At 38.7% G+C, this 144,179-nt stretch overlaps 1 long non-coding RNA gene, 1 other non-coding gene and 2 pseudogenes across 3 annotated transcripts; 2 read left to right on the top strand and 2 right to left on the bottom strand.

The window, feature by feature from the left end:
- Window positions 1-51,874: 51,874 nt before the first annotated feature.
- Window positions 51,875-52,375, top strand: LOC118622907 (annotated as a pseudogene).
- Window positions 52,376-77,292: 24,917 nt separating this feature from the next.
- Window positions 77,293-141,097, bottom strand: LOC118622912. Of its 2 annotated transcripts, XR_004958160.1 has the most exons (8): window positions 141,036-141,097; window positions 110,491-110,637; window positions 108,833-108,935; window positions 105,784-105,951; window positions 80,800-80,987; window positions 79,891-79,958; window positions 79,150-79,256; window positions 77,293-77,477 (listed from the first exon to the last, which is right to left on the bottom strand). It is a non-coding gene; the product is annotated as an uncharacterized LOC118622912 (long non-coding RNA). The 2 variants fall into 2 exon arrangements; XR_004958161.1 differs by lacking the exon at window positions 105,784-105,951.
- LOC118622909 lies at window positions 135,455-135,853 on the top strand (annotated as a pseudogene).
- A 1,857-nt stretch (window positions 141,098-142,954) lies between the features above and the next one.
- LOC118623143 lies at window positions 142,955-143,061 on the bottom strand. The gene has a single exon (XR_004958228.1). It is a non-coding gene; the product is annotated as a U6 spliceosomal RNA (small nuclear RNA).
- Window positions 143,062-144,179: the final 1,118 nt, after the last annotated feature.

The raw sequence follows: 144,179 nt of genomic DNA, 5'->3' as shown, positions 1-144,179 counted from the left end.
ATACTAGTATGGCATATTTTTCACAATTAATGAGCCAATATCCATACGTTATTATTAACTAAAGCCATTACTCTCAAATTTCCTCAGATTTTCCCTAATGTTTTTTTTCTAACCCAGGATCCTATCCAGGGTACTAAATTACATTAAGTAGTCAGGTTTTCTTAGGCTTTTCTTGGATGGGACAATTTCTCAGACTTCCTTTGTTTTTAATGATCTTGACAATTCTGAAGATTACTAAACAAGTATTTTGCATACTCTCTTAACTGGCAATTTCTTAAATTAAGATATAATTCACATACATAAAATTTACCTGGTTGATTTTTTTTTTAATTTTTTTCCTTTCTTCTTTATTGATTTGAGAGAGAGAGGAAGGGAGAGAGAGAGAGATAGAAATATCAATGAGAGCGAACATTGATTGGCCACATGCTGCATGCCCCACACTGGAAATCAGGCCCACAACCTGGGCGTGGGCCCTGACCAGGAATCGAACCAATGACCTCTTGGTGCATAGGTCAATGCTCAACCGCTGAGCCACACTAGCTGGGCAATTCACTGGTTTTTTAGCATTCACTGTCAGCACTATCTAATTCCAGAACATTTCCATCACCCTAAAAAATAAAAATCCAATATCCATTAGCAGTCACTTCCCATTTCCCTATACCCCCAACACCTGCCAACCACTAATCTGTTTTCTGTCACTATGGATTTGCCTGTTCTGGATATTTCATATAAATAGAATCATATAATATGTGGCCTTTTGTGTGTGACTTCTTTCACATCACATAAGTTATTCATTCATGTTCTAATATATATATCAGTACTTAATTCCATTTATAGATATATATTATTTCAATGTATAAATATACAACATTTTATTTATCTCTTCATCAGTTGATGGACATTTGGGTTGTTTCTGCTGCTTAGTTTATGAATAATGCTGCTACGAACATTTATGTACAAGTTTTTGTGTGGACAGTGTTTTAAATTCTCTTGGGTATATACCTAGGAGTGGAATTGCTGGGTTACACATAGTAACTCTATGTTTAATTTTTTAAAAAACTACCAAACTCTTTTCTAAAGCAGCTAAAGCATTTATATTCCCAACTTCTACACATCCTCACCAACACTTGTTGTTGTCTTTCATTTTAACCTTTCTATTGGGTATTAGGTAGTATTACATTGTAGTTTTGATTTGCATTTCTCTAATGTTAAATGATGTTAAACAACTTTTGATGTGTTTATTGGCCAATTGTATGCTTCTTTAGGTAAACATCTATTCAAGTGTACTGCACATTTTGTAATTGAGTTATAGGTCTTTTTATTGTTAAATTCTAACAGTTCTTTGTATATTCTGGCGACACCTTCATCAGATGAATAATTTGCAAATATTTTTTCCATTGTGTGAGTTTATTTTCAATTTCTTGATAGTGTTCTTTAAAGTTAAAAGTTTTTTATTTTTATGAAATCCATCTTATCTATGTTTTCTTTGTTAGCTTATGATTTGGGTGTCATATCTAAGAAACCACTGATTAACCCAAGAACAAATATTTACACCTGTTTTTTTCCTAAGGGTTTTATACTTTTAGCTTCACATTTGTATTGTGTGTGGTTTTTTTTTTTAATATGGTGATTAGACAGTAAAATTTGCAAGAAGGAACAAAACTATATTTAATATGAACAATGACAGCAATGTGAACAGAAAGGTCTGCATTACAGGTCCTGCTGCACCTACGAACAATCCTATGAATGAAGGGAGCACATCGCCTTTCTGATCCTGTTTTTCTTATCTACAGCATGGGATAATGAAACACTGGTCTCTAAGGGAAATATCAGCTCTAATAATCTGTAAAAATAATAAAAACAGGTGAAACAAGGGACATTATTTTTATAAGGATATATTGAATATGAAATTAGACATAAGAATTATGTTAATGGACATATCCATTAAATCACGTTATTAAGATGTTTTTGATTGATGTTCATACTTACTGAGAACCAAAAGTGTAAGTATTCAGGAAATACCACAAAAAGAAGTCAAAAATCTAAGTCTCTGGTCTGGGAGTATTTATCTGGACATTTGGGGTATTGATACTTGCTTAGTTAATTTTTGTATATAGTACAACTTCATTCTTTTGCATATGAATATCCAGCGGTCCCAGAAAAAGACTATTGTTTTCCCCATTGAATTGTCTTAGCACCTTTGTCAAAAATCAATTGACCTATGACAAAGGAGGCAACATTATACAATGGGGTAAAGATAGTCTTTTCAATAAATAGTATTGAAAAAATTGGACAGATACATATTTTAAAAATGTAACTAAACTACTTTATTATACCATGTACAAAAATTAACTCAGTTTTTGTTGAAGATGGCGGCAGGCAGGACTGGATAGTGGGTGAGTGTGTGAGAGAGTGTGAGTGGACGTGAAGGTGGACGACCAAACCTGAGCAGTGCAGAGACACAGAGCAAAAGGTCCCTGTGCTGTGGACGGTAGCAGCCGCCTACCTTGGCAAGTGGCCCTTCAGGACGCTTCTCCCTGCACCACAGGGAGGTCCTACCATTTTGGAAGATCCCAGGTCTTCCCTGGGAGGGGGCAGTGGGAGCAGCTAGGGCCCAGTAACCCGAGCCCACCAGTGCACCTGGCACCATCAGAACAGTGGACACTCTGTGTCAACATAGACTGGTGCGCAGTAGTGGAGTTCCCAAGGTGCAGGTTGCAGAAGCCACAAATAACCGGGAGCTGAGCACCATCCCCCATAGTAGCAGCCCGATCATAGTCGAGATATACCCCCAACAACAGAGGCTGGGGAGCAAACATCCATCCCCAGGCAACAGAAGAACAGACCAGTAGCTGAGACCCAACCCCAAAAACTACAACAAAAGCTGAGCAGGTGTTGAGCCCCAAGGGGCAGCAGCACTCCTCAGCTGCCAGCGGGACCTGGGGCTCCAAAGAGGCCTGTGCAGTCCAGCAGCTCACAAGAGCAGTGGGAAGCCAGAGCCTGAGAGGGACTGGTGCCATCCAGCTGCCTGCCCCCCTAACCTGCAGGGTGCAGGGGCACCAGAGAGGCCTGTGCGACCCAGCAGGGATTGTGCAATCCAGTCGCCCAAAGGACCTGTGAGGTGCTGAAGCACCAGAGAGGCCTGGTGACCCAGCAGTCCATAATATAGGCATAGAGCCGGGTCCCCATAGGGACTGTGCGATCCAGTTACCTGTGCGACCTGCAGGGTGCAGGGGCACCAGAGAGGCCTGTGAGGCCCAGCTGTGCACAATATCGGCATAGAGGATGTGAAAATGGAGGTGCAGTGAATGGACGCTACACAGATGATCTCCCAGGACCAAATGGAAATTACAACTAAAATAAAGTCAAATCCTCAGAACAAAGCAACAAAAAGCAGAACAGGACCATATAACCAGGGACACTGGTAGGATCTGAGGAGGCGCAAGAGGGTGGCAGGCTGGGAGCCCATGAACAGCAGCAGTGTGGGCTGTGTGCAGTGCCCTTGGGGAATAAAGACCAAGCCCACTCCACAGCCCAGAGAGCCAGGACAGAGCACTAAAGTATGCATAGCCACTCACCTGGGGGCTACGGCAGAGAGAGGGCAGACTGGGCTGGAACTCTATGGGGGCAACCGAAATTTGGAGGGCACTCAGAGATTTTGCTGAGTTGCGGCCACAAAGGACGGTGGCCAGTGTGGTCCTTCCCAGAACTGTGGGGAAAAGCAGCAGCCCCACTCCTGGGAGAGTCAGCCTTTCCAAGGTGAGACAAAGAAATGCAAATTGAGGCTCATTAACAACCAGCATCTATCCCATCCATTGGAAATCCTCTTATGCAGAACACCAGGGCTACATTCCAAGGCACTGAGTAACTGAGACTACTAACCACCAGGAAAAAGCTAGAGGATAACTGAACCTTTCCTGGGCTTGCAAATCTACCCAGGAGAGTAAAACTTAATGGTGGTGTTTAACATGGGCCCACCCAGGCCCATCCAAACCCAGTAGAGGGAGCCACAAACAGCAGGACACCAACACCCACAGGGAAAGTTTGGCAGGCTCCAAAACCCACTGAGATAGCCAAAATGGTGAAATAAAAAAAAAAAATCCCAAATGAAAGAACAAGAGAACTCTATCGAAGATGAGATCAATGAAATGCAGCTAAGCAAATTATCGGAGGTAGAGTTCAGAGCTATGATCTTGAGGAAGCTCAACAGAATGAGTAAGGACATCAGCACCATGAGTAAGGATATAGAAACATTGAAAACCAACCAAGTGAAAATGAAAAATAACATAGCAGAAATAAACAACACATTGGAAGGACTAAACAGCAGAGTAGAGGAAGCTGAGGACTGGATCAATGAATGAGAAGGTAGGGTAGAAAACATCAATCAAACAGAAAAACAAAAGGAAAAAAATTAAAACACAGGAAGAAAGCTTAAGAGAACTGTGGGACAACTGGAAACGTAATAACATTCGCATCATAGGAGTCCTCGAAGAGGAAGAAAATGTGCAAGGGTTAGAGAATATATTTGAAGAAATAGTGACAGAAAACTTTCCTAACTTGGTGAAGGAAGAAGGCATTCAAGTTCAAGAAGCACAGAAAGTCCCAAGTAAAAAGAACCCAAACAGGTCCCCACCAAGGCACATAATAATTAAAATGCCAAAAGTTAAAGACAAAGAGAGAATCCTAAAGGTAGCTAGAGATAAGCAACAAGTTACCCACAAAGAAAACCCCATAAGAGACTCAGCTGACTTCTCAACAGAAACACTACAGGCCAGAAGGGAGTGGCATGAAGTAATCAACGCCCTGAAAAACAAACATCTGAATCCAAGACTACTCTATCCAGCAAGGCTATCATTTAAAATAGAAGGTCAAATAAAGAGCTTCCCAGACAAAAAAAAAAAAAAAAAAGGCTAGGGGAATATATTAACACCAAACAAGCACTGCAAGATATGCTAAAAAGGACTGCTGTAATTAGTACAAGAAATAGAAAGAAAAATATAACCACACTAAACAAAACAGCAATAAATAGGTACATATCAATTATTACCTTAAATGTGAATAGTTTGAATGCTTCGATAAAAAGACACAGAGTAGATGACTGGATAAGAAAGCATGACTCACATATATGTTGTTTACAAGAAACCCACCTCACAACAAAAGACTCACATAGGTTGGAAGTGAAGGGATGGAAAAAAAAAAATATTTCAAGCAAACGAAAAGCAAAAACAAGCTGGGGTATCAAAACTCATATCTGGTCAAGTAGATTTCAAAATGAAGGCCATAACTAGAGACAAAATAGGCCAATACATAATATTGAAAGGATCTATACAACAGGAAGATATAACCTTGGTAAACATATATGCACCCAATATAAAAGAACCAATATATATTAAAAATTTTCTATAGGCCCTGGCCAGTTTGGAACAGTGGTTAGAGAGTTGGCCTGTGGTCCAGAGAGACCCAGGTTCAGTTCCCACTAAGGGCATGTACCTTGGTTGCAGTTTGTCCCCTGCCCTGGTTGGGTCATGCAGGTGGCAGCCCCTCAATGTGAACCTTTCATGTTGATGTTTCTCTCTCTCCCTCCCACTCTATCTGAACAAAAAATGGAAAAATGTGCTCAGGTGAAGATAAAAAGATATATATATATCTTCTGGAGGACTTCAAAGGAGAAATCAACAGCAATACAGTCATAGCAGGGGACTTCAATATCCTGCTCACATCACTGGATAGATCATCTATACAAAAAGTTAAGAAGGAACACAGACTCGAAGTGCTAGATTAAATGGATTTCATACATATCTACAGAGAATTATACCCCAAAACTGCAGAATTCACATTCTTCTCAAGTGCACGTGGGACATTCTCAAAGATACACCACATGTTAGGGCACAAATAAGCCTCTACAAGTTCAAGAAGATTGAAATTTTATCAAGCATCTTCCCAGATCACAATGGCATGAAACTAGAAATCAACTGCAACAAGAACATGCAAGGACATTTGAAAACATGGAGGCTAAATACCATGTTATTGAACAATCAATGGGTTACCATGGGGATCAAGGAAGAAATTAAAAACTTCCTGGAAACCAATGAAAATGAACACACAACAACACAAAATCTTTGGGAAGCAGCAAAAGCAATGAGAGGGATATTCACAGCACTATAGGTCTATCTCAAGAAGCAAGAAAAATTACTAATAGACTATCTAACCTCACAACTTAAAGAACTAGAAAGGAAAAAAAAAAACCCAGAGCGAGAAGAAGAAAGGAAATATTAAAGATCAGAGCAAAAATAAATGACATAGAAACAAAGAAAACAATTCAAAGGATCAATGAAACAAAGAGCTGGATCTTTGAAAAGATAAACAAGATTGATGGGCCCTTAGCTAGACTCACCAAGAAACAAAGAGAGAGAACCCAAATACACAAAAGCAGAAATGAAAGAGGAGAAATAATAACTGACATCACAGAAATACAAAGAATTGTTAACAAATATTAAGAACAATTATATGGCAACAAATTCGACAACCTAAGTGAAATAGAAAAATTTCTAGAAACACATAGTCTCCCAAAACTGAACCAGGAAGAGATAGAAAACTTGAACAGACCAATAACAACAAAAGACATTGAAGATGTAATCAAGACTCTCCCAGCAAACAAAACCCCAGGCCTGGACAGCTTCACGGGGGAATTTTACTGAACATTCAAAGAAGCAATAATACCCATTCTCCTCAAACTATTTCAAAATATTCAAGAAGAAGGAAGACTTCCAAACTTGTTTTATAAGGCCAGCATAATTCTAATTCCAAAACCAGAAAAAGATACTACAAAGAAGAAAAACTACAGGCCAATATCCCTGATGAACATAGATGCCAAAATCCTGAACAAAATACTAGCAGATTGAATCCAGCAATACATGAAAGAAATTATTAAAGAAACACTACAGGCCAGAAGGGAATGGCATGAAGTAATCAAGGTCATGAAAAACAAGGATCTGAATCCAAGACCACTATACCCAGCATGGCTATCATTCAAAATAAAAAGTCAAATAAAGAGCTTCCCAGACAAAAAAAAAAAAAAAAAAAAGGCTAAGGGAATACATTAGCACCAAACCAGCACTGCAAGAAATGTTAAAAGGACTGCTGTAATTAGCAGTAGAAATGAGAAGAAAAATAGAACCACACTAAACAAAAATGACAATAAATAAGTACATATCAATAATTACCTTAAATGTAAATGGATTGAATGCTCCCATAAAAAGACACAGAGTAGCTGATTGGATAAGAAAGCATGACTCATCTATATGTTGTTTACAACAGACCCATCTCACAACAAAAGACTCACATAGATTGAAAGTGAAGGGATGGAAAAAAATCTTCCAAGAAAACGGAAGGAAAAAAAAAAAGCTGGGGTAGCAATACTCCTATCTGATCAAATAGATTTCAAAATGAAGGCCATAACTAGAGACAAAGAAGGCCACTACATAATATTGAAAGGATCTATCCAACAGGAAGATATAACCTTGATAAACATATATTCACCCAATATAGGAGCACCAAAATATATTAAAAATCTTCTGGAGGTCTTCAAAGGAGAAATCGATAACAATAAAATCATAGCAGGGGGAGACCGAGAAATGGCGGCGGAGTGAACGGAGCTACACAGACCGTCTCCCAGAACCAAACTGGAATTACAACTATAACACAGACAAATCGACAGGAAAAAGCAACAGAAAAGCAGCTTGCGAGGACCATACAACGAGGGACACTGACTCCATCCCGGTAGGCTTGCGAAGGCGCGAGACGAGGCTGGGAGCCCATGTTTGGCAGCTCGGCAGCGGCCTTAGCTATAAGCGGCGCCCACGGGTTACACTCCCAGGCGGCCCCGCAGCGCAGCCAGGACGGAGGCTGAAACAGTCACAGCCACTCACCTTGGGCTCCGGCGGAGGGAGGGCGGACTGGACTGGAACTGTGTCGGGACACTCGGGGTTTGGAGGGCGCTCAGAGCTTTGGCTGAGTGCAGCCACTCAGGACGGTGGCCACATTGCTCCTTCCCAGGGCTCTGAGGAGAGGCAGCAGCCCCTCCCTCGGAGATCCAACCCCACCCTGTGGGCCATTGAAGTGCTAATTGAGGCTCACTAACAACCAGCATCTGCCCCACCCTCCTGAAAGCCCCTTGGCTGAGCACCAGAGGGAGTTTTTCAATCAACTGACAAACCAAAACTGATCAATTAACCTAGACTGCTAGCCTCCAGGCAAAAAGCTAGAGGATAACAGTACGTTTCCTGGGCTGGCAACTTTAACCAGGAAAGTAAGACTTGACAGTGGTGTTCAACGCGGGTCCTCCCTCGCTCATCTAAACACAGGAGAGGGAGCCACAAACAGCAGAACACCAACACCCACAGGGAGAACTTGACAGGCTCCAAAGCCCACAGTGATAGCTAAAATGGTGAAACACAGAAACAGAAGCCAAATGAAAGAGCAAGACACCTCCACCGAAGATGAGATCAATGTGGAGCAATTAGGCATGTTAACAGAGCTAGAATTCAGAGCCATGATCTTGAGGAAGCTGAACAGCATGAGTAAGGACATAGAGACACTGAAAATAAGCCAAATGGAAATTAAAAACCAACAAGAAGAGATAAAAAATGACATATCCGAAATGAAAAACACATTGGAAGGTTTAAAAAGCAGAGTAGGGGAAGCTGAGGACCGGATCAGTGAATTAGAAGACAGGGTAGAAAAAATCAACGAATCAGAAAAACAAAAGGAAAAAACTATTAAAAAACAGGAAGACAGCTTAAGAGAACTATGGGACAACTGGAAACGTAATAATATTCGCATCATAGGAGTCCCCGAAGAAGAAGAAAAGGAGCAAGGGATAGAGAATATATTCAAAAAAATAGTGAGAGAAAACTTCCCTAATTTGGTGAAGGAAGAAGGCATTCAAGTTCAAGAAGCACAGAGAGTCCCAAGTAAGAAGAACCCAAACAGGCCCACACCAAGACACATAGTAATTAAAATGCCACAAATTAAAGACAAAGAGAGAATCCTAAAAGCAGCAAGAGATAAGCAACAGGTTACCTACAAAGGGAACCCCATAAGGCTCTCAGCTGACTTCTCACAAGAAACACTACAGGCCAGAAGAGAATGGCATGAAGTAATCAAAGTCATGAAAAACAAGAATCTGAATCCAAGACTACTCTATCCAGCAAGGCTATCATTCAAAATAGAAGATCAAATAAAGAGCTTCCCAGACAAAAAAAGGCTAAGGGAATACATTAGCACCAAACCAGCACTGCAAGAAATGTTAAAAGGACTGCTGTAATTAGCAGTAGAAATGGGAAGAAAAATAGAACCACACTAAACAAAAATGGCAATAAATAAGTACATATCAATAATCACCTTAAACGTAAATGGATTGAATGCTCCCATAAAGAGACACAGAGTAGCTGATTGGATAAGAAAGCATGACTCATCTATATGTTGTTTACAAGAGACCCACCTCTCAACAAAAGACTCACATAGGTTGAAAGTGAAGGGATGGAAAAAAATTTTCCAAGCAAATGGAAAGCAAAAAAAAGCTGGGGTAGCAATTCTCATATCTGATAAAATAGATTTCAAAATGAAGACCATAACTAGAGACAAAGAAGGCCACTACATAATATTGAAAGGATCTATCCAACAGGAAGATATAACCTTGATAAACATATATGCACCCAATATAGGAGCACCAAAATATATTAAAAATCTCCTGGAGGACTTCCAAGGAGAAATCGACAACAATACAATCATAGCAGGGGACTTCAACACCCCGTTGACAGCACTGGATAGATCCTCTAGGCAAAAAATTAGCAAGGAAACAGAGACTCTAAATGAAGCACTAGACCAAATGGATTTAATAGATATCTACAGAGAATTACACCCCAAAACTGCAGAATACACATTCTTCTCAAGTGCACATGGAACATTCTCAAAGATAGACCACATGATAGGACACAAACTAAATCTCTACAAGTTCAAGAAGATTGAAATCATATCAAGCATCTTCTCAGATCACAATGGCATGAAACTAGAAATCAATTGCAACAAGAACATGCAAAGACATTTCAACACATGGAGGCTAAATAGCATGTTATTAAACAATGAATGGGTCACCGAGGAGATCAAGGAAGAAATTAAAAACTTCCTGGAAACCAATGAAAATGAACACACAACAACACAAAATCTATGGGATGCAGCGAAAGCAGTTCTGAGAGGGAAGTTCATAGCACTACAGGCCTACCTCAAAAAACAAGAAAAATTTCTAATTGACTGTCTAACCTCACAGCTTAAAGAATTAGAAAGCAAACAAAAAGAAAACCCCAGAGCAAGTAGAAGGAAGGAAATAGTAAAGATCAGAGCAGAAATAAATGACATAGAGACCCAAAAAACAATTCAAAGGATCAATGAAACAAAGAGCTGGTTTTTCGAAAAGATAAACAAGATAGATGGACCCTTAAGAAACAAAGAGAGAGAACCCAAATACACAAAATCAGAAATGAAAGAGGAGAAGTAACAACCAACACCACGGAAATACAAAAGATCGTTAACAACTACTATGAACAACTATATGGCAACAAATTCGACAATCTAAGCGAAATGGACAAATTTCTAGAAACACACAGTCTCCCAAAACTATTCCCGGAAGAGATAGAAAACTTGAACAGACCAATAACAACTAAGGAAATTGAAGAGGTAATCAAGACTCTCCCAGCAAACAAAAGCCCAGGCCCAGATGGCTTCACAGGGGAGTTTAACCGAACATTCAAAAAAGAACTAACACCCATTCTCCTCAAACTATTTCAAAAAATTCAAGAAGAAGGAAGACTTCCAACCACATTCTATGAGGCCAGCATAATTCTAATTCCAAAACCAGAAAAAGACACTACGAAGAAAGAAAACTACAGGCCAATATCCCTGATGAACATAGACGCCAAAATCCTGAACAAAATACTAGCAAATCGGATTCAGAAATACATCAAGAAAATTATTCACCACGACCAAGTGGGATTCATTCCAGGGATGCAAGGCTGGTACAATATTCGCAAATCAATAAACGTGATACACCACATCAACAAAATGAAGAATAAAAACCACATGATCATATCAATAGATGCTGAAAAAGCATTCGACAAAATCCAGCATCCATTTCTGATAAAAATGCTCAGCAATGTAGGAATAGAGGGATCATATCTCGACATAATAAAGGCCATATATGAAAGACCTACAGCCAACATCATACTCAGTGGACAGAAACTAAAAACATTTCCATTAAGAACAGGAACAAGACAGGGATGTCCACTTTCGCCACTCTTATTTAACATTGTACTGGAAGTCTTAGCCACAGCAATCAGACATGAAGAAAAAATAAAAGGGATCCAAATTGGAAAGGAGGAAGTGAAACTGTCATTATTTGCAGATGACATGATATTGTACATAGAAAACCCTAAAGACTCCATCAAAAATCTATTAGACTTAATAAATGAATTTGGCAAAGTAGCAGGATACAAAATTAACGTCAAGAAATCGACGGCATTCTTGTACATCAATGACGAACTCACAGAAAGAGAAACTGAAAAAACAATCCCATTTACCATCACGCCAAAAAAATTAAGATACCTAGGAATAAACTTAACCAAAGAAGTAAGGGACCTATTTGCAGAAAACTACAGGTCATTGAAAAAAGAAATAGAGGAAGATATAAAAAAGTGGAAGCACATACCCTGTTCATGGATTGGAAGAATTAACATCATTAAAATGTCCATACTACCCAAAGCAATCTATAGATTCAATGCAATCCCCATCAAAATACCAACGACATATTTCATAGAACTAGAACAAATACTTCAAAAGTTCATATGGAACCAAAAAAGACCCCGAATAGCCACAGTAATCTTGAAAAAGAAGAACAAAGTTGGAGGGATCACAATACCAGATATCAGGTTATACTACAAAGCGACTGTAACCAAAACAGCCTGGTACTGGCACAAGAACAGGCATATAGACCAGTGGAACAGAACTGAAAACCCAGAAATGGACCTAAGGCAATACGCTCAATTAATATTTGACAAAGGTGGCAAGAGCATACAGTGGAGTAAAGACAGCCTCTTTAATAAATGGTGTTGGGAAAATTGGACAGCTACATGCAAAAAAAATGAAACTAGACCATCAACTTACACCATACACAAAAATAAACTCAAAATGGATAAAAGACTTAAATGTGACCCGTGAATCCATAAAAATTCTAGAAGAAAATGTAGGCAACAAAATTTCGGACATCATACGGAGCAGAATTTTCACTGATACCTCACCTAAGGCAACAGAAATAAAGGAGAAAATGAACACATGGGACTACATCAAACTAAAAAGCTTCTGCACAGCAAAAGAAACAATCATCAAAATGGAAAGGCAACCCACTGTACGGGAGAACATCATTGCCAATGATGTATCAGATGAGGGGTTAATTTCCAATATATATAGAGTGCTCATACAACTCAACAAAAGGAAGACAAAGAACCCAATTAAAAAATGGGCAGAGGAGCTGAATAGACACCTCTCCAAACAGGACATACAAATGGCCAAGAGACATATGAAGAAATGCTCAACATCACTAATCATCAGAGAGATGCAAATTAAAACAACAATGAGGTATCACCTCACACCTGTCAAAATGGCCGCCATCAACAAATCATCAAACAACAAGTGTTGGCGAGGGTGTGGAGAAAAGGGGACTCTAATACACTGCTGGTGGGAATGCAGACTGGTGCAGCCGCTATGGAAAACAATATGGTGCTACCTCAAAAAATTAAAAATTGAACTTCCATTTGACCCAGTGATCCCACTGCTGGGAATATACCCTAGGAAGCCTGAAACACCAATCAGGAAGAATATATGTACCCCCATGTTCATAGCAGCACTATTTACAATATCTAAGATCTGGAAACAGCCCAAGTGTCCACCAGTAGATGAATGGATCAAAAAGCTGTGGTACATATACACAATGGAATACTATGCAGCGGTAAGAAAGAAAGATCTCTTATCCTTTGAGACAACATGGAGGGACCTGGAAAGTATTATCCTAAGTGAAAGAAGCCAAGCAGAGAAGGACAAATACCACATGATCTCACTTATATACGGAATATAATGAACATAACAGTCTGAGGAATACAGTAGACCCAGACATATGGAAGTGGGGCACAGACTGACATCCCTCAGAAGAGGGGATGGGGGGTGGGGGGGTGGGAAGAGATAAACCACAGAACTTATATGCATGTATGTATGACCAATGGACATGGACAACTAAGCCGGGGACAGGGTGGAGGGGGGGTGGGGTGGGGAGTGCCAATGGGGTAAAAAGGTAAAATATCTGTAACAAAAAAATAAATAAATAAATAAATAAAATTAAAAAAAAATAAAAATAAAAATAAATTAAAAAAAAAAAATCATAGCAGGGGACTTCAACACCGTGCTGACATCACTGGATAGATACTCTAGACAAAAAATTAGCAAAGAAAGAGAGACTCTAAATGCAGCACTAGACCAAATGGATTTAATAGATATCTACAGAGAATTAAACTCCAAAACTACAGAATACACATTCTTCTCAAGTGCACATGGGACACTCTCAAAGATAGACCACATGTTAGGGCACAAACTAAGACTCTACAAGTTCAAGAAGACTGAAATCATATCAAGCATCTTCTCAGATCACAATGGCATGAAACTAGAAATCAATTACAACAAGAACATGCAAAGACTTTTGAACACAAGGAAGCTAAATAGCATGTTATTAAATAATGAATGGGCCACCGAGGAGATCAAGGAAGAAATCAAACACTTTCTGGAAAACAATGAAAATGAACACACAACAACACAAAATCTATGGGATGCAGCGAAAGCAGTTCTCAGAGGGAAGTTCATAGCACTACAGGCCTACCTCAAAAAATAAAAAAAATCTCTAATAGACTATCTAACTTCACAACTTAAAGAACTAGAGAGCAAACAAAAAGAAAACCCCAGAGCAAGTAGAAGGAAGGAAATAGTAAAGATCAGAGCAGAAATAAAAAACATAGAGACCAGAAAAACAATTAAAAGGATCAATGAAACAAAGAGCTGGTTTTTCGAAAAGACAAACAAGATTGATGGACCCTTAGCTAGACTCACCAAGAAACAAAGAGAGAGAACCCAAATACACAAAATCAGAAATGAAAGAGGAGAAGTAACAACTGACACCACAGAAATACAAAAGATCGTTAATAACTACTATGAATAATTATATGGCAACAAATTCTACAATCTAAGCAAAATGGACAAATTTCTAGAAACACATAATCTCCCAAAACTGGACCAGGAAGAGATAGAAAACTGGAACAAACTAATAACAAGAGAAGAAAATGAAGATGTAATCATGACTCTCCCAGCAAACAAAAGCCCAGGCCCGGATGGCTTCACGGGGGAGTTTTACCGAACATTCAAAGAAGAACTAACATCCATTCTCCTCAAACTATTTCAAAAAATTCAAGAAAAATGAAGACTTCCAAACTCGTTTTATGAAGCCAGCATAATTCTAATTCCAAAACCAGAAAAAGACACTACAAAGAAAGAAAACTACAGGCCAATATTCCTGATGAACATAGATGCCAAAATCCTGAACAAAATAGTAGCAAATCTGATCAATCAATACACCAAAAAAATTATCCACCATGACCAAGTGTGATTCATCCCAGGGATGCAAGGCTGGTACGATATTTGCAAATCAATAAACGTGACATACCACATAAATAAAATGAAGAATAAAAATCACATGATCATACCAATAGATGCTGAAAAAGCCTTTGACAAAATCCAGCATTCATTTCTATTAAAAACACTCAGGAATGTGGGAATAGAGGGATCATATCTAGACATACTAAAGGCCATATACGAAAGACCTACAGCCAACATCATACTCAATGGGCAAAAACTAAAAGCATTTTCATTAAGAACAGGAAAAGGCAAGGATGCCCACTTTCACCGCTCTTATTTAACATATTACTGGAAGTCTTAGCCACAGCAATCAGACAGGAAAAAAACGTAAATGGGATCTGAACTTGAAAAGAGAAAGTGAAATTTTCATTATTCGCAGATGACATGATACTATATGTAGAAAACCCCAAAGACTCCATCAAAAATCTACTAGACTTAATAAATGAATTTGGCAAAGTAGCAAGATACAAAATTAATGTCAAGAAATTGATGGCATTCTTATACACCAATGATGAACTCACAGAAAGAGAAACTAAGAAAACAATCCCATTTACCATTGTGGCAAAAAAATTAAGATACCTAGGAATAAACTTAACCAAAGAAATAAAGGACCTATTCAACAAAAACTACAGGTCATTGACAAAAGAAATAGAGGAAGATAAAAAAAAAGTGGAAGCACATAACGTGTTCATGGATTGGAAGAATTAACATCATTAAAATGTCCATATTACCCAAAGCAATCTATAGATTCAATGCAATCCCCGTCAAAATACCAATGACATATTTCACAGAACTAGAACAAATACTTCAAAAGTTCATATGGAACCAAAAAAAGACCCCGGATAGCCACAGCAATCTTGAAAAAGAAGAACAAAGTTGGAGGGATCACATTAACAGATTTCAGGTTATACTACAAAGACATTGTAATCAAAACAGCCTGCTACTAGCACAAGAACAGGCATATAGACCAGTGGAACAGAACAGAGAACCCTGAAATTGACCCAAGGCAATATGCTCAATATTTGACAAAGGTGGCAAGAGCATACAGTGGAGTAAAAACAGCCTCTTTAATAAATGGTGTTGGAAAAATTAAACAGCTACATGCAAAAAAAAATGATACTAGACCATCAACTTACACCATACACAAGAATAAACTCAAAATGGGTAGAAGACTTAAATGTCACTCTTGAATCCATAAAAATCCTAGAAGAAAGTGTAGGCAACAAAATTTCAGACATCATACACAGCAGAATTTTTACTGATACATCAACTAAGGCAAAAGAAACAAAGGAGAAAATAAACACATGGGATTACATCAAACTCAAAAGCTTCTCATCAAAATGGAAAGGCAACCCACTCTATGGGAGAGCATAATTGGCAATGATACATCAGACAACTGGTTAATCTCCAATACATATAGAGTGCTCATACAAGTCAACAAAAGGAAGACAAAGAACCCAATTAAAAAATGAGAAGAGGAGCTGAATAGACACTTCTCCAAACAGGACATACAAATAGCTAAGAGACATATGAAGAAATGCTCAACATCACTAATCATCAGAGAGAGGCAAATTTAAACAACAATTAGGTATCACATTACACTTGTCAGAATGGCTGCCATCAACAAATCATCAAACAACAAGTGCTGGTGAGGGTGTGGAGAAAAGGGGACTCTAGTACACTGCTGGTGGGAAAAAGGAGAAACATCTGTAACAAACATAATTTGATTAATTAAATTTATAAAAAGAAAAAATAATTAAAAATAAATAAATAAAAATAAACGCAACATGATTTAAAGATTTACACATGAAACCATAAAACTCCTTAAAAAATCATAGGTTATAAATTCCTTGACATTGTTCTTAGTAATTTTTTTTTATATTTCTTTCCTCAAACATGTGAAATAATCAAACAAAAATAAACAAATGGGACTATATCAAACTATAAAGATTTTGCACTGAAAAGGAAACCATCAACAAAATAAAAAGACAACCTATTGAATGGAAGAAGATACTTGCCAATGATACATCTGACAATGGGTTCATATTCAAAATATATAAGGAACTCATACAACTTAACATCAAAAAAATAAAATCCAATTAAAAATGGGCAGAGGACTTGAAGACATATTTCTCCAAACAGGACATACAGGTGATCAATAGACATATAAAAAGATATTTAACATCACTCATCATCAATGAAATGCAAATTGAAACCACAATGAGATATTACTTCACACCTGTCAGAATGGCTGTTATCAATAAATCAGCAAACAATAAATGTTGGCAAGGATGTGTAGAAAAGGGAACCCTTGTGTGCTATTGGTAGGATTGTAAGTTAGTGCAGCCACTGTGGAAAACAATATGGAGTTTCCTCAACAACAACAACAACAAAAACTACCATATGAACCAGCAATTCCACTTCTGGGTATTTATATGAAGAAATCCAAAACACTAATTCTAAAAGATACATCTGCCCCTATGTTCATTGAAGCATTGTTTACAATAGTCCAGATATGGAAGCAACCTAAGTGTGTATCAATAGATGAATGGATAAAGAAGAAGTGATACATATAGACAATGGAATATGATTCATCCATAAAAAGAATAAAATTCTACCATTTGCAACAATATGGATGGATGTAAAAGGTATTATGCTAAGTAAAATAAGTCAGACAGAGAAAGACAATACCATATGATTTTACTTATATGTGAAATCTAAAAATAAATAAATAAATGAACAAACAAACTTAAAAATACAGAGAACAAATTGATAGTTGCTAGATGGGGGGGGGGGGAATTGGGGGATTAGTACAAAAGGTGAAATGGATTAAGAATTACAAATTGCAAGTTATAAAAGCAGTCATGGGATTCCAACATGGTGGCAAGCAGGACCAAAGTGAGGGTGAGAGTGTGAGTGGATGAGCATGTGTGAGAGAGAGTGTGTGTGAGTGAGCAGCTGCTTATCGATGGGGGAACCCAGGATGGGCCATTTGGGCACTCTGAGCAGAGGGAGCTACCAGCAGCAGAAGCAGTTCCCCTACCAGGAACTTCTTTCTACTCAGGATCGGAGAGTGTGCCATTTTAGAGGATCCATTGGGTCCTCCTTGGGAGAAGGCTGCAGGAAATGGTAGAGACGCAGCACCTGAAGGCCACAGATAGACATGCCCAACCCCACCACCTCTACCCTTGCAGCAGAGGGCTCCATGGCCCCCATGGGACCTGCCAGCAGCAGAGGGCCCCATCAACCCTGCAGGACCCATTGGCAGCAGAGAGCCACCAACGCTGTTGCAGCCAAGAGCTTCTGGAACCACAGTCACCACTGGAGCAGAGAACCACTGTCCTACCAGCCCCACTGCAGAAAGTGTTGCTAGCCCCACAACTGCCACTGAGAGCCAGTAGCACCACCAGACAACTGGACCAAATCCAAGATTTGGTGCACTAAACTCACTGTGACCCAATGCCCTGAATGCAACCTGATCCTGTTACTCAGCCTGCCCCACCTGGCCCCATATCACTAAACCAATAAAATGGAGAGACAAAGAAACAACCCTCAAATGAAAGAAAAGGAAGAATCCCCAGAAAAGGAATTAAATGAAATAGAGGCAAGCAATTTATCAAATAAAAAATTCAAAGTAATGGTTATAAGGGTGCTCATGCAACCTAGTGAGAATTACAAGCAACTCAATGAGACTTATACAGAACTCAGTGGAAACTACATCACCATGAAAAAAGAGATAGAAGCTATAAATAAAAATCAAGTGGAAATAACAAATGATGTAGCTGAAATAAAAAATACCCTGGAAGGATTCAATTGTAGACTAGAAGATGCTGCAGACTGAATCAGCTTAAGCTGGAAGACAAGGTAGAAAACAACACCAAATTAGAGCAGCAAATGAAAAAACAATTTAAAAACAGGAGAAGAGTTTAAGGAAACTTTGGAACAATCATAAATTTAACAACATTGACATCATAGGGGTACCAGAAGAAGAAGAACTGGCGAAAGGAATAAAGAACTTGCTTGAAGAAATAATGACAGAACATTTTCCTAATCTAGGAAAGGAAAAAGTCACACAAGTCCAGGAAATACAGAGTCCCAAGCAAGATGAACCCAGAAAGACCCACACCTGGACACACATAATTAAAAGGCAAACATTAATGACAAAGAAAGACTATTAAAGGCAGCAAGAGAGAGATAGAATGTTACCTACAAGAGAGTTCCTATTAGCTGATTTAACAATAGAAACACTACAGGCCAGAAGGGAGTGCCAGGAAGTATACAGAGTAATGAAAAGCAAGGGACTGAATCCAAGACTACTCTATACAGCAAGATTATCACTCAAAACTGAAGGGGAAGTAAAGAGCTTTACAGACAAAAAAGATTAAAAGAGTTTACTACCACCAAACCAGCACTGCAAAAAATGCTAAAGCAACTGTTGGAAGAAGGAGAGAGAGAGAGAGAGAGAGAGAGAGAGAGAGAGAGAGAGAGAGAGAGAGAGAGAAATATAAAGAATAAAAATGGCAATAAATAAGTTCTGATTAATAATAACATAAATGTAAATGGTTTAAATGCTCTAATCGAAAGACATAAAGTAGTTGAATGGATAAGAAAACATTATATATATATGATCTTTAAGAGACTCACCTCAGAAGAAAGGACCCACACAGAATGAAAGTAAAGAAATGAAAACAGTTTTTTCATGCAAATGGAAATGAAAAGACATCTGGGGTAGAAATACTCATATCTGATAAAAATAGGCTTCAAAATGAAGGTTATAATAACAGACGAAGAAGGTCACTACATAGTATTAAAAGGATCAATCCAACAACAGTATATAACCATGGTAAAAATAAATGCATCAAATATAGAAGCAACCAAATATATTTAAAAACTTCAGGAGGACTTCAAGGGAGAGATCAATAGCAACATAATCATAGCAAAGGAACGAAACACCTCACTGACTTCACTGGATAAATCATCTAGACAAAAAATTAACAGGAAAACAGAGACCCTAAACGATAAACTAGATTACATGGGTTGAATTGATATTTACAGAACATTTCATCCAAAGCCACAGAATATACATTCTTCTTAAGTGCACACAGGATATTCTCAAAGATAGACCATATGTTAGGACACAAACTAAGTCTCAACAAGTTCAAGAGATTGAAATCATATCAAGCATCTTCTCAGATCACAATGGCATGAAAGTAGAAATCAATTACAACAAAAAACACAGAAAAACATTCAAACACTTGGAGGCTAAATAGCATGTTATTAAACAACAAATGGGTTACCAAGGAGATCAAGGAAGAAATTAAAAACTTCCTGGAAACCAATGAAAATGAACACACAACAACACAAAATCAATGGGATGCAGCAAAAGCAATCTTGAGAGGGAAATTCACAGCACTACAGGCCTGCCTCAAGAAATAAGAAAAATTCCTAATTAACTTTCTAATCGTCCAACTTAAAGAATTAGAAAGACAACAACAACAACAACAACAAAAAACCCAGAGTAAGTAGAAGGAAGAAAATAATAAAGATCAGAGAGAAATTAATGACATACAGACTAAAAATAATGATAATAATAATAACAACAATAATAATAATAATAAAATACAAAAGATCAATGAAACCAAGAGCTGGTTCTTTGAAAAGATAAACAAGATTGATCAACCTTTAGCCAGACTCACCAAGAAACAAAGAGTGAGGACCCAAATAAACAAAATCAAAATAAAGAGAAGTAACAATTCACACCACAGAAATACAAGGGATTGTTAGAAAATTCTATGCACAATTATATGCCAAATAATTAGACAACCTAGGCAAAATGGACAAATTCCTAGAATTATACAGTTTTCAAAAACTCAACCAGAAAGAGTCAGAAAACTCTTTGTCTGTTATTGAACAGACCAATAACAATATAGAAAATTGAAGCAGTAAGCAATAAATTTTTAGCAAACAAAAAAACTACTCTGGATGGATTCACAGGGAAGGTTTACCAAACATTCAAAGAACTAACACCTATTCTCCTCAAACTATTTCAGAACTTTCAAGAGGAAAGAAGACTTCCAAACCCTTTTTATGAGACTAGCATAATCTAATTCCAAAGCCACATAAAGACACTACAAAGAAAGAAAACTACAGACTAATACCCCTAATGAACATAGATGTCAAAATTCTCAAGAAAATATTAGCAAGTCAGATCCAGCAATATTTTAAAATATTATTCATCACAACCAGGAGGGATTCATCCCAGGGATACAAGGCTGGTGCAATATTCACAAATGGGATACACCACATAAACAAAATGAAAGCTAAAAATCATATGATTATATCAATAGACACTGAAAAAGCATTTGACAAAATCCAGCATCTATTTATATAAAAACTCTCAGCAAAGTGGGAATAGAAGGATCATATCTCAACATAATTAAGGCCATATATTACAAACCTACAGTCAAAATCATATTCAATGAGCAAATACTAAAGGAATTTCCCTTAAGAACAGAAACAAGACAGGGATGTCCACATTCGCCACTCTTACTCAACATGGTACTGGAAGTCTTAGCCATAGTAATCAGACAAGTAGAAAAAATAAAAGGCAACCAACTTGGAACACAGGTAGTGAAACTGTCATGATTCACAAATGACATGATATTTTACATAGAAAGCCTAAAGACTCCATCAAAAAACTACTAAATTTAATAAATAAATTCAGCAAAGTAGCAAGACACAAAATTAACATCCAGAAATCTATGGCATTTTTATGCACTAATAATGAACACTCAGAAGCAGAAACTAAAAAAACAATCCCATTTACCACTGCAGCAAAAAAGTTAAGACACCTAGGAACAAACTTAACCAAGAAGGTAAAAGACTTGTTCTCAGAAAACTATAGGACAATGGTAAAAGAAATAGAAGACATAAAAAGTTGAAGCATAGCTTAGAAGAATCAACATCATAAAAATGTACACACTACCTAAAGCAATCTATAGATTCAATGCAATCCCTCTTAAGATACTAACAGCATATTTCACAGATCTAGAACAAAACTCCAAAACATTATATGGAACCAAAAAAGACCCTGAACAGCCACAGCAATCTTGAAAAGGAAGAACAAACTTGAAGGGATCACAATTGTGGATATCAAGTTATACTACAAAGCCAATGAAATCAAAACTGGTACTGGCACAAGAGCAGGTATATAGATCAATGGAATAGAACAGATCACCCAGAAAGTGACTAAAGATATTATGCTCTATTAATATTTGACAAACAAGGCATACAATGGAATAAAAATAGTCTCTTCAATAAATGGTATTGGGGAAATTGGACAAGTACATGCAAAAAAAAAAGAAAGAAAGAAACTACACCACCAACTTACACCATATACAAGAATAACTCAAAATGGATAAAAGACAAATGTAACTTGTTAAACCCCAAAAATTCTAAAAGAAAATGTCAGCAGCAAAATCTCAGACATCACACATAGCAGAATTTTCACCAATACATTGCCTAGGGCAAGAGAAACACAGGAAAACATAATAAATGGGACTACATCAAACTAAAAAGCTTTTGCACAGCAAAAGAAACCAGCATCAATAGGAAAAGGGAACCCCCTGTATGGAAGAATATATTTGCCAATGATACATCGAATAAGGGATTAATTTCAAAAATATATAAAGTACTTATACAACTCAACAAGAGAAAGACAAATAATCCAATTTTAAAAAATGATAGAGGACCTGAAGAGACACTTCTCCAAAGAGGACATACAGGTAGCCAAAAGACAAAAAAATGTTCACCATCATTAATCATCAGAGAGATACAAATTAAAATGACTATGAGGTATCACCTCAAACCTGCCAGAATTGCTACCATCAACAAATCACCAAACAACCAGTGCTGGCGAGGATGTGGAGAAAAGGGTATTCAAGTATACTGCTAGTGAAAATACAGACTGGTACAGACTATGGAAAACAACATGATGTCTCCTCAAAAAATTAAAAATGGAACTGCCATTTGACCCACTAATCCCACTTATAGAAATATATCCTATGAAGCATGAAACACCAATCAGAAAGAATATATGCACCCCTATGTTCATAGCAGCACTATTTACATTAGCTCTGGAAACAGTCCAAGTGTCCATCAGTAGATAAGTGGATAAAAAAGCTTGTAGTACTTTTACACAATGGAAAACTGTGCACCTGTAAGAAAGTTCTCTTACTCTTTGAGACAACTTGGTGGGACCTGGAGTAAAATAAGCTAAGTGAAATAATCCAGTAGAGAAAGACAAGTATCATGTGATCTCACTTATTTGTGGAATATAATGAACAAAATAAGCTGACGAACAAAATAAGTCCAGAGACTTCAAGTAGGGAACAGACTGACAAACCTCAGAGGGAAGGGGTGTGTGTGTGTGGGGGGGGGGGGATGAGAAGAGATAAACCAAAGAACTTATATGCATATATGCATAAACAATGGACACAGACAACAATACAGTGAAAGCAGAGGGTGAGTGGTAGGAGTGGGGAGGAGGGGTCAATGGGGGGAAAAGAGGGACAGCTGTAACACTTTCAACAATAAAGATAAATATAAATAAGTAAATAAATAAATTAAATTTCTGTTTAAATATTTTTTTAAATAATAAAAGGAGTACAGCTTAGGAAATGTAATCAATAATACTGTAATAACTGTGTATGGTGTCAGATGGGTACTAGACTTATTGGAGTGATCACTTCATAAGGTATATAAATGACTAATCACTATGTTGTACACATGAAACTAATATAATCCTATATGTAAACTGTAATGAAAAATAACTTTTAATAAAATAAAATTAGATAAGTAAATAATTTCTTCTTACAATTGATCAAAAATATATGTATTTATTTCTGGTCTCTCAATTCTGTTCCACTTAACTATATGTCTATTGTTACACTATATAATCTTGATTACTATAATTTAGTATTAATATTCTAAATTAGAAATTGTGAATTCTTTTTGTTCTTTTTTAAGATTGTTTTGGCTATTCTGGGTCCCTTGTATTTCTGTATGAGTTGTAGGATTTGTTTGTGATAACTGTAAAAACATAGCTAAGATTTTTATAAGAATTGCATTGAAACTGTATATCAACTTGGTAAAACTGGCCATCTAAAAAATTTAACATCTTCCAAACCAAAAAGTTGGGATATCATTCCATTATTTAGAACTTAATTTATTACAACAATGCTGTATAGTTTTCAGTGTACAAGTCTTACACTTCCTTTGCAAAATTTATTTCTAAGTAGTTTATTCTTTTTGATTCCCATTTTTTTTCTTTTTTCTTTTCTTTATTGATTTGAGAGAGAGAGAAAGGGAGAGGGAGAGAGAGATAGAAACATCAATGAGAGAGAACATCAATCGACTGCCTCCTGCATGCCCCCCACTGGGGATCCAGCCCACAACCTGGGCATGTGCCCTGACCGGGAATCAAACTGGTGACCTCTTGGTGCTTGGGTCGATGCTTAACCACTGAGCCACACCAGCCAGGCTTGATTCCCATTATAAATTGAATTGTTTTATTTATTTTTAGATTGTTCATTACTAATGTGTAGAAACACAACTGATTTTTGTATATTCATCTTGGATTCCTATAAATTTGATGAGCTGCTTTATTATCTCTAATAACTTTTTGTAGCTCCCTTTGAATTGTTCATGTACAAAATCATGCAATCTGCAACAGAGATCATTTCCTTCTCAATCTGGACACCAGATTTCTTTTTCTTGACTAATTACCCAGGCTAGGAGTTCCAGGATAATGTTGAATATAAGCAGTGAGAGCAGATATCCTTGCTTACTCCTGATCTTATGGTAAAGCTTTCAATCTTTTACTACTAAGTATGTTAGCTTTGGGTTTTTTATAGATGCTCTTTATCAGGTTATGTATATTTCTTTCTATTCCTAGTTTGCGGAGTGTTTTTATAATGATTGATTGTTATATTGTCAAGTACTTTTCATGTGTCTATTGAGATAATCATGTAATGTTTTTACTTCATTCTATTAATATATTGTATTATGTTGATTGATTTTCATATGTTGAACCAACCTGGCATTCCTAGGAGACACTGCACCTGGTAATGTCATGTAACTCTTTTGGTATGTTGCTGGATTTGGTTTGCATTTTCTTGAAAATTTTTGCATTTATCTTCATAAAGTATATTAGTCTGTAGTTTACTTGTGATGTCTTTCTGTGATTTTAGTATCAGCATAAGATTGGTCTCATAAAATGAGTATAGAAGTGTTTCCTCATTTGGGAGGGGGAGGAGTGCTTGCAAAGAATTGTTGTTAATTCTTCTATAAATATAAGCTAGAATTCACCAGTAAACCATGTGAGCCTAGGCTTTTCTTTGTGGAAAGTTTTCTGATCATTAATTAATTCAAACTATTTCCTATAGACTTAAGATTTTTTTTATTTCATAGTGAGTCCATGTCAGTAATTCATGACTTTCTAAGAATTTGTCCGATTTATCTACATTATATAACTTGTTGACATTCAATTGTTCATAGTGTTGATAATCTTTTATTTCTGTGGTTGATAGTAATGCCCCTTCATTCATTCTTGACTTTAGTAATTTTAGTCTTATCTCTTTTTTTCTTAGTCAGAATATACAGAAATTCATAAATTTAGTTGATCTTTCAAAAAACAAATTTTTGGTTTTGTTAATTTTCTCTATTATATTTCTAGTCTCTATTTCCATTGTTTCCACTTTATTATTTACTTCCTTCTGCTTGCTTTGGGTTTAGTTTTATCTTATTTACTAGGTTCTTTAAAAATTAAACTATTTAAATTAAATTATTGTTTTGAGAGCTTTCTTTTTTAATATAGGCATTTATACCTGTAACTTTTTCTCTACGCACTGCTGTAGTTGTGTCCGATATGTTTTGGCATATTGTATCATCCTTTTCATTCATTACAAAGTATTTTCTAATTTTATTTCTGATTTCTTCTTTTATCCATTGGCTATTTTGTAATGTGTTATTTAACTTCTCCTCAAATTTGGGAAGTTTGTAGCCACTATTTCTTCATAAGAATAATATTCTTTCTACCCCTTGCTTTCTCTTTGTTATTCTGGGACTCCCATTATGTGTATATTGGTACTTTTAATGGTGTCCCACAGGTCTCTGAAGTTCTGTTTATTTATCATCGATCTTTTCAGTTCTCTTAAGACTAGATAATCTCGCCCTGGTTGGTTTGGCTCAGCAGTTAGAGCATCAGCCTGTGGTCCAGAGAGACCCGGGTTCGGTTCCTACTAAGGGCACATACCTCAGTTGCAGTTTGTCCCCGGCCCCTGGTTGGGTTGTGCAGGTGGCAACCATTCAATGTGTCCCTTTCGCCTCTCTCTCTCTCTCTTTCTCTCTCTCTCTCTCTCTCTCTCTCTCTCTCTCTCTCTCTTCCTCCCACTCTATCTGAACAAGAAATGGAAAAATGTCCTCGGGTGAGAATTAAAAAAAAAAGACTAGATAATCTCCATTGATTTATCTTCACGTTCTTTAATTCTTCTGCTTACTCAAATCTGCTGCTGAACCCCTCTGTGAATTTTTTATTTCACTTATTGTAATTTTCAACTCAATAATTTCTACTTGGCTCTTTTAAACAATTTCTATCTCTTTTTGATATTTCTAGTTGGTGAGATGTCATTCACATATATACCTTTAGTTTCTTAAATATATATATAATCAATTTATTTAAAGTCTTTTTCAAGAAAAGCCAATATCTGGAGTTCCTCAGATACAGTTTCTGTTGGCTGTTTTTTGGTTTGTTTGTTTGTTTGTTTGTTTGTTTGTTTTTCCCCTTGTGCATGAGCTTTCTTGTTTCTTTGCATATCTCATCATTTTCTGTTGGGAACTGGTATTTTAAACAATATAATGTGGCAACTCCAGAATACAGATTGTCCCCCTTCCTTGAGTTGTTTTTGTTATTGCTGTTCGGTGGTGGTGATTTAGTGACTTTCTTGAACCAATAGTATAAAGTCTGTATTCTTTGTCGCATGTGGCCATTGAAATCTCTGTTCAGTTAGGTGTTCAGCTAACACTTAGAAATTTCCCCAGATGCCTGGAATCAATGAATTTCCCAGTCTTTACTGAAGGATTTTGTATGCATGTTAGGCATACTTTCAACAGTTAGCCAGGCAGTTTACCAGTTTACAACTCCATCTTAGCCTTTATTTTCTGCTTGTGCAGAGCCTCAGGATTAGCCAGAAGTAGCCAAAGATGAGAGCTTAGAGGTCTTTCCTGATTATATGAACAGCCTTGGTCCTGCACAAACCTACACATGCAAGTGATCTTTCAGATTCCCAGGAATAAGTCAGAGTTTTTTGGGGTTTTTTTTTTATTTATTTATTTTATTGTTGAGAGCATTATGGATGTTCCCCATTTTCCCCCCTTTGCTCCCTCCACATATCTCCCACCCCACCTCAGGCCTTCACCTGTCTATTATCTGTGTCCATGGGTTATACTTACATGCATATAAGTTCTTTGATTACTCTCTTCCCCATCCTCCTTCCCACCTTCCCTCTGAGATCTATCAGTCTGTGATCTATTTCATTCATTAGTTTATTTTGTTCCTTAGATTCCACATATAAGTGAGATCATGTGATATTTGTCTTTCTCTGACTGGTTTATTTCACTTAGCATAATAATCTACAGATCCATCCATGCTATCTCAAGGGGTAAGAGACCTTTCTTTCTTACAGCTGCATAGTATTCCATTCTGTATATGTACCACAGGTTTTTTTATCCATTCACCTACTGATGAACACTTGGGCTGTTTCCAGATCTTAGCAATTATAAATAGTGCTGCTATGAACATAGGGGTACATATATACATATATTCTTTTTGATAGGTGTATCAGGATTCTTATTATATATTCCTATAAGTGAGATTACTGAGTCAAATGGCAGTTCAATTTTTAATTTTTTGAGGAATTTTCATACTGTTTTCCAAAGTGACTGCTTTAGTCTGCATTCCTACCAGCAGTGTATTAGGGTTCCCTTTGCTCCACATCCTCACCAGTATTTGTCATTTGTTGATTTGTCAATGGTAACCACTCTGACAGGTGTGAGGTGATACTTCATTTTGGTTTAAATTTGCATCTCTCTGATGATTAGTGAGGTTGAGTATTTTTTCATATGTCTCTTGGCCATCTGTATGTCCTCTTTGGAGAAGTGTCTAGTCAGGTCCTTTGTCCATTTTTTAATTAGATTGTTTGTCTTTCTCTTGTTGAGTTGTATGAGTTCTTTGTATATTTTGGAACTTAACCCCTTATTATCTGTATCATTTGCAAATATATTCTCACATACTGTGGGTTCCCTTTGCATTTTTATGCTGGTTTCTTTTGCTGTGCAAAAGCTTTTTAGTTTGATGTAGTCCCATTTGTTTATTTTTTCCTTTGTTTCTCTTGCCCTAGGAGATTTATCAGTGAAAATTCTGCTATATGAGATGTCTGAGATTTTACTGCCTATGTTTTCTTTTAGTATTTTATGATTTTGCAACTTACATTTAAGTCTTTTATCCATTTTTAGTTATTTTTGTGTATGGTGTAAGTTGGTGGTTTAGTTTCATTTTGTTGCATGTACCTGTCCAGTTTTCTCAATACTATTTATTACAGAGACTGTCTTTACTCCATTGTATGCTCTTGCCTCCTTTGTCAAGTAATAAGTCAGAGCTTTGTAAAGTCCCCTATGCACAGCTCATTCCCCAGATTTTCTTTTTAAGCCTTTTGGCTATCCCATTGTTTGCCACAACTGTTATCCACTGCTGCAGGCAGTTGAGATTTCAACGTTTGCTTCTTATTGGTTTTAACAAACATCCCTGGAACCAGAACTAGCCATTCACATGATGACTTCTGAATCATGTCAAAATAAAGATATCCCTGCAAGTGAGGCCTTCCAGAGAACCACCAGACAAGTCAATTACAAGTCTCTGGGAATGGGGATTTGATTTTTTTTTTTAATCCTCACCCAGGATATTTTTACATTTATCTTCAGACAGAGTGGAAGGGAGAAAGAGAGAGAGAAACACTGATGTGAGAGAGACACATTGATTAGTTGCCACCTGCATGACCCCAACCAGGGCCGGGGATGAATTGCAACTGAGGTATATGCCCTTGGTCAAAATCGAACCCAGGACTCTTTGGTCCACAGGTCAACACTCTAACTGTTGAGCCAAACTGGCCAGGGCTGGAAATGGAGATTTGAAGGAACCTTAACTCCATTCTGCCCTTCTCAGTGGCTACCAGACTGCTGTTTTTCACTGTGATTTGCAGGCTGTTGGTTTTCATGGCTACTGTGGAGCTGGAAAATGGGTGGGGAGGAGGTAGCTATAATGAGACCAGTTAAACAGCACAAAGCTCTTTATTCTTATGAAGTTCAGTCATTTTTCTTGAATAAATGCTCCCTGAAGTGTTGAAAGCCCTTAGATCTGAGAAACTCAATGAATCACAAGTAGAATAAATACACATATGCAAATACCAAGAAATATCATAATTGAGTTGCTGTAAACCGATGATAAAGAGAAAAATCTTCAAAACAGAGGAAAGAGACATAACACAAAAAGCAATAATTAAAAATATCACTGACTTACACCAGAAATAATGCAAACCAAAAGACAATGACGTATCATCTATAAAGCGTTGAGAGAAAAAGCTATAAGCTATGATTCTATATTGAGTAAGAAATGTCTTTCCAAAGTGAGGATGAAATAAAGGCATACGCAGACAAAATCAAGTTGTGAGAATCCATTGCCAACAGCCCTGCAGGTGGAAGATACATATGTGAATAATATTGTCAACCAATGATCATTAGCACCAATTTAACGCTAAGAGGAACACCCAATTTGGGAAGCAGTGAAGGAGGAGACTTTATTCAGTACAAACAGCTCAATTGTAATTCAGCACAGCTGTGGCACAGCATGACTGTGACGCTGCCTTCAGGAGAGGCCCCTGTCTAGCTAGATAGTTCTACTCTGTTCCAGTCTGGTCCTCTCTGCCAATGCAGGACAGCTCCACTCCCCTCCAGCAGAGAAAACAGTCTTTAGTTTTCAGTGGAAAAGAAAAGTGAGCTCCCTGAGCCAGAGGAAAGCTGACTTATATAGACAGAAGTCCCCACCCCTGGTCCCTAATTGATCTGTCCTCATGCAAATGAGGACTCCAAATCCTCACAGTTTGACTGGTCCAAAGTACACTGTCCTGATTGGTCAGAATGGAACTGCTCTGATTGGTAGATAAAAATGCTAATGAGAATATAGCTGTACAGCTCCAATTGGACAAGGAAAGTGTCAGTCCTACTGGTTGAAATATGATTCCAGAAACTCCTTTACAAAGTTTGGCTCAGTTGGCTCACAGTACAGAGAGGCAGGTCAGTACAGGAGGCAGGCAACTTAATGCAGGCTTCTCCTTGAAGTGTGAGAGGCTTATGTGAGAAGCTTCTATTCAGCAGTGGCTGCTAAACTCTGTTTATAAATCTGAGCCCAATTAGCCACCAGGCACCTTCTCAACAGATACATTCATTCTTGGGGTCAACGATAGGAATGACTTCTTTTTTCATTTATTGATTCATTAAAAGTCAATTGATTTTTAAAGAAAAAATAATTACAATGTAGTATGTAATTCATAACATAAGTCTTCTGGTTTTAGGGCTCCCATCTGTCTATGGATTTCTTTTAATCCAGTGTGGCATAATAAACTGACATACATTGCCAGGTAATATAGCAGCAGAGAACAGAGACACCAGGCCTATATTTGAGTCTAAACAATATTCCCCCACCCCAAACAAAAATGTGTCAGAAGCAGATATACTTTCTCATTATCCACATATGCCTTCTACTTCTCAAGCTTTTGCTCCCTTTTCCTCTTCCTCTGTTGCTTGAATAACTTCCCCTACCTGTCTCTGCCTATCCAAAATCTGACTTTCTTTCAGAATCCCATTCAAACCTTTCCTCCTTCATGAAGCTTCTCGACTTACCCACAAACATCTAGCTAGTTAATGGCAATGTTATAATTAGAACTTGGTCCTCCTGACACTTTGTTCAATGTTCTTTATGCCATAACAATGGTTCTCAAAATTTTTCAGGTGATGGGTTGCATGAAAGTAATGATATTCTTGCAAAGCACTCTGAAATATTTAGACATCTAAATTTTTTAAAAATTCTCAGCCAAGGACATGTTTGTTTGTTTGTTTGTTTGTTTGTATTTTAATTGATTTTTTTTTTTTTTTTTGCAAGAGAAGAGCATCAATCGGCTGCTTCCCAGACATACTCCAACCAGGGACTGACCCTGCAACCTAAGTATGTGTCCTGACAGAGCATATAACCCACCACCTTTTAGTGCATAGAACAACACTCCAATTGAGTCACCAAGTCAGGGCTATACATTTAAATTTTTATATTTTCTTTATTAATTTTTTAAAAAAATTTTATCCTCATCCGAAGACATTTTTTGTTCAGATAGAGCAGGAGGGAGAGAGAGGAAGAGACAGAGAGAAACATCGATGTGAAAGGGACACATCGAATGGCTGCCACCCATACGACCCAACCAGGGCTGGGGACAAACTGCAACTGAGGTACATGCCCTTAGCGGGAACTGAACCTGGGTCTCTCCAGACTGCAGGCCGACGATCCAACTGCTGAGCCAAACCAGCCGGGGCTACATTTAAATTTTTAGAAGTTAATGTGCTATGCTAAATCAGATACTCTTACACTAAATTCAAGCAGAAATCAGATATCAAAGCTTAAGAAAATATTAGGAGAAAACAACATATAATGCAGGAAAATTCTTTTTCTTTTATCAAGAAAAGCATTCATTTTTCTATTTTAGTGGCAAACCAATTTGGTCCTGCCTAAAGAATATCAGTATTCTGCAGAAAAATTCAAGTCATTGTACCATGTGCCATCCTGAAATTCTACATTACTCTCCATGAAAGTTTCTGAGCAATGCTTTACTGAGGCTGAACTTCATCCTGATTTCCAAGAAGATATGCAGAAAAAGTATTTTCCTAGTCTCACATTGCTCTAAAATAAAATAAACTCTTTGTAATTGGGCAGTGTTTTATTTTAGAACAATGATATTTGGATTGATAGCCTAGGATATAGTTTGTTCCATTATTCTTAGTAACTCAAATAGACTCTCTAGTCTCAGGACACTTTTTCTAATGTGTCTCATAACACATACAATCGTGTTAAACTGAGGAAACCCTGACATGGAGAAGAGAAGCAGTTTCCACTTCATATGGTGCTAATTAAGTATCCTGGCGCTAAAAGTTTGGGTCTATCTAGTAGTGCAGATGTGAATTTCTAGCGGTAGGTGAAGTACTCCATTATCTGTGGTGCTTGTTACCAAGAGAGATACCAAAATGTTTACTAGGCATTCCTGAAAGAAGTCCACCTTTCTCACCAGAGGTCTGATGAATCACCCCACTGAGAGATGCAGTATGGCTTAAGCTACAATCAAGGCTGAGGAGACAAGGACACAGGGACCAGGCTGGTTCTCCAAGTCAGGCCCATCGGAAAAGCTCCTGCTTCAGAGTTCCCATAGTATTCAAAGGTTGGAGTACAGCTGGGTTTAGTCACCACTACGGGCAGAACAAGAGGAAATGAGTCTAACCTCCATCAAGAGAAATCTGAGTTAGACAAAAGGAATAATCTGTAAAGACTGTTAGCAAGGTACAATGCCCATGTGTTTGCCCAGCATTTTTTAAATTAGTCGACTGTCCTCATCAGTGGCTGTGACTAAAAATCATGTCACCATATCCTAAGAGGCCAAACTAACCACTAGTCTCTGGTCTTTTCCTGGCAAAGACCTGCCATCTTTCCTTCTTTCTTTCTTTCCTTTTTTTATTAATATGGTATTTTATTGATTTCAGAGAGAGAGGGAGAGAAATAGAAACATCCATCAGTGAGAAACATCCATTGGCTGCCTCCTGCACGCCCCCTACTGAGGATCAAGCCCCAGGCCCGAGCATGTGCCCTGACCAGGAATCAAATCAGTGATCTCTCTGGCACATGGTATGAGACTCAAATACCTGAGCCACACCAGCTGGGCAAAAGCCTGCCATCTTTCATGATTTAGCTTTTTGTTCCTGAAAACCCCCAGGATAAACTATTTCAATGACATAGAAAAGACTGGAAGAAAATACACTGGGATGTTCATGCTGACACCTTGAAACAGGGCTGAAAAATGGGACTTCCACTTTTGATTTTATATGCTTCTGTATTAATTTTTTAATGCTAATCATTTTAAATGTATTTTAATGAAAACTTTAAAATAATGGCAATAGCCCTGGCCAGTTTTGCTCAGCGGTTAGAGCGTCGACCTGCGGTCCGGAGAGACCCGGGTTCGGTTCCCGCTAAGGGCACGTACCTCGGTTGCAGTTTGTCCCCGGCCCTGGTTGGTCGTGCGGGTGGCAGCCACTCGATGTGTCCCTTCACATCGATGTTTCTTTCTCTCCCTTCCTCTCTCTCCCTCCCACTCTATTTGTACAAAAAATGGAAAAATATCCTTGGGTGAGGATAAATAAAATAAAAAATAAAAATAAAATAATGGCAATATTCTATTTCCATTTATTATCCCAGGAATACCAATAATAATTGTAAGGAGACTACAAGTAATATGAACTTTAGTTCTTTTGTGATAAAAAATATAAATAAAAACTACTCCTATGCTTCTCAGGGAGAATAAAAAATAACTGAAGATCAAAAGAGTAAAAATAAATAAATAAATAAATAAATAAATAAATAAATAAATAAAAACCATGTCACCATATCCAGAAATGAAAACTGGCTATCACCACAGCCAATTTCAAGAATATATTATTATGCCTTAGGAACTGATATAAAAGTCTGGTTCAACCCAGAAATGGTTCCTGGAATATTTCTATACAATGTGAAAATTCAAAAATTTAGTTTTAAGTGACTACTGAAATAAACTTTGTGAGGCAAGCAAGTTACATGAAGATAAAAAAAAAAAAAAAAAAAAAAAAAAAAAAAAAAAAGGGCTTTTTAAAATGTGTTTATACAAAATTAGAGAAAAGCCACATAATTTACTATTATCAAGCCTAAATTTAGATATCTCAACATCATATAACATTATGTGACAAACAGTTTTTGCAAAACAGTCAAACTCCCAATTAGCAATAAGGAATCTCTGATTTCAAAAGTGTCCATTGTTCTTGGACTAAAAAGTAGTAGAAAAACTCAATCCCTTATATACAGAGTAATCTTTTATGATCTCTTTAATTTATTGCACTTCCTGTGACCACAAAACTTACTGAATACCTATTATGTGCCTACTTTGTGTAAAGCTTTTTATAAACATGAAACTGAAAATTTAAATATAAGAAAAAAGTTAAGGGAAAAAAACCCTCTTAAAGATTTTTAAAACTATTGAGCATGTTTGAAAATTGCATTATCATTTTAGACAATGTAATTTAACTAGTTCATGTGTGTTTTTTTTCTTCTCATACTAAGTGGGTATATTTTCTCAGACTTATGAGACCTATATAAATTCATTTCCAGATATTTTTAAGAATCTAAGACTATAACACATTTTAGAATTGTAACACTAGTTCACAAAAATAAATTCAGTGATGCATACATGCACATGAATACAAATATGCTCCCAGCCCCGCCCCCCTCCACTTCTCACTCCCTCCACTTTTCATTCTCCAAACGCCCCTCTTCCCCCACCCACCCCTGGGGATGTCTGGTCTCCAGTCTGGGAAAGGATAGTGCCTCCTCCACTTCCTCTCCCAGGGTCTCTCCGCAGGCCTGCGCCCGGGGAGAAATGCTGACTCATAGCCTTACCGGTTAGCAGCTCTCACTTCCCTATCCTGCTAAGTGGGACAACAAAGCAGAGCAATCCCGTGGGTGTGGAGAAATTGTCCTTAAGTTCTCCAGAGGGCTGTGAGAAAAACACCCCAAAGCCTAGAGAGTCTGGCGGACCGTAGGAACTATAAGCAAAACCTCAAGCACAGGGACCAGAATGTTCGCCTGCCACAGGCGAATGGCAGAAACGAAAAGAAAAGAACGGAAATTAAAGGTCAGGAGGACAGACAAGGCAGAAAGAAAAGAGAAAAAGAGAAGTGCATAACGCGAAGTGGTCAGTGGCCTGCCCACCTTTCCTTGGGGGGTCACTGTTCTTCCCATGCCCCCACCCCCCACCCAAGGATGGGGTCCTCTCTGCAAAACGTGTCCTTGTGCCTGAGGCAACCAGCCAGCAGAATGGCTCCCTGCTTTCAGCTGAACAAAAATACAGTAATCTTTGGCCAGACACCTGCTAAATTGTGTATGCTTGCTCACTAGATTTCTTTCCAAAAGCTTTTCACTTTTTCGCTCCACAAAGGAGAAAATGTAATAAAAGCGACTTTCCCAAGAACATAGTTCAAGCTGTCTCTCCTCATCCACACCCAGATGTAAGCTACTGCTCTGTCCCATGAGACTCCACTGATAATAATCCATGATTCTATGTACTTTAGGATCCTATGATGTAAGGTTCATCGTGTCTTGAAATTTACTCCAGGCGTGCAAAACCCCAAGTGCCCCCAGCTTGCTTGAGCCTGGGAGGGGCCCCCAGGCCCCTAGCTGGAAGTTTAAGGCGCCACCTCGTGTCTCTCCTCTGGATTTCGCAGCACACATGCCAAGGGGGAGAGGGGTGCAGACCCAAAGTTCTGCCTCCTGCCCCCTCCCCCGCCCCCACCCAGTTCCCCAACAAAAGCACGCCTCCTACCTCAAGCAACATCGCTGCTAGGACAGTGCTCTCTGGCATAGCAATAGTTGTAGTCCCCAATGCAGGGAAGGGGCCCTGGCCACAGTTTTTCTCTGTGTCCAGGGGTATAATTCCATAAAAATAAAGCTACTATATCTCATTATCCCATGGGGGCCTTCAGAAGTGCTTATTCCAGCAGTACCCCCAAGAACTCCACCCCCAGCAGCAACTGGGGGAGACCAGGCATTCTCCCTTCTGGCAACAATATCTATATGATAGATACATGTAATACACCTATTATATGTATACAAATAACACATACATAATGTGTTTTATATTTAAATAATAGAGTGATTAAAAAGGCATCATATGAATTAATAAACAGTATCAAACAGATTTTATATTATCACATGCACAAGCTGATTTTATTAACATAAGACAATAATATATATCTATTGACTCAGTTTTACATGCAAAGAGCATGCACAGAAGTATACTGGGTACCAAACTTATGGGTAGATTTCAAGGGGGCTGCCACATAGTATTATATGTAGAGTGATAGAAAAAGATCCCCTACATCTCCCCTTGTGTCTATCCCTATGTGACATTTACACATTGCTAACCCCTTTAAATGACAAGAAATAGCGATTTTAAAACTAACTTCAAGTAGACACAAGGAAAGTGATATGGGTAGGTGGGGGGATTTGGAAATTAAACTCATATTAAATATTAACAGTTTGATATTTATGACTGGCATACCTCCCTAAATATTTTAAGTGCTTCCAATAAAAATATATGCAATTGATAGAATTAAATAAGAAGAGCATCAGCACCAAGGAAAATATAAGCAGGATGGTTTCAGACCAACACAAAGAAAAACACAAATATCACAATAAACTATAGATTAGCTTTATATCTGTCTCTGAACCACAGAAAAAAGTAACAGTTATATTTAATTTTCTAATTTAATATTTAGCAAAATGTTTTAAAACAATTTTTTCATATGAAACTTTCCAATTATTCAGTGATGTCACTGACAGTCCCCTCAACACCATTCCTACCAGAAAAAAAAATGCACAAAAAGACTTTTTATGCTTATTTCTTATCTATTCTTTAATAAAAACATCTGCCAACCAGTGGTTGTTGGAACTAGTTCAACACGAACAGGAATCCCCAGTTTGGGGTGTGGTGATGGAAGAGACTTTATTTATGTAAACAGCATGCCTGTGGAACAGCATGGCTGTGGATCAGGTCAATAATATTACAGCTCAGTTATGAAACAGCACAGATAAACAGCTCTGCTCTGGTCAGGCAGAGATGTCTTCAGTGTTTCTGCTCCAGCCAGGGAAACTCAGTATTCTGTCTTCAGAGAAAAGGGAAGGTGTGCTTCTTGAGCCAGAGGGCAGTTGACTTATAAAGATAGAAGTCCCGCCCTAGCAGGTTTGGCTCAGCGGTTAGAGCATCCGCCCACAGACCAGAGAGTCCTGGGTTCAGTTTCCACTAAGGTCACATACTTCAGTTGCGGTTCTTCCCCAGCTTGAATTGAGGTTGTGCGGGTGGCAACCAGTCAATGTGTCTCTCTCACATGGATGCTTCTCTCTCTCTTCCTTCCTCTCTCCCTCCCACTCTACCTGAAGATAAATGCAAAAATGTCCTCAGGTGGAAAAAAAAAAAAACAGAAGTCCCCATTCATGGTCCCTTATTGCTTAGTCCTCATGCAAATAAGGACTCCAAATCCTCAGTTTTATTGGTCTAAAATAAACTGTCCTAATTGGTCAGAATACAGCTACTCTAATTGGTCTGTGAAGATGTTAATGAGGATGTAGCTGCACAGCTCCAATTGAACAGGGAAAGTCTCAGTTCTATTGGTTGAAATACAATTCCAGAAACTTTATAAAGATTGGTTCAGAAGGCAGGAACATAGTGTAGGCCAGCAGTTCAGTGCAAAAGGCAGGCAACTTAGTGTAAGCTTCTACCTGGAGCATGCCTTGTATGAACGGCCCCTGTTCAGTAATGGCTACAAGGCTCTGTTTCATTTGTGTTGTTTTGTTTTTTAATCTGAGTCCACTTAAACAACAGGAGTCCTTCTTGGCAGGTATTTTTCTTCTTGGGGTCGACACAGCTAACGCATAAGAATAGTTAGCCCAAAAGCAAAAACTTCTAGTAAAGGGAATTCCAGGTGATAGAAATATATACCACCTCCAAAAGTTGTTGAAGTATATAGAAGTAGATAAAATAGAATTCAATAAAATAAGTTTTTTTAATAGTCTGTGCCCTGTAAAAGACAAAAATATGGCAATTTTTTTTCTTTAAAAATACAATAATGCAATAGATGCCTTTTCCTTGAAAACTGTACCCACTTTCCCTACCTGCTCCACTCCCCAACCCTGGCCAATCTCCTCCACCCTTGGGGGTAAGAGGGTACACAAACCACTTTGTTTATTCTGTTCATAGACATGCAGGTTCTTGAATCAAAGATGCTCAGAAGGCTGGGTCTGCAAAGAAAGAAAGGAACAAAGCTAATGGAGTAAAAACCAGTAACTAAAGGTACAGATAAGTCTTTCTAATCTTTGGTCTTCTTCCTGGTCCTCCCTAAGATCTGGAGGAATTCTTCCAGAGAGTCCTATGAGACAACTCCACTGTGGCTCTTTAATAAATATTCTGGCCCGGCTAGTGTGGCACAGTTGGTTGAGCGTCGTTTCATGCACCAGGAGGTCACTGTTTTGATTCCCATTCAGGGCACATGCCCCAGTTGTAGGCTCAATCCCCAGCGCACAGGAGGCACCAATCAATGTTTCTCTCTTATTGATGTTTCTATCTCTCTCTCCCTTTCCTTTCCTCTGAAATCAATAAAAACATATTTTAAAAATAAAAATAAACTTTGTTTTATTAGTTTAGTATTAAAATGCAACCAATGAATATACTTTCGTGAGAAACTTAGAAAATACATTCCAAAAGTGAAAATTTCTGTTGGTTTGGCTTGATTCAAGCATAGAACTTGTGGAATCTAAGGGAAAAGATGAATTCAAAACAATCTTCCATAAATATCACTTTTCACAGCCAAGCTTTGATGAAGGTGATGAAGAGTAGACAACCAGAGATATTATACTGATGCGGGGCCTGGTATGCTGGTGCTCTGTGTTGATCCATATGCTCCAAAAATCTCACAAGCAGATGAGGTATTGATTTCTTTTGAAAACTGAGTAGACTCTGCTCTGGACTCATTCAGATGAGCTCAGTCAGACCCATAAGGTTAATCAATGTCAGCAACCTAGGAAAGGTCAGAACTCACCAGGAATAATGGGCTTTAAACTGTTTTGATAGCAATAGGTTCCTTGAGTTTTAATAAATGCAGTCCTCTTGATCAAAAGTATGGAGGTCCATTATGTCAAAATTTAAATGGGACCAATTGTTCAAGAACTACAGAATTGGGAGAGCAAAACTTCCAGATGTCAGGTGGCCATTCAGAGTTTCCAAAGACAATTCTCATATTGATTCATTGTTATTTTTACTATAAAAAGAATGCATACTTACTGCAAAAAAAATTTTAATGGAAAAATGTTTTTAATAGGTGTTTAATCACTTGATCTCTTAGAATAATCATTATCAATATTTGGGTATATTGCTTTCTAGATAGATAGATAGATAGGTAGATAGATCTTTTTAAACTTACGAAAAAAATTTTCCTATAAAAATTTTCATTTATACATACTATTTCATAACCTTAACAAAATATTATAAGTATGTGTCAATGTCAATAGCTTCTACATCATCATTTTAATAACTACACGTAACATTCCAGTAAATGGACATACCATCAAAATGTATTTAATTGGTCCCCTGCTATTGGGTGTCTAAATGATTTCTGTTTTTTAGTTATTATAAAAAACACTGAATTGAACATTCTTTTACATAAATCCATATTTACTTGTCCAATCATATCTGGGGATAAATTCCCAGTACAATTCTTCACTCAAAAAAGCTAAAAACGCTCTTTAAAGTGTGCTGTGTTACACTCACTAGAAGGATTTTCTTGTGGAAAGTTTATAATAAGATTAAATTAGGTGAATTTGCAAATGGTTCTTCCATGTTCTTTCTTGCAGCATGATGCCTTACATTGACCAACATTCTCTAGGGCTTCTGGGTTTTGTCTGGCTTCTTTTGGTGTCTTGTGGGAACCAACCATCCTTTTCAAATCAGAAGTCTATGCACAGGCTCATATTACTCCAACAAGATGCCTCTTCCCAAGGGAAGTCCAGATGCTCCGACAACTGGAAAGTACTGTGCTAACTGAAAAGCCCTTCCTTTCACCACAGTCAGTTTAATGACCTAATTTCAAATGTACAATTTTGTGTGCAGATGGGCTTAGGAATGACAGAATCAAACATATAACAAAGAAATTCCTAGTTTTGGAACACTAGGGGTGGTGTCAGATTCATTCAATACCATCTATACTTGCCTGTACAATGAAGATGCTAGTAAAGACAAAGATAAGATAAATCCCAAAATGTATCTTATCATCAGACATTTAGCAATATTAACTTATATTTGTCAATTAATTCATTGGGAAAATAATTTTCTGCTTCAAATTATACAACTACACCAAGAGAAATGACCATGGAGAAATAATTCTTATAATCTTCATCAGAAAAGGCTTTGGCATCAGAGAATTCTAGCAATTGCATACTCAAAATACAGGAAGATAAAAAGATTATCAAATGGTGGCTAGACATGCAAACAGACACCTTGGAGGGAAGGATGGAAACATATGACATGCTGATATCACCTCCAACAAAGCAACAGAATCTGGAAAAAAAAAACTGGTCTTTGCTTTTGAGCAAGATGCACAAAAGACTACTTTCAAAAAATTACTCCTTAGGGGAGAAAAAAGATGGTGGTGGGCAGGACCAGAGTGAGGGTGAGTGTGTGAGAGTGTGAGCAAGTATGAGAGAGAGTGTGAGTGGACGTGAGTACAAACAAGCAACCACAAGCAGTGAAGAAACATAGGGCAGAGAGGTCTGGGAAGCAGTTGGCTACTGTAGTAAGGGGCTTGTGAGGGTGCTTCTCCCTGCACCACTGGAAGGAAAGATCCACTGGTCTTCTCTGAGAGGAGGCAGCAGGGAGTAGCTAGGGCCAAGCAACCTGGGTCCACCAGTGCACCTTGCACCATCAGCCCAGTGGACCCCACTGTGTCAAGGCAGACCAGCACACAGTAATGGTGCTGTCAAGGTACCTGCTCCAGGAAGCAGCAACCAGCCAGGAGCTGAGCACCATCCCCTGCAGCAGCAGCAATAGCATAAGCTGGGGAGCAGAGCAACACCCTCAACAGCAGCAGCCTGATTGGAGGCAAGCACCATCCCCAGCAGCAGTAGTGCCAGCTTGGGAGCCCAGCACCTACCCTGAGAGCAGCAGTGACTGGCTCAGAAGTAGAGCCCCACCTCCAACAGCAGCTAAGGCTCTGAGGCCAAGACACACCCCCTGCTGCAGAGGCTTGGATTGGACATCCATCCCCAGGCAGCAGTAGCAGTGCAGATCAGCAACTGAGACCCATCCTCAGCAACATCAGCAGATGCTGATCAGGAGTGATGCCCCAGATCAAGCAGTAGCAAGGCTCAGGCAGTCAAGACCCGCCCCTGACACTGCAGCAGTGGACTTAGAGTGGAGCCTCTCCCCCAGCAGCAGCACAGTCCTGGGAGATGAGCATCCCCAGTCCCAATTAGTGCCAGAAGATTGGGAGCTGAGAGCACCCCCTGGCAACAGCAGAACCAGTAGCAGGACAAACTGGGAGCTGATATTCACCCCCAGCAGAGTCAGCAACAACTGATCAGAAGCTGAGCTCCACAGGGCAGCAGAATACCCCAGCAGCTGGACCAACGCACCCCAGCAGCACACCAACTAGACCCACATACCTCAGCAGCACCTACCACAACAGACCAATACCAGCATCCAGTAGTCAATCCTCCAGGATCCACAGAAGGCAAGAGGCACCATGCACCAGAACAGTCTGGGAGTCATAGCAGCCTTATTTGATACACACTGACCTGCCTACACATCCCAACACCCCTCACCAGGCCTGGAACTACCAGACTGCTAAAATGGTGGGACAAAGAAACAACATTCAAATGAAACAAAAGGAGGAATCACTAGAAAAGTAACTACATGAAATGGAAGCAAGCAATTTGTCAGATAAAGAATTCAAAGCAATGATTTTAAGGGTGTTCAAACAATTTAATGGAAACTACAGGCAACTTAATGAGAATTATAATGAGCTCAGTGGGAACTACATCAGCATAAAAAGAAGAGGTAGAAGCTAGGAATAAAAATCAAGTGGAAATAAATAATGACATAGCTGATATAAAAAATACCTAAGAAGGTCTCAATAATAGATTAGAAAAAGCTGAACACTGAATCAGTAACTTAGAAGACAAGGTAGAAAACAAACAATGAAATAGAGCAGCAAATGAGGGAAAAATTTAAAAAGCAGGATGAGACTTTAAGGGAACTTTGGGACAATATGAAATGTAATAACATTCACATCATAGGGGTACCAGAAAGAGAAGAACTGAGAAAGGAATAGACAACCTGTTTGAAGAAATAATGACAGAAAATTTCCCTAATTTGGTGAAGGGAAAAAAATCACACAAGTCCAGGAAACACAGAGAGTCCCAACCAAGATAAACCCAGAAAGGCGCACAGCTAGACACATCATCATTAAAATGGCAAGCATTAAAGACAAAGAAAGCATCTTAAAGAAAGCAAGAAAGAGACAGAAAGTTACCTACAAGGTAACTCCCATTAGACTGTAAGCTGATTTCCCAATAGAAACACTGTAGGCCAGAGGGGTATGGCATGAAGTATACAAAGTAATGAAAGGCAAGGGTCTGAATCCAAGACTACTCTATCCAGCAAGGCTATTATTCAAAATTGAAGGTGAAATAAAGAGCTTCACAGACCAAAAAAAAAAAAGCTAAAGAAATTTACTACCACCAAACCAGTACTGCAAGAAATGTTAAAGGGACTATGAGGAGGAGGAGGAGGAGAAAAAGAAGGAGAAGGAGAAGGTGGAGGAGAAAAGAAGAAATAGAGAGAGAAAAAGGAACACAGGCATAAAATAAAAATGGCAACTAATAAGTATCTATCAATAATAACTATACATGTAAATGGCTAAAAGCTCCAATGAAAAGACATAAGGTAGCTGATTGAATAAGAAAATATGACTCGCCCTGGCCAGTTTGGCTCAGCGGTTAGAGCATTGGCCTGTGGTCCGGAGAGACCCGGGTTCGGTTCCTGCTAAGGGCATGTACCTCGATTGCAGTTTGTCCCCAGCCCTGGTTGGTCGTGCGGGTGGCAGCCACTCGATGTGCCTCTTTCACGTCGATGTTTCTCTCTCTCTCTCTTTCTTCCTCTCTCTCCCTCCCACTCTATCTGTGCAAAAAATGGAAAAATGTCCTCGGGTGAGGATAAAAAAAAAAAAAATTAAAAAGAAAATATGACTCATATATATGTCTTCTACAAGAGACACACCTCACAACAAAAGACTCATACAGGAAGAAGGTGAAGGGATGAAAAAATTTTTTTCAGGCAAATGGAAATAAAACAAACAAAGAACATAGCAATACTCATATCTGCTAAGATAGACTTCAAAACGAGGGTCATAATAAGAAACAAAAAAATACTACACAATATTAAAGGGATCAATCCAACAAGAGGATATAACCCTGATAAGCATACATGCACCAAATATAGGAGCATTGGGAGTTAAAAAAAACTGGAAGACTTCAAAGCAGAGATCAATAGCAACACAATCATAGTGGGGGACATTAAAACCTTACTGACAGCACTGGATAGATCTTCTAGACAAAAAAATTAACAAGGAAACAGAGTCCTTAAATGGCCAACTAGATCAGTTGAACTTAATTGAGTTACAGAACATTTCACCCCAAAGCTGCAGAATATACATTCTTCTCAAGTATACATGGACATTCTCAAAGACAGGCCACATGTTAGAACACAAAGTAAGTCTCTACAAATTCAAGAAGACTGAAATCATAGCAAGCATCTTCTCAGATCACAATAGCATGAAACTTGAAATAATTTACAATTAAAAAAAAAAAACACTCCAACATATAGAGGCAAAATAGCATGTTATTAAATAACAAATGGGTTACCAATGAGATCAGGGAAGAAATAAAAGATGTCCTGAAAATAATGAAAATAAACACACAACAATACAACCACATGGAATTTATCCCAGGGATGCAAGGCTGGTACAATATTTATAAATCAATAAATGTGATACACCACATAAACAAAATGAAAGATAAAAAGATGCTAAAAAAGCATTAGACAAAATCCAGCACCCATTTCTGATAAAAATGCTCAGCAAGCTGGGAATAGAGGAATCATATTCTGACATAATAAAGGCCATTTATGACAAACCTACAGGCAACATCATACTCAAGGGGCAAAAACTAAAAGCATTTCCCTTAACAATAGGAACGTGACACGGATGCCCACTTTCGCAACTCTTATGTAACACAGTACTGGAACACAGTACTTAGCCACAGCAATTATACATGAAAAAAGAATATAAAGGACCCAAATTGGAAAGGAGGAAATGAAACTGTCATTATTTTCAGATGATATAATATTGTACATTAAAAAAAAACATAAATAATCCATAAAAAAACTACTAGATTTAATAAATGAATTTGGCAAAGTAGCAGGATACAAAATCAACATCAAGAAATTGACAGCATGTTTATACACAATAATGAACACACAAAAAGAAAAATTAAAGAAACAATCCCATTTACCATTGTGGCAGAAAAATTAAGATTCCTAGGAATAAACTTAACCAAAGAAGTAAAGGACCTGTTCAAAGAAAACTACAAGACATTCAAAAAAGAAATAGAGAAAGATATAAAAAAGTGGAAGCATATACCTTGTTCATGGATTGGAAGAATTAACATCATTAAAATGTCCATACTACCCAAAGAAATCTATAGATTCAATTCAATTCGCTTTAAAATACCAATGACATATTTCACAGAACTAGAACACTTCAAAAGTTTATATGGAACCAAAAAAACACCCCGAATAGCCACAGCAATCTTTAAAAAAAAAAAAAAAAAAAAAAAAAGAACAAAGTAGGAGAGATCACAATACCGGATATCAGGTTATACTACAAAGCTATTGTAATCAAAACAGCCTGGTACTGGTACAAGAACAGTCATGTAGATCAATGGAACAGAACAGAGAACTCAGAAATTGACCCAATACAATATGCTCAATTAGTATTTGAAAAGGTGACAAGAGCATACAATGGAGTAAAAACAGCCTCTTAAATAAATGGTATGGGGAAAACTGGACAGCTACATGCAAAAAAAAAAAAAATGAAACTGGACCACCAACTTACACCACACACAAGAATAAACTCAAAAGACTTAAATGTAACTCATGAATCCATAAAATTCCTAGAAGAAAATGTAGGCAACAAAATTTCAGACATCACACACAGAAGAATTTTCACTGATACAATGCCTAAAGCAAGAGAAACAAAGAAAAATATTAATACATGGGAGCCCAGAGAAGGTTCAGTTATCCTTTAGCTTTTTTGCCTGGAGGCTATTAGTCTCAGTTACTTGATGAGCCTTGGGTTATAGCCTGCAACTGAAGGAAAATCTCCCTCAGGTGTTCAGGGTAAGAGGATTTCCAGAGGGTGGGGCAGATGCTGGTTGTTAATGAGCCTCAATTTGCATTTTCCTGGCCTGGAAGGGTGGTGTTAAATTCCTGAGGGAAGGACTGTTGCTTCTCCCTGGTGCTCTGGGAAGGAGACACTTTGAGTAAGATGGCTACTATCCTGTGAGGGAGAGATTCAGCAAAAAACTCCCATTGCCCTCTCACCTCTACAAGCTCCTAATTCTCCACACTGTTACAGTCCAGTCTGCCTTCCCTCTGCCAGAGCCCAAGGTGGATGGCTGTAGCTCATTTAGTGCTCTATCCTGGCCCTCTGCACAGTGGAGCTGGCTTGGGATTTTAACCCTGAGGAAGGTGCTCACATCTACAACAGCTGCTGTCTGTGGGCTCCCAGCCTGCCCTCTCATGCCTCCACAGTTCCTACCAGGCTCAATTTAATGTCTTTTTTCTGTCCCTGGTTATATGGGTCCTCTCCAGCTGCTTTTCTGTTGCTTTTTGCCAATGACTCATCTTTATTTTAGTTGTAATTCCAGTTTGGTCCTGGGAGATGGTCTGTGTAACGTCCATTCACTCCACTACCATTTTGGAATATCCCCTCTTGGGCATTTCTTGATGGCTCTGGGAAACTTCTCTTACTCTTCTAATATCCCCTTTTTTTCAAAGTTTCCAATTTCTGGTCAGGGATCTAAGAAGTCAATAACCAAGCCCCCAAATACCTTCCTTAATAACATGTATCCTTCTATCCTGTGTTAAAATGCACATGTCCCTGAGCAATTTACAGCTCAAGACAGTTGGCCTCTCTGAGAGGTGAGAGGAAGAAGAGCATCCATACTGTAGGTTGGAGGGTGGGGATATACCACAGAAAAGAGGATGACAAAAAATAGCCTATCTAAAAGAACTCAGCCCTGGCCGGTTTGGCTCAGCGGTTAGAGCATCGGCCTGCGGTACAGAGAGACCGGGTTCGGTTCCTGCTAAGGGCACGTACCTCGGTTGCAGTTTGTCCCCGGCCCTGGTTGGTCGTGCGGGTGGCAGCCACTCGATGTGTCCCTTCACGTCGATGTTTCTCTCTCTCTCTCCCTTCCTCTGTCTCCCTCCCACTCTATCTGTACAAAAAATGGAAAAATAGCCTCAGGTGAGGATAAAAAAAAATAAAATAAAAATAAATAAATAAAAGAACTCAAAGATCATACTTAGCCTATTCTACCACTTTGCCGAGCACAGAAATTAAAACCTCAGTAAGAGCTTTGTCTCTCAAGTGCTTCTAAATGTCATGGTAATAGCAGCTCTATTGAGCATTTCCAATGTCTCAGCCACTACCCTCAGCATTTTTTAGGTATTAACTAATTTCACCTTTTTCTTTCCTTTTTATTGAATTTACTGGGGTGACACTGGTTAACAAAGTTATACAGGTTTCAGAGGCACAATTTCACAACACACAACCTGTACACTATTCACCATCCTAAGTCAAATCTCTTTCCATCATAATTCATTTCCCTATACCCTCCTCCACCTCTCCAAAACCCCTCTCCACTAACAGTCACAATATCGTTGTCCCTGTCCATTAGTTTTTTATCTTTTTTGCTAAATCCCTATACCCCTACACCAAACCCCCCAACCTCCTTCACCTCCAATAGCTTTCAGCCTGCTCTTTGTGAGTCTGTCTCTGTTTTGCTTATTAGTTCATTTTGTTCATTAGATTCTACTCATATGGTAATTGTCTTTCTCTGACTGGCTTATTTCACTTAGCATAATGCTCTCCAGGTCCATCAATACTGTTGCAAAGGGAGAGAGTTCTGTCTTTTTTATGGCCGAGTAGTATTCCACTGTGTAAACGTACCACAGCTTTTTTATCCACTCATCTACTAATAGACAATTGGGCTGCTTCCAAATCTTGGCTATTGTAGATAATGTTTCAATGAACATAGAGGTACATATTCTTTAGAATTAGTATTTTGGATTAATTCAGATAAATTCCTAACAGTGGAATCACTGGTTAATAAGACAGTTTTATTTTTTAAATTTTTTGAAGGTCCTCTATACTTCCACAGTGGCTACACTGCTACCAAGAATACATGAGGGTTCTCTTTTCTCCACATCCTCACCAACACTTGTTTGTTGAATTATTGATAACAACCATTCTGATAAATGTGAGGTGATATCTCCTTGTGTTTTTAATTTTCACTTCTCTGATGATTAGTGATGTTGAACATCTTTTTATATATCTAGTAACCACCTATATGTCCTCCTTGGAGAAATGTGTGTTCAAGTCCTCTGCCCAGTTAATTAACCAGATTGTATGATTATTTTGGTGTTGAGTTTTATAAATTCTTTATAAATTTTGGATATTAACCCCTTATCAGATGTACCATTGGTGAATATGTTCTTTCATTCAGTGAGTTGACTTTTCATTTTGTTGATAGTTTTCTTTGCTGTGCAAAAACTTTTTAGTTAGATGTAGTCCCATCTATTTATTTTTTCCTTTGTTTCTCTTGTCTGAGGAGATATCTCAGAGAAAAAAAATAATGCTATAAGAAATGTCCAAGATTTTATTGCATGTTTTCATTTAGGATTTTCATGGTTTCAAGTCTAACATTTTAATCCATTCTGAGGCTATTCTTGTGTATGGTGTAATAAGGTGGTCTAGCTTTATCTATTTTTTTTTTTTTTGCATGTATCAGTCTATTCAATAAATGGAATGGGAAATTGGACGATTTTTACCCCATTATATGTTTTGCCTTTTTTGTCAAATATTAAATGACTGTAAAAAGGTGGGTTTATTTCTGGGCTCTCTATTCTGTTCCATTGATCAATATGTCTGTTTTTATGCCAGTACCATGATGTTTTGATTACTATGACCTTGTAGTATAGTTTCATATCAGGTAGCATGATTCCTCCAAATTAGTTCTTCTTTCCCAAGATTGCTGTGGCTATTCAGGGTATTTTGTGATTCCATATAAATTTTTGAAATAATTGTTCTACTTCTCTGAAATATGCCATTGATATCTTAATAAAAATTGTGTTGAATCTTTAAATTGCTTTGAGTAATATGGACACTTTATTGATGTTAATTCTTCCTATCCATGAACACCGTATATGCTTCTACTAATTTTTATCTTTTTCAGTTTCTTTCTTTGGTGTCTTATAATTTCCAGAGTACAGGTCTTTCACATCCTTGGCTAAACTTATTCCTAGGTGTTGTTGTTGGGGGGGGGGGAGGGGGTATTTTGTTTTTTGAAGCAATTGTAAATGGGATTGATTCCCTTTTCGATAGTTCATTGTAGGTGTATAAAAATGCAACTGAGCCCTGGCCAGTGTGGCTCAGTTGGTTAAAACATCATCCCATGCACCAAAGGTCATGGGTTTGATTCACGCTTAGGGCACATACCTAGGTTGTGGGTTTGATCCCCAGAGAGGGAACATAAGGGAGACACATTAATGTTTCTCTCATTCTCTCTCCCTTCTTCCATGTCTAAAATTTTTTAATTAAATTTAAAACACTGAGTATTTCCCAATAAAAACATGGAATGTTGGAATATTTCTCAATAGAAACACTGCAGGCCAGAAGGGAGTGGCATGAAGTATACAAAATAATGAAAAGCAAGGGACTGAATCCAAGGCTGCTCTATCCAGCAAGGATATCATTCAAAATTGAAGGTAAAATAAAGAACTTCACAGAAAAAAAAAAAAAAAAGGCTAAAGGAGTTTACTACAACAAAACCAGCATTGCAAAAAATGCTAACAGGACTATTGTAAGAAGAAATAGATACAGAGGAACACAGTCATAAGGAATAAAAATGATAACAAATAAGTACCTATCAATACTAACCTACAAGAGACTCACCTCACAACAAAAGATTCACACAGGTTGAATGTGAAGGGATGGAAAAAAAATTTTCATGCAAATGGAAAGGGGGAGGGGGGCTGGAGCTAGCCTGGGCTTCTGTGTGCCAGAAAAATTGCTGAACCAGGCAGGGATCTGCAGGTCATTGCTCTCTTTCACTCCTCTTTCTGGTTAAATTATGATCATGGTTGTTTATGTATGACATCTGCATTGTCCCTCTACTATTGTCTGTTTCCCTGGGCTCTCTTTGACACAAAGTGTCTGGCCAGTAGGGAGCTCAATGCAAGCCACCATCACCTGCTTGTTGGAGTTGCCTGGTGAGAGGTGGTGGTGTTTGTTTGCCCCCGAGTTGACCATGTAATGAAAATAGTATCAGGAGCCAAGACACATCCCCAGCAGCACTAGCACCAGCTTGTGAGCCCAGTATCTTCCCCCACAGCAACATGGCCTGAGTGGGAGTGGAGCCTCACCTCCAACAGCAGCTGACGCTTGGGATTGGACATCCATCCCCAAGCAGCAGCAGCACAGATCAGCAGCTGAGACCCATCCCCAGTGGCATCAGCAGAGGCTGATCAGGAGTGGTGCCGCAGCCCAAACAGCAACTCGGACAGCCAAGACCTGCCCCTGACAACTGCAGCAGTAGATTTGGAATGGAGCCCCTCCCCCAGCAGCTGCAAAGTACCAGGAACTGAGCATCCTCAGCCCCCAACAGCAGCAGAGAATTGGGAGCTGAAAGCACAGCAGCAGCAGTAGTAGTGCAAACCGGGAGCTGACTCTTGGCCCCAGCAGCAACTAATCAGGAGCTGAGCCCCACCATGCAGCAGTGCATCCCAGCAAAACACCAGTGGGACCCACACACCCCAGCAGCATAACCCCAGAAACCACACACCTCAGGAGACACCAGCAGGACCCATGCACCCCAGCAGTGCACCAGCAGGACCCACACACTGCAGCAGCACACCAGCAGGACCATGCACCTGAGCAGTGTACCAGCTGGAACCACGCATCCAAAGAGCACCTAACCTGATAGACCAATACCAGCTGCCAGTAGTCAATCCTCCAGGACCCAAAGCAGGCAAGAAGCACCATACCCAAACCAATCTTGGGGGCACAGCAGCCTTATTTGATACACACCAGCCTGCCTACACATTCCAACATCCCTCACCAGGCCTAGAACTACCAGACTGCTAAAATGGTGAAACAAATTTTAAAAAGAAACAACACCCATATGAAAGAAAAGGAAGAATCACCAAAAAAGGAACTACAGGAAATGGAATAAAGCAATTTGTCAGATAGAGAATTCAAAGAAATGATTTTAAGGGTGCTCAAACAATTGACTGAGAATTACAAGCAACCTAATAAGAATTATGAAGAGCTCAGTGGGAACTACATCAGCTTTAAAAAAGAGGTAGAAGCTAGAAATAAAAATGAGGAGGAAATAAAGAATAACATAGCTGTTATGAAAAATACCTTAGGATTCAACAGTAGATTAGAAGAAGCTGAACTGAATCAGTGAGTTAGAAGACAAGGTAGAAAAAAACCACCCAAATAGAGAAGCAAATGGGAAAAAAATTAAAAAGCAAGAGGAGAGTTTAAAGGAGCTTTGAGACAATACAAAACGTAACAACATCTGCATCACAGGGGTACTGAAAAGAGAACAATCAGAGAAAGGAATAGAGACCCTTTTTGAAAAAATAATGACAGAAAACATTGCTAAATTGGTGAAGGAAAAAGTCACACAAGTCCAGGAAACACAGAGACCCAAGCAAGATGAATCCAAAAAGTCCCACAGTTAGACACATCATAATTAAAATGGCAAGCATTAAAGACAAAGAAAGACTCTTAAAGGAAGCAAGAGAAAGACAGAAAGTGATCTACAAGGGAGCTCTCATTAGACAGTCAGCTGATGTCTCAATAGAAACACTGCAGGCCAGAAGGGAGTGGCATGAAGTATACAAAGTAATGAAAGGCAAGGGTCTGAATCCAAGACTACTCTATCCAGCAAGGCTATCATTTAAAATTGAAGGTGAAATAAAAAGCTTCACAGACAAAAAAAAAAAAAAAAAAAAGGCTAAAGGAATTTACCACCACCAAACCAGCACTGCAAGAAATGTTAAAGAACTATTGTAAGAAGAAGAAGAAAGAACAAGGAGGAGGAGGAGGAGGAGGAGGAGGAGGAGGAAGGAGGAGAAGGAGAAGGAGAAGGAGGAGGAGAAGGAGGAGAAGGAGGAGAAGGAGGAGAAGGAGGAGAAGGAGGAGAAGGAGGAGAAGGAGGAGAAGAAGGAGAAGGAGGAGGAGAAGAAGAAGAAGAAGAAGAAGAAGAAGAAGAAGAAGAAGAAGAAGAAGAAGAAGAAGAAGAAGAAGAAGAAATAGAGAGAGAAAAAGGAACATAGGCATAAAATAAAAATGGCAACTAATGAGTATCTATCAATAATAACCTTAAATGTAAATGGCCTAAATGCTCCAATCAAAAGACATAGGGTAGCTGACTGGATAAGAAAAACAGGAGAATATATATATATATATATATATATATATATATATATATATATATTTCCCCCCCTAAAAAAGACCCACCTCACAAGAAAAGACTCACACAGGATAAAATTGGAGGGATGGTAAAAAATTTTTCAAGCAAATAGAAATTTTAAAAACAGCTGGTGTAGCAATACTCATATCTGATAAAATAGACTTCAAAACAAGGGCCATAATAACAGACAAAGAATGTGGTCACTACATAATATTAAAGGGATCAATCCAACTAGAGGATATAACCCTGGTAAACATTTATGCACCACTTTTTATGAAGATGGCGCCAAAGGCCAAGAAGAAGCCCCTGCCCCTCCTAGAGTTGAAGCCAAAGCGAAGTCTTTAAAGGCAAAGAAAGCAGTGCTGAAAGGCGTCCACAGTCACACACACACACACACACACACACACACACACACAAAAGATCTGCACTTCACCCACCTTCTGTTAGCCTAAGATACTGAGTCTCCAAAAGCAGCAAAAATATTCTTGGAAGAGCACACCCAGGAGAAACAAGCTTGACCACTACGCCATCATCAAATTTCCCCTGACTACCAAGTCAGTCATGAAGAAGATAAAAGACAACAATACATTTGTGTTCATTGTGGATGTCAAGGCCAACAAACACCAGATCAAACAGGCTGTGAAGAAGCTCTGTGACATTGATGTGGCCAAGATCAACACCCTGATCAGGCCTGATGGCGAAAAGAAAGCCTATGCTCAACTGGCTCCTGACTATGATGCTTTGGATGTTGCCAACAAAATTGAGATCATCTAAACTGAGTCCAGCTGGCTAATTCTAAATATAAAAATTTTTACACTAAAATAAAAGCATATGCACCAAATACAGGTGCAACAAAATATATTTTAAAACTTCTGGAGAACTTCAAGGGACAGATCAATAGCAATACAACATGGTTGGTGTCTTTAACACCCCACTGACACCACTGGATATATCTTCTAGACAAAAAATTAACAAGACAAATTAACAAGGACACAGAATCCTTAAATGACTAACTAGAACAGTTGAGCTTAATTGATATTTATAGAATATTTCACCACAAAGCTGCACAATATACATTCTTCTCAAATGCACACGGAACATTCTTGAAGATCAACCAAATGTTAGGACACAAAGTAAGTCTCCACTAATTCAAGCAGATTGAAATCATCTCAAGCACTTTCTCAAATCACAATGGCATGAAACTAGAAATCAATTACAACAGAAACATTCAAACACATGGAGGCTAAATAGCATGTTATTAAACAATGATGGGTTACCAAGGAGATTAAGGAAGAAATTAAAAACTTCCTGGAAACCAATGAAAATGAACACACAACAACACGAAATCTATGGGATACAGCAAAAGCAATCCTGAGAGGGAAGTTCATAGCACTCCAGGCCTACCTCAAGAAACAGGAAAAGTTCCTAATTGATACTCTCACCCTACAACTTAAAGAACTACAAAGTAAACCAAAAGGAAAACCAAGAGTAAGCAGAAGAAAAGAAATAGTAAAGGTCAGAGGAGAAAATAAAAAAGACAAAGAAACTGAAAAAAAATTCAAAAATCAATGAAACATAGAGTTGATTCTTTAAAAAGATAAACAAGATTGATGGACCCTTAGCCAGACTCACTAGGAAACAAAAGGAGAGGACCCAAATAAACAAAATCAGAAACAAAAGAGAAGTAACAACTGACATCGCAGAAATACAAAGGATCATTAAAACATACTGTAAACAATTAAATGCAAATAAATTGGACAATCTAGGCAAAATGGACAAATTTCTAGAAAAACACAGTCTCCCAAAACTGAACTGGGAAAAGATAGAAAACTTGGACAGACCAATAACAACTAAGGAAATTGAAGATGTAATTAAGAAACTTCCCACAAACAAAAACCCAGGCCCGGACAGCTTCAAGGGGGAGTTTTACTGAACATTCAAAAAAAAATCTAACACTCATTCTCCTCAAACTATTCCAAAAAATCCAAGAAGGTGGAAGACTTCCAAACTCATTTTATGAGGCCAGCATGATCCTAATTCCAAACCAGATAAAGACACTACAAAGAAAGAAAACTACAGGCCAGTATTTCTGATAAACACAGATGCCAAAATACTTAACAAAATATTAGCAAATCAGATCCAGAGATACATAAAAAAATTATTCATCATTACCAAATGGGACTTGTCCCAGGGATTCAAGGATGGTACAATATTCACAAATCAATAAATGTGATACACCACATAAACAAAATTAAAACCATATGATTATATCAATAGATGATGAAAAGGCATTCAACAAAATCCAGCACCATTTCTGATAAAAAATACTCAGCAATGTGGAAATAGAGGAATCATATCTCGACATAATAAAGGCCACAGATGAAAAATTTATCGCCAACATCATACTCAATGGGCAAGAACTAAAAGCATTTCCCTTAAGAACAGAAAAATGGCAGGAATGCCCACTTTGGCCACTCTTATTTAAAGTAGTACTGGAAGTCTCAGCCACAGCAATTAGATATGAAGAAAAAATAAAAAGGATCCAAATTGGAAAGGAGGAAGTGAAATTGTCATTATTTTTAGATGATGTTACCATATGTAGAAAACCCTAAAGACTCCATCAAAAATTTACTAGATTTAATAAATGAATTTGGCAAAGTAGCAGCATATAAAATTAACATCAAGAAATCGACAGCATTCTTATACACAAACAATGAACTCATAGAAAATGAAAAACCAATCCCATTTACTATCACAGCAAAAAAATTAAGATACGTAGGAGTAAACCTAACCAAAGAAGTAAAGGACCTCGTCACAAACACTACAGGTCATTGAAAAAAGAAATAGAGGAAGATATAGAAAAGTGGAAGCATAGAATTTGTTCGTGGATTAGAATTGACAGCATTAAAATGTCCATACCACCCAAAGCAATCTATAGATTTAATGCATTTTCCATCCAAATATCAAAGACATTTCACAGAACTAGAATAAATACTCCAAAAGTTTATATGGAACCAAAAAAGACCCCAAATAGCCACAGCAATCTTTAAAAAAATAAAATAAAATAACAAAGTAGAGGGATCACAATACCGGATATCAGGTTATACTACAAAGCCATTGTAATCAAAACAGCCTGATACTGGTACAAAAACAGGCATATAGATCAATGGAACAAAACAGAGAACTCAGAAATTGACCCAAGACAATATGCTCAATTAATTTTTGATAAAGGTGTCAAGAGCATAGAGTGGAGTCAAGACAGCCTCTTCAATAAATGGTGTTGGGAAAATTGAACAGCTACATGCAAAAAAACATAAAACTAGACCACCAACTTACACCACACACAAGAATAAACTCAAATGGATAAAAGACTTAAATGTGGCACATGAACCCATAAAAATCCTAGAAGAAAATGTAGGCAACAAAATTTCAGACATAACACACAGCAGAATGTTCACTGATACAATGCCTAAGGCAAGAGAAACAAAGAAAAAAATTAATACATGGGACTACATAGAACTAAAATGCTTCTGCACAGCCAAAGAACCATTAAAATGGAAAGGGAACCCATTATATGGGAGAGCATAATTGACAATGATACATCAGATAAAGGGCTAATTTCCAAAATATGTAGAGTACTCCTACAACTCAACAAAAGGAAGACAAAGAATCCAAGTATAAAATGGGCGGAGGACCTAAATAGACAACTCTCCAAACAGGACATACAAATGGCCGAGACATATAAAAAAATGCTCAACATCACTAATCATCAGAGAGATGCAAATTAAAACAACAATGAGGTATCACCTCACACCTGTCAGAATGGCCGCCATCAACAAATCATCAAACAAGTGCTGGTGAGGGTATGGAGAAAAGGGGACTCTAGTACACTGCTAGTGGAAATGCAGATTGATGCAGCCACTATGGAAAACAATATGGTGTTACCTCAAAAAATTAAAAATCGATCTGCCATTTGACCCAGTGATCCCACTTCTAGGAATATATCCTAAGAAGCCTGAAACTCCATTCAGAAAGAATATATGCACCCCTATGTTCATAGCAGCACTATTTACAGTCGCTAAGATCTTGAAGCAGCCCAAGTGTTCATCAGTAGAGGAGTTATAAAGAAGTTGTGGTACATATACACAATGGAATACTATGCAGCTGTAAGAAAGAAAGATCTCTCATCTTTTGAGACAACATGGAGGGACTGCAGAGTATTATCCTAAGCAAAATAAGCCAATCAGAGAAAGACAAATATCACATGGTCTTTCTTATTTGTGGACTATAATGAACAAAACAAACTGACTAACAAAATAGACCCAGAGACATAGAAGTAGGGTACAGACTTACAAACCTCAGAAGAGGTCCGGTGGTGAGGGACGGAGAAGGAAAGAAATAAACCACAGAATTTATATGCATGTATGCATAATCATGGACATAGACAACAATGCTGGGGATGGGGATGGGGGGGGGTACTGGGAGGAGGGTGTCAATGGGGGGAAGAGGAGAAACATCTGTAACAAAAATAAATTAATAAAAAATAATAACATAAAATAAATAAGCAAATCCAAAATTATGACTTTGGCCTGAGAACCCAAGCTATTCCTTGTGGGTCAGATTCCAAGTGTGCCTTTTCACTGTATTTCATTGGAAACAGCTAAGTGGAGCTCCTGATACAGTTACACCTTAATCACAATATCAAGAGGCCTCCTCTAGAGCATTCCACAAGGGTAGTCCAAACAATCTGTGTGACCTGTGAAAGTAAGGGAATTTATTCCTAAACAGCACAAAAGAAAAAACAAAAACAAAAAACTCCCAAACCTCTGCTCTCTTTCCAAGATTTAAAAGGCCTGATGCAAGAAATTATAAATAATAAAATTGAATGTGTAAAATTCTAGTGAGTATAATGTCTCCAATAGTTTGTTTTACCATAAATTTCTAATCTGCCTGTGCCTTGTCACTTCAGTAACATGTATCCATGCCTGACTAAAAGAGTTGTGGCTGAATCTAAGAATGGCTCTATCAGACTGGGCTTGTGGTGGTTTTCAGATTTATTCCTCAAAAAACAAGGCAGCTCTAAGAATTTCATGCACACACAATGCTTCTTTTACAGAGTGATTCTAATGATAAAAAGCAAAACACAGTACTGTTAAGTAAATGCTTCCCCAGGACAGACCTCCACTCAGCCTTTTAGGAAGAGCCTGAGAGCTGTTCTTAGTGCTCCTCAAAGTTGAGTTCAGCCAAATACAATCAGCCCCAAGGGAGAAGGGACTGCTGAGTACCCCACTACTAAAGCCCAGCAAGCCTCCTGCATACACGCCTGGAGTCTACCCCCTCCCCCTCAGAAAGGGTACTTCATCAGCTGCCAGCAAGCCTGACAAGCTGAAGTGTGTAAGATACAAAAAGTGATGAAAGAGCACTTCCTAAGGGAAGGTGTAGGTCACCAGGATAGGGAGCTTGAAAAGGGGACTGAGGAAGAAGGAGAAAAGGATTCAGTGGGAGCAAGAAAGAGAGGCAGGGGTAAGAAATAGGAGTAAGGTGTCTTCTCCCACAGAAAATATCTGCGTAGAATAAGATAATGAGTAAAAATAGAACTGCCTTGTGATCCAGCAATTCCACTTCTGGTTATTTGTGTGAAGAAATCCAAAACACTAATTCAAAAAGATATATGCACCTCCATGTTCATTGCAATGTTATTTACAATAGCCAAGATATGGAAGCAACCCAAGTGCCCATCAATAGTTGATTGGACAAAGAAGATGTGATACATATATAGAATGGAATATTACTCAGCTATAAAAAAGAATGAAATTTTACCATCTGCAACAACATGGATAGACCTAGAGGGTATTATGCTAGGTGAAATAAGATAGACAAAGACAAATATCATATGATGTCACTTATATGTAGAATCTAAAGAACAAAATAAGTGAACAAACAAAACAGAAATGGATTCATAGAGTCTGAGAGTTGCCAAATGGGAATGGGTTGGGGGTTGGGCAAAGAAGGCAAAAGGATTAACCATTACAAATTGGTAGTTACAAAATAGTACAGCATAAAGAATATAGTCAATAATATTATAATAGCTATGTATGGTGCCAGGTGTGTACTACACTTACGAGAGGGTCACTTAATAGATGATATAAATGTCTAACTACTATGCGGTACATCTGAAACCAATATAAAATAATATTGACTGTGAACTGAAATTTTAAAAAAATTTTATGTTAAAAAATAAAAAAGAATAGCTATTCTGTGGATTAGAGCTGAAGACTCGAGTGTCTCTAGCTGCAAAGGGTGGGGGTAGAGGAACCCATAGTCCTGCAGCAGCCAAGACACCTGACCCCCGGAAAAAAGAGAGCAACATTACACTTTCTGAGGTTCCCTACCTATAACAGACTGACAATAAACAACCTGGAGAGATAAAAAAAAGGTGGAGCTCCTGCTGCACAGGAGGTACATTGCTTACATCTACGTTTGGTCTATTTGCTCTCGTCTCCATTTGCAATTTTCAGTTGAAGAGTCCTGAAGTCCTTTAAACAAAAATGGTATTTGCTTATTCATGAGACAGAAAGCAGAATGGTGGTTGCAAGGGCTTGGAGAAGACAGACTACGGGTTTGTTTAACGAGTACAGAGTTTCAGTTTTGCTGAATTAAAAGAGTTCTGGAGATGATAGTTGTACAATAATGTGAATGTACCAAATGCCACTGAATTATACATTTAAACATGATTATGGTAAGTTTTACATTATGTGTGTTTTACCACAGGTTTTTAAAAAGTTAAATGGTATTTGCTGATCTTCAGGGTCAATAAAGAAAAGGAAAGGTAACCAGGTGAATGTGTCCCACCCACTCCACAGCTATTTTTGAGATCAGAAATCTAGGGAAAGAAAGTGTTAGCAACTGCTAAAAGAAAAGAAAAAAGTAGACTCTACTCCAAGAGTATGAATCAGTGAAAAAGGAAAAATAATCTTTTTTGAGAAGCAGGATAAGCTTCTGAAATGGCCCTGGGGTTTGGCAGAAGAAAAGCCTCTGAGTGATGTGGAGTTAGTACATTCCTCCAGGCGCACCCCATGAAAAGTCCACTCACTCTCTCACTCTTCATTGTCTTTTCCAAACCACTGCTGTTCTATCTGTCCTGGAGAGCCTCTTCCTTTGAAGCATGTGCTATCCTGTAACACCACCCTTTTCCATCCTCTCCTGCAGTGCACCAGAAGGCCTTGCATCTAGCTCAAAGTCCCTCTTTTCTGGACTCCTGCCAGCATCTGGGGAACTTCAGTGTTCATGTTGATGACTTAGCCTATCTGATTTCCTTTGTACTCACCAAGTGCTGGGCACCATATCAGTGGCTTTGCATCACTATCTACAACCTCACAACAAACCTAACGTTCAGCTATAGCACCACTATTTAGAGATAGTAGTGGCTGGGATTCTAAACCATGCTGATCAGACTCCTTAGTTCATATTCTACTCTACAACACTGCCTCAGAATGCATCTCAAATGTAAACCTGAAAATCCTGCTCTCTGACAATACACTCTTACATTGGTACCTCTCCCACTAAATAAATCTCCTTCATCAGGGGTCCAACCCCTCAAACTTGCCTTTATTCCCAGTTTATCAACCCTTCCCAACACTTCCTCCTTCCAGAACTAAGGCCAGAAGAAATGCCAGGAAAACTCCTCATGAGACTGTTTCTTTGACTCAATGCCTATGTAATGAACTTCACCTTTGATCACCAGACTACAGATTAAATTAATGAAATCCTCTAGGCCTAGAATTATAAACAACGTTATGATGGTGATGTAAGTGCTGGTTTGAACTTTTAATAAGTGTGTTAGATTGGTTAGAACCAAGTGGAGAGAAAACAGCTGACACCAGGTGGCACTGGTAAGAACCATGGGAAGTCCCAGTTAGCCTCATAAAAATGAGACCCTCTGCTTTCTCTTGAGGGTCTTGATCTAACAGGAGCATTCTCACCATGATGTCACTGCTGGCACCCACTGAAAAACATGTTGTCTCCGTCCTGAAGACAGTGACTCAGCACTCTAGGGGCCCCACAGGTGGCTGGAAAAATTCCGCACTCCCTTTACCTTCCATCAACATATATCCAATATTACGAGACAACAAAATGCACACTTTAATAAGCACTGCCCTTCCATCTATTCTAGGACCAAGGTTTACAGGGCAAGTGTGGAAGTTAATAAAGTGAACTTTTATAATTCATTCTTTTATTTCTTTAATTCATTTATTTTTGTTACAAATGTTTCTCTCTTTTCCCCCATTGACACGGTCCCCCCATCCCTGCCCCCCAGCATTGTTGTCTATGTCCATTGGTTATGTGAAGGCATATTTATGCCTATGTGTTCTATGCCATTAGACATAACAAAAATGTAAAAGAATATGAGATAAATCTGTGACAAGTTCTGAGCTCTTGGTTTTCAATAATACAGAGAATAATATCTGGTCGATCACATCAACATTCACATCAACATCTCCAGTCTCTTGCTCTGTTGTTCTGTCCTGTCCCCTCTTCCTGACAATCCCCAGCAGCTCTCTGGTCTCCTTAATTCTGAGTATTCTGCTACTATTGGAGAAAATCACAAAACCCCGTTGATTACCTAAATTACCAATTTAAGAGCTTCAATCTCAGCTCTGCCCTAAATATTCCTGTATTGTATTTCCCTATAGCAGCACTTCCAAAGCTGTTCCATGTTCTTCAAGTCCCCTTCCCAACCATAGACCCTAACGTCAAAAAAGAGTCATCCAGCCCTGGCCAGCTTGGCTCAGTGGTTATAGCGTTGGCCCGGGAACCAATGAAACCTGGGTTCAATTCCAGCCAGGGCACGTACCTTGGTTGTGGTTTGTCCACAGCACTGGTTGGGGTTGTGCGGCATCAATGTTCCTCTCTCTCTCTCTCCCTTTTAATCTGTCTAAAGATAAATGGGGGAATGTCTTCAGGTGAGGATAAAAAATAAATAAAAAAGTCATCCAAAACTTCTATCTCATCCACTTTTCAAGTTTTATTTTCATTCAGATTCCCCACTTCTTTCTTGCCCCAAAAGAAAGGTATCCTACTTACTTCCAGGGCCACTCTATCTGAATCTTTATTCCATCCTTGCCTTCCTCTTTTAGGATATTTCATCAGTTCTTGAGTCTTCTCCATCGAACAATCAATAAATCAAACCTTTTGCCAATTCCACCTACTCCTCTAACTACCGTCCATGGCTTCCCTTTTATTAACTACCAAGCCTATCTGTGGTACTCCAGCCTTCCGCTGCCTCCCCCCCCCCCATTATTTCCCAATTTGTCATAATTTAGCTCCCAATTCTAATTTTATATTGAAGTTGTCCTGCCAATGTAAAAAATTAGCTATTTGTCAAACCCAGTCTTCCGTTCTCATCCAACTCTTCTTTCTGAATCTATGGCTTGGCCATTAGGTGATACAATGTGGGGTTAAAGCAGGAATACTAAACTCAGTGGTCTGGGTGTTCAGATTCCATCAATTACAAACTCTTTGACCTTGAGTTATTTAATCTACCTGCATCTCAGTTACCTCATCCTTAAAATGGAGAATATGCTAATAATAACTCAAAGCATTTAAGTCTTACAAGCTAGCTTAATAAATGAAGAGGTACAATCTGAGATAGCAAAAAGCCAGACTGAGAGTCAGGGGAACAGGGATTTAATCCCAGATATAAAATATTTATAATAACAAGTTTTCAGGTCTCATTTTTAAATAGACTGGGCTATTATAAAAGTCCTTTCTGAGGATCTATCCAACAAGAAGATATAACCTTGATAAACATATATGCACCCCATATAGGACCACCAAAATATATTTAAAATCTTCTAGAGGACTTCCAAGGAAAAATCAACAGCAATACAATCATAGCAGGGAACTTTAATACCCCGTTGACAGCACTGGATAGATCCTCTAGACAAAAAATTGGCAAGGAAACAGAGACTCTAAATGAAGCACTAGACCAAATGGATTTAATAGATATCTACAAAGAATTAAACCCCAAAACTACAGAATACACATTCTTCTCAAGTGCACATGGGACATTCTCTAAGATAGACCACATGATAGGACACAAACTAAATCTCTACAAGTTCAAGAAGATTGAAATCATATCAAGCATCTTCTCAGATCACAATGGCATGAAACTAGAAATCAATTACAACAAGAACATGCAAAGACATTTCAACACATGGAGGCTAAATAGCATGTTATTAAACAATGAATGGGTCACCGAAGAGATCAAGGAAGAAATTAAAAACTTCCGGGAAACCAATGAAAATGAACACACAACAACACAAAATCTATGGGACGCGGCGAAAGCAGTTCTGAGAGGGAAGTTCAAAGCACAACAGGCCTACCTCAAGAAACAAGAAAAATTTCTAATTGACTGTCTAACCTCACAACTTACAGAATTAGAAAGCAAACAAAAAGAAAAGCCCAGAGCAAGTAGAAGGAAGGAAATAGTAAAGATCAGAGCAGAAATAAATGACATAGAGACCCAAAAAACAATTCAAAGGATCAATGAAACAAAGAGCTTGTTTTTTGAAAAGGTAAACAAGATCGATGGACCCTTAGCTAGACTCACCAGGAAACAAAGAGAGAGAACCCAAATACACAAAATCAGAAATGAAAGAGGAGAAGTAACAACCAACACCACAGAAATACAAAAGATCGTTAACAGCTACTATGAACAACTATATGGCAACAAATTCGACAATCTAAGCAAAATGGACAAATTTCTAGAAACACACAGTCTCCCAAAACTGGACTGGGAAGAGATAGAAAACTTGAACAGACCAATAACAACTAAGGAAATTGAAGAGGTAATCAAGACTCTCCCAGCAAACAAAAGCCCAGGCCCAGATGGCTTCACAGGGGAGTTTTACCGAACATTCAAAAAAGAACTAACACCCATTCTCCTCAAACTATTTCAAAAAATTCAAGAAGAAGGAAGACTTCCAAACACGTTCTATGAGGCCAGCATAATTCTAATTCCAAAACCAGAAAAAGACACTACAAAGAAAGAATACTACAGGCCAATATCCTTGATGAACATAGACGCCAAAATCCTGAACAAAATATTAGCAAATCGGATCCAGCAATACATCAAAAAAATTATTTACCATGACCAAGTGGGATTCATTCCAGGGATGCAAGGCTGGTACAATATTCGCAAATCAATAAATGTGATACACCACATAAACAAAATGAAGAATAAAAACAACATGATCATATCAATAGATGCTGAAAAAGCATTCGACAAAATCCAGCATCCATTTCTGATGAAAACGCTCAGCAATGTGGGAATAGAGGGATCATATCTTGACATAATAAAGGCCATATATGAAAGACCTACAGCCAACATCATACTCAATGGACAGAAACTAAAAACATTTCCATTAAGAACAGGAACAAGACAGGGATGTCCACTTTCGCCACTCTTATTTAACATAGTACTGGAAGTCTTAGCCACAGCAATCAGACAGGAGGAAAAAATAAAAGGGATCCAAATTGGAAAGGAGGAAGTGAAACTGTCATTATTTGCAGGTGACATGATATTATACATAGAAAACCCTAAAGACTCCATCAAAAACCTACTAGACTTAATAAATGAATTTGGCAAAGAAGCAGGATACAAAATGAAAGTCAAGAAATCGATGGCATTCTTGTACACCAATGATGAACTCACAGAAAGAGAAACTGAAAAAACAATCCCATTTACCATCGGGCCAAAAAAATTAAGATACCTAGGAATAAATTTAACCAAAGAAGTAAAGGACCTATTTGCAGAAAACTACAGGACATTGAAAAAAGAAATAGAGGAAGATATAAAAAAGTGGAAGCACATACCCTGTTCATGGATTGGAAGAATTAACATCATTAAAAGGTCTATACTACCCAAAGCAATCTATAGATTCAATGCAATCCCCATCAAAATACCAACGACATATTTCACAGAACTAGAACAAATACTTCAAAAGTTCATATGGAACCAAAAAAGACCCTGAATAGCCACTGCAATCTTGAAAAAGAAGGACAAAGTAGGTGGGATCACAATACCAGATATCAGGTTATGCTACAAAGCCACTGTAATCAAAACAGCCTGGTACTGGCACAAGAACAGGCAGATAGACCAGTGGAACAGAACTGAAAACCCAGAAATGGACCCAAGGCAATATGCTCAATTAATATTTGACAAAGGTGGCAAGAGCATACAGTGGAGTAAAGACAGCCTCTTTAATAAATGGTGTTGGGAATATTGGACAGCTACATGCAAAAAAAAAATGAAACTAGACCATCAACTTATACCATACACAAAAATAAACTCAAAATGGATAAAAGACTTAAATGTGACCCGTGAATCCATAAAAATTCTAGGAGAAAATGTAGGCAACAAAATTTCGGACATCATACGGAGCAGAATTTTCACTGATACATCACCTAAGGCAACAGAAACAAAGGAAAAAATGAACACATGGGACTAAATCAAACTAAAAAGCTTCTGCACAGCAAAAGAAACAATCATCAAAATGGAAAGGCAATCCACTGTACGGGAGAACATCATTGCCAATGATGTATCAGATGAGGGGTTAATTTCCAATATATATAGAGTGCTCATACAACTCAACAAAAGGAAGACAAAGAACCCAATTTAAAAATGGGCAGAGGAGCTGAATAGACACCTCTCCAAACAGGACATACAAATGGCCAAGAGACATATAAAGAAATGTTCAACATCACTAATCATCAGAGAGATGCAAATTAAAACAACAATGAGGTATCACCTCACACCTGTCAGAATGGCCGCCATCAACAAATCATCAAACAACAAGTGTTGGCGAGGGTGTGGAGAAAAGGGGACTCTAGTGCACTGCTGGTGGGAATGCAGACTGGTGCAGCCACTATGGAAAACAATATGGTGTTACCTCAAAAAATGAAAAATTGAATTGCCATTTGATCCAGTGTTCCCACTTCTAGGAATATACCCTAAGAAGCCTGAAACACCAATCAGGAAGAATATATGTACCCCCATGTTCATAGCTGCACTATTTACAATAGCTAAGATCTGGAAACAGCCCAAGTGTCCACCAGTAGAAGAATGGATAAAAAAGCAGTGGTACATATACACAATGGAGTACTATGAAGTGGTAAGAAAGAAAGATCTCTTATCCTTTGAGGTGACATGGAGGTACCTGGAAAGTATTATCCTAAGTGAAATAAGCCAAGCAGAAAAAGACAAATACCACATGATCTCACTTATATACGGAATATAATGCACATAACAGTCTGAGGAATATGGTAGACCCAGAAACATGGAAGTAGGGCACAGACTGACATCCCTCAGAAGAGGGGTGGGGGGTGGGGTGGGAAGAGATAAACCACAGAACTTACATGCATGTATGCATGACCAGCGGACATGGACAACTAAGCCGGGGATGGGACGGGGGTGGGGTGGGGTGGGGTGGGGAGGGGGGTGCCAATGGGGTAAAAAAGGAGAAATATCTGTAACAAAAAAATAAAAAATAATAAATAAAAAACAATAAAAAATTAAATTAAATCAAAAAGTCCTTCTGGCCCTAAACACTTCTATGAGATATTAAAGAGTTTGGTAGCAATTTGAGAAAATGCGCAAATGAACAACTTGTAATAAGGGCTTCAGGGAAAGGTAAGAGTATTGTGAGCAGAAAATTTGAAGGAGGTTGAGTGAATAAAACTTCAGTGGATCCTAAAAGATAGAGAGGATTTTGAGAGATGTAAAAAGGGGGGCGGGGGTGTTCTGAGTTTGAGAAGCAAAATAACAAAGACATAGAGTGATTTAAGATACACTAGGAAGACTTCCATGGCAAAGATATCTTTCCCATGACCCCCCATATCAATAGTTTCTGAATTTCAGTTAATGATTTTCAAGTTATAATTAAACTATAAATGAGTCCTGGCCAGTTTGGCTCAGCGGTTGGAGCGTCGGCCTGGGGACCAGAGAGTCCTGGGTTCGGTTCCCACTAGGGGCATGTGCCGGAAAAAAAAAAAAAAAAAAACTATAAATGAGTTCTTTATAATTGATTAAATGAATGTAACCTATACTCTGCTGCCACTTAAAATAATCTGTAAAAGACTGGTTAATGAAGGACATACACCAAGGTATTAATGGTGGTTTAGTCTAGGCAGTGATTGTGACATTTTTTAAATATTTATTTGTATTGTCTAAAATGAACATGAATTGTAATTTATAACTAGAAAGAATAAAAACATATTTAAGGTTTAAATGCACCCTGGCCAGTGGGGCTCAGTTGGTTGGGTGTCATCACGTGCACCACAGGATACCATTTTGATTCCCCAGTCAAGGGCACATGCCCAAGTTTTGAGCTCAATCCCTGATAGGAGGCATGCAGGAAGCAGTGATCAACGTTGTGCTTTCACATCGATGTTTCTCTCTCCCTCTCCCTTCCTCTCTCTCTGAAAATCAATAAACTACTTTAAAAAAAAAAAAAAAGCTTAAATGCAATTAAGGAGGTGGCAACATCTTAAGCCACTAGTAGTGGGAGAGACTGTTTGCCAGATGGATGGGAATCAGCTGAAGACCAAGAGATGCTAGGGACACTGAGAGAGCTGTTGTAATGGGATAGCGAAGCATGGACTCTTTGCCTAGTTCCTAAACTTGTCCCTGCAATAGGATATTTTAACCTCTCAAAGGCCATTATATTCCTTTTTACCCCACTTTTATTTCCAGTACCAAAAAGGATTCAAGGACTTTATTAATTGCAAACTATCTTTTTTTTTAAGTACTGATATATGAAGGGTAACACAACTACTCATTCTTTTTTTAAATTAATTTATTTTTGTCACAGATGTTTCTCCTTTCCTCACCACTGATACTGCCCTCCTCCTCCCTCCCCACCCTGTCCCCAGCTTTGTCGTGCATGTCCATTGTTCATGCATAAATGCACATAAGTTCTGTGGTTTATTTCTCCCCACCCCCACCCCCTCTTCTGGGGACTATCAGTCTGTACCCCACTACCACGTCTCTGGGACTACCCCATTCCTCAGACTATAATTTTCATTATATTCCACAAATAAGTGAGATCATGTGGTATTTGTCTTTCGCTGCTTTGCTTGCTTCGCTTAGGATAATACCCTCCAGGTCCCTCCATGTTGTCTCAAAGCATAAGAGATCTTTCTTACAGCTCAAAGTACTCCATTGTGTATATGTACCACAGCTTTTTTTTTTTATCCTCACCCGACGATATTTTTCCATTTTTTGTACAGATAGAGTGGGAGGGAGAAAGAGGAAGGGAGAGAGAGACAGAAACATTGACGTGAAGGGACACATCGAGTGGCTGCCACCCGCACGACCAACCAGGGCTGGGGACAAACTGCAACCGAAGTACATGCCCTTAGCGGGAACTGAACCCGGGTCTCTCCGGACCGCAGGCCGACGCTCTAACCGCTGAGCCAAACCAGCCAGGGCTGTACCACAGTTTATTTATCTATTCATCTACTGATGGACATTTGGGCTGTTTCCAGTTATTAGCTATTGTAAATAGTGCTGCTATGAACATGGGGGTATATATATTCTTTCTGATTGGTGTTTCAGGCTTCTTAGAGTATATTCCTAGAAGTGGAATCACTAGGTCAAATGGCAGTTCCATTTTTAATTTTTGAGGTAACACCACATTGTTTTCCATAGTGGCTGCACCAGTCTGCATTCCTACCAGCAGTGTACTAGAGTCCCCTTTTCTCCACACCCTCGCCAACACTTGTTTGATGATTTGTTGATGACGGCCACTCTGACAGGTGTGAGGTGATACCTCATTGTTGTTTTAATTTGCATCTCTCTGATGATTAGTGATGTTGAACATTTCTTTATATGTCTCTTGGCCATTTGTATGTCCTGTTTGGAGAGGTGTCTATTTAGTTCCTCTGCCCATTTTTTAATTGGGTTCTTTGTCTTCCTTTTGTTGAGCTGTATGAGCACTCTATATATATTGGAGATTAACCCCTGATCTGATGTATCATTGGCAATTATGCTCTCCCATTTAGTGGGTTCCCTTTCTATTTTGATGATTGTTTCTTTTGCTGTGCAGAAGCTTTTTAGTTTGATGTAGTCCCATGTGTTCATTTTTTCCTTTGTTTCTGTTGCCTTAGGTGATGTATCAGTGAAAATTCTGCTGCGTATGATGTTTAAAATATTGTTGTCTACATTTTCTTCTGGGATTTTTATGGATTCATGAGTCACATTTAAGTCTTTTACCCATTTGAGTTTATTCTCTGTTTGGTATAAGTGGATGGTCTACTTTCATTTTTTTGCATGTAGCTGTCCAATTTTCCCAACCCCATATATTAAAGAGGCTGTCTTTATTCCACTATATGCTCTTGCCACCTTTGTCAAATATTGAGCATATTGCCTTGGGTCCATTTCTGGGTTCTCTGTTCTGTTCCACTGGTCTATATGCCTGTTCTTGTGCCAGTACCAGGCTGTTTTGATTACAGTGGCTTTGTAGTATAACCCGAAATCCGGTAATGTGATCCCTCCAACTTTGTTCTTCTTTTTCAAGATTGGTGTGGCTATCCGGGGTCTTTTTTTGTTCCATATGAACTTTTGAAGTATTTGTTCTAGTTCTGTGAAATATGTCATTGGTATTTTGATGAAGACTGCATTGAATGTATAGATTGCTTTGGGTAGTATAGACCTTTTAATGATGTTAATTCTTCCAATCCATGAAGAAGGTATGTGCTTCCACTTTTTTATATCTTCCTCTATTTCTTTTTTCAATGACCTGTAGTTTTCTGCGAATATGTCCTTTTTTTCTTTGGTTAAGTTTATTCCTAGGTATCTTAATTTTTATGCTGCGATGGTAAATGGGATTAATTTCAGTTTCTCTTTCTGTTAGTTCATCATTGGTGTATAAGAACACTGTCGATTTCTTGACATTAATTTTGTATGCTGCTACTTTGCCAATTTCATTTATTAAGTCTAGTAGATATTTGATGGAGTCTTTAGGATTTTTTACATATGGTACCATGTCATCTGCAAATAATGACAGTTTCACTTCCTCCTTTCCAATTTGGATCCCTTTTATTTTTTCCTCCTGTCTGATTGCTGTGGCTAAGACTTCCAGTACTATGTTAAATAAGAGTGGCGAAAGTGGACATCCCTGTCTTGTTCCTGTTCTTAATGGAAATGCTTTTAGTTTTGGCCCATTGAGTCTGATGTTGGCTGTAGGTCTTTCATGCATGGCCTTCATTAGGTCGAGATATGATCCCTCTATTCCCAGATTGCTGAGCAATTTTATCAGAAATGGGTGCTGGATTTTGTCAAATGCTTTTTCAACGTCTATTGATATGATCATATGATTTTTATCTTTCATTTTGTTTATGTGGCTGTGTTTCTTGGTGAGTCTAGCTAAGGGTTCATCAATCTTGTTTATCTTTTCAAAGAACCAGCTCTGTGTTTCAATAATCCTTTGAATTGTTTTTTTGGCCTCCATGTCATTTATTTCTGCTCTGATCTTCCTTCTACTTGCTCTGGGGTTTTCTTCTTGTTTGCTTTTTTGTTCTTTATATTGTGAGGTTAGATAGTCTATTAGAAATTTTTCTTCTTTCTTGAGGTAGGCCTGTAGTGCTATGAACTTCCCTCTCAGAACTGCTTTCGCTGCATCCCATAGATTTTGTGTTGTTGTGTGTTCATTTTCATTGGTTTCCAGGAAGTTTTTGATTTCTTCCTTGATCTCCATGGTAACCCATTCATTGTTCAATAACATGCTATTTAGCGTCCAGTGTTCAAATGTCTTCGCATGTTCTTGCTGCAATTGATTTTTAGTTGTATGCCATTGTGATCTGAGATGATGCTTCATATGATTTCAATCTTCTTGAACTTGTAGAGACTTAGTTTGTGCCCTAACATGTGGTTTATCTTTGAGAATGTCCCATGTGCACTTGAGAAGAATGTGAATTCTGCAGTTTTCGGGTGTAATTCTTGGTAGATATCTATGAAATCCATTTGATCTAGTGCTTCAATTAGACTCTGTGTTTCCTTGTTAATTTTTTGTATAGATAATCTATTCAGTGATGTCAGCAGGGTGTTGACGTCCCCTGCTATGATTGGATTGCTGTTGATTTCTCCTTTGAAGTCCTCCAGAAGATATTTAATATTTTGGTGCTCCTATATTGGGTGCATATATATTTACCAAGGTTATGTCTTTTGGATAGATCTTTTCAATATTATGTAGTGGCTTTCTTTGTCTCTACTTATGGCCTTCATTTTGAAATCTACTTTATCAGATATGAGTATTGCTACCCAGCTTATTTTTTTCCTTTCGTTTGCTTGAGAGATTTTTTTCCAATCCCTTTGCTTTCAACCTATGTGAGTCTTTTGTTGTGAGGTGAGTCTCTTGTAAAAACATATATGTGAGATGCTTTCTTATCCAGTCGGCTACTGTGTGTCTTTTTATGGGAGCATTCAAACCATTCACATTTAAGGTGATAATTGATATGTACTTATTTATTGCCATTTTTGTTTAGTGTGGTTCTATTTTTCCTATTTCTTCTACTAATTACAGCAGTCCTTTTAGCATATCTTGCAGTGCTGGTTTGGTGTTACTATATTCCCTTAGCCTTTTTTTTTTTTTGTCTGGGAAGCTCTTTATTTGTCCTTGTATTTTGAATGATAGCCTTGCTAGAGAGAGTAGTCTTGGATTCAGATCCTTGTTTTTCATGACCTTGATTACTTCATGCCACTCCCTTCTGGCCTGTAGTGTTTCTGCTGAGAAGTCAGCTGATAGCCTTTTGGGGTTTCCTTTGTAGGTAACCTGTTGCTTATCTCTTGCTGCCTTTAGGATTCTCTCTGTCTTTAATTTTTGGCATTTTAATTACTATATGTTTTGGTGTGGGCCTGTTTCGGTTCTTCTTTCCTGGGGCTCTCTGTGCTTCTTGAACTTGAATGCCTTCTTCCTTCACCAAGTTAGGAAAGTTTTCTGTCACTATTTCTTCAAATATATTCTCTAACCCTTGCCCATTTTCTTCCTCTTCAGGGACTCCTATGATGCAAATATTATTATGTTTCCAGTTGACCCACAGTTCTCTCAAGCTATCTTCCTGTGTTTTAATTGTTTTTTTCTTTTGGTTTTCTGATTGGTTGATTTTTTCCTACCCTGTCTTCTAATTCACTGATCCAGTCCTCAGCTTCCTCTATTCTGCTGGCTAGTCCTTCCTATGTGTTCTTTATTTCTGCTATGTCATTCTTCATTTCCACTTGTTTGGTTTTCAATGTTTCTAAATCTTTACTCATGGTCCTGACGTCCTTACTGATGCTGTTGCACTTCCTCAAGGTCATGGTTCTGAATTCTACCACTGATAATTTGCTTAACTGCATTTCATTTATCTCATCCTCAATAGAGTTCTCTTGTTCTTTCATTTGGGATTTGTTTCTTTGTTTCGCCATTTTGGCTATCACATTGGGTTTTAGAGCCTGCCAAATTTTCCCTGTGTGTGTTGGTGTTCTGCTGTTTGTGGCTCCCTCTTCTGGGTTTGGATGAGCCTCGGTGGGCCCACGTTAAACACCACTGTCCAATCTTACCTTCCTGGGTAGATTTGCAAGCCCAGGAAAGGTTCAGTTATCCTCTAGCTTTTTCCTGGTGGTTAGTAGTCTCAGTTATTCAGTGCCTTGGAATGTAGCCCTGGTGTTCAATGTCCCTGGTTATATGGTCCTGTCCGGCTGCCTTTCTGTTGCTTTTTTCCAAGGATTTGTCTTTATTTTGGTTGTAATTCCCATTTGGTCCTGGAAGATCCTCTGTGTAGCTTCCATTCACTCCACCTCCATTTTCACATTCTCTATGCCGATCTTGTGCACAGCTGGGTCGCACAGGCCTCTCTGGTGCCCCTGCGCCCTGCAGGTCTTGCAGGTAATTGAATCACATAGTCCTTTTGGGGACCCAGCTCTATGCCCATGTTATGGGCTGCTGGGTCGCACAAGCCTCTCTGTTGCTTCAGCACTCCGCAGGTCTCGTGGGTAACTGGATGGCACAGTTACTGCTGGGTTGTGCAGGCCTCTCTGGTGCTTCAGCACCCTGCAGGTCCTGCGGGTAACTAGATAGCACAGGCCTGTCTGGTGCTCCCGCAGCCTGCAGGTCCCGCAGGCGGGCAGCTGGATCGCACCAGTCTCTCTAGGGCTCCGGCTTCCCACTGCTTTTGTGAGCTGCTGGACCGCACAGGCCTCTGTGGAGCCCCAGGTCCTGCTGCTGGTGGCTGGGGAGTGCTGCTGCCCAGGGGGCTCAATTCCTGCTCAGCTTTTGCTGTAATTTTTGGGCATGGGTCTCAGCTGCTGGTCTGTGCTTCTGTTGCCTGGGGATGGATGTCTGCTCCCCAGCCTCTGTTGCTGATGGTATATCTTAACTCTGATAGGGCTGCTAATATGGGGGATGGTGCTGGGCTCTGGGCTGTCTGTGGCTTCCGCGACCACACCTTGGGAGCTCCATTTTGTGCACCAGTTTGTGTTGACACAGAGTGTCCACTGGTCCAATAGTGCCAGGTGTGCTAGTGGGCTCAGGTTGCTGGGCCCTAGCCGCTCCCACTGCCTCCTCCCAGGGAAGACCTAGGATCTTCCAAAATGGTGGGACCTCCCCGCAGCACAGGGAGAAGTGCCCTGAAGGGCCACTTACCGAGGTTGTGGGCTGCTCCGTCCACAGCACAGGAACCTTCTGCTCCCCATCTCTGCACTGCTCAAGTTTGGTCATCCACCTCCCACGTTCACGTCCACTCACACTCTCTCACACACTTGCTCACTTTCTCACACTCTCACCCTCCCTCCAGTCCTGCCCACCGCCATCTTCCTACTCATTCTTTTCCTGTGTTTTTTCAATGGCAAATGTCTGTCAGTTACTCCTCACCTCAGTCCTTACTCTCAGATTTGTGGTACATTGGAATAGTTACTTGAGTTCTGAGGAGTGAAAGGCTGGGCAAGATGGCTCAAGAACAAGCATGATGGGGATTATTTGTATATACATTAAGACGTACTTAGCTCTGGACAGTTTGGGTCAGCAGTTAGAGTGTCAGCCTGCAGACCAAAGGGTGGTGGGGTCAATTCCCAGTCAAGGGCACCTACCTGGGTTGCAGGTTCGATCCCTGGACCTGGTCAAGGTTGTTTGGGAGGCAATTAATTGATTTGTTTCTCTCACATAAATATTTCTCTCCCTCCCTCCTTCCTAATTTATCTAAAAATCAATGCAAAAATATCCTCGTGTAAGGATTAACAACAACAACAAAAATATGTATTTTAATTCATTTTATATTATAAATCAGGTTTTCTGCAGCTTTTCCACCATTATGGTCTCAGACAATCGTAAAAAGGAACTCATTTCTCAGAAATTACTACTTAGGAATATTTTCTACCAACCAGAGAGGAAATTTAAAAAAACTTTGCTAAGAAGCCTAAACACCGATCAGAAATAATATATGTACCCCTATGTTCATAGCAGCACTATTTACAGTCGCTAAGATCTAGAAATAGCCCAACTGTCCATCAATATATGAGTGGATAAAACAACTGTGGTACATATATACAATGGAACACTATGCAGCTGTAAGAAAGAAAGATCTCTTATCCTTTGAGACGACATGGAGGGACCTGGAGAGTATTATCCTAGGTGAAATAAGCCCATCAGAGAAAGACAAATACCACATGATCTCACTTATATACGGAATATAATGAACATAACAGTCTGAGGAATACGGTAGACCCAGAAACATGGAAGTAGGGCACAGACTGACATCCCTCAGAAGAGGGGGTGGGGGGAGGGTAGGAAGAGATAAACCACAGAACTTATATGCATGTATGCATGACCAATGGAAATGGACAACTAAGCCGGGGATGGGGTGGAGGTGGGGTGGGGTGGGGGGTGCCAATGGGGTAAAAAGGTAAAATATCTGTAACAAAAAAAATAAAAAAATTAAAAAAAAAGAAAGAAAAGAAAAGTAAACTTTGCAATGACAAAAAAAAAGAAAAAACAGAAAAAAGAAGAAAGACAGTCATGGCATGGTTTCTTTGCCTTGGGCTTACATTTCAAAAGGAGAGGTTATTAGGTAAAGACCAAGGGGAAAGTTAAAGGTAGAAGGGTTTCTGCCCCCATTTCCTGTTGGGACTCCAAAAAGAAATCTTGCCCCGCCAGTGTGGCTCAGTGGTTGAGTATCGACTCGTGCACCAAAAGGTCACCGATTCAATTCCCGATCAGGACACATGCCCAGGTTGTGGGCCAAATCCCCAGTGGGGGTTATGCAGGAGGGAGCTAATCAATGTTCTTTCCCATTGATGTTTCTATCTCTCTATTCCTCTCCCTTCCTCTCTCTAGAATCAATAAGAAAAAAAAAATTTTTTTAAAGAAATCTCATCCCAGAATAACTTCTTCACCAATGTGAAGAAGTTTCAAGAGAGGGAAAACAATATTATTAGAAGAAAGAAGTTCTGAGATAGCATCCCAAAATTCTTCTCAGCTCCCATGTGGCATGGAAAAGATCCACAAATTCCCAGGTGACCCATGGAGGCATTCCTGGTGGATTTCCAAGGCTGTTGTCAGGGCAACATTGAAAAGACCCTGTGGACAAGGACCACAGAGCAAACCACCCAGTCTGGGAATAAGTGATAATCCCAGCAGGCCTCAGGAGCATGTGTGGTGCCAGCAAGAGATGAGGTAGGTCAGGTCATCTAAGGGACACCAACCACCAGGGTCCAACTAGAAGGAGAGAAACTCAAGTTGACTGGAAGCAGATACCAGCAGACAGGCTTGTGCTTCATAGTCACAAAATGGCTGCCCCAGCTCCAGGCAATACATTTACAGTCAAGCCAAGGTGAAAAACATAAAAAGCCCAGCAGTTTCTATACCCTTTTACCAGGAGCACAAAAACTTTCCTGCGATCTGTTTTCTTTTGCTCCTCCCCAATACCTTCCTCCCAGTGGACTTCTACTGCTTAAGTCTTACTGGTCAAAACTAGGTTACTCAACCATCCCTAGCTACAAGGGAGACTGGGAAAAATATCCTAATTGTCTTAAGCCAGTCAGGATCCACTGCCCCAAACTGGACATGTTGCTGCCAATGTAGGAACAAAATCAGGATTCTGGTAGCAAGCAAGAGGGTAATGGAGAATAATAGGAAAGCAACATAAGTCAATATTTCTGATCCCAGTTCATACAGGAAAGTGGAAGGACTACTTTAAATGGAGAAGAACCAAGATTGGCATTTGTTTGCCAGAGTATAAGATGAAAATGCAGGAAAATTCTGGAAGTATCTCTCATATCAAAGGCAGAGGTTATTAGGGCTGCAAATACAAGTGAGGCCTGGAAGTCTTAGCCACCTGAGCAACAGTCCCCTTGGACTCCTAGAGGAGTTTAATTATAAATTCAGAACTAAGAGGAAAGTGAAAGGAAGGAGTGCTTCCTTCCCTGCCTCTAGTGAACCCCTAGACTAGCAAAGGTTAATTACTTAAGGGGTTGGGGCTTATTCCTTGGGAAAGGAGCTAAATGACTAAACATTAGTGGGGGCTGAGTTTCACAGCCCGTAAGCAAATGAAGTCTGCCCTACCCTGACTGGGCATGTCACTGTCATTTGGTCAATCAACTAATTGTAGGAATCAAACTAGATACAGGAAAAAGGCAAGTCACAGATACTCAAGACTAGGGCAGGTTGGGACAGGTGAGGTGAAAGACTAACTCCTAGTCAGGAATTAAATGTTAAATTTAAAGTTCCAATTAGCTTTTGTGAAATAAAATGCAGGTCCTTTAACTGAAAAATTTGAATAAATGCAAATAATTTCAAGTAAATAAGGTCTGAGATTCTTTTGTCCACATTGCCAAAATTACACAAGTTTATTCTTCTAGTGTATGTAATGTATATAATGCTTTTCCCTTCTCATACAGTGCTAACTTGTTTAAAGAACATTTATACAATAGCCTTTTGAATTTATTGTTTTCTGTGTTTCTTAAAGTTTTCTCCTTAAAGTCTTGATTTGTACAAAGAAGAAAAAACAGTTTAAAGAAATGCTCAGACTTGAAAATGTTAACTAATTTCATTTTCTTGATAAAATTTGTATGCAATTAGAACTGAGTCATACCAAAAGTACTTCTACAAGATATGACCTTTTACTTAAATCCCACATTGAGATGATATACTTAAAATAGTGATCAAGAGGACCTTTGTTTTTTAAAGCACATTAAAATAAATCAGTTTTTAAAAGCAGAAAACTGTTTTCAATTAAGTTCTTTACAGGCAATCAGTTGAAAGTTATGTTTGCTCTTCTATTTTCTTTATATTTAAATTATGCCCAAGAGTGCCATGATAACAGTGCTATACAAACTACACTTTACCTTTGTATTCACTTTTGTCAAAATAAGCTCTGCAAATTAATTAGTTTTTAGAGTGCATTATGATCAATCAGCCCCAAGGTAAAAACAATGCAAGCAGCCATCATTTTTATTGTTAATAAGAAAAACCTAGTCCAATTATATAAGGATAATTAATTCTTAATTCCTTCTGATGAAGAGTTTTATTGTAGTAGAAAAATTTTACTTGATTCTAACAATGTTTTATCATTTAGAATAAATTTTTGAAGATAGATTTTTTCTGCTTGAGTCCCTGAGCAAAGTGACCCTGTGACACCTATATGGGTCTGCTTTGTTTTAACCACATAATGCATTTGTCATTAAACTCCTGTTTACTTCTTAAAATGCTGGGAGCTTACTAGATAGATATGTAATTTTTTAAATATCCATTCCAAAACAGATGTTCCTTATTTTTCATATTTCCTATTTTTCTCTCTTTGGTTTGGTCCTCTACCCCATCCATGTTAGAGACTGTTTATGAGTGGCAGATTTTGTATTTCCCTTAGTGATTTACTATGAATGTCTTAGAGGAGCAATATTCTGATCTGAGCTATTACAAGTCAGGAAGAAAAATAACCTAGGAATAAAATTATTTTATATATGTATATTTATTTTTATATATTTATTTGATATAGAAATTTAATCCAAGTCACTATAAAGTGAACTTGTTACTTCTAAAATTGGCTGTGGTAAATGCAAGAATTTTTAAAAATTGGATCTTATAGGGTATTTGTCAGATTCCTCCTCCTTTACCCCTCATACCATGGCCTGGGTAAGTTAGCACAGGATAAGTCCCCAGAACCCAGAATAGGATTAGAAGACGTTTATTTCAAGAATCTAGAAATTAGAGGAGTTAGAGAAGAGTCAGGGAGTGAAGAAGCTGAAAAATGTCAACAACCCAAAGGGGTAAGCACAGGCTGGAACGAAAAGACAAAGGCCAAGTTTGAGATGTTGGTTGGATGGAAGCAAAGAACAGTCCAGGAGAGGGTCTGGAACAACTAGGGCACACTTGGACCAGGCACAAACCACACTGAGGAAGGGACATGGATGGAAGAGAGGTGACCAAGTAGGAGGTCTGATTTGAAGGCACAAAGGACAGCAATAAGAATGGCCATAGACTTTCTCATGAATCTTTCTTTTGGGACAGCTATGGATCAAAGATCTCTCCGAAGGTTTATCACAGAAAGAATACCACTACACCATATTTTACCTCCAGGAAATTGGATTAAGAAAATTAGGAGCTACATCTCCACCCCTCTGAAAGGAAGCCCACACCCAGAAGGCCCATTCTTACCCAATAAGGATTTCCCTGTGCTGTGGCTTAAATAGCTCCATCAATTGGATCAAGCTGTAATCTGTTGACAGACTTCTCTCTCAGTCAACTTCTCAGATGAAAAAAAGCTGATAATGCAAAACCAAAAGGGCATCATGTTGAGGTGAGTCAGCTCAAGAAGACTTTTCTGAGACAATCCAAGTTAGATAAACCTAATGGGGGAAGAAAAAAACACACAGACTCTCTTAACCTATCATTCAAGCAGAAATTCTGGCCTGTTTCTTTTGAAGTGGATAAACCATTTAGAGACTTTATGGAGTGGATATAAGCACCTACTATTGAGAAAAAAAAATAAAAGGACACTTTTTAATAGAACAGAGAAAGATCTACCACATCATTTCCTGATACCAAGTATGATAATATAAAGCCAATCTTTCTCTTGAGTCTTTCTTTTGAGGCAGTTATTGTACCAAAGATCCAGTGGAGGAAAGAAGATCTATAGATTAATGTAATTCTTTGAGAAAAAAACAAAATAAAATAAGTTTATTATAATATTCTCGTGCCTTTCCTTTCACTGAACTCAAAAACTATGATCATATCCAACAAGTAATACCCATATATGTGAATATAAATTGAATTGTAAATTATATGTCCCTACATTCTTCATGAATACTGTAATGAATAAATTTATGTGTCAACTTGACTTGGCCAGAAGGTGCCCGGATATTTGATCAAAGATTATTCTGAGTATGTCTGTAAAGGTGTTTCTATTAATATTTGTCTGATAGACTAGGTAAAGCAGACTGCCTTTGCTACTGTGTGTGGGCCCCATCCAATCAGTGGAAGGTCAAAACAGAACAAAAGGGCTGAGTAAGATAGAGTTCCTTCTGCCTGACTGCCTTTAAGCTAGGAGATCAGTTTTTTCCCTCCTTCCAAACTTGAACTAAAATACTAGTTTTTACTGGGTCTCAAGCCTCCAGCCTTCAGACTAGAACTACACTATTGGCTCTCCTGAGTTTCCAGTTTGCCAACTTACTCTGAAGATCTTGGGACTTGTCCGCCTCCACAATCACATCAGCCAATTCCATCTACACAAATGTATATGAGCCAATTCCATGCACGTATTCCATACAAATACACGCATGTGCTCGCATGCGCGCGTGCACACACACACACACACACACACACATACATCTTATTGGTTTTGTTTCTTTGGAGAACCCTGACCAATATAGATGTTTCCATAAATTTAATAGCATGGTTGTGTGAAGGATAAAGATATACTAAACAACCTTAGTTTCCTCTTTCCCAGACCCCCAGCCATATGTCCTGCTCTGACAGAAACTCAAACAATGATTTGAGGTAGAAGTCACACCTGGACTGACAAAGGAACTAGCCACAGCACACCACCACCACCACCACCATATTCAGAGCTGCCACATTCAGTCAGGGTGATTTACATCTAAATCCACCACATTCATATGGCCCTTTGGGGGTAGGCTCTCTTAAACATCATTTCTAAAAAGAGACCAAGAGGTAAGTGAGCAGTATTCTTTGGGACCACTTCCAGTATATACTGTAACTGTAACTGTATGCCTCACCTCATAGTGATCTCACTGATTTAATGAAAGAGTGAAGGTAGATTGGTCTGGCTTGCAGGGTCTTACATGACTTGACTTGACTCAACACATCATATTCACGTAAGAGCAAGCAATATGTTTCAACCCAAGATCAAAAACTAAATAAGATCAAAACTTTCATACTGATATGAAAATTATAATCTCCAGAATTCTGGGCAAGGGTAGCTTATGCTCACCAAACAAAACAAACAAACAAACAAACACCTCCAGAGCTAGATAGTACACGTTCCAGAGGACTACATACCCCAGAGAAAGTCAGTGTGATTGCCAGGCACAGGATGGGACGGCCGCCCAGAAGTGCACTCCAGGCAGCACGAGAGAGAGAGTTTCATAATTGTCCCGAGTGGAGAGCTGGTGAGAAGGAAAGAGATATAAAGGGAATTTTTAGAAAGCTTTCTGGCCCTGGACAGTTTGGTTCAGTGGTTAGAACGTCGGCCTGCGGTCCGGAGAGACCCAGGTTCGGTTCCCGCTAAGGGCATGTACCTTGGTTGCAGTTTGTCCTTGGCCCTGATTGGGTCGTGTGGGTGGCAACCACTCAATGTGTCCCTTTCACATCAATGTCTCTCTCTCTCTCTCTCTCTCTCCCTCCCACTCTATCTGAACAAAATATAAAAAAAAAAAAAAAATGTCCTCGGGTGAGGACGAAAAAAAAAAAAAAAGAAAGCTTTCTGTATGATTTCGCTATGTAAAACTCTTACACTGTAATCCCTTAAAAATAAATCTGGAATAAATAGTTACATTATTCTTCAAGATTTCTCTAGTTAGACTGATGTTGAATGTTGCAGTTAGTAAAGATTATAGCTATAGGGAGGCTTGGCTCTATGTGAGTTTCATTTCATTTCATCTTCAGATTTCAACATCTTGCCCAGTCTCCAGACAGTGCAGACCTTTCTTATTTCTGTGACAACTCACAATCCACAGTAAACAATGGACTCATTATCAGGAATGATGAAAAGATTGAGCTTTGGTGTTTTTTGGTGTTTACCTTCAGAAATCTTAGTTTGGTTTTGTGATTCTTCATATCTTGTGGCATATAGCATCCATCAATCACCTCTAAAAAAGTAAACTGGGTTGTGTCCAACATTTTGGCTCCAGGCATGCCTCTAAGTTTCTTCTGTTGTGTCTCAAATCATTAGAAAGGTTACATAGACCTCATGTAGCAATTGTAAAGAAGACAACAAATACCAGCTCAAACTGTATTCTCAAAACTTAAACAGGCTACAAAACATTAAAAATTTTAAAAGATTAAAAAAGGAATGCAAAATGTCACCAGTCTGTGAATAATCTGTCACAAAAGTCACCATAAAGAGAAATCTGACCCAACTGTGGTACAATAGCTTAAGTGACAAATTGTAAAGTTACCACTTAGGGCTAAAATTATATATTATCAAAATTACCCTTGACACTCCCTAAGGAATGCACCATGTTGTCAACACAATCTCTCAGTTCAGTCTAACACTTCTAGATTTTCCTCCAAAGTTGAAACAGATGACTATGGCTTTTGTTAAGACCACAGACCTAACTTCTGTTTAGACACTATGTGGTAACAACAATATATTGTACCAGCCAATGTTACAATCATACTCAGAACATTGAAAAGCTCACACCATGAGCAGTACATGGAAACTAAGACAACCAGGGAAAACAGCAGGTTCTTTTCTATCACTTCCTGTGTGCCCCCAGGCAAACACTCACTGGTTAGAGTAGAGAGAAAAATCATTTAATTATAATTGTATTTATTTATGTTAAACACATATTTGATAGAATTCTATTTTATGGAGAAGAAAACAACTCAATGGGAAAGAAGACATATCAAAGTGGTGAGTTTGACCTTACACCACTGCTTCATTGGGTGAGTATGCATCTGCTTTTCCTCATGGTGGGTCACACTTACCCTGCCTTCATGCAGTCTGAGGCTCCTGGCCCTGGAGGCAATGAAAAGAAGAGGAGAATTCAGCTACAGCTGTAGACCAGGAGAATTGCCTCAGATATGGTCAGCTTCCAAAATCAAAGCAGGAAAGCAGGAACTGGGTTCACACAGTGTTCAGTGGTTAAATAGCACTTCATTTTCAGTGCAGATCCCTGGAGTGACATTTTTAGAACAGAAATTTAAGAACACTTGGATTATTCACTAGAGCTAAAAATAAAAGGGAAGCCAATGAGGGTAATTTATTGTATTACAAGAGATTTTCAAGTTCCGAGATCAAGGACAGAGTCTATAAGATTTCAATATGAGTTAACATAAAGCAAGGGTTATATGCAGTGAGGCTGCCTGAGGACCCATTTCATCTTTTGATGGAAGAAAGATGCGTATAGTCCAGTTTCCACTTCCCAAAAAGACCTTACTCTGCCTGTGATTAAGCAAGTGAGGAAGAACATGTTCCAAAGCCACAGAATTCATATTTTCCTTGATCTAGCAAAAACATGCCCATTTGTGACAATGCAGATTTGGACAGTTAGAAGACAAGATCATAAACAAGAAAATCCAGCCACTATTTTCTGAGAGCTGTCCTCAAGACCAAGACTAGGGTCCTCGCTCTCCTTGACATTGTTTATTGGTCTACCTTTCTTTTTTGTCAAAAATCATATCTATTGCCCTGGCTGATTGCTCAGTGGTTAGAGCATCAGCCTGTGGTCCAGAGAGACCCGGGTTCGGTTCCCACTAAGGGCATGTACCTCAGTTGCAGTTTGCCCCTGGCCCTGGTTGGGTCGTGTGGGTGGCAACCATTCTATGTGTCCCTTTCACGTCGATGTTTCTATCTCTTTCTCTCTTCCTCTCTCTCCCTCCCACTCTATCTGAATGAAAACTGGAAAAATGTCCTCGGTGAGGATAAAAAAAAATTATATCTATTGAAAGGGAAAAAAATAACACCAAAAAGCTAATGTCCTATTGTACCTATATCTGCATGAGGCAAAACTGAGAGTAGATAATAAAAAAGTACCCAGCCCAGCCGATGTGGCTCAGTGGTTGAGTGTCGACCCATGCACCAAGAGGTCACCAGTTCGATTCCTAGTCAGGGCACATTCCCAGGATGTGGGCCCAATGCCCAAAGGAGGGCATGCAGGAGGCAGCCAATCAATGTTCTCTCTCATCAATGTTTCCATCTCTTTCCCTCTTCCTTCCTCTCTCTCTAAAATCAGAAAAAAAGAAGTACCCAGACAAGGACTGCATGCAGGGAAAGAAGAAAGCAAAAAATGAAGCCTCTCTCACATCAGTTAATGTTTTGTTCCAAAAACATCCCCTCTCAAGCAGTCTGGTTATTTATATCATTAAAAAAAACAATAAAGCACACTAAAACCATAAAGCACAGCACAGAATAACTTATATTATTATTATTCCATTAACTTGAGTCTGAGAAGGAAGAAAAAATTGTAATGATATGAACACTGAGAAACACAGAACTGCTGATTACCTAACTCTAACCTATAGTTTGTCATCTAATTATAGCAGTTCTTAAATTGAACGGGACAACTGTTAATGACAGGGAAGAATAATAAAAATACATAAGGACTTCATACTCATTATATGTCAAGTGTCTTTAAAATCTTGCTCCTTTTTAAAGAAACAAACTGAAAATCAGAGGTGATTCATTATGAGTATGGTTTATGTAAGAGAGATAATATGAATAATCAGTTGGCCCATTTTCAAAGAAAATGTCTTGACCCTACATTAAAAGATTGGCTAATAAAATGTACATTGATATGCCTTATTTTTAAAGATGTGTCTGGCCCTGGCTGGTTTGGCTCAGCGGTTAGAGCATCAGCCCATGGACCAAAGAGTCCTGGGTTCATTTCCAGCCAAGGACATGTACCTTGGTTGCAATTCATCCCCGGCCCTGGTTGAGATCGTGAGGTGGCAACCAATTGTGTCTTACATCAATGTCTCTCTCTCTCTCTCTCTCTCTCTCTCCCCCTCCTGCTCTATCTGAAAATAAATGTAAAAATATAATCGGGTGAGGATTTAAAAAAAATGTGTCTGTATCCTTTTCTATGATTCCCCATGTTAGCCAACTCTTTATGATTAACCAACCAACTACTGGTTCTGATCTCAAAAGCTACTGCTAAAAACAAATCAACGGAGCTATTAAAAGATATTATGCTTCAAACAGAGAGGATAGATCTGAAAAATAAAAGAAAATGCTTTCCTTTGATTTACTACAAGGGAGAGAAGTCATTTTAAAAAATTTTGAAAGCTAGTTTGCCAACTAATCAGCTCCCTAATGACTAATCCAATGAATGACAAATTCACTGAGCAATCATCTGAAAAATACTTTAGACAGGGCAATTTGTCATAGTTATTGCACCAGGCCAATGAAGGGGCAGAGGTAGGGAAAGAAGCAGAAGGAACAAGGACAGGGACAAAGTAATTAAGACAAAAATTAGTGCTTAAAAATGCTTGATCATTCTACAAAAAGTGTTAAACATTCTAAGATGTGCACAGGGTCTAGAATGTAAAATATAGGCAAGGTTGATATTAAACAGGAAAAGCACTGCAATGACACAAAGGCAAATTAAATATTTTTTTAAACTGTTTTTCAGCAAATTCAACATTTGATCAAATGATTACTGGAGAATTAGCTTTTGGTAAGTTGGTCATTCATTCACCAAATGATTTTAGCAATTTCATGTTGGGTGAAGCAGCCAGGTCCCAAGGTGAAAAAGGAGAGCATTCTAACTTGAACAAAGGAATAACTTAACTCCAAAATCAGTTCTATGGGGTAAGGGTTCAGGTCTGTTTGGTTTATTGCTGCATCTGTAGCACTCATCTCAGAGCCCCAACACATACCAAACATTCAAAAATATTTGTTTCATGAATAAATGTTGAGGATTAATAATGGACAGTGCTATTCTATACTTAGGTCGGGATCTAGATAAGGGATAGCCATGGGTATTAGGAACTTTCATGGGTAATGCTGCACCTAATCCCATCTGTAAGAAGGAATTCATTGAAAACTTCTGAGCCATCAAGTAACATCTGAAGTAACATGACTGATGTAAACAGGAAGATTAATCTTTTTGCAATTAGTAGGACACGTTAGAAGAGAGGAAACTACAATCCAAATATCCCTTGACAGGTAATGAATAAACAAAATGTGGTATATACATACAATTAAATGTTATTTGGCCTTAAAAGTGAAGGAAATTTTGACACATGCTACAACATGGATAAACCTTGAAGACAAAAGGTCCAGACAGAAAATGTCAAATATTATATAATTCCACTTATGTAAAGTACCTAAAGTAGTCAAATTCAAAGAAAGAGTAGAATAGTGTTTGACAGAGGTTGGAAGAGAGGGTAATGGAGAGCTATTGTTTAATGGGTACAGAGTTTCAATTTGGGAAGATTAGAAAGTTCTGACGATGAACAGCGGTTATGGTGCACAACAATGTGCATGTACTTGATGTCACTAAACTGTAAACTTTTACCAAAATTTACCAAGTTTTGCCTGGCTTGGATGGCTCAGTGGTTGAGCACTGACCCATGCACCAAGAGGTCAGCAGTTTGATTCCTGGTCAGGGCACATGCCCAGGTTGTGGGCCTGATCCCCTGTGGGGAGCATACAGGAGACTCCCAATCAATGTTCTCTCTCACTGATGTCTCTATCTCTCTCCCTCCGCCTTCCTCTCTCTCTAAAGTCAATAAAGAAACATTTTAAAAATTTACCAAATTTTTTCATCAAAATGTTAAATTTTATGTTATGTATATTTTACCACAATTTTTAAAAAGATCTAAAAGTTAGAGAGAGAATGACTAGATTGGGAAATTGCTTTTCCATAAGATTGAAGTGTACAAGATTTGAGTTATAGTGGTAGTCAAATAGCATATCACTGAGGAGCCATGGCAACCCCTATATAGCAGCATTCTCAACCTGTGGGTCGTGACCCTTTTGGGGGTCGAATGACCTTTTCACAGGGGTCGCCTAAGACCATCAGAAAACACATATTTCCGATGGTCTTAGGAACCAAGACACTGCTCCTCTATCCCTCTCCAGGAGGTCTGCCCACATGCAGATACGCCCACGTACAACACGAGGAACCGTATTCAAGGGTTGCGGCATTAGGAAGGTTGAGAACCACTGCCTATATAGAGTCTGAACTTCGTACTGACGTTTGAATAATACTGATTGAAATGTATTCATAGTCATTCATGGGGGGAAAAACAGGAAAAACTGGTAATAAGATCCAGTAGGCTATTTTATCCATGTATGGTCTAACCTAGGGTCTTGGTCATTGGAATGGAAAGGAATAAATAAATTAAGACCAAAAGCATCACAAAGGAAGTATAAATGATTTGTTGATATATTGGATGAATGATGGGGTTAAAAAAAACAAAACATCAAAGTTTTTAGCCTGGAACTAGAAAAATAATGGTGCCATCAAGAGAAAAGGTATGGCTAGAAAAAAGTGGTTTACTGGTAAAAATGATGATTTCCCTTTTTGACGTGTTAAGTTGGAGGTGACAAAAGAAAAATCAAAATGGGTAAGTCAGTAAGCAGTTGAAGGTGTAAGTGATGAATAAAAGCTCAATCTACCAAAGGGGGGCTGAGGATAATAGCCTCACCATGTGGCAACTGGTGATTTAATAATAGCCTTCAAATAAAAAGAATTAGTATTAGTGCCCTGGCCAGTTTGGCTCAGCGGTTAGAGCATCGATCCGTGGACTGGACAGTCCCAGATTCAGTTCCTGCTAAGGGCACATACCTTGGTTGCAGTTTATACCTGGCCCCAGTTGGGGTCATGTGGATGGCAACCACTCAATGTGTCTCTTTCACATTAATGTTCCTCTCTTCCTTCCTCTCTCCCTCCCACTCTGTTTGAAACTAAATGCAAAAATGTCCTCGTGTGAGGAAAAGAAAGAAAGAAAGAAAGAAAGAAAGAAAGAAAGAAAGAAAGAAAGAAAGAAAGAAAGAAAGAGAAAGAAGAAAGAAAGAAAGAGAGAGAGAAAGAGAGAGAGAAAGAGAGAGAGAGAGAGAGAAAGAAAGAAAGAAAGAAAGAAAGAAAGAAAGAAAGAAAGAAAGAAAGAAAGAAACTAGTTTAGTAAACAAACTGTCTTCATTGAATTCATTGACAAATGTTTATTACACCAGTCAAGATGGCGGAGTAGGTAAACGGGGTATCGCGTCCTCCCACAACCACATCAAAGTTACAACTAAACTACAGAACAACCATCATTCAAAAACGACTGAAATCAAGCTGAATGGAAGTCCTACAACTACGGAATTAAAGCAGCAGCCACATCCAGACTGGTAGGAGGGGCGGCGGCGGTGGCACGACGGGCTGGTCCCACACCCACGTGTGGCGGATAAAAATCAGGAGGACACCTCGGTTGGGAAGGTCCTTCCTGAGGACTGAGGGGTCCCCATCCCACACCAGGTGCCCCACTCAGGGTTCCAGTGCCAGGAAGAGAAGTCCCCATAACTTCTGGCTGGAAAAACCAGCGGGAACTGAGGCTCAGGGAAGCTGAAGCGGCTGGAGCCCCAGGCAGCTCCCTAAAGGGCCTGCGCACGGACTTATGGGACTCTCTCCCTCTAAGCTCGGAGGGGAGGCAGCTCGATGGGCACCAGAGACATACAGGGAAGAACTGAGCTGTTTGGCACTGGAGCGAGGGCTGGAGAGGGGGCTTTCTCCTGGACAAACATGCTGTCAGAGGCCTTTGTTCCTTTGGTGAGCCCTTCCCTGGGGCGGCAGACAGTCTCCATATCTGGGACTCCAGCAACCTGGCTCACACTGGTATCCCCGCCCTGCTGACTCCCTGAGGCCCTGCCCTGCCCCACCCAACTTTCCAGCCCACCCAAGCTGTTGCCACTTGCTTAACCATAGGATTGGCCTGTCTTGGATCCTGCTTCAGGTTTTTCCTAATTTCTTTCAAACAAGCAGCATCTGGTCTCAGCTAGCCCCATACCTCTCATTAAGTAATACACAGAAACAAACACAGGGAGGCAGCCAAAATGAGGAGACAAAGAAACAGGTCCCAAATGAAAGAACAGAACAAAACCCCAAGAAAAGAACTAAGCGAAGTGGAGATAAGCAACCTAACATATGCTGAGTTCAAAATACTGCTTATAAGGATGCTCAATGAACTTAGTGAGAACCTCAGTGAACTTAGGGAGGGCCTCAAGAGCATAAAAAAGGACCAGTTAGAAATCATGGATGCACAGTTAGAATTAAAGGAGGCATTAACTGAAATAAAGGATAATTTACACAGCTTCAATAATAGAGTATGTAAGTCCAAGGAGCAAACCATCGATTTGGAATATAAGGAAGCAAAAAATGCCCAATCAGAACAGCAAAAAGAAAAAGGAATCCAAAAAAATGAGGATAGTGTAAGGAGCCTCTGGGACAACTTCAAGCGTGCCAAAATTCGTATCTTGGGGGTGCCAGAAGGAGAAGAGCAAGAACAAGAAATCGAAAACCTGTTTGAAACAATAATGGCAGAAAACTTTCCTAACTTGGTGAAGGAAACAGACATACAAGTCCAGGAAGTACAGAGAGTCCCAAACAAGAGAAACCCCAATAGGCCCACACCAAGACACATCATCATCAAAATGCAAAAGTTTCAAGACAAAGAGAGAATCTTAAAAGCAGCAAGAGAAAGGCAGCTAGTTACCTACAAGGGAATTCCCATTAGGCTGTCCGCTGATTTCTCAAAAGAAACTTTGCAGGCCAGAAGGGAGTGGCAAGAAATATTCAGAGTGACGAAAAGCAAGAACCTACAACCAAGATTACTCTATCCTGCAAAGCTGTCATTTAGAATCGATGGCCATATAAAAACTTTCCCAGACAAGAAAAAGTTAAAGGAGTTCATCACCACCAAACTGTTATTATGTGAAATGATGAAGGGTCTCTTTGAAGAAAAAGATAAAATGTATGAACAAACAAAATGGCAATGAATACATATCTATCAACAATGGAATCTACAAACAAAATGAACAGGTAGAGCAGAAACATTCTCATAGATACAGAGAACATTTTGTTGGTTGTCAGTTGAGAAGGGGGTTGGGGGAATGGGTGAAAAAGGTGAAGGGATTAAGAAGTACAAATTCATTGCTAGACTGACAAACCTCAAAGGGAAAGGGGTTGGGGGGGTGGGAAGAAATAAACCAAAGAACTTATATGCATAACCAATGGACACAGACAATAGTGTGGGAAAAGGTGGGAGGGGGGCGGGAGTGGGGAGGAGGGTGTCAATGGGGGAAAAATGTGGAACATCTGTAATACATTTTACATCCAACAATAAAGATTTTTTTAAAAAATGTTTATTACTACCACAGAAACAAATTATTGAAAAGGTTATGAAATTAAGAATAGTATAACACTGGCTGGGTGACTCAGTTGGTTGGAGCATCATCCTGTTCACCAAGAGGTTGTATGTTCGAATCCCATCAAGGTAACATACCTAGGTTGCAGGTTTGATCCCCAGTCAGGGCGTGTATGGAGGCAACAAATCAATATATTTCTCTCACATCAATGTTTCTTTCTCTCTCTCTCTCTCTTCCCCTCCCTTCCTCTCCCTCTAAAATAAATGAAACATATCTTTGGGTAAGGATAAAAAAAAAGAGTGTATACATCCTTTGGTCTAAAAGTAAGCATATTCTATTTAGATGATTTATAATATTCTTCATATAGTATACTTAAATAATTTTTGAGACAAATTTCCTTGGATGAACTAATGGAATCAAAAGAGAAAATGTCAGGATCTATGCTATGAACTTTTCAATCCAGTTTTCTGAATAATTCTGAAATGTCTTAGTCTAATATCGGCATGCATTCTAACAATATAATGTATGAAGGATTGCCAATACCCTATCCTTTGGTGATATTAATTTAGTCATTTGACACACATGTACTGAGAACTCACTAAAGATACAGACACAGTCAGAGTGGCAGAAATGCAAAGAGGAGTGCACATACTCTATGCCTTACCAGAGCTCACAGAGGGTGCAGCAAAGTAGATGAAGCCTTCACCCTGCTCTAGCACCTAATTCTCTTATCCAGGCTCCTGGTGTAAGTCTCCTAGGAAAAATGCCCACTTATAGTGTTTACTTTACTTTTTACAAAACAAAAACAAAAACAAAAAACTAGGCCTGGCTGGTTTGGCTCAGCAGTTAGAGCATCAGCCTGAGGACCAAAGAGTCGCGGGTTCAATTCTGGTCACAGGCACATAATGTACCTTAGTTGTGGTTTGGTCCCCAGCCCTGGTGGGGGTCATGCAGGAGGCAGCCAACTGATGTGTCTTTCTCACGTTGATGTGTCTCTCCTCTCTCTCTCTCTCCCTTCCTTCCTCCCTCCCATTCTATATGAAGATGAATGTAAAAATATCTTCGAGTGAGGATTAAAAAAAGAACTAGTATAATATCAGTTGCTTATGGCAAATTATTGCAACCAATGATTACATCCTTGATTAATCAATACCTAAGTAATTATTATAACTATCACTTTAGACATTTGGAGAAATATAGGTGATAGAAGTTATCAAGGAAAGAAAAAATGAGCCATCATGTTACCAAATAATTTTAAAACTCCTCTACTTAAATATGTAAAAAGCATTCTTTGATTAATCCAGAATCAACAATACTACACAGGCCCTCCAGCTGGAACTTTTGCAACTTTTGCTCTCTAGCACTTCAATCTGGCATGTTAAAAAGGACTGATTTATCCTGTTAACTAATTATTTCATGAATGTATCCTTTCCTCCCCAGATATCATGCCAGCTCCTTTAGGATAAGAATTATGTCTTATTTTTCTTTTGAGACTCCTATGAGCTTAGAGTGGAACTTAGGAAATATTTGCTTGATCTAATTAAAGTAAATTAATTATGTGTTTTGAAATCCTGTGTCAGTTACATTATGCTATAGAACATTGCCAAATTAATAATTAAATAGGTCGCCCTTGGTTAGCACCAAATGATTTCTTTACTTTTTGTTTTTGTTTTTGTTTTTCATATCAAAAATGCTACTTTTCTTTCTCATAGCTAGTTCCTACAACTTTGGAATTTACAGTATTTTCATATTTCCATAATGACACCTGCTGGTAGGAGAAGAATGGATGAACTGTAGGAATTTTATGCATCTAGCTATAGGCAGTCAGTCCAGTCTGAAACAACTAATGTTCCTGAACAAACAAAGAGTAAATCTCAATGACTCCAATTATTCAAGGACTAAAACTTTGACAAAATAAGTACTATTTCAGTGCTATCTTCTACTATAATGAAAAGGTATCACTATAATCTCCATCCAAAGCAAAACCGATGTAGGATAGTCATTATTAAGGGTCTTAATAATCGCCCTAGTTGCTTTGGCTCAGCGGTTAGAGTATTGGCCTGTGGACCAAAGAGTCCGGGTTTGATTTCGGCCCAGGGCACGTACCTCAGTGGCAGTTGGTCCCCGGCCCTGGTTGGGGTCATGCAGGTGGCAACCAATCAATATGTCCCTCTCACATCGATGTCTCTCTCTCTCTCTCTCTCTCTCCCTCCCTCCCTCCCACTCTGTTTGAAGATAAATGTAAAAATATCCTCGGGTGAGGATTTAAAAAAATCAAGTCACTTAATGTTAAGTATTTTTACTCTATTTGAGAGTTGGCATATAAACTATGACTATTTAAGAAATTAGCATTTTTTTAAACTCTTTCTGTTCTTTTATAAAATTAATGGATCAAGGTTTCAGTGGCCCAGAAGACAATGAATGGGGCATCTGTCTCAGTGGTAACCTGCACATCTTGCCATTTGTAAGAGCAAGTGAAAAAAGGCCGAAAGCCTGACCACGTCTGGAAATACTGCTGGAAGTTTAGTACTAAGTCTCCTTTGATACCCAAATAAGAGACATAGTCACTGTGACCGTTTGCTCAACACTGTAAACTTCAAGAGGGCCAGGATTGTGCCTGACTCACATTCTAAGTACTCAGCATGTTCCCTGGCACAAAGTGGGCATCATGAATATTTTTAAACAAACATGCATGTTTGTGTGTGTGTGTGTGTGTGTGTGTGTGTGTGTGTGTTTAGTGGCCAAATAGACTAGATTCTGGGGAGATTTTGTCCAGACACCAAGATGTTAACTAGATTCAATGGAGTCACTTTGGCAACACCTGAGTGAACTTTATTTATGTAACTCAGTAATTTTGAAAGCAGAAAAATTAACAAAGCCTCAAATACAGCATAGGTAAGCTGTATGCACTCAGGTTTCTTAAGAAATTAGGAGGTAAATATATAACTCATTATGACATGTATTACACAGACTCTTATTTAACCAACAACTCCTCGTCATTAGAAATCAGTCATATGTGCCAGTGACAAAAAGAGGCAGTCTCAGCACAGGCTTTCTTTCTAACCGCCTGCAGGTGCAAGTCCACCCTGGTCTTCACTCAGTTGACAGTCCACTTGGGATTGTTTTCTCTTTACAAGTATGTTAGCTTCTCAGACCTCCCTGGATGTGCTTCAGTTTGATTTCTTTCACACACAGAAGGAAAAGCTTATAGGCAAAGTGTGTGAAGAAGACTATTTTTGATTCCCTATTTCAGAAACATTCCCCTCTGTCAAAACAGCAGCACAGGGGACATAATTATAATGCCTATTAATCAAAAGTTGCAAGTTTTCTTTCAAAGAAGAAAACTCTTGGGGCACTTCAATATTTGTCCTTTTTACCCCTACTGTATGTGGACTATAAAACAATCAAATAAATATTATAAACACCTAATAGGCACCAGCCCTCATAGGCACTGGGAAAACAAGTATTTTTGGATTTTTCCCTCAAAGAAAAGAGTTCATTGTCCAGTATCACAGGCAGTAAGTAGCCTCGTCTGCTATGAGGACTAACACACCCTGAGAGCAAGTCAGTGTTTGCCTAACTTTGTTCCCACCCCACCTCACAGAGGCTACCTCTGTGCTCTGTGTACATGTGGCTGAAGCAAACGTATGGGGAAGATTGTGCTGCTCCAGGCAATATGCTTGTTAGGATGCCCCATAAATGGCAAAGCGCAGTTCCCAGATTCCTACATGTCATGTGAATTCAGCACCTGGCTTGTGTCTCTGTTCATCAATATTTTTTGATGGACAGATGAAGCTTTGTAGAAAACTGCAGTGATTCAGAATAATCTAATCCTTGGGCCAGAGCAAGTAAACGTGAATGTGTGACTGTGTGTGTGTGTGTGACTATGTGTGTGTGAGTGTGGTGGCAGACACACTAAATTGAAATTTTTGGCCCAATACTCTATACAGCTGATACAAGCACTTCATTCTTTGCTTTAAACCCAGGGAAATTTTCATTGTGATTTATTTTGTCTAGTGCTTTTTAAAAATAAGAATCAAGGGGAAACCCCAACTCTCTTTTTCTTTTTTAATTGTTTTTCTTTATTGATTTTTAGCTCTTCCTGCATGACCCCAACTGGGAATCAGGCCCACAACCTGGGCTTGTGCCCTGACCGGGGATCAAACCGGCGACCTTTTGGTACATGGGTCGATGCTCAACCACTAAGCCACACCAGCCGTTCCCAACTCTCTTTTTCATACCATTAAATCAAAATTCTTCTCCTGGGTCCCTGATTTAAGATAAACCTGCAAAACATTTGAAAAAGGTGGAGGATAAAAGGGAAATAATATTTATTGAGTGCTTATCACATGCTGAGCACTATGCTAAATGTTCCTTAACACAACAATAGTGGCAAAGTATTATCATCCAAATGTTGCATCTGAGGAAACCAAAGTTCAGAGGGGCTAAGAAACTTGCTGAAGGCACACAGCTGACAGGTGGCAGAATGAAGGTTTCTCCTTCCACGACAGCTTCTCCTCTACACGGGTATTCCCAGATGCTACTGCACATATCCACATGCGAGTGAAGGTATGGAACAGGGCAGATCTGGGTTTTATGGGGCCTAAAGCTTATACCAATTTTGTCTCCCTCTAAAGTCTAAAAGGAAAATAAAATACAAAATTTGTTACAAAATATTTATTGAGAATAAGTAAAGAATTTACACAAATTTTAAAAAAATTTTGAAGATGAAGAATATCACAAATATTTTCTTTCAATGTATTCTTTTGATTTTTATTAAGGACATGTCCTCCCAATCATACCTGAATTTTGATGTGAACAATAATTTTGAAAAAAAGAAAAACATACAAAATTAACCCGAAATTAAGGTATGCACAAGAAAATTCAAATATTCCTACACTGCATTGAGTTACATAATTGGATAATTGGGTTCCTCTTATAGTACATAGTGTGACTTATTGATGAGTGAGAGATTTTTCATCAGAACATTTATTTCTCAGGGCATTTCTCTTGCTTTGGTAGCAATTTTACACATCCTTTCCTCTGAAATCACCAAGCTTTGTCAGGACAAGATGCAATCGATACAATTAAACAAGACCCAGACTGGGATGCAGAAAATAAGTGATTTGTCACACAGACATGCTTGCTATACTGCCTATAGGCTGTGCCCTACAAACACAAGGATTCTGATAAAATCTATTCCATACAATTCACGTTAAAAAAAAGAAAAATATATGTAGTGAGTTTATAATTGTACACTTGGCATTACTAAGCATATTCCGAACAGGAGAGAACATATTTGGCTAGGTATCAATCTTCTGCTCACAATTTTATATCAGTTGAAGATAAGAATTTCCCACAGTTGAGTTTTTTAAGCCTTGCTTAAAACCTTTTTTATTCTCCACTACCCCTTACTTCCAGTGACAAGTGTCCTAGGGCTAGCTCTTATCCTTAAGACCTCTGTCCCTCACCTTTACTCACCATCCAGCTGGGTGAGTCATTCAGTGGGTGTAGGAGTATTCCTAGAAGCCATTCCTCACTCAGATGGCCACAAAAGGGACTGTAAGCTACATTAAAATATCCCAATAAACTACATGTATTCCCAATTCAACTTCTTCTTAGCCAGATCCAAAACCTGCCCATCACTCCGGTGCCAGCTAACAAACTGTGCTGGAGGAGTCAGAGTGGAAAGGGGTAGTCTTGAGTAACTGCATGTTTTTTATTTTATTTTTTTAGTGACTGTCTTAAAATATCTTGCTTTTGCAAAATTTGGAAACACATGATCACATGAATACACTGGTAGCGCCCTTGCAGAACCTTCATTAGATTGTGGAGACTGACCATTGATGTTGAATAGATTGTGTTATAGGAAAATACAACTGGAAGAGAAGCAATCCAAGAGCCAAAGGGACATTTAATGAGCCTAACAAAGTCTCTGGGTGCCCCTATCTATCAGACAAGACTTAGTTCAAAACAGACACAGAGTAAGAAAAGAAGAGTAAAGGTCCAGCAATCATCTATGTTTCCCTAATTTTAACAAACTACCATCACCCAGTGAAACTGAGAGTGTCTTACAAATGTTGCCTCCACAATTCACCCCAAAAAATCTTTGGAGACCAGGACAGTACAGTTCAATGATTAAGGTTATAGCCTTTGGGCCTATTTTTTTCTCCAGAGTGGTAGTTTCTTATCTTCCTCACAAATGTATAAAGGGTCCCTTTGTAGAAAAAGTTTGCAATACTATTGTCCCGTGAATTATTTTTAAGAGCCTGATATGGACTGGAAGGTTGCTGTTGTTGTCTTTCTTTCCCCTCTTATCAGCTCATCAAAGCTTACATGTCTAGTTTCAGGGAAGGCAAATTGGTTTTCATCAAGGATTAAAAAAATAAATATGCTCCCTCACAGAAAGACTGTGAGGTCCCTTTATTCCATTAGATATTGCCTGTAGAGTTATCTTTCAAAGGAAAATATCCATTAATTTCAGCTCCAAATGACACACAAAATTGACCCCTTAGGACGTGAGGCCTTCATTTATATGTCTTATATAAACAACTGCCTCTTTCCTCTCCTGCTACCTGAATTGGGTAGGATGGACCAGGGAGCTTGTGAATGACTCTCTTCCCAGACATAGATGGTCTCTAGACAAGTCCCACAATATTGCAGCCTTCTCCTACCCCTTAAGCCCAAACGCATAACATAGACTTTTCTGATAGTCATGAGGTTGAAAAAAAAAGTTCTTTGCCATCCTTGCTTAGACTAAGCTCAACAACAAAATCATATCACAGATTCTCTTGTCATAATGCTGTCTCACAAAAGAAAGGGAACACAAAATTTAGTTACTGGCTACCACATGTGCCAGGAACTTTCATGTATTCTTCATACATACCTTTTTGAAGTAAATACAATTATTTATACCTCATGGATAAAGGAACTGAGGTTCAGAGAAATTAAGACATTTTCCCCAAGATCTCACAGCTGTAAAGAGTCCTGAGCAGTATTAAAACAGAAGACATCTGACATCTAGTGAAGTGGTACCCACAGCATAACGTGAAGAGACCATGGGCTTTGGACTTAGCTCCTGTGTCTGCACATAAAAGTGGTGTGACCTGAGACACATGATGGTGCCCCTTTGCTCATCATAAAATAGGTGTAAAAATAGCACCAGCTCAGCTCTGACCATTGTGGCTCAATGGTTAGAGTGTTGGCCCAAACTGAAAGGTCTCCAGTTGGATTCCTGGTCAAGGGCATGTGCCTGAGTTGCAGGTTTGCTCTCCTACCGCAGATGGGCTGTGTGTAGGAGACAACCAATCAATGTGTCTCTCTCACATCAATGTTTCTCTCTCTCTCTCTCCCCTCCCTCCCTTCCTTCCACTCTCTCTAAAATTCAATGGAAAAAAATATGTTCGGGTGAGGATTAACAAAAAAAATTTTTTTTAAATAGCATCAGCTCAGAGGTACAAACACTGAATGAATTCTGGATGTAAAAGACCAGCACTTAAAACATATTCAGTAATTTTTGTTCCTTTCCCTTCCTTTCAAGCTTCTTGGAGGCAGAGGCCACATCTTTTTTTCTAATTTAGCACTTGCTCAGCCCTTAGAAAGTATCTGTGAAAATGAACCCTGTCATGTTCAGTCCTTTTTGGTGAGAGCTGACATGGTATTTTCCAAAGCAACACTGGCATCCTTATGCCCAAAATATTAAAATTCTCATTTCAACAGATTGATTGGATGACCTACCTCACATGACCATGCAAATGAAGTAGGAAATGGGTGGAGAAAGCATTTTGCAATTTATTAAACGATCAGTTCCAGCATCCCTTTTTTTATTAAAAAATATTTTAAGCCAGTAGAATGCAAGGTGAAACAATCATTAAGTTATCAAATAAGCATTCAGAGCAGCATGCCTCTACGAGAGGCATGAAAGACTAGTAGGCCAGGATTACGTCTGATCCAGCCAGGCCTGGCTTCTAAGATTCCAAACCAGCTGCTCAGACACAAACATAAGCACATGAATGCTGAAGGCAGCCCTAAATGAAGGCTACACTAGTATAAGAAAGAGAGTTCGGCCTACAAATATACATGTTGGCAAGAATTGGTTTATTTCTCTCCATTTCCCCTTCAAACATCCTAGTTTAAGCCATCATTATTTCTAGCCTAGAATTCTGCAATAGCTTCTCTCTGATCTCCTGTTCCTGCCTCTTTCATCCATTCTCACACAGCAGCCAGATTTTTAAAATTAATTATTTAATTCATTTTTGTTACAGATATTTCTCCTTCCACCCCCCCCCCGATTTCCCCCTCACCCTCCCTCTCCACCTTGTCCCCAGCCTTATTGTCCATGTCCATTGTTCATGCATACATGCATATAAATTCTGTGGTTTATCTCTCCCCCACCATCCCCTCTCCTGGGGATTGTCAGTCTGTACCCCTCTTCCATGTCTCTGGGACTACCCCATTCCTCAGACTATTATGTTCATTATATTCCACAAATAAGTGAGATCATATGATACTTGTCTTTCTCTGTTTGGCTTGTTTTGCTTAGGATAATACTCTCCAGGTCCCTCCATGTCATCTCAAAGGATAAGAGATCTTTCTTTCTTACACTTGCATAGAATTCCATTGTGTATATGTATCATGGCTTTTTTATCCACTCATCTACTGATGGACAGTTGGGTTGTTTCCAGATCTTAGCAATTAAAAATAGTGCTGCTATGAACATGGGGGTACATATATTCTTTCTGATTGTGTTTCAGGCCTCATAAGGTATATTCCTAGAAGTAGGATCACTGGGTCAAATGGCAGTTCAATTTTTAATTTTTTGAGGTAACACCATATTGTTTTCCATAGTGGCTGCACCAGTCTGCATTCCCACCAGCAGTGTACTAGAGTCCTCTTTTCTCCACACCTTTGCCAACACTTGTTGTTTGATGATTTGTTGATGGCGGCCATTCTGACATGTGTGAGGTGATACCTCATTGTTGTTTTGATTTGCATCTTTCTGATGATTAATGATGTTGAGCATTTTTTTGTATGTCTCTTGGCCATTTGTATGTCCTGTTTGGGGAGGTATCTACTTAGATCCTCTGCCCATTTTTTAATTGTGTTCCTTGTCTTACTTCTGTTGAGTTGTATAAGTGCTCTATATATTTTGGAAATTAACCCTTTATCTGATGTATCGTTGGCAATTATGCTCTCCCATATAGTGGGTTTCCTTTTCATTTTGATGGTTTTTTCTTTTGCTGTGCAGAAGCTTTTGAGTTTGATGTAGCCCCATGTGTTCAATTTTCCTGTGTTTCTCTTGCCTTAGGCATTGTATCAGTGAAAATTCTGCTGCGTGTAATGTCTAAAATTTTTTAAAAACACAAATCTGACCATATCAGCCCCCTGATGACCCACAGTCCTTAGAATCAAAACTAAACTCTTCCTTATGGCCTGGAAGGCTTAATGGCATCTGGCTTCTGCTTGCCTCTATAGTGAGTGAGTGAGTGAGTGAGTGAGTGAGTGAGTGAGTGAGTGAATGAACCAAAAAACAAACAAGTGAATAAGAGAGATATAGCAATGCATTACCTATCTAGGATGAAGCGCAGAATGTCTCTCATAAGACGGGTGACTGTTATTGCTCTCACTTAACATTTATGGAGTCTTGAGCACACTGCGATATGTACAGAAAAACTAAAGTAATTCAACCTCTGTACTGTAAGAGCTATATATCACAGTAGGTGGTTTTCCAGACACAAAAGGAAGGAAAGGGTCTTACTTGGTTACATTTGTTTCATTCTCTTTTTTCTTCTTCAGACTTATACAGAGACAATGGTGGACATACAGCCATGAACAGTTGTGAGAAAGAAACTAGGAATGCTAAGGAAAAGTAGATAAACTCCTAAGAGGAAAAGAGAGAAAGAAATTGGTTTTAAAAAAAAAAGATAAGGAATGAAGCAAAGAGGTCAGAGAAGGGAAGAAGCAATGAGGAAGAAAGGGGAAATCCATCTCTCTCTGCCTGAAACCGCCATTTGACTAGGACTCGTTTGAAAAAACATAAATTAAGGTGAGTTCCTGTGACCTCAGACAGAATTGTGACCATTCCAGAATGGACTGCAGTACCTAGAAGAGTTCGTAAGTACACTCGGCTCTCTGGGTGGATAGACAGAAGGCAAGAGCACAGTTGGTTAATATTCTACCGTTACTACCTTCACCTCCATTTCTTAAAATGATTTTCCCACCAATCCCCAAATATCTACAGACATTGACTGTACAAGACCAACATTGCATGAGAAAGGAAGTATGAGATGAGTAAGCCTTCTTCCATTCTCCCTGTGCCCTTTCTCACAGGATTTTGTAGTCATCAACCACTAAAGTGAGAGGAGCAGACTGTAGGTATTTTAGCTCTTTAAATAATCCCATTGTTCCTTCCTTTTTCTAAACTACTAAATTATTGTAAGTATATGTATCATGTACTGCCTTATCTCAATATTTAAGAGTGCCTTCTCACCTGGTCAGTGTGGCTCAGTTGATTAAGTGTCATCCCATGTACCAAGAGGTCAACAGTTCAATTCCCAATAAGGGCAAGCTCAATCCCCATTGGGGGCATGCAGGAGGCAGCCAATCAATGATTCTCACATCAATGTTTCTATCTCCCTCTCCTTTCCTCTCTCTCTAAAAAATCAATAAAACATATTTTTTATGCCTTCTCTCTTAAACAATTAAAAGTTTCTAGAGAATAAAAACTGTGCATTCCCTCTTTCATTTGTATTCCCCAGCACTCAGCACAGAGTCAGAAACATAACAAGCATTTAAGAAAAACTCATCACTAAATATGATTCAGTTCTTTACTATCTTCAAAAATCCTCTCTCAAGGGCATAAGAATTTATAGTCTGACATTGAAGAAGAAACTGATAAGGAATTGAGCTAAAATGTCAACAGTAATCTCAATAAATCAGTGCACGCAACTTCCTCATCTGTATAGCTGGTCTACCACAATAAAAAACATTCTGATAGTCCAGGATATGAGCAGTACTAATAATAGTTCATCCCGTTGCCATGTAAACACTGAGGAGCTAGCCCATCAAGAGATTTGTTGGAAATGCTGATCCAATTTTAAAAATAAAACTTCCTTTTCTTTTCAAGAGCAATTTTCCAGGTTAATACAAATATGCAAGAATACTAAGGCCCATCAAGGCTTCCAGAAGTCTTGTAAATTCATTAGCTGGATGTCCCAAACTCTTTTTACACTTGTGAGGACTGAACGAATTGTTACTGCTGTTGCGGATCTACTAAATTGTCAAAAATGCAGCAGAATCTAAGGTTGTAATGATCACTTCTTGGACCCATGACAGGAACCATGAAATGATGGAATTCTCTCCCCTCAGCATCTCTCTTGACCCAGCACACCAGCCCAAGCAGCCTCAATCAAGCAGAGTGAAAACTTGAGATGAAGCCTTTTTCCCATATCTAGGCTAAGGCATTCTTATATCCCACAAAGAGCTACTGAAAAGACCAAATTCTAAATCAGACTATGAAACAGGTTACATTTGTCTTCAGTGACACCTAAATCCTCTTTGCAGGAGTTATCCCCATTGTTTCTATCATCGCATCCCCAACAAAGCTATCATTCTAGGATGTTCATGCTAAGTCGAGCTGCCAAAGTTCCATTCTCTGAGCCTACTGCTGGCCTGCCTTCCACAGGTGTTGTTATATTCTCAGGACCTTTCTTCCTCCAACTTCCTTCTCTGTTAACACTTGGAAGTCTATTATCTTACTCCTCCTGAACCCTTTTTTCTTAGTTCCATAGATGATAACTGCTTAGTTAGTCTGACAAACTCACCTAAACCAATGTGCTAATGCTCCAAAGGAACATATTTGAATTTTAGCAGGGCCCTACTAGAGTAATGGCGTCAATCACAATCATGGGGAAATTTTCAGACCTCATTGTTAATTGACTAGATTTGGGAGCCTGAGAGAAAAACTGCTCCTTATCATACTTCCTTGCTTTTCTCTCTGAGTGCCCACTTAACAAATCTCTCTCACTCTTTTTTAAATATGTTTTTTATTGATTTCTCTTTTTCTTTTTTTTTTTTTAATCTTTATTGTTGGATGTAAAATGTATTACAGATGTTCCACATTTTTCCCCCATTGACCCCCTCCTCCCCACTCCCACCCCCCTCCCACCTTTTCCCACACTATTGTCTGTGTCCATTGGTTATGCATATAAGTTCTTTGGTTTATTTCTTCCCACCCCCCCAACCCCTTTCCCTTTAAGGTTTGTCAGTCTAGCAATGAATTTGTGCTTCTTAATCCCTTCACCTTTTTCACCCATTCCCCCAAACCCCCTCCCAACTGGCAACCAACAAAATGTTCTCTGTATCTATGAGAATGTTTCTGTTCTACCTGTTCATTTTGTTTGTAGATTCCATTGTTGATAGATATGTATTCATTGCCATTTTGTTTGTTCATACATTTTATCTTTTTCTTCAAAGAGACCCTTCATCATTTCACATAACGGTTTGGTGGTGATGAACTCCTTTAACTTTTTCTTGTCTGGGAAAGTTTTTATATGGCCATCGATTCTAAATGACAGCTTTGCAGGATAGAGTAATCTTGGTTGTAGGTTCTTGCTTTTCATCACTCTGAATATTTCTTGCCACTCCCTTCTGGCCTGCAAAGTTTCTTTTGAGAAATCAGCGGACAGCCTAATGGGAATTCCCCTGTAGATAACTAGCTGCCTTTCTCTTGCTGCTTTTAAGATTCTCTCTTTGTCTTGAACCTTTTGCATTTTGACGATGATGTGTCTTGCTGTGGGCCTCTTGGGGTTCATCTTGTTTGGGACTCTCTGTGCTTCCTGGACTTGTATGTCTGTTTCCTTCACCAAGTTAGGAAAGTTTTCTGCCATTATTGTTTCAAACAGGTTTTCGATTTCTTGTTCTTGCTCTTCTCCTTCTGGTACCCCCAAGATACGAATTTTGGCACGCTTGAAGTTGTCCCAGAGGCTCCTTACACTATCCTCATTTTTTTGGATTCCTTTTTTTTTGCTGTTCTGATTGGGCATTTTTTGCTTCCTTATATTCCAAATCGATGGTTTGCTCCTTGGATTTATGTACTCTGTTATTGAAGCTGTGTAAATTATTCTTTATTTCAGTTAATGCCTCCTTCAATTCTAACTGTGCATCCATGATTTCTAATTGGTCCTTTTTTATGCTCTTGAGGCCCTCCCTAAGTTCACTGAGGTTCTCACTAAGTTCACTGAGCATCCTTATAAACAGTATTTTGAACTCAGTATCTGTTAGGTTGCTTATCTCCACTTCGCTTAGTTCTTTTCTTGGGGTTTTGTTCTGTTTTTTCATTTGGGACCTGTTTCTTTGTCTCCTCATTTTGGTTGCCTCCCTGTGTCTGTTTCAGTGTATTACTTAGAGTTATGGGGCTCGCTTAGACCAGATGCTGCTCATTTGAAAGAATTTAGGAAAAACCTGAAGCAGGATCCAAGACAGGCCAATCCTATGGTTAAGCAAGTGGCAACAGCTTGGGTGGGCTTGAAAGTTGGGTGGGGTGGGGTGGGGTGGGGTGGGGTGGGGTGGGGTGGGGTGGGGTGGGACGGGGCAGGGCCTCAGGGGTTAACCAGGTTGGGGCTACCAGTGTGAGCCAGGTTCCTAGAGTCCCAGATATGGCGGCTGTCTGCCGCCCCAGGGAAGGGCTCACCAAAGGAACAAAGGCCTCTGACAGCACATTTGTCCAGGAGAAAGCCCCCTCTCCAGCCCTTGCTCCAGTGCCAAACAGCTCAGTTCTTCCCTGTATGTCTCTGGTGCCCCTCGAGCTGCCTCCCTTCCAGGCTTAAAGGGAGAGAGTCCGATCAGTCCATGTGCGGGCCCCTTAGGGAGCTGCCTGGGGCTCCAGCCGCCAGCTTCCCTGAGCCTCAGTTCCCGTTGGTTTTTCCAGCCAGAAGTTATGGGGACTTCTCTTCCTGGCACTGGAACCCTGAGTAGGGCATCTGGTGTGGGACGAGGACCCCTCAGTCCTCAGGAAGGACCTTCCCAGCCGCGGGAGCCTCCTGATTTTTATCCACCAGGCTTGGGTGTGGGACCAGCCAGTTGCGCTGCTGCCGCCCCTCCTACCAGTCTGGATGTGACTGCTGCTTTAATTCCGTAGTTGTAGGACTTCCATTCAGCTTGATTTCAGGCTTTTTTGAATGATGGTTGTTCTGTAGTTTAGTTGTAACTTTGATGTGGTTGTGGGAGGACACAATACCGCGTTTACCTATGCCGCCATCTTGACCGGAAGTCTGATTTTTCTTTTTTTTAAGAGGAAGGGAGAGAGATATAAACATCAGTGTGAGAGAGAAACATCGATTGGCTGCCTCTTGCATTCCCCTTACTGAGGATCAAGCCTGAAACCCCAGCATGTGCCCTGACCAGAAATCCAACTGGAACCTCTCAGTCCACAGGATGATGTTCAATCCACTGAGCTACACCGTCTGGGCAACAACTCTTTTTCAATCTGTCACTTCCCTGGGTCTTTCCTGGATCCATTTCAACAAGCCCATTTAACCACTGCATAAAACCATAAAACACCTTAAAATTCCCAAGAAAAGCTAATATAGTTGAAAAAAGATTTCTGCAGGCATTTAGGCACATGTAACTGGAAGAGATTGCTAGTACCTTTCTCCTCCATACCCACACAAAAATTTTTAATCCTATCTCTGTAAGTATGAACCTGGGACCTTCCAGAAGCTAAATAAATTATCTATCCAGTACCATTTAGGTTAAGTGGCTTAATGTTCTCACCAGATCGGAATAGGCTAGACAACAAAAAGTGGGTGGGGGTGAGTGTGTATTTTTATTTCTTTCATGAGCCCTATTCTCTGTGGATTGGTTGTTTCTAAAACTATACACACTCTAAGCTTTAACTGCTTGAGTAATTTTTGTCTTGTGGTATATTGTTATTCATTTTCAATCATGCAACTCAAAAATGACTTAGAGGATTACAAGAACATAGTATAAAGTTTCTAATACAATTCAATGGCCCTTATGTAAAAACATGAACACCATCAACTGCTGTTATCCTATGCAATGGCAGAAAACTGTCAAGCTCAATTATGTGAAAATGCAAGAGAACTATTTAGACAAGTTCCTCACCAAACCTTTCCATTGCTCATACAATAGAGTATGCTTAAGATCAAGACTCTAATGACATTAAATCCGTTTTCTGTTTATAAAACATGCTAAAAAATCCTGTATATTAGGATAAACATTACAATAGCTATTCCTGGGAAGAAGATCACAGAAGTCACTTGCCAATCAAAATTTGTGCATTTCATGTAAAGCTAGAGAAAATTATTAAGGCAAATTTACTACTGAAGAGTGATTTAAGAATGGGAAATGCTTGAGACACACATCCCCCAACCCCTAGTCGTTGGTCCTGTTTTATTAAATGTAATCCACTACCTTATATACTTATTCACTTGAGGTTTTGGAAAACTATCAGATTAACATTGGGCATATAGTAAATGCACACAAAAAAGTGTTCAATGACTGAATGAATATACTAAGATATACTAAGGAGGTCCAATAAATGTCGAAAACTTAGAACCATAACATATGGAACCATATCTCACTTTCTTCAAAACTGCTGTTACTACTCTGCTTGTTAATTACTCTCCTTAAGGTAATTTCTCTTTTTGAAATGTTTTAAGGCAGTGGTTCTCGACCTTCCTAATGCTGTGACCCTTTAATATAGTTCCTCATGTTGTGGTGACCCCCAACCATAAAATTAATTTTGTTGCTACTTCATAACTGTACTTTGTTACTGTTATGAATCGCCCTCGGAAATATGTGTTTTCCAACGGTCTTAGGCGACCCCTGTGAAAGGGTCGTTCAAACCCCAAAGTGGTCGTGACCCACAGGATGAGAACTGCTGTTTTAAGGCCTTTATTTTTCCAGTAGTGAATTAAATGTTGGCTAAGCACCTGCACATCTATACCATTTAGATATAGCATAATTTTTCCTATTTCATAGGTTTCATAAAACACAAAGGTAGTACAATCCTGTCAGTGTTATTACCAGTCAAGGAAATAAGTCATGAGCTTCTGCCCTGGCCGGTTTGGTTCAGCAGTTAGAGTGTTGGTCCTCAGACTGAAGAGCTGCAGGTTTGATTCCAGTCAAGGGCACGTACCTCAGTTGCAGTTAAATCCCCAGCCCTGGTCAGGAACTTGCAGAAGGCAACTAGTCGATGTAAATCAATGTTTCTCTCTCTCTCTCCCTCCTACTCTATCTGAAGATGAATGGAAAAATATCCTTGGGTGAGTACTTAAAAAAACTCATGAGATTCCTGCTTTAGTTTATCTTACATTCTGCTTCATAGCCCAAGCAGGTTTCATAACGAACATCTCCATAAGCTGGGGCCTCAAATTCTTTATTTTTAAAATACAAATGATTTGAGCAATATCACTATGATTTAGAAATGTTTTTCTCCCTGTTGGTCTCTTCTATGATCTCCTCTGGGTGTCATTCAATTAGATGACTTCTCACTTTTTCACAAATAGCCTGTTTTTATAAAAGTTTGAAAAAGGACTATAAAATGTTTTCACTGTCAATAGAGAAAATAATGGATTGCTTGAGCCAGACACAGCTCCCCACAGAGCTAACCTTTTGATCCTGGAATCTTTTCATGCACTTAACTCTTCTCTAGAGTCAATGGAAGTGTTGTGTATGCAAGGGCAGTAGGATCAAGTTCAGTCTCTTCTTTAGTACCCTGTAGCCAAATGGGACAGCCAGCTGAATCTGGTTTAAAAAAAAAAAAAAACTTTCCTCATGCTTTGAAGTTTTGGGGGCAGTATAATAATATCAGAATTTGTAGGAGGTTATTTTGCATAATCCCTAATAAGATATTCTTATGGCTTCAAAAAGTTAGTGGAATAAGAGGAGCAAGAACCTCCAGTACTCATGAAGTATTTTTATTAAGTTCTATCCCATTGGGCAGAAATAACCCAAAATGTATTCCAGAAAGATAAAAAATTATAGGACCATCCAGACAAGAATGTACCTAAAACTATTCCTTATAGATAGATTTCTACCTTATTTTTTTAAAAAAAGAGATAAATATAATATCCCTCAAATAATAGTCTTTACATAAAGTGAAATGGTGGTTTCCAGAGACTTGGGAGAGGGAGGAAGGGGGACTTATTGTTTAAGGAGTATGGAGTTTCAGTTTTGCAAGATGAAAAGAGTTCAGGAGTTGGATGGTAGTGAGGACTGCACAATGTAAATGTACTTAATGCCACTGACCTACACACTTAAAAAAAGTTAAAATGGTAAATTGTATGTTATGTATATTTTAACCACAATTTAAAATATATAAAAATAAAAATTCTCAAGTATCCAAATGCTTACACAATTTAGAATCAACAAAATTAGAATTGTTAACTGGACAATTTCTGTATGGTTTGCATTCACTTGTTCTTTCTTCCCTCGAAATAAGTACAAAATACTCTGATGAACACAAAGAAGCTTGCTAGAGGATTCTATAATTTGTAAGTGGATTAAGTATCTCTGTGCCTAATCCAACTATTTGAATTGAAACAAGGCACTCTTTACTTTAGAATCCTTATCACTCTAACCCCACAAATACTCACTAATGAGGCCAGAGGGCTGAGAAGGTGACTTGCATTGCCAAGTGGAAAAGAGGGCTGGAGAAGGAGAAAGGAAAGGGGCGTGTCACAGAAGCCACAGAATCTCTCCACTAGAAGCCTGTTCACTTCATTGTTATCAAGGAACTGAATTTCATTTTCTGGCATTTTGACCTGGAAATGAAGAATTTAAATTAATGCCACTGGATATAACTATTTTTAATAATAAGCATTTTATTATCAGTTTATGGAAGGGTACTAAAACCCATGTGGTTTATTCATATTGGGAATCCAGCAGCATCTTGGGTCTGAAAAATAAAGTGTCCTCACTAAATAAGTGATGGTCTCAACACTAAATGAGAGGTTAGGAATAACTTTCTGGTTAAATACACACACACACACACGTGCACACACAAACACAACACGATGAAGCTGAAACAAACAGAAGAAAAGTGAGCAATGTATTCAGTAGCTGGTAGTCAAGTGTCACTTTAATACAAATGAATAATTAATTTTCCCCATTTTTTGGAATCCAGATATTGGACAACCTAATCTGTGCTCCAAACAACAGTTGCCTCTTTAACAAATCTCTTTAAACTTTAGTAGTGGTCCTCAGACAAAAAGAAACTACACTAAGAGGTAAAATCTCCAAATTCTCTTCTTTGCTACCTCTGACAAGTGAGATGTATGACTCCACATATTCACTTATCAATCTACCCAACTAAAAGAAGTATTTTGTCACCCGTTTGGGATATTTATGGGATTATAAAATTAAATGACTTCAGCAGGACAAAACAGGTCTCTGGTGTTTAAGAGAAAACCACTGGACAAAGAACAAGTAATGCATAATGGCCAATAAACATGCGGAGAGATATTTAGCTTTGTTTGTAATGTAAACAATGCAAATAAAACCAGTACACTGTTTTTTGTTTTTTGTTTTCTATCAGAATGGCAAATTCTAAAAGACTGACAACAATGAGAGTGAGAAGAGAATGTGTGGAACAGATATCTTTGTATATTGTTGATGATAAGCATAAACTGGTACAACCTGAGCATAAGTTTAGCAACTCAGCAAGTTTATCACTGTCAAACTGTTAAATTTTTGTACCTATGACCCAGAAATTCCACTTCTAAGAAGTTTCTTTAAACAGATCGTTGTACATGTGAACAAAGAAGATGCAAAAGGATATTCACTGCAGTGTAATTTACAATAGTAAAAAAAATGAAAATAAATCATGTCCATAAATAGAAGATTAGTTAAATAAGTCATTGCTCATTCATTCATCAGCTATTGGTTGAGGGCCTACTGAGTGCCAGGCATTATTCTATACATAATATACATAGTGCATCCATTAAAATAATTATGTAGATCTCTAGTTATTAGTACAAAAATAGAGTACAAGCCAGTTCATATAGTATTATCTCATTTATGTAAAAATGCGTATTTATTCATATATATTTATATGTGAATACACACACACACACACACACACACACACATTGAGAGACATCTATAAGGAGGATCACCAATGTGTTATATATTTAAGTGGTTATCTCTGGGACGTTTTTGTTGTTAATCTCTATACTTTTCTATACTGTTTAAATATTTTTACAACAAAGCTATGTCATTTTTATAATCTAAAAATATTAAGGGTATATTCACTCTGAAGAGATGAAAAGAGAACCATTGGTACAATCTAATCATATTAATGTGCGGAAGAAAATACCAGACAGCCGCAGGATTCCAGAAATCCAGCTGCACTTCTAAAAAGTAAGACACAAAAGCAGATGCTTGCCCACAAGGATGAGGTAAATAGGGATGAAGAATAACAATTTCATAGAACTCAAGTGCACACTGCAGCTGAACGTACTCTAGTAAACTGGAAATCCAAGCCAACAAAGTCCCCAAAGACAGCAAAGCCTAAAAACTAATAATAATAAACATATTATACACAGGGCTTTTATATAACTTGGATGTTTATTTGCATTGAAATCTTGGTGCTTTAACAGTTTATAATGTTGCTTTTAACTCTACATATCACTGTTTTTTCCTTTAAAAATGTTTTCCCATGAACTTTTCCATTCCTTTAATCCTAGTAGACAGTTTTTAGTCTGAGCAGGTGGGGAATGCATAGCTTGGTTAAAAAGTTAAAATGCACTGGGTTTTATCTGATTTATGATTGTCTTAGATAAAGTATCAAGTGCATATCAATAACATAATCATCATCCAAATTAATTCCTTTTTCTGCCATAATGAGTAGAATCAACAGGATATGAATCATAAAGACACAGAGAAACTGTGACACAGAATGATATACCAGAACTCATGCTAGAAATTCTCCCATGATACTAATGAGTCTCAATACAGTATATGAATAATAAGAGGACAGAAACATATAACCACATCAGATCTTTTTACTGTTAGGAACTAATGTTCAAACATTTCTCATGTTAAATGTATGGAGCAATTCTTTAAAAGTCTGGGTTTCTATTGTGAAAGGGTACTGAGTATTCAATTTTGAATATATTTTTAGTTTTTGTCATGTTGTTGTTTATTCTTGCTGGGTTACTTTAGTTTTTATGCCTTGTACTATGTACACATCATAAAACATCAAATTTATGAAATTTTGTCTTTAAGATAGAATCAAACCTTGCATTCACAGTTTTTATGATAAAAACTGAAAACGAAACTTGAAGACATTTGGTTAAGTCAAATAGAACAAACAAAACAGTCTGGTGTCTTTTGTCAGGCAGCTTTGAGTTCTGAACAGCCAGCTCTCTTGGCCACATAGAAATCTTAAGAAGAAGTGTGTGTGTGCACATGTGTAAAACTCTATCATAGATGCAGAAGCTGCATCAAACATTCTAACTTTGCTCCTTTCAAAAATTGTTTCAAGGAATCAGGATAACCTGCCAGTAGATTTTTAAAAGATGAGAAAATATTCCATCATATATGACCTTTCTGATTGGAGAGAGGGCACATACAGTCTTACTGACAGAACCCATGCTTCAGGCTGCCATTGCTGGCAAAGCTGAAAGAGTTGTTCATTGTTACCTGGGCCGGAAGCATCAAACTCTCTCTGGTTTCTTGCCCATACTTCCCCATTTGTTATATTCTTTAGATGAAAAATCCAACTTCAAGCAGTCTGCTGGTGTTCCTAAGAATAAATCAAGTTTTACATACCTGAATGTATTGCAAGAACAAAGAAAATTTAGGAAGCCCTAAGAATATCAGACTGACCGACTAATTTTTTGTATGTTGACCAGGTTAATATGAAGAAGTCCATTACCCCAATTGAGAAAGAAAAAGGTAACAGTTCAGGTTTCTGGGCTTTACATTAATAGTTCAAAGCTAGATAGCAGGGAAGGGAATGAGCACAAGTCCCCTCCTTGTCTGCCAAAGCACGTCCTTGCTGCGGTTGCTTCTTTATGAACCTTTGTTAATGGAGCATTAAAGGAAATGACTAAAAAAGAAAGAATACACCATGTTCGTTAATTTGATGCTGCACAGTAAAATGTTACTTTCATTTTCTTTAATGACATTTTTGTAGAATGATGTCAGAAATAAAGTTTAAAACACAGTTTTAACCTCAAAACTTCTTAAAATAGTTGAAAGAGAAATACTCTAGGCTAAAAAGTGCAGTAGTATAATCTTTCATCTTAACTGTTCAGGAACAAAGGGTTTTACATTTGGTTTAGTGTGTGAGTGTTTTCATCATCAGCAATTAGTATTGAATCAATCCCTCCCTGTGATTCTATTGCAATAATTACGTTTGAAGTGACCAAGAATGTTTTATTAGCCAGTATTCAAGTTATTAGTACTTAAAACTGAATAAATATTGTCAAATCTCTTAGGTTATGTATAAATGGTGAAATAAAAGTTTTAAAAAGTGAAAAGCTCACTTCGGTAGAAAGTATTGTACTAACAACTTATTTAACAAAATAACACACTGAGTTTTTTTTAAACATGATTTTACTTAAATTCTTGCACCAATATTTACAATAATATATTTATTACTGTCATGGCAATATAATTTTGGGATTATTAATAAGGGTAGAAAAGTCATCTCTGGGGAATTTAATGAATAAACTGAACTACCAAGTAAAATAGAAACAGACTCATAGAGAGCAGGCCTTAGCTCAGTGGAGGGGTGGGGAGTTGGGGGGAGGAGTGATTGAGCAAAAAAGAAAAAAAAAAAGAGAGAACTAATGGACAACAGGAGGGTGGGTGGAAGTGGAAGAGGGCATAGAGGGGATAAATGATGATAGAAAAATAAATAAAGCAAAAAAAATATTCCACACAAGTCTAAAATCCTACAATTCTAAACAGTTTATTAATAAGAGCTAAATGACACACTTCTTCAGAGACATATAGTTCTATCTCAAAAGCTTGAAGGAAGGAGTTTTAATGAACACACAGAATCTAAATATTTTTAAAGGAAAATGTATTTTTTTCTTCAAAAAGAAAAGAAATTAAATGACCCTTTACATTTTATAGACCTTACCCTTATTCACTCAGAATTCTCTGAAGGAAGCCATGTATGTTTTAGCCTGTGACAAGGCTGTACTCTTTACCTTCTTCCCACCCTAGTCCCATCACTACTTCCCACCAAATAACAATTAGAACCAATAAAACTAAGCCTGTGGCAAAGTGAACACTGGCTCAGCATCTGCTGAAACAATCAAAGGCATGATACTTGTACTTTTTCATACCTTGTTGGGCTGAAGCCCGGTTGGCTTGGTGCAGACTTCAAGGATCAGCAAACAACTTCCACAGGTCACCTGGTTGATTCCTAGGCAAAGTTCTACCTAGCTAAATAATTTCTTCCACCTCAGTTTCTTCATTATTGCCAAACATCTCTAGAAAAAGAGATTCCACAGTGATCATTTTGATACTTAACAAACCTTTTCCCTATGTCCAACTGGGCTCCCTCCTGCTAAAATTAAAGACCTTTTCTTTTTCTTCTCTTCTCAGCATCAAGGAAAACAGCTGGTCTCCATACAATATCCCTTCATATTCTTGAAAAATTTTAAGCCACTCATCAGTTTCTCTCTCCCAAGTCAAATAATCTAAACTTCATAAGTCCTATTTTTCTAACCTTTTGATCAGTCTTTTTCTTTCTTCTGTATTCTCTTCTTGCTCTAATGTATGTAATAGCCCTGGACTACTAAAAGTGAAATCTGAGATGTAGAGATATTAAAATGGACTTAAGAAGGGTTTTGGGCATTGTTAAATAGAGTCTAGGGATGGCAATATGGGGTGACAAAAAACTGAAGGAAGACAGACTGAAGTTTAATTTATAAAGCCAAGATCATTTTAGAAATGTAAGTCTTAGTGATTCTAAATTTTCCACAATTTCTTGCAGAGTCGTTGCATTTTCAAGACTAGCACTGGATAACATTACATTCAGCTGCAAGTTTTGTGAATGTGAGTCTTGCCCTGTAACACTTGGAAAACATGCTGTCCAAGGCACTCTTCAGTACAACTTTAAACTGCAATAAAACAGCTAGATTACATTGGCTGACTCAGAAAAATGCAAATCTCCAATAACACATTAGCTAATAAATGATTAATTCAAATATTAAAGTCACACACCAAGACAAATTGTTTGACTCTATCTCAATCTTTTATCAAGACATACAGCATGAATGACACAGCAGGATTGATTCCAAAATGGCAGTGGAGTAAATGGAAGGTACACAGACCATCTCCCAGGACCAAACTGAATTACAACTAAAATAAAGACAAATCATTGGAAAAAAGCAACAGAAAAGCAGCTTACAAGGACCATATAACCAGGGATACTGAATTGATCCTGGTAGGATTGCAGAGGCACGAGAGGGGAGCTGGGAGCCCACGGACAGCAGCAGTTTTAGCTGTGAGAGCAGCACCCTCAGGGTTAAAGTCCTAAGAGGCTCCACAGCATGGAGAGCCCGAGAGTGTGGACACTCGGGATTTGAAGGATGCTCAGAACTTTTGCTGAGTTGTGGTCACACAAAACGGTGGCCATCTCACTCATTCCCAAGGCTCTGGGAAGAGGCGGTAGACCCTCCATCAGAGATTCAACCCCACTGGGTGGGACAATGTATGAAAATTGAGGCTCATTCACATAGCATCTGGCCCACCCTTGGGAAATCCCCTTACATGGAACACCTGAGGCAGTTTTTCATTCAATTGAGAACCCAAGGCTCTTCAAGTAACCATGACAGCCTCCAGACAAAGCACTAGAGAATAACTGAATCATTCCTAAGCTTGCAACTCTACCCAAGAAAGTAAGATTTTACAGTGGTGTTTAAAGTGGGTACTCCCACACTCACCCAAACACAGTAGAGGGAGAAACAAACAGGAGAACACCAACAACCACAGGGAAAATTTGGCAGTCTCCAAAGCCCACTGAAATAGCCAAAATGGTGAAACAAAAAAACAAATGCCAAATGAAAGAACAAGAGACCTCTACCAAACATGAGATAAAGAGAAGCACTCAAGCAAGTTAACAGAGCTAGAATTCAGAGCCATGATCTTGAGAAAGCTCGACAGCATGAGTATGGACATCAACATCATGAGTAAAGACATAAAAATGTTGAAAATCAACCAATTGGAAATGAAAAACCACCAAGAAGAAATGAAGAATGACATAGCAGAAATAAAGAACACAATGGAACAACTAGCCAGCAGAGTAGAGGAAGCTGAGGACCAGATCAGTGAATAAGAAAACAGGGTAGAGTTGAAAAAGGGCGGCCGGGTGAATGGAAGCTACACAGACCATCTCCCAGGACCAAATTTGAATTACAATGAAAATAAAAACAAATCGTCAGAAAGGGGCAACTGAAAGGCAGCTTGGAGGACCACATAACCAGGGACACTGACTCAATCCTGGAAGGCTTGCGAGGACATGAGAGGGGACCCGGAGCCCACGGTCCACAGCAGCCAGGGCTGGGACCAGCAGACTCACCTGGGACCAGGGGCTAGGCTGGAAGCTGCGCCATCGGCTGGGCCCTACAACCTGGGCTGGGTGCTATGCCCTTGGCTGGTACTGCAGCCTCAGCCACCCTTAGCTGGGAGCAGCGCCCTCAGGTTAAAAGTCCCATGCGGCTCCAGGACTCAGAGTCCGGACAGAGGCTAATTTGGCAGCAGCCACTCACCTTTGGCTCCGGCAGAGGGAAGGCAGACTGGACTGGAACTGTGTGGGAACACTCGAGATTTGGAGGGTGCTCAGAGCTTTTACTGAGTGCAGCCGCAGGACTGTGGTCATCCTTCCTAGGGCCCTGGGGAGAGGCTGTGGCCCCTCCCTCTGATATTCAACCCCACCTGGTTGCCATTGAAATGCTAATTGAGGACCATTAGCAACAAACATCTGCCCCACCCTCCGGAAATCCATTTACACTGAGCACCTGAGGGAGTTTTTCAGTCAACTCAGAAACCAAGGTTCTTCAGGTGACCACTACTAATAGCCTCTAGGCAAAAAAGCTAGAGGATAACTACCATTCCCTGGGCTAGCAATTCTACCCAGGAAAGTTAAGACTTCACAGTGCTGTTTAAAGTGGGTCCTCCCTGCTTCATCCAAACCCAGGAGAGGGAGCCACAAACAGCAGAACACCAACACCCACAGGGAAAATTTGGCAGACTCCAAAGCCCACTGTGATAGCCAAAATGGAGAAAAACAGAAACAAAAGCCAAATGAAAAAACAAGAGACCTCTACCAAAGATGAGATAAATGAGGTGCAGTTAAGCAAGTTAACAGAACTAGAATTCAGAGCCATGATCTTGAGGAAGCTCAACAGCATGTCTAAGGACATGAGCACCATGAGTAAAGACATAGAAATATTGAAAATCAACCAGTTGGAAAGTAAAAACCACCAAGAATAAATGAAGAATGACATATCAGAAATGAAAAACACATTGGAAGGTCTAAAAAGCAGAGTACAGGAAGCTGAGGACCGGATCAGTGAATTAGAAGACAGGGTAGAAAAAATCAACCAATCAGAAAACCAAAAGGAAAAAACAATTAAAAAACAGGAAGACAGCTTAAGAGAACTGTGGGAAAACTGGAAATGTAATAATATTCGCATCATAGGAGTACCCGAAGAAGAAAATGAGCAAGGGTTAGAGAACATATTCAAAGAAATAGTGACAGAAAACTTCCCTAATTTGGTGAAGGAAGAAGGCATTCAAGTGCAAAAAGCACAGAGAGCCCCAAGTAAGAAGAACCTAAACAGGCCCACACCAAGACGCATAGTAATCAAACTGCCAAAAATTAAAGACAAAGAGAGAATCCTAAAAGCAGCAAGAGATAAGCAACAGGTTACCTACGAAGGAAACCCCATAAGGCTCTCAGCTGAGTACTCACAAGAAAAACAACAGGCCAGAAGAGAATGGCATGAAATAATCAAGGTGATAAAAAACAAGGATCTGAATCCAAGACTACTCTACCCAGCAAGGTTATCATTCAAAATAGAAGGTCAAATAAAGAGCTTCCCAGACAAAAAAAAAAAAAAAAAAGGCTAAGGGAATACATTAGCACCAAACCAGCACTGCAAGAAATGTTAAAAGGACTGCTATAATTAGCAGGAAAAATGGAAAGAAAAATAGAATGACACTAAACAAAAATGGCAATAAATAAGTACATATCAATAATCACCTTAAATGTAAATTGATTGAATGCTCTCATAAATAGACACAGAGTAGCAGATTGAATAAGAAAGCAAGACTCATCTATATGTTCTTTACAAGAGACCCACCTCACAACAAAAAACTCACATAGATTAAAAGGGAAGGGATGGAAAAAATATTCCAAACAAATGGAAAGGAAAAATAAGCTGGGGTAGGAATACTCATATCTGATAAAATAGATTTCAAAATGAAGGCTATAACTAGAGACAAAGAAGGCCGCTACATAATATTGAAAGATTCTATCCAACAGAAAGATATAACCTTGATAAACATATATACACCCAATATAGGAGCACCAAAATATAATAAAAATCTTTTGGAGTACTTCAAAAGAGAAACAATAGCAATACAATCATAGCAGGGGACTTCAACACCCCGTTGACATCAATGGATAGGTCCTCTAGACAAAAAATTAGCAAGGAAACAGAGACTCTAAATGAAGCACTAGACCAAATAAATTTAATACATATCTACAGAGAATTACACCCCAAAACTACAGAATTCACATTCTTCACAAGTGCACATGGGACATTCTCAAAGATAGACCACATGTCAGGACACAAACTAAGTCTCTACAAGTTTAAGACGACTGAAATCATATCAAGCATCTTCTCAGATCACAATGGCATGAAACTAGAAATCAAATGCAACAAGAACATACGGAGGCATTTGAACATGTGGAAGCTAAATAGCATGTTATTAAACAATGAGTGGGTCACGGAGGAGATCAAGGAAGAAATCAAAAACTTCCTGGAAACCAATGAAAATGAACATATCACAACACAAAATCTATGGGATGCAACGAAAGCAATTCTGAGAAGGAAGTTCATAGCACTACAGGCCTACCTCAAAAAAAAAAAAAAAAAAAAAAAAACAAGAAAAATCTCTAATAGACTAACCTCACAACTTACAGAACTAAAGAGCAAACAAAAAGAAAACCCCAGAGCAAGTAGAAGGAAGGAAATAGTAAAGATCAGAGCAGAAATAAACAATACAGAGACCAAAAAACCAATTCAAAGGATCAATGAAACAAAGACCTGGTTTTTTGAAAGATAAACAAGATTGATGGACCCTTAGCTAGAGTCACCAAGAAACAAAGAGAGAGAACCCAAAAACACAAAATCAGAAATGAAAGAGGAGAAGTAAAAATTGACACCACAGAAATACAAAAGATCGTGAACAACTACTATGAACAATTATATGGCAACAAATTCGACAATTTAAGTGAAATGGACAAATTTCTAGAAACACATAGTGTCCCAAAACTGGACCGGGAAGAGATAGAAAAATTGAACAGGCCAATAACAACAAAAGAAATTGAAGATGTGATCATGACTCTACCAGCAAACAAAAGCCCAGGCCAGGAGGGCTTCATGGGGAAGTTTTACTGAACATTCAAAGAAGAACTAACACCCATTCTCCTCAAACTATTTCAAAAAATTCAAGAAGAAGGAAGACTTCCAAACTCGTTTAAAAGCCAGCATAATTCTAATTCCAAAATCAGAAAAAGACACTACAAAGATAGAAAACTACAAGCCAAAATCCCTGATGAACACTGACGCCAAAATCCAGAACAAAATACTAGCAAATCAGATCCAGCAATACACCAAAAAAATTATCCATCATGACCATGTGGGATTCATCCCAGGGATGCAAGGCTGGTACAATATTCGCAAATCAATAAACGTGATACACCACATAAATAAAATGAAGAATAAAAACCACATGATCAAATCAATAGATGCCGAAAAAGCCCTCACAAAATCCAGCATCCATTTCTGATAAAAATGCTCAGCAATCTGGGAATAGAGGGATCATATCTAGAAATACTAAAGGCCATATATGAAAGACCTACAGCCAACATCATACTCAATGGGCAAAAACTAAAAGCATTTCCCTTAAGAACAGGAACAAGGCAAGCATGCCCACTTTCGCCACTCTAATTTAACATAGTACTGGAAGTCTTAGCCACAGCAATCAGACAGGAAGAAAAAATAAAAGAGATCCAAATTGGAAAGAAGGAAGTGAAACTGTCATTATTTGTAGATGACATGATATTATACATAGAAAACCCTAAAGACTCCATCAAAAATCTACTAGATTTAACAAATGAATTTGGCAAAGTAGCAGGATACAAAATTAACGTCAAGAAATTGATGGCATTCTTATACACCAATGATGAACTCACAGAAAGAGAAACTAAGAAAACAATCCCATTTACCATTGTGGCAAAAAAATTAAGATACCTAAGAATCAACTTAATCAAAAAAATAAAGGACCTATTTGCAGAAAACAACAGGTCATTGAAAAAAGAAATAGAGGAAGATATAAAAAAGTGGAAGCACATACCCTGTTCATGGATTGGAAGAATTAGCATCATTAAAATGTCCATATAACCCAAAGAAAGCTATACATTCAATGCAATACCCATCAAAATACCAACGGAATACTTCACAGAATTAGAACAAGTACTTCAAAAGTTCATATGGAACAAAAGAAGACTTCAAATAGCCACAACAATTTTGAAAAGATGAACAAAGTTGGAGGAATCACATTACCAGATTTCAGGTTATACTACAAAGCCACTGTAATCAAAACAGCCTGGTACTTGCACAAGAACAGGCATATAGACCAGTGGAACAGAACAGAGAACCCAGAAATGGACTCAAGGCAATATTCTCAATTAATATTTGATAAATGTGGCAAGAGCATACAGTGGAGTAAGGACAGCCTCTTTAATAAATGGTGCTGGGAAAATTGGACAGCTACATGCAGAAAAATGAAACTAGACCATCACCTTACACACTACACAAGAATAAACTCAAAATGGATAAAAGACTTAAATGTGACTCATGAATCCATAAAAATCCCAGAAGAAACTGTAGGCAACAAAATTTCAGACATCATACGCAGCAGAATTTTCACTGATACATCAACTAAGGCAAAAGAAACAAAGGAGAATGAACACATGGGACTACATCAAATTCAAAAGCTTCTGCACAGCGAAAGATACAATCATCAAAACGAAAAGGCTACCCACTATATGGGAGAGCATAATTTCTAATGATATATCAGATAAGGGGTTAATTTCCAATATATATAGAGTGCTCATACAACTCAACAAAAGGAAGACAAAGAACCCAATTAAAAAATGGGCATAGGAACTAAATAGACACCTCTCCACACAGGACATACAAATGGCTAAGAGACATATGAAGAAATGCTCAACATTACTAATCATCAGAGATACAAATTAAAAGAACAATGAGGTATCGCCTCACACCTGTCAGAATAGCCGCCATCAACAAATCATCAAACAACAAGTGTTGGCGAGGGTGTGGAGAAAAGGGGACTCTAGTACACTGCTGGTGGGAATGCAGACTGGTGCAGCCATTATGGAAAACAATATGGTGCTACCTCAAAAAATTAAAAATTGAACTTCCATTTGACTCAGTGTTCCCACTTCTAGGAATATACCCTAAAAAGCCTGAAACACTAATCAGAAAGAATATATGTACCCCCATGTTTGTAGCAGCACTATTTATAATAGCTAAGATCTGGAAACAGCCCAAGTGTCCACCAGTAGACGAATGGATAAAAAAGCAGTGGTACATATACACAATGGAGTACTACGCAGCTGTAAGAAAGAAAGATCTCTTATCCTTTGAGATTACATGGAGGGACCTGGATAGTATTATCCTAAGCAAAACAAGCCAAACAGAGAAAGACAAGTATCATATGATCTCACTTATTTGTGGAATACAATGAACATAACAGTCTGAAGAATGAGGTAGTCCCAGAGACGTGGAAGTGGGGTACAGACTGACAATCCCCAGAAGAGGGGGTAGTGGGGGAGAGATAAACCACAGAACTTATATGCATGTATGCATGAACAGTGGACATGGACAACAAAGCTGGGGACAGGGAGGGGAGAGAGGGGGAGAGGGGAATCAGTGGGGGGAAAAGGAGAAACATCTGTAACAAAAATTAATTAATAAAAAATAAATAAAAGAAAACAGGGTAGAAAAAAAATCAACCAATCAGAAAACTAAAAGGAAAAAACAATTAAAAAAAAAAGAAAAGAAAGACAGATTAAGAGAATTGTAGGACAACAGGAAACATAATAATATTCACATCATAGGAGTCCCCAAAGAGGAAGGAAATGAGCAAGGCTTAGAAAATATATTTGAAGAAATAGTGAAAAAAAATTTCCCTAATTTGGGGAAGTAAGAAGGCATTCAAGTACAAGAAGCACAGAGAACCCCAACTATGAAGAACCAAACAGACCCACATCAAGATGCATAGTAATTAAAATGCCAAAAATTAAACACAACAGAATTTTATCAAGAATTCTTGAGAAAAGAATTCTCAACAGGATTTTTTCAAGAGAGAATCCTAAAAGCAGCAGGAGAAAAGCAACAGGTTACCTACAAAGAAAACCCCATAAGGCTCTCAGATGACTTCTCAACAGAAACAGGCCAGAAGGGAATGGCACAATGTAATCAAGGTCATGAAAAACAAGAATCTGAATCCAAGACTACTCTCTCCAGCAAGGCTATAATTCAAAATACAAGGTCAAATAAAGAGCTTCCCAGATAAAAGAAGGCTAAGGGAATATATTAGCACCAAACCAGGATTGCAAGAATGTTAAAAGGACTACTGTAATTAGTAGAAGAAATGGGAAGAAAAATAGAACCACACTAAATAAAAAATGGCAATAAATAAGTACATATCAATAATCACCTTAAATGTAAATGGATTGAATACTCTGATAAAAAGACACAGAGTAGCTGACTGGATAAGAAAGCATGACTCATCTATATGTTGTTTACAAGAGACCCATCTCACAGCAGAAGACTCACATAGGTTGAAAGTGAAGGGATAGGAAAAAAATCTTTCAAGCAAATGAAAACAAAAATAAGCTGGGATAGCAATACTCATATCTGATAAAATAGATTTCAAAGTGAACGTCATAACTAGAGACAAAGAAGGCCACTACATAATATTGAAAGGATCTATCTAACAGAAAGATATAATCTTGGTAAACATATATGCACCCAATATAGGAGTACAAACATATATTAAACATCTTCTGGAGGACTTCAAAGAACATATCAACAGCAATACAATCATAGCAAGGGACTTCAACACCACACTGACATCAATGGGTAGATCCTCTAGACAAAAAATTCACAAGGAAACACAGACTCTAAATGAAGCACTAGACCAAATGGATTTAATAGATATCTACAAAGAATTATACCCCAAAACTACAGAATTCACATTCTTCTCAAGTGCACATGGGACATTCTCAAAGACACACTATATCTTAGGGCACAAACTAAGTGTCTATAAGTTCAAGATGATTGAAATCACATCAAGCATCTTCACAGATCACAATAGCATGAAACTAGCAATCAATTGCAACAAGAACATGCAAAGACATTTGAACACATGGAGGCGAAATAGCATGTTACTAAACAATAAATGGGTTACCATGGAGATCAAGGAAGAAATTGAAAACTTCCTGGAAAACAATGAGAATGAACACACAACAACACAAAATCTATGGGATACAGTGAAAGCAGTTCTGAGAGGAAAGTTCATACCACTACCGCCTACCTCAAGAAACAAGAAAAATTTCTAATAAACTATCTAATCTTACAACATAAAGAACTAGAAAGCAAACAAAAAGATAACCTCAGAGCAAGTAGAAGGAAGGAAATAGTAAAGATCAGAGCAGAAATAAATGACATGGAGACCAGAAAAACAATTCAAAGGATCAATTAAACAAAAAGCTTGTTTTTCAAAAAGATAAACAAGATTGATGGACCCTTACCTACACTCTCCAAGAAACAAAGAGAGAGAACCCAAATACAAAAAATCAGAAATGAAAGAGGAGATGTGACAACTGACACCACAGAAATACAACCGATCGTTAACAACTACTATGAACAATTATATGGCAACAAATTCAACAATCTAAGTGAAATGGACAAATTTCCAGAAACACATAGTCTCCCAAACTGGACTGGGAAGAGATAGAAAATTTGGACAACCAATAACAACTAAGAAAATTGAAGAAGTAATCGAGACTCTCCCAGCAAAGAAAAGCCCAGGCCCGAAAGGCTTCATGGAGGAGTTTTACCGAACACTCAAAGAACTAACACCCATTCTCTTCATACAATTTCAAAAAATTCAAGAAGAAAGAAGTCTTCCAAACTTGTTTTATGAGACCAGCATAATTCTAATTTCAAAACAAAGAAAAGAACTACAAAGAAAGAAAACTACAGTCCAATATCCCTGCTGTACAGAGACACCAAAATCGTGAACAAAACACTAGAAATCGGATCCAGCAATACATCAAAAAAATTATTCACGATGACCAAGTGGGATTCATCCCAGGGATGCAAGGCTGGTACAACATTTGCAAAACAATAAATGTGATACGCCACAGAAATAAAATGAAGAATAAAAACCACATGATCATATCAATAGATGCTGAAAAAGAATTCAACAAAATCCAGCACCCATTTCTGATGAAAATGCTCAGCAATCTGGGAATAAATGGATCATATCTCAACATAATAAAGGCCATATATGAAAGACGTACAGCCAACATCACACTCAATGGGCAAAAACTAAAAGCATTTCCCTTAAAAACAGGAACAAGACAGGAATGCCCACTTTCACCACTCTTATTTAACATAGTACTGGAAGTCTTAGCCACAGCAATCAGACATGAAGTAAAAATAAAAGGGATCTAAATTGGAAACAGGAAGTGAAACTGTCATTATTTGCAGATGACATTATATTATACATAGAAAACCCTAAAGACTTCCATCAAAAATCTACTAGACTTAATAAATGAATTTGGCAAAATAGCAGGATACAAAATTTAACATCAAGAAATCGACGGCATTCTTTTTTTTATCCTCACCCAAGAACATTTTTCCATTTTTTGTTCAGATAGAGTGGGAGGGAAAGAGAGGAAGAAAGAGAGAGAGAGAAACATCGACATGAAAGGGACACATGGAGTGGCTGCCACCTGCATGACCAACCAGGGCTGGGGACAAACCTAGGTACGTGCACTTAGAAGAAACCGAAACCAGGTCTCTCTGGACCACAGCCTGACGCTCTAACCCCTGAGCCAAACCAGCCAGGGCTTGACGGCATTCTTATACACCAATGATGTATAAGAAAAGCTGATAAAACAATCACATTTAGCATCGCGGCAAAAAAATTAAGATACCTAGGAATAAACTTAACCACAGAAGTAAAGGACCAGTTTGCAGAAATCTATAGGACATTGAAAAAAGAAACAGAGGAAGATATAAAAAAGTGGAAGCACATACCTTGTACATGGATTGGAAGAATAAACATCATTAAAATGTCTATATTACCCAAAGCAATCTATAGATTCAATGCAGTCCCCATCAAAATACCAACGACATACTTCACAGAACTAAAACAAATACTTCAAAAGTTCATATGGAGCCCTGGCCAGTTTGGTTCAGCAGTTAGAGTGTCCACCTATGGTCCAGAGAGACCCAGGTGCGGTTCCTGCTAGGGGTGCATACCTCGGTAGCAGTTTGTCCCCAAGCCTGGTTGGTTGTGCAGGTGGCAGTCACTGGATGTGTCCCTTTCACGTCGATGTCTCTCTCTCTCTCTCTCTCTCTCTCTCTCTCCCACTCTACCTGAACAAAAAAATGTACTCAGGTGATGATGAAAAAAAAAAGTTCACATGGAACCTAAAAAGACCCTAAATAGCCACAGCAATCTTGAAAAAGAAGTACAAAGTAGGGGGGCTCACAATACCAGATATCAGGTTATACTACAAAGCCACTGTAATCAAAACAGCTTGGTACTGGCAGAAGAACAGGCATACAGACCAGTGGAACAGAACAGAGAACCCAGAAATGGACCCAAGACAATATGTTCAACTAATATTTGACAAAGGAGGCAAGAGCATACAGTGGAGTAAAGACACCTCTTTAATAAATGGTGTTGGGGAAAATTGGACAGCTACAGGCAAAAGAAATAAAATTAGACCATCAACTTACACCATACATAAGAATAAACTCAAAATAGATAAAAGACTTAATTGTGACCCATGAGTCCATAAAAATCCTAGAAGAAAATGTAGGCAACAAAATTTTAGACATCATACGCAGCAGAATTTTTACTGATACATCACCTATGGCAACAGAAACAAAGGAGAAAATGAACATATGGGACTACATCACACTCAAAAGGTCCTGCACAGCAAAACAACCAACCATCCAAATGGAAAGGCAACCCACTGTATGGAAGAGCATAATTGCCAATCATACATCAGATAAGGGGTTAATTTCCAAAATATATAGAGTACTCATACAACTCAACAAAAGGAAGACAAAGAACCCAACTTAAAAATGGGCAGAGGACCTAAAGAGACACATCTCCAAACAGGACATACAAATGGCTAAGAGACATATGAAGAAATGCTCAACGTTACTAATCATCAGAGATACAAATTAAAAGAACAATGAGGTATCGCCTCACACCTATCAGAATGGCCTCCATCAACAAATCATCAAACAACAAGTGTTGGCGAGGGTGCGGAGAAAAGGGGACTCTAGTACACTGCTGGTGGGAATGCAGACTGGTGCAGCCATTATGGAAAACAATATGGTGTTACCTTAAAAAATTAAAAATTGAACTGCCATTTGACCCAGTGATCCCACTTCTAGGAATGTTTAAGAAGCCTGAAACACCAATCAAAAAGAATATATGTACCCCCATGTTCATAGCAGCACTATTTACAATAGCTAAGATCTGGAAACAGCCCAAGTGTCCATCAGTAGATGAATGGATAAAAAAGCTTTAGTACATATACACAATGGAGTACTATGCAGCTATAAGAAAGAAAGATCTCTTATCCTTTGAGACTACATGGAGAAACCTGGAAAGTATTATCCTAAGCGAATCAAGCCAAACAGAGAAAGACAAGTATCATATGATCTCACTTGTTTGTGGAATATAATGAACATAACAGTCTGAGGAATAGGGTAGTCCCAGAGATGTGGAAGTGGGGTACATACTGATAATCCCCAGAAGTGGGTGTACATGTACACAATGGAGTATTATGCAGCTGTAAGAAAGAAAGATCTCTTATCCTTTGAGATGACATGGAGGGACCTGGAAATTATTATCCTAAGCAAAACAAGCCAAGCAGAAAAAGACAAATACCACATGTTCTCACTTATTTGTGGAATATAATGAACATAACAGTCTGAGGAATAGGGTAGACCCAGAGACATGGAAGAAGGGTACAAACTGACAACCCTCAGAAGAGGGTGTCATGGGGGAAGGAAGAGATAAACTACAGAACTTATATGCATGTATGCATAACAGTGGACATGGACAACATAGCTGGGGATGGTGTTGGTGGGATGGGGAGGAGGGTGTCAATGGGGAAAAAAGGCGAAACATCTGTAACAAAAATAAAATTAAAATAATTTTTTTTTAATTTTCAAAAGACATAGAGCATAATCAATGCCTGAGATGACCATTCTTTGTCCCAAGATGGTCAGCTTTGTGGTTTTATAATCCTCTCCAGAGGATATGGGCTTTTGAATTGATTTTTAGAAAAAAAGGAAGGGGGAGAGAGAGAAACAAGGGAAGGGGGTATGAAAGGGAAAGGAAGGAAAAAGAAAAGAGAAACACTTATGTGAGGGAGAAACATCAATTGGTTGGCTCCTGTATGCACTCTGACCTGGGATCAAATCCTAAAGCTAGTTATGTTCCCTGACTGGTAATTAAACCTGCAGCCTTTTAGGTGTATGGAATTATGCTCCAACCAACTGAGCCACCTGGCCAGGGCATGCATAACAGTTTTGATCTAAATCCCAGGTGGCAGAAAGTCCTGGAAATGTCAAAGTGTTTCTTAGAACACCGTGGGATTCTGTGCTTCAACTAATGTGCTATGCATAACACAGTAAGAATATTATTATTGGTGGGGTTTTTTTTTCAATTTTTATTAAATAAGAATCTAAAAATAAGGGAGAAGAAATGATCATGGAGTAAATGGAAGCTACACGGACCATCTCCCAGGACCAAACTGGAATTACAACTAAAATAAAGAGAAGTCATCTGGAATAACCAGCTGAAGACCAGCTGAAGAGAACCCTTACAACCAGGGATGTAAAGAGGAGCCCAAATTGAGACTAGTAGGAGGTGTGGCAGTGCAAGAAGGATGGCTGGGCTCCCTCCGGCAGCAGCTGAGGGCTATCTTAGCTGTGAGAAGTCTCCTCTAAGAAGTTTGGGGTTTAAACCCTAAGCAGCTCTCCAGTACAGAGTGGCAGAGCGCGGGAAAAGGTGACCACATAACACCTGGCTGTGAAAAATACCAGAGCAGAGGTTGTGTCCAGCAGGGATAGGTGCTGGGAACTTGGACTGAAGGGCCAGTGCACTAACAGCTATAGCCACACACCTTGGGCTCCAGCATAGGGAGGGCAGACTGGACTAGAGCTTCATGAGGTGAGTCTGGGGTTCACAAAGCTGAGGAGAGAGCTGAGAAGGAGGCCATCAAGAGCCCTATGCTGAGTCATTCTCCCACTCTAAAGAACCATTTTTCTCAGGCAATCTTTTCCCATCAGAGCAGCTTTAGCCCGGGGCGGGGAGGGGGCGGGGAGCAACTGCCCCACCCTTTGGAATTTAATGCTACCCAGCCAGGAGAAGCACAACCTGAGGCTCATTAACTGTCAGATACTGCTGGGCTAACCAATAGGCAGAATCGAGTCTCTGAATGCTTTGAGCCTTGAATCTGGTTCTCGGTTGTTGGGTTTCATGGATCTGGGGTCTGAGCTGTGAAGGCAACTGCCTAGACCCTTGGACTGAGCCATTAGCCTATGCTGCAGAAACCATTTTCCTCAAGCAGAGTTTTCTGATCAAAGCAGCTACAGCCCAGGTGAGGAAGCAACTGCCCCACCCATTAAAATTTAACCCTGACAGGCTGGGAGAAGTCAGGGCCTAACACAGAACAGCAACTTGAGGCTCATTAACTGTCAGAGACTACCAGCCAGCCTGCAGGTAAAGACACGTCTCTGGATGCTTTGAGCCTTGGGCACAGTTCACGGTCATTGGGTTTCAAGGCTCTGGGGTCAAAGCTATGAAGGTAGCACTATGTTGATCCCTGTGCTGAGTTATTTAACACAGTGCAGAAACCATTTTATTCAGGCACAGTTTTCCTCTCAAAGAAGCTTTAGCCTAAAGAGAAGCAATTGCATCACTCACAGGAAATCTCTTACCCTGCCCACCTGGGAGAGTTTTCATTCAGCTGAGGGTGGGCGACAACCTAGGCTCATTAAGTGACTGAGACTAATAGTCAGCCTGCAGGCAGAGGCTCTGGGATACTTGAATCTTTGCCTGAACTGTGGCTCTACCCAGGAGAATCAGACCAGACATTGGTGTTCAGCTTGGTCCCTTCCATACACATCCAAACAAAGCAGAGGGAGCCACAATCTGCAGAATATCAATACCCACAGAGAGATTTTGGCAGGTTCCAAACCCTGCTGAGACAGACAAAATGGTGAAACAAAGAAACAAATCCCAAATGAAAGAAAAGGAGAATTCTCCAGGAGAAGGAATAAATGAAATAAAGATAAGCAAGTTATCAGATATAGAGTTCAGAGTAATTTTTATGAGGATGGTCAACAGCACAAAAAAAAAGATACGGAAACAATGAAAAACAACTGATCAGAAATCAAGAATGACATAACAGAAATAAAGAACACATTGGAAGGAATAACCAGCAGATTAAAGGAAGCCAGGAATTGGATCAGCAAATTAGAAAACAGGGTAGAAAAAAATCACTCAATCAGAGAACCAAAAACAAAAAAATATATAAACAGGAGGGCAGTTTAAGAGAGCTGTGGGACAATATGAAACATAACAACATCCACATCATAGAGTACCAGAAGAAGAAGAAAGTGAACAAGGGTTAGAGAATCAATTTAAAGAAATAGTGACAGAAAATTTCCCTAACTTGGTGGAGGAAAAAGGCATACAAGTTCAGGAAGCACAAAGAGCCCCAAGCAAGAACAACCCAAAGAGGCCCACACAAAGACACATCATAATTAAAATGCTGAAAATTAAGACAAAGAGAGAAGCTTAAAGGCAGCAATAGAAAAGCAAACGATTACCTACAAAGAAGTTCCCATAAGGCTGTCAGCTGATTTCTAAACAGAAACACTACAGACCAGAAGGCAATAGCATGAAGTATTCAAGAAAATGAAAAACAAGGATCTGAATCTGAGACCAATCTATCCAGCAAGGCTATCATTCAAAATAGAAGGTTAAATAAAGAGCTTACCAGACCAAAAAAAAATGGCTAAGAAATTATATTAGCACCAAATCAGCACTGCAAGAAATGTAAAAGGGACTTCTGTAATAAGAAAAAAATATATAGAGAGAAACATAGCCATAATAAATAAAAATGGCACTATATAACTACATATTAATAATAACCTTAAATGTAAATGAAATAAACACTCCAATCAAAAGACACAGAGTAGAGAACTCCCCAGCCACCAGATGTGGGATCTGGGGCTCCAGGGAGACCTGTGTGGTCCAGCAGCTCACAAAAGCAGTGGGAAGCCCAAACCCTAGAGGGACTGGTGCAATCCAGCTACCCGCCTACAGGACCTGCAGGGTGTGGGGGCACCAGAGAGGCCTGTGTGACCCAGCAGGGACTGTACCATCCATTTACCCACAGGACCTGCGGAGTATTGAAGCAACAGAGGGGCCTGTGCGACCCAGCAGGGACTGTGCCATCCATTTACCCACGGGACCTGTGGAGTATTGAAACAACAGAAGGGCCTATATGACCCAGCAGCCCATAACATAGGCATAGAGTTGGGTCCCCAAAGGAACTGTGTGATCCCATTACCTGTGAGAACTGTAGGGAGTGGGGGCACCAGAGAGGCCGGGGCAACTGAGCTGCGTACAAGATAGGCATAGAGGACGTGAAAATGGAGGCGAGGTGAAGGGAAGCTACACAGAGGATCTTCCAGGACCAAATGGAAATTGCAACAAAAATCAAGACAGATCCTTGGAAAAAAGCAACAGAAAGGCAGCCGGACAGGACCATGTAACCAGGGACACTGAACACCAGGGCTACATTCCAAGGCACTGAGTAACTGAGACTACTAGCCTCCAGGAAAAAGCTAGAAAATAACTGAACCTTTCCTGGGCTTGCATATCTACCCAGAAAAGTAAGAATTGACAGTGGCCTTTACATGGGCACACCAAGGCTCATCCAAACCCAGAAGAGGGAGCTACAAACAGCAGAACACCAACACACACAGGGAAAATTTGGCAGGCTCCAAAACCCACTGAGATAGCCAAAATGGTGAAACAAAGAAACAAATCCCAAATGTAAGAACAACAGAACTCTATCGAAGATAAGATAAATGAAAAGCAGTTAAGCAAATCATCAGAGGTAGAGTTTACAGCAATGATCTTGATGAAGCTCAACAGCATGAGTAAAAACATCAGCACCATGAGTAAAGATATAGAAACAATGGCCCTGGCCAGTTTTGCTCAGCGGTTAGAGCATCGGCCTGCGTTTCAGAGAGACCTGGGTTCGATTTCCACTAAGGGCACATACCTCAGTTGCAGGTTGTCCCAGGCCCTGGCTGGTCATGCAGGTGGCAGCCACTCAATGTGTCCCTTTCACATAGATCTCTCTCTCTCTCTCTCTCTCTCCCCCCTCTCTCTTTCTTTCTCTTTCTCTTTCTCCCTCCCACTCTATCATAACAAAAAAAGGGGAAAAATGTCCTCGGGTGAGGATAAAAAAAAATTTTTTTTTTATAGATATAGAAACATTGAAAACCAAACAAATGGAAATGAAGACTGACATAGCAGAAATAAAGAACACATTGGAAGGACTAACCAGCAGAGTAGAGGAAGCTGAGGACCAGATCAGTGAATGAGAAGAAAGGGTAGAAAAAAATCAACCAATCAGAAAACTAAAAGGAAAAAACTATTAAAAAACAGGAAGATAGCTTAAGAGAACTGTGGGACAACTGGAAACGTAATAACATTCGCATCATAGGAGTCCCCGAAGAGGAAGAAAATGGGCAAGGGTTAGAGAATATATTTGAAGAAATGGTGACAGAAAACTTTCCTAACTTGGTGAAGAAAGAAGGCATTCAAGTTCAAGAAGCACAGAGAGCTCCAAGTAAGAAGAACCAAATAGGCCCACACCAAGACATATAGTAATTAAAGTGACAAAAATTTAAGACAAAGAGAGAATCCTAAGTGCAGCAAGAGATAAGCAACAGGTTACCTACAAAGGAAACCCCATAAGCCGCTCAGCTGACTTCTCAACAGGAACACTACAGGCCAGAGGGAGTGGCATGAAGTAATCAAGGTCATGAAAAACAAGAATCTGAATCCAAGACTACTCTATCCAGCAAGGCTATAATTCAAAATACAAGATCAAATAAAGAGCTTCCAAGACAAAAAAAAAAAAAGGCTAAGGGAATAAATTAACACCAAACCAGCACTGTGAGATATGCTAAAAAAAAAAACTGCTGTAATTAGTAGAAGAAATAGGAAGAAAAATAGAACCACACTAACAAAAATGGCAATAAATAAGTATATATCAATAATCACCTTAAATGTGAATGATCTGAGTGCTCCGATAAAAAGACACAGTGTAGCTGACTGGATAAGAAAGCATGACTCACATATATGTTGTTTACAAGAAACCCACTTCACAACAAAAGACTCACATAGGTTGAAAGTGAAGGGATAGAAAAAAATCTTTCAAGCAAACGAAAAAGAAAAAAAAGCTGGGGTAGCAATACTCATATCTGATAAAATGGATTTCAAAATGAAGGCCATAACTAGAGACAAAGAAAGCCACTACATAATATTGAAAGGATCTATCCAACAGGAAGATATAACCTTGGTAAACATATATGCACCCAATATAGGAGTACCAACACATATTAAAAATCTTCTGGAGGACTTCAAAGAAAAAATCAACAGCAATACAATCATAGCAAGGGACTTCAACACCCCGCTGACATCACTGGATAGATCATCTACACCAAAAATTAACATGGAAACAGAGACTCTAAATGAAGTGCTAGATCAAAAGGGTTTCATAGATATCTGCCGAGAATGACACCCGAAAACTGCAGAATTCACATTCTTCTCAAATGCACATGGAACATTCTCAAAGATAGACCATATGTTAGGGCACAAACTAAGTCTCTACAAGTTCAAGAAGATTGAAATCATATCAAGCATCTTCTCAGATCACAATGACATGCAACTAAAAATCAACTGCAACAAGAACATGCAAAGACATTTGAAAACATGGAGGCTAAATAGCATGTTATTGAACAATGAATGGGTTACCATGGAGATCAAGGAGAAATTAATGAAACCAATGAAAATGAACACACAACAACATAAAATCTATGGGATACAGCAAAAGCAGTTCTGAAAGGAAAGTTCATACCACTACTGCCAACCTCAAGAAACAAGAAAAATTTCTAATAAACTCTAAATCTAACCTCACAACATAAAGAACAAGAAAGAAAACCCCAGAGCAAGTAGAAGGAAGAGCAGAGCAGAAATAAATGACATGGAGACCAAAAAAACAATTCAAAGGATCAATGAAACAAAGAACTGGTTCTTTGAAAAGATAAACAAGATTGATGGACCCTTAGCTAGACTACCAAGAAACAAAGCCACATAAACAAAATGAAAGATAAAAATCATATGATCATATCAATAGACATTGAAAAAGCATTTGACAAAATCCAGCACCCATTTCTGATAAAATTGCTCAGCAATCTGGGAATAGAGGGATCATATCTCGACCTAATAAAGGCCATGCATGAAAGACCTACAGCCAACATCAGACTCAATGGGCCAAAACTAAAAGCATTTCCATTAGGAACAGGAACAAGGCAGAGATGCCCACTTTCATCACTCTTATTTAACATAGTACTGGAAGTCTTAGCCTCAGCAATCAGATAGGACGAAAAAAAAAAAAAAGAGGAGATCCCAATTGGAAAGGAGGAATTGAAACTGTCATTATTCGCAGATGACAGGACACTATACATAGAAATCCTCAAAGAATCCATCAAAAATTTACTAGACTTAATAAATGAATTTGACAAAGTAGCAGGGTACAAAATTAACGTCAAGAAATTGATGGCATTCTTACACACAAATGATGAACTCACAGAAAGAGAAACTAAAAAACAATCCCATTTACCATTGCAGCAAAAAAATTAAGATACCTAGGAATAAACTAAACCAAAGAAGTAAAGAACCTATTCACAGAAAACTACAGGTCATTGAAAAAAGAAATAGAGGAAGATATAAAAAGTGGAAGCACATACCTTGTTCATGGATTGGAAGAATTAACATCATTAAAATGTCAACACTACCCAAAGAAATCTATACATTTAGTAAAATCCCTATCAAAATACCAAAGATATATTTTACAGAACTAGAAGAAATACTTCAAAAGTTCATACAGAACCAAAAAAAAAACCCAAATAGCCACACCAATCTTGAAAAGAAGAACAAATTTGGAGGGATCACATTACCAGACTTCAGGTTATACTGCAAAGCTACTGTAATCAAAACAGCCTGGTACTGTCACAAGAACAGGCACATAGATCAATGAAACAAAATAGCGAACCCAGAAATGGACCCAAGACAATATGCTCAATTAATATTTTACAAAGGGGGCAAGAGCATACAGTGGAGTCAAAATAGCTTCTTTAATAAATGGTGTTGAGCCCTGGCCAGTTTGGCTCAGCGGTTAGAGCGTCGGCCTGCGGTCCGGAGAGACCCGGGTTCGGTTCCCGCTAAGGGCACGTACTTCGGTTGCAGTTTGTCCCCGGCCCTGGTTGGTCGTGCGGGTGGCAACCACTCTATGTGTCCCTTCACATCGATGTTTCTCTCTCTCTCTCCCTTCCTCTCTCTCCCTCCCACTCTATCTGTACAAAAAAATGGAAAAATATCCTCGGGTGAGGATAAATAAATAAATAAATAAATAAATAAATGGTGTTGAGCCCTGGCCGGTTTGGCTCAGCAGTTAGAGCGTCAGCCTGCGATCCGGAGAGACCCGGGTTCAGTTCCCACTAAGGGCACGTACTTCGGTTGCAGTTTGTCCCCGGCCCTGGTTGGTCGTGCGGTGGCAGCCACTCGATGTGTCCCTTTCACATCGATGTTTCTCTCTCTATATCTCTTCCTCTCTCTCCCTCCCACTCTATCTGTACAAAAAAGGGAAAAATGTCCTCGGGTGAGGATAAAAAATAAAAAATAAAAATAAATAAATAAATAAATAAATAAATAAATAAATAAATAAATGGTGTTGAGGAAAATTGGACAGCTACATGCCAAAAAAGGAAACTGGACCGTCAACTTACACCATACATAAGAATAAACTCAAAATGGATAAAAGACTTAATTGTGACTCATGAATCCATAAAAATTCTAGAAGAAAATGTAGGCAACAAAATTTCAGACATCATACGCAGAAGAATTTTCACTGATACATCACCTAAGGCAACAGAAACAAAGGAGAAAATGAACACATGGTACTAATTCAAACTCAAAAGCTCCTGCACAGCAAAACAAACAACCACCAAAATGGGAAGGCAACCCACTATATGGGAGAGCATAATTGCCAATGATCCATCAGATCAGGGGTTAATCTCCAATATATAGAGAGTGCTCATACAACTCAACAAAAGGAAGACAAAGAACCCAATTTAAAAATGGGCAGAGGAACTATATAGACACCTCTCCAAACAGGGCATACAAAGAGCTAAGAGACATAAGAAGAAATGCTCATCATCACTAATCATCAGAGAGATGCAAATTAAAACAACAATGAGGTATCACCTCACACCTGTCAGAATGGCCACCATCAACAAATCATCAAACAACAAGTGTTGGTGAGGTTGTGGACAAAAGAGGACTCTAGTACACCGCTGGTGGGAATGCAAACTGACGCAGCTACTATGGAAAAAAATATGGTGTTACCTCAAAAAATTAAAAATGAAACTGCCATTTGACCCAGTGATCCCACTTCTAGGAATATACCCTAAGAAGCCTGAAACACAATCAGAAAGAATATATGTACCCCCATGTACATAGCAGCACTATTTACAATAGCTAAGATCTGGAAACAGCTCAAATGTCCATCAGTAGACTACTGGGTAAAATAGGTGTGGTACATATACACAATGGAGTACTATGCAGCTGTAAGAAAGAAAGATCTCTTATACTTAGAGACGACATGGAGGGACCTGGAGAGTATTATCCTAAGCGAAATAAGCTAAACAGAGAAAGACAAATATCACATGATCTCACTTATTTGTGGAATATAATGAACATAAATAGTCTGAGGAATGGGGTAGTACTAGAGACGTGGAAGTGGGGTACAGACTGACAATCCCCAGAAGAGTAGATGGGGGGAGATAAACCACAGAACTTATACGCATGTATGTATGAACAATGGACATGGACAACAAAGCTGGGGACAGGGACAGGAGGGTGAGGGAGGGGGGATATCAGTGGGGAAAAAAGAGAAACATCTGTAATAAAAATAAATTAATTAATTTTAAAAAATAAATAAAGAAATAAAAAAGACATAGAGTAGCTGAATGGATAAGGAATGATAACTCATGTGTTGTCTACAAGAGACCCACCTCACAACAAATGACTCACACAGGTTGAAAGTGAAGGGATGAAAAAAATTTTCCAAGCAAATGGAAATAAAAACACTAGGGTAGCAATACTTATATCTGATAAAATAGACTTCAAAATGAAGGTCAAAACAAGAGATAAAGAGGGTCACTACATAATAGTATAATGATCGATTCAACAAGAGGATATAACCTTCGCAAACATATGCGCCCAATATAGCAGCACAAAAATATACTTTAAAAACTTCTGGAGGACTTCAAGGGCAAAATTGACAGCAATATTAATCACAGTAGGAGACTGCAACTCCCCTCAAACATCACTGTATAAATCCTCTAGACAAAAAATTAACAAGGAAACCGAGACCGTAAATGACACACTAGATCAGATGAATTTAATAGATATTTCCAGAGAATTACACCCCAAAACTGCAGAATATACATTCTTCTCAAGTGCACATGGGACATTCTCAAAAATAGACCACATGTCAGGACACAAATTAAGTCTCTACAAGTTCAAGAAGATTAAAATCACATCAAGCAATTTCTTGCATCACAATGTCATGAAACTAGAAATAAATCACAGTAAAAACATTCAAACACATGGAGGCTAAAGAGTATGTTATTAAACAATGAACGGGTTACAAAGGATATCTAGGGAAAAATTAAAAACTTCCTGGAAATCAATGAAAATGAACACAATACAATAAAATTTTATGGGATGCAGCAAAAGCAGTCCTGAGAGAGAAGTTCATAGCACTACAGGCCCACCTCAAGAAACAAGAAAAATCCCTAGTAGACTATTTAACCCTACAACATAAAGAACTAGAAAGTAAAAGAAAAACTCAGAGCAAGTAGAAAGAAAAAAATAATAGATGTTAGAGTGGAAATAAATAACATGGAAGCTAAAAAAAAAAAAAACAATTCAAAAGATCAATGAAACTAAGAATTGGTTCTTTGAAAGGAGAGAGAGCATCGATCAATCTTTATCCAGACTCACCAAGAAACAAAGAGAGAAGACCCAAATAAAATCAGAAACAAAAGAGGATAAGTAGCAACTGACAGCACAGAAACACAAAGGATCGTTAACAAATACTATGAACAATTATATGCCAACATATTGGACAACCAAGGAGAAATGGACAAATTCCTATAATCACACAGTCTTCAAAACTGAACTGGGAAGAGTCAGAAAACTTGAACAGACAAATAACAACCAAAGAATTTGAAGATGTGATCAAAGCAACTCTCAGTAAACAAAAGCCCAGATATGGATGGGTTCACAGGGGAGCTTTACTGAACGTTCAAAAAACTAACACCTATTCTCCTCATACTATTCCAAAAAATTCAAGAGGAAGGAAGACTTCCAAGCTCTTTTTCTTTTCTTTTTATCTTCACCTGAGGACATTTTTGCACTTATTCTCAGAGTAGGAGGGAGAAAGATGGGAAGAGAGAGAGAGAGATACATCAAGTAGTTGCCACCCACATGACCCCAACTGGGGCCAGGGACAAGTTGCAACGGAGGTAGTAAGTGCCCTTAGTGGGAATCGAACCTGGACCTGTCTGGTCCGCAGGCCAAGTTTTAACCACTGAGCCAAACCAGCCAGGGCTTCCAAGCTCTTTTTACAAGGCCAACATAATCCTAATTACAAAACCACATAAAAACACTACAAAAAAAGAAAACTAAAGGCCAATATCCCTAATGAACACAGATGTCAAAATTCTCAACAAAATATTAGCAAATCAGATCCAGCAATATATTTTAAAAATTATTCACCATAACCAAGTGGGATTCATTCCAGGGATGCAAAGCTGGTACAATATTTACAAATCAATAAACATGATACACCACATAGACAAAATTAAAAATAAAAATCACGCCCTGGTCGGTTTGGCTCAGCGGTTGAGTGTCGGCCTGCAGACCAGAGAGTCCCGGGTTCGGTTCACACTAGGGGCACATACCACAAAAAATAAATATATAAATAAAAATAAAAATCACATGATCATATCAATAGACGCTGAAAAGGTATTTGACAAAATCCAGCACCCATTTCTGATAAAAACACTCAGCAAAGTGGGAATAGAGGGGTCATATCTTGACATAATAAAGGCCATATATGAAAAACCTGCAGCCAACATCATACTCAATGGCAAAAACTAAAAGCATTTCCCTTAAGAACAGGAACAACTCTTTCCCTGCTGCCTCACAGCATTGCGGGGAGGCGAAGGTGGAGGCTTGGGTGCCTTCAAGATTCAGCTCTACCCATAACCTATCGCCATGGCGGAGGAAGGCATTGCTGCTGGAGGTATAATGGACATTAATACAGCTTTACAAGAAGTGCTGAAGACCGCCCTCATCCACCATGGCCTAGCCCAGGGAATTCACGTAGCTGCCAAAGCCTTAGACAAGCGCCAAGCCCCCCTTTTTGTGCTCACATCCAACTGTGATGAGCCTATGTAGGTCAAGTTGGAGGAGGCCCTTTGTGCGGAACACCAAATCAACCTCATCAAGGTTGAGGACAACAAAAAACTAGTGGAATGGATAGGCCTCTGCAAAATTGACAGAGAGGGAAAACCCCATGAAGTGGTTCATTGCAGTTATGTGGTAGTTAAGGACTATGGCAAAGAATCTCAGGCAAAGGATGTCATCGAGGAGTACTTCAAATGCAAGAAATGAACAAGACAAGGATGCCCCCTTTAGCCACTCTTATTCAACATAGAACTGGAAGTAAGTCTTAGCCACAGTGTTTATACAAGAACAAAATATAAAAGACAACTAAATTAGAAAGGAGAAAGTGAAACTGACATTATTCAAAGATGACATGATATTGTACACAGAAAACCCTAAAGCCTCCATCAAAAATCTACTAGATTTAATAAACAAATTTGGCAAAGTAGCAGGATACAAAATTAATGAAATCAATGACATTCTTATACACCAATAATGAGCACTCAGAAAGAGAAACTATAAAAAGATCCCATTTACCACTACCACAAAAACAATGAGATACTTAGGAATAAACGTAACCAAGGGGGTAAAAGACCTACTCTCAGAAAACTATAGGACATTGAAAAAAAATAAAGGAAGATATTAAAAAGTGGAAGCATATACCATGTTTTTGGATTGGAAGAATCAACATTATAAAAATGTCCATACTACCCATAGCAATCTACAAGTTCAATGCAATGCCTATTAAAGTACCAATGGCATAATTCACAGATCTAGAACTAATATTCCAAAAGTTTATATGTAACTAAAAAAGATGCCAAATAGCCACATCAATCTTAAAAAAGAAGAAAAAGTATGAGGGATCACAATACCATATACCAAGTTATACTACAAAGCCATCAAAATCAAAACAGCCTGGTACTGGCACTAGAACAGGTATACAGATCAATGGAACAGAACAGAGACTCCAGAAATTGACCCAAGAGATTATGTACAATTAATACATAAGAGGGCAAGAATGTACAATGGAGAAGACAGTGTCTTCAATAAATGGTGTTGAGAAAATTGGACAGGTGTATGCAAAAAATTAAAACTAGACCACCAACTTACACTATACACAAGAATAAACTCAAAATGGATGAAAGACTTAAATGTAACACGTGAAACTACAAAAATCCTGGAAGAAAATGTAGGCAGAGAAATTTCATCACATGTAGCAGATTTTTCACTGATACATCACCTAGGGCAAGAGAAACAAAAGAAAAAAAGTAATAAATAGGACTACATCAAACTAAAAAAGCTTCTGCACAGCAAAAGAAATAACCATCAACATTAAAAGAGAACCCAATGTATGGGAGAACATATTTACCAATGATATATCAGATAAGGAGTTAATTTCCCAAACATGTAGAGTACTCATACAACTTAACAAAAAGAAGACAAACAATCCAATTTAAAAATGGGCAGAGGACCTGAATAGACACCTCTCCAAACAGGACATACAAATGGCTAAGAGACATGAAATATGCTCAACATCACTAATCATCAAAGAGATGCAAAATAAAACAAGACATCACCTCACACTTGCCAGGATGGCCGCCATCAACAAATCGTCAAACAACAAGTGCTGGTGAGGGTGTGGAGAAAAGGGGACTCTAGTACACTGCTGGTGGGAATGCAGACTGGTGCAACCACTATGGAAAACAATATGGTGTTACCTCAAAAAATTAAAAATAGAATTGCCTTTTGACCCAGTGATCCCACTTCTAGGAATATATCTTAAGAAACTTGAAACACCAATCAGAAAGAATATATGATCCCCTATGTTCATAGCAGCACTGTTTACAATAGCTAAGATCTGGAAACAGTCCAAGTGTCATCAATAGATAAATGGATAAAAAAGCTTTGGTACATTTACACAATGGAACACTACGCAGCTGTAAGAAAGAAAAATCTCTTACCCTTTGAGATGACATGGAGGGACCTGGAGAGTATTATGCTGGGTGAATCAAGCCAGTTAGAGAAAGACAAGTACCACATGATCTCACTTATTTATGGAATGTCATGAACAAAATAAGCTGTTGATCAAAATAGATCCAGAGACATGGAAGTAGAGGACAGACTGACAAACCTCTGAGGGAAGCAGGTGTGGGGGTTGGGAAGAGATAAACCAAAGAATTTATATGCATATATGTATAACCAATGGACACAGACAATAGTTTGGGGAAAGTAGGGGAGGGTGGGAGCAGGGAAGAGGGTGTCAATGGAAGAAAGAAGGAGGGACATCTGTAATGCTTTCAACAATAAAGATAAAATGTTTAAAGAATCCAAGAATAAATGCACTCAAATATATAAAGTTAACCTTTTAACTCTTGATTATGTCCAGATACTTTTTGTTGTTGTTAATCCTCACCCAAGGATAATTTTTCCATTGATGCTTTGCTGTTGTTAATTCTCACCCAAGAATATGATTTTTAGAAAGAGTGGAAGGGAGGAAAAGGAAGAGAGAGAGAGAGATAGGGAGAGATGTGAGAAAAACACCTCAATTGGTTGCCTCCCACATGAGCCCCAAAGGGACCCTGGATTGAACTTGCAACCAGATACCTGTCCTTGACTGAGGATCGTCTCAATACCCTTCAGTGTACTAGCCAACATTCTAACCCCTGAGCCACATCAGCCAGGGCTGATCAGATACTTTAAAAAAAAGGGAGGAAAATTATTTTCTCAAAATTAAAGATGAAACATTCCCTATTTGTGGCCTCAAAAGGTTAAATGCTGATTAGATACTTTGGCAATATGCCATTTCATTATGCCAATTTTGACAAAGTGTAGTGCTTTACAAGTTCTTATTTCTCAAATACCACATTTCTGTCTCAGAACATTTTTTTCTAAAAATATAATTATTTCCCCAAATATATACGTGGTTCCATTTGTATTTCCCAATTTTAGGTCAAATTCTCTTCTTAAGGACCAAGGCAGGATGTCTTAACAGTTGTATGAATGTTCCTGAAAACATTTGTGAACTGTGTGTCAATGTGTATTTGAAATGTGTCTTTAATTTAGCATCCTATTGTGTAGACAAGTTGGTCTTTCACTGATTGAAAAGGTATTGAGCTACTTATCAAAAACAAATTGCAGCCATCTTGTAAAATAAACAACTAAAGAAATTAGTACCATAATAAAATTCAGAAATTAAGATCTATGAGGAGAGGGATACTTTTAATACCCAAAATTTGCTGGGGGTTTTTTTCTCCCTTCCAACCTTTGCATACTGAAGGAAAGTTCAGTCAGCAAAAACTTGGTAGATGGGCCCTTCCTTGAAATTCTTGACAGGCTTGGGGCATTTGCATTATAATGCAAAATACAATGTACCAGATGTAGGGTGGGCTCCTTTTATGTGTGCTTTCCAGTCTGATTCCCCTGACTCCTACCAGTGTAAATTTAATTGGGTAGCACATGAGTGAAGAAAAGGTTATAGATTCTAGATCATGCTTTAGTGATACCAACATTTTGCTATAGCTGGAGAGTCAGGCAAAGAGGAATATTAGGCCTGTCCGTATGGCATAAACCAAACTTGGTGGTCAGATGTTTTTTTATCGTATGTATTTTGACCTCCTGGTTTAATGGAGCTACCATGGAATGTCAAGATGGTAAACTGAATTGCTCAGCCTCACCACTATTTATCAGATGCCTATGTTGTCATGACCTGCTCAGAGTAATCCTGGTTGTTAATTAATGCAGGGCCAAGAATAATAAACACAGCATCTTGGCTTAAGGTTAAACCTGCTCTCCATTATATCACAATCTTAATTCCTCCATGACTAGTTATTGCTGCATTCCACTGTCATAAACTGAAACCCTACAGTAGAGAGCTATATTTAAATGGCATTGGTTGTATTTCAAAACATTGCCTATTCATGAACTATCTTTCCTAGGAAAAAGTTTAGTAATAGCTGCAGTGTATTTCCAGAGTCACAAAATGTAAAGATCAGGAAAACATTCAATTGAAATGTAACACAGGACTTTAATGATTGAATAAAATTGTAGCTTGCTCTTAATAGTCACCGTTCACTAAAATCAAAGTGCTAAAACGTGACTAGTGAATCCATAAAAATCCTAGAAGAAAATGTAGGCAATAAATTTCAGACATCACATGCAGCAGAATTTTCACTGATATAACACCTAAGGCAAGAGAAACAAAGGAAAAAATTAATACATGGGACTACATCAAACTAAAAAGCATTTGCACAGCAAAAGAAACAAGCATCAAAATGGAAAGGAAACCCACTGTATTGGAGAACATAATTGCCAACGATACATCCGATAAGGGGTTAATTTCCAAAATATGTAGAGTACTCACACAACTCAACGAAAGGAAGACAAAGAACCCAATTAAAAAATGGGCAGAGGACCAAAACAGACACCTCTCCAAACAGGACATACAAATGGCCAAGAGACATATGAAAAATGTTCAACTGTCACTAATCATCAGAGAGATGCAAATTAAAACAACTATGAGGTATCACCTCACACTTGCCAGAATGGCTGCCGTCAACAAATTACCAAACAACAGGTGGTGACAGGGTGTGGAGAAAAGGGGACTCTAGTACACAGCTGGTGGGAATGCAGACTGGTGCAGTCACTATGGAAAACGATATGGTGTTATCTCAAAAAATTAAAAATTGAATTGCCATTTGACCCAGTGACACCACTTCTAGGAATATATCCTAAGAACCCTGAAACATCAATCAGAAAGAATATATGTACCCCTGTGTTCATAGCAGCACTATTTACAATTGCTAAGATCAGGAAACAGACCAAGTGTCCATCAATAGATGAGTGGATATAAAAGCAGTGGTGCATTTACACAATGAAATACTATGCAGCTATAAGAAAGACCTCTTATCCTATGAGTGACGTGGAGGGACCTGAAGAGTATAATGCTAAGTGAAATAAGCCAATTAGAGAAAGACAAATATCATATGATCTCACTTATTTGTGGAATATAATGAACAATAAAAGCTGATATACAAAATAGACCCAGAGACATGGAAGTGGAGTACAGATTGACAAACTTCAGAGGAGGGAAATGCTGGTGTGGGGGAAGAGATAAGCCACAGAACTTACATGCATGTATGCGTAACCGATGGACATAGACAACAATGCTGCGGGGGAAGGGTTGCGGGATTGGGAGAAGGGTGTCAATGGGGGGAAAAGGAGAAACATCTGTAACAAAAATAAATTAATAAAAAGAAAATATCTACCCCATAATGCTGCCTGAAAAGCCACAAACCATAAAGTGGCATGAGTGGAATGACCTTTTTAAAGAAAAAACTCTCACACACACAGACATACATATACATTTATATACTTATGTTAAAAAATAATAATAATAACTGTAAGAATATACCTCAAGCTTTCAATGGAGTTACCGCCAGGTAATGTGACTAAGAGGGAGCTGTAGTCTGTGGAAAGAAAGTTTAATTTTCTGCTTTATAAAACTAGTTATTGCCTAAATCTTTATACCCAGTAGGTATCTGTTTTACAGTTTAAAAACAAAAATTAAGAAACTTTAAAAATTATGTTTCAAAATAAAGACATGGAAAACAGCACAAAATGTTTTCTCAAGTGAAAAAGAAACAAGATACAAATAGCACAAACAATATGATCCCAAAATTGTAAAAATAAAGTATATATGGCAAAAAATTTAAGAGAAATATAAAGAGCCAAAAGAAAAGAAAATGTATCAAAATATTACTGATTAGTTCTGAGTAGTGAGATTACAATATTTTTTTTCTCTCTTTCTGAATTTCATAAAATTTCTGCTTTGAACATAAATTACTATCAAAAGAGACAGAAACAAATATTATTCTAATATATTTAAATGTTTTAACTGCTTTTCAATAAGTCAATCATATTTGCTTTGCTTTGCTTTTTTGAAATTCGGACCCAGTTGTTTAGATTTTAAATCATTTTTTTATTTTTCAATTATAGCTGACATACATTTTTATATTAGCTTCAGCTGTACACTCCAATGATAACTTACTAAGTGATCATCCCAATAAATTTTGCACCCATCTAACACCACAGTTATTAGAATATTATTGACTATATTCCCTATGTTGTCTTTTACATTCCAATGACTATTCTGTAACAACCAATTTATACTTCTTTTTTTTTTTTTGAACATGCCCCTAGCAGAAACTGAACCCAGGACTCTCTGGTCCACAGGCCGACACTCCAACCGCTGAACCAAACCGGCCAGGGCCCAATTTATACTTCTTTTTGTTTTGTTTTGTTTTTTATTAATTAATTTATTTATTTTTGTTACAGATGTTTTTCCTTTTCCCCCCACTGATCCCCCCCATCCCTACCCTGTCCCCAGCTTTGTTGTCCATGTCCATTGTTCATGCATCCATGCATACAAGTTCTGTGGTTTATCTCTCCCCCATCACCCCCTCTTCTGGGATTGTCAGTCTGTACCCCACTTCCACGTCTCTGGGACTACCCCATTCCTCAGACTGTTATGTTCATTATATTCCACAAATAAGTGAGATCATATGATACTTGTCTTTCTCTGTTTGGCTTGCTTCGCTTAGGATAATACTTTCCAGGTCCCTCCATGTAGTCTCAAAGGATAAGAGATCTTTCTTTCTTACAGCTGCATAGTACTCCATTGTATATATGTATCATGGCTTTTTTATCCACTCATCTACTGATGGACACTTGGGCTGTTTCCAAATCTTAGCTATTGTAAATAGTGCTGCTACAAACATGGGGGTACATAATATTCTTTCTGATTGGTGTTTCAGGTTTCTTAGGGTATATTCCTAGAAGTGGAATCACTGGGTCAAATGGAAGTTCAAATTTTAATTTTTTTGAGGTGACACCATATTGTTTTCCATAGTGGTTGACCAGTCTGCATTCCCACCAGCAGTGTACTAGAGTCCCCTTTTCTCCACACCCTCGCCAACACTTGTTGTTTGATGATTTATTGATGGCGGCCATTCTAACAGGTGTGAGGTGATACCTCATTGCTGTTTTAATTTGCATCTCTCTGATGATCAGTGATGTTGAGCATTTCTTCATATGTCTCTTAGCCATTTGTATGCCCTGTTTGGAGAGGTGTCTATTTAGTTCCTCTGCCCATTTTTTAATTGGGTTGTCTTCCTTTAGTTGAGTTGTATGAGCACTCTATATATTTTGGAAATTAACCCCTTCTCTCATATATCATTGGCAATTATGCTCTCCCATACAGTGGGTAGCCTTTCCGTTTTGATGATTGTATCTTTCGCTGTGCAGAAGCTTTTGAGTTTGATGTAGTCCCATAAAAATATGGAATGCTTCACGAATTTGCATGTCATCCTTGTGCAGGGGCCATGCTAATCTTCTCTGTATCGTTCCAATTTTAGTATATGTGCTGCCAAAGCGAGCACCAATTTATACTGCTTAATCCCTTCACCTTTTTCAGTCGTCTTCCCCAACCCCACTCCCATCTGTTCTTTCATTTGGAACATATTTCTTTGTCTCCTCATTTTGGCAGCCTCCCTGTGTTTGTCTCTATGCATTAGGTCAAGCTGTATGTCTCCCAGGCTTGGTAGAGTGGCCTGATGTAGATGTTCTGTAGGGTCCAGTAGCTCCGCCTCCCCAATTGCCCAAGCTGGGCACCTGAGGTGTGCCCCAAGTGTGCTGTGTACACCCTTCTTTTGCAGTCAACAGAAGGGATTTACACCCAGGCCAATCACTGCAAGGACTGCCTGCGACCACCAACCACCAACATCCAACCACCTTGGAGGATCAGTTGTGCAGGGGCCCACCTTACAAGGCAGGACTTACTTCAGCAGGGCTGTGGTGTCTGCTGAGTCTGCCTCTTGAGTGTGTCACTTGTGGAGGTGGTTGTGTGGTGGTGGTTTGACATGGTCTGTCTACTGGGTGCGTTGGCTCTAGAGCCTTTGCTTGTGTTCAGCCTAGGGCCACCCAGCATGAACTACAAGTGATCTGAAGATGGCTGCTACTTGTGATGGCCTTGGAGGTGCCCAGGTGAGGCCAAGCTATGAACCAAGGCTGGCTGCTGCTAGTGTCAAGCCTAGAGTCACTTAGCGAGAGGTACAGGGTTCACTGAGGCCAGATGCTGCTTGTTTGAATCTGAAGCACCAAGACAGACCGTTCCTATGAAAAAGTCACTGGGAACAGCTTGGGTGGAGCGGGGTCTCAGGGAATCAGCAGGATGGAATAGTGTGAGCTCCTGATGGGGTCTCAGATATGGCCCTACCTGCTGGTTCTGTGGAGTAAAGGCTCAGGAAAGGATACACGGCCTCTGCCAGCAATTCTGTCTGGGAGAAAGCTACCCGCTGTCCCCAGCTCTTGTCCTGACGCCAGACAATTCAGTTTCTCCCCATATGTCTCTGGTGACTTTCAAGCAGCTGCGCCAGTACTGAAACTCAGAGGAGATGAATCTGAGTAAATTCCTACGCAGGCCTTTTGAAAGAAACTGCCTGGGACTCTAGAAACCCTCTGTCTCCCTCAACCTCAATTCCCACTGGTTTTTATAGCC

Source organism: Molossus molossus, unplaced genomic scaffold (genome assembly GCF_014108415.1).
Source record: "Molossus molossus isolate mMolMol1 unplaced genomic scaffold, mMolMol1.p scaffold_m16_p_9, whole genome shotgun sequence".
Classification (NCBI taxonomy): Eukaryota; Metazoa; Chordata; class Mammalia; order Chiroptera; family Molossidae; genus Molossus; species Molossus molossus.
Note: the sequence above shows the minus strand (reverse complement) of the source record. Positions and strands in the feature narration are given on the sequence as shown.